This window comes from Diabrotica virgifera, chromosome 7, assembly GCF_917563875.1.
Source record: "Diabrotica virgifera virgifera chromosome 7, PGI_DIABVI_V3a".
Classification (NCBI taxonomy): domain Eukaryota; kingdom Metazoa; phylum Arthropoda; class Insecta; order Coleoptera; family Chrysomelidae; genus Diabrotica; species Diabrotica virgifera.
The window spans coordinates 236,083,672-236,199,086 of record NC_065449.1 but is presented as its reverse complement, the minus strand read 5'-3'; the positions used below and the strand labels follow the sequence as shown (position 1 = coordinate 236,199,086).

At 32.2% G+C, this 115,415-nt stretch overlaps 5 protein-coding genes across 5 annotated transcripts; 2 read left to right on the top strand and 3 right to left on the bottom strand.

The window, feature by feature from the left end:
- The first annotated feature begins 5,292 nt into the window (after positions 1–5,292).
- On the top strand, positions 5,293–12,782 carry LOC114325740 (uncharacterized). The gene is made up of 3 exons (XM_028273872.2): positions 5,293–5,490; positions 11,996–12,101; positions 12,564–12,782. The coding sequence occupies exons 1-3, from the start codon at positions 5,387–5,389 to the stop codon at positions 12,702–12,704; spliced, it is 351 nt and encodes a 116-aa protein (XP_028129673.2). The 5' UTR covers positions 5,293–5,386; the 3' UTR covers positions 12,705–12,782.
- A 6,832-nt stretch (positions 12,783–19,614) lies between these two features.
- LOC126888242 (uncharacterized) lies at positions 19,615–37,723 on the bottom strand. The gene is made up of 3 exons (XM_050656336.1): positions 37,538–37,723; positions 20,990–21,095; positions 19,615–19,834 (listed from the first exon to the last, which is right to left on the bottom strand). The coding sequence occupies exons 1-3, from the start codon at positions 37,627–37,629 to the stop codon at positions 19,676–19,678; spliced, it is 357 nt and encodes a 118-aa protein (XP_050512293.1). The 5' UTR covers positions 37,630–37,723; the 3' UTR covers positions 19,615–19,675.
- Positions 37,724–46,067: 8,344 nt separating this feature from the next.
- LOC126888725 (uncharacterized) lies at positions 46,068–52,503 on the top strand. Its single transcript, XM_050657114.1, has 3 exons — positions 46,068–47,064; positions 47,185–48,198; positions 52,376–52,503. The coding sequence occupies exons 1-3, from the start codon at positions 46,068–46,070 to the stop codon at positions 52,501–52,503; spliced, it is 2,139 nt and encodes a 712-aa protein (XP_050513071.1).
- Positions 52,504–57,632: 5,129 nt separating this feature from the next.
- Positions 57,633–66,553, bottom strand: LOC126888244 (uncharacterized). Its single transcript, XM_050656338.1, has 3 exons — positions 66,299–66,553; positions 64,423–64,525; positions 57,633–57,860 (listed from the first exon to the last, which is right to left on the bottom strand). Exons 1-3 carry the CDS (start codon positions 66,391–66,393, stop codon positions 57,708–57,710), a joined length of 351 nt encoding a protein of 116 aa, XP_050512295.1. The 5' UTR covers positions 66,394–66,553; the 3' UTR covers positions 57,633–57,707.
- Positions 66,554–83,361: 16,808 nt separating this feature from the next.
- Positions 83,362–109,235, bottom strand: LOC114325735 (uncharacterized). The gene is made up of 3 exons (XM_028273865.2): positions 109,090–109,235; positions 96,448–96,553; positions 83,362–83,579 (listed from the first exon to the last, which is right to left on the bottom strand). The coding sequence occupies exons 1-3, from the start codon at positions 109,185–109,187 to the stop codon at positions 83,430–83,432; spliced, it is 354 nt and encodes a 117-aa protein (XP_028129666.2). The 5' UTR covers positions 109,188–109,235; the 3' UTR covers positions 83,362–83,429.
- Between the last annotated feature and the right edge of the window lie 6,180 nt (positions 109,236–115,415).

The window sequence follows — 115,415 nt, the reverse complement described above, 5'->3', positions numbered from 1 at the left end:
ACTACTTTTCTGCAAACCAATATAATTGATAGCAAAGTCGCTTGCATTATTTGCTATGTGCACTGATTATATAAAAGAAGCAAAAATAGAGACACTGTATGATCAACAGAGAAGCTCTGGCTTGAATATTGTGCTAACTACGGTTGTAACAATTGTTAATTATCTACATAAAAATGAGACCTTTGAAAACTAGAATCTTTTCTGTAGGTACTTTGAAAAGACATGGATGCGGTACATTCAGCATTATTATTTTATTGTGAGGCAAGCTGGTTATTACGTGGGAAATTTTTACAATGTGTTTTGAATTAAGACATGGAATCGCCATTTTTCTAGAAGAAGAAAAGAGGCCACAATCCAAGATGTTTCACGATGATTTATTTTTGATGAAATTGAGTTACATGGTTAATATATTCGAGAAACTAAATATTTTGAACTTACAACTTCAAGGGGCCAATACACATATATTTGATACGAATGATAAAATTAACGCTTTCTGTAGAAAATTGAAATAGTGGAGCAGAAATTTAAAGCAAAAAACCTAGAAATATTTGAAAATGTGGATGAATGTTTTAAAACTTACCAGGTTGAAGAACAACACGTGAAAGTTGTTTTTGTAACCAATGAAAATCATTTAGCAATGCTGACAAAAAATTTTAAAAGATACTTTTTTGCCGACGACCAATTAATACTTACCTAATAGTTATGAGTGGGTCGGGAATCCGTTTCAAATTACACCCGAAGAACTCTCTACTACAGAAGAAGAAACCTTCATAGACTTCACAGCAAATGCCGAAATCAAGAAACAGTTTAATATTAGATCCCTCTTTGAATTTTGGGCAGGGGTAAATGATGAGTTTTCTGCGCTGAAAACCAGAGCGTTTCGTATATTATTACCGTTTTCACCATCCTACCTTTGCGAAACAGGATTTTCCGCGATGGCTGCTTTAAAGACCAAGTATAGATCGCAGCTAAATATAGAGAAAGAACTGAGAGCGTCTATTTCTAATATTACACCCTGTTTTGATAAGCTTTGCTCTGCAAAACAGGCCCAAGGAAGTCACGAATTTACATTAAATTAGTTGATTTAGTATTCAGTGCTCATAACTATGTATAGCTCCTTGTTCATGGGTATTTTATTTTTTTGTTTGTCAGAATTTTGTTTTGCTTTGATTTTAGTTAATTAGTCAAATTTTTAGGTGTTTTTTTTTATATTTTCACGCCCCCTCATTGCTAAAAGCGCGCCCCCTAGGGGGGCGCGCCCCACAGGTTGAGAATCACTGGGGTAACCAAAGCAATGAGTACAAGGGATCTTAGAGATGGCCAATGGGATGATAGAAGGACGTGGAAGTTAGGCATCGGACAACGTCGACAGACGTTCTAAAATCGATACATACATACATACATGCAATACAATAATAGTTTACAAAATCTACCAAGAAAAAATTTACTTAATGTTGGAATAGAATCCACCTGTTTTCCGGATGATCCCTTGTTTATAGAATTTCACACCGCGAATAATAGCATACCGCTGACTAGAATACTAATGAATCTCTTATAAAATATGGTAGTAGGATTTATTATACTTCTTTTATATACTACTTCTTCTTGTAGGCAAATAAGGATACTTTTAGTTAAAAATTTTTAGGATGGTGTTTACACTTACAAGTTAATTTCAAGTTCTGATTATTTTGTATCTTTGTGTATTATGTGTTTATATATTATATTTTATGTATTATGTGTTGTTACGTATTATGTATAATTGATGGCGATTAAACCGTTAATTTTGGTATAATCTTATTTGGCATATTTTTGATTTGTCAAAGTGTCTGCTGTATATACAGGGTGTCCAGAATCTCTACCTACAAACGAAGACAGAATATTCTTCAGATAATTTTAAGACAAATTAACCCAATTCACTTGGTCCGAAAATGCTTCCTAAAGGAGCTAGAGCTCTTTGAAGATGGCGTCTTGTAATGAGTTCTTCTTAAATACCTCCAGAACGCTTCTATTTAGAAAAACAAAAATTGGTACGCATATTTACCTTCCAGAGATAAATCTATTTCATCTATTGCGAATTTTTAGTACCGATCATAGGCGTCCGTTTTGGGTAGGGCAACGGTTATTTGATCGCATAACTTTTTTGTCTTTAATTTTTAAACATTTTTGACATTAGATAATTAGATTATGAGGTATTCAAGTAATAAAATTTACTCTTGCTTTAAGTTAGTAAAATACATCGTTTTTTTGAAAAATTTTTTCAATTTTTTTTCAGATTCCAAAAACGAAAAACTTTCAAATCGATATTTCTAGAAAACGGTGTGTCCTACCGACTTAAAGCAAGAATACCTTTTAGTACTAGAATACCTCACAATTTAATAATTCAGTGTCAGTGCTTAGCAGTTGAAGACAAAAAAGTTATGCGATAGAAAATTATAATTATTAAATTAATTTTTTTCAAATTTAGACTTTTTTTGCCAATTATATTAACAATAAATGAGTATATATGAAACTTTGTAATACGGCATTTTACAGCTTTTTCCATTCTCTCGAAGATGTTTGTACTAAGAAAACCATAAGTTTGACTGATTTCCGTTAATTTGAAAAAAAAAAGGAAAAAATGCCACTTTTGACACTAAATTGTTTATCAATAAAAGTGGCCGCCAGATCCTAAGTAGAAAATGGTTATAATTTGTTCTTATAGGTATTATCTGTCGAAAAAACGCTTCAGTACCCTGGTTGTTGAAGTGTCATGGAAAAAACCTTATTACCCTGTACTATTTATTATATATATATAGTTAGGGAGGTAATTTAAATATATGTTAGTGTGTATTGTTTTTCTGTAAGCATTGGTTGTATATCCTGTGTTTACTTTTGTAATTAGCACATTCTTTACAGTAAGTAATATTAGCACAAAATATTCTTTTTCTATAGTAAATTTGGTTGATCCTTTTTTTTTCTATTTGATTGATTTGATGTTTCTAGTCCATGAGGCCAAACAGAGAGCAGAGAGCACATTAATTATTATCCTCGTATCCTCATCATATTGTGGGATGTCTGTCTTGTTTGTGCACAATATTTTGCATATTGAGGGATTCCTTTGAGACTAACATAAAAAGAAAAGGAATTAAATTTTTCTTTTCTCGGAGCAGCAAATTATCTATGATGTAAAGAAGCCAAAGGTACATTCCATGTCAAATCACTCAGGCAAAAAATTTTGGATCTCCGATTTGCCTTGAAAATTGGATATAGCTTCTGCCGGACGTAAAAATAAGATATTTAAGGTCAAAAAATCTTTTTCTTCTTTTTTTCTCAAAATGTTATTTTATGCGATTTTACAGTGATTAGGTGTTTATTTAGACAAATTTGCATTTTCTATCGTAAAGTATCAATGAAAACATAATATTTTAATAGAAGGAACTCAAAATGTCATTATATGGATTCATAACAAGTTATTTTGATTTCAAACAAGATTTTAATCAAATTTTGTAGTGTAGAAAACGTTAAAATACCCTTTTTTACATTTTTCTCCATTCCCAAAATACATCGTCATCGATTTAGCTGAAAATTTTCCTACAGATAGCCAAAACGTAGGACTTTAAGCGGTTAAAAGTATTTGAATTATATTACAATACGAAAAAAGTTACATGCAGTAATATCAGACTAAAAAGTATATTAGTCCATCATTTGACCTTGCATGCCGAGCTGCCCAAAATTTCGTTTTTCTAATCTTTAGGGGAGTCAATAGTAGCCTAAATTTAAAATCACGAATGAATTCCTCCTTTACGTTAGCCGCCATCTTGATTTTAAAGGAGAACCTGTTTTGCTCAATATCTCCGCCATTTTTAACTTTTCGACAAAACAAGATTTTAATCAAATTTTGTAGTGTAGAAAACGTTAAAATACCCTTTTTTACATTTTTCTCCATTCCCAAAATACATCGTCATCGATTTAGCTGAAAATTTTCCTACAGATAGCCAAAACGTAGGACTTTAAGCGGTTAAAAGTATTTGAATTATATTATAATACGAAAAAAGTTACATGCAGTAATATCAGACTAAAAATTATATTAGTCCATCATTTGACCTTGCATGCAGAGCTGCCCAAAATTTCGTTTTTCTAATCTTTAGGGGAGTCAATAGTAGCCTAAATTTAAAATCACGAATGAATTCCTCCTTTACGTTAGCCGCCATCTTGATTTTAAAGGAGAACCTGTTTTGCTCAATATCTCCGCCATTTTTAACTTTTCGACAAAAATGGTAGAAACTGAAATTGTTCCAAATAAATCGTATTTACAATTTTTACCATTTATTTTTAGCAATTTTTGTCGTGAGGTGGATATTTTCGTGTTAATTTTACTTATAGTAGACGCCTATATTTTTGACTATGATATTGTATGTAACTTTTTTGGTATTGTAATGCAATTCAAATCCTCAAATTCTCACCACTTAAAGTCCTATGTTTTGGCTATCTGTGAGCAAATTTTTAGCCAAATCGATTATGATGTATTTTGGGAATGGAGAAAAATGTAAAAACGGTATTTTAACGTTCTCTACACTATAAAATTTGGTCAAAAACTTGTTTTAAATGAAAGTAACTTGTTCTAATGCCATATAATGACATTTAGTCCCTTCTATTAAAATATTATGTTTTCCATTGATACTTTACAATAGAAAATGCAAATTTGTTTAAATAAACACCAAATCACTGAAAAATCGCATAAAATAACATTTTGAGGAAAAAAGAAGAAGAAGATTTTTTGACCTTAAATATCTTATTTTTACGTCCCGCAGAAGCTATATACCAATTTTAGCAAATTTGTTTAAATAAACACTAACTCACTGCAAAATCGCATAAAATAACATTTTGAGGAAAAAAAGAAGAAGAAGATTTTTTATCTTAAATATCTTATTTTTACGTCCCGCAGAAGCTATATACCAATTTTCAGACAAATCGGAGATCCAAAATTGTTTTTGCTCCAAAATTGAGTGATTTGAAATGGAATCACCCCAAAAATGGTTGAACGCAAAGCGAATATAATATCCAAAAAAAGTAAAACTTCTGGTTTGTGATTTTTGGAAAAAATCGTATTGTGTTTTTTTCTTACTTTCTATTTCAATGCACAATAATATTAAAAAAAGGCCATAGTGAAAATTAGTAAGACATAATTCTAAAATTGATTTTTATCTAACATAATAATTTACAGTAGGTAATAATATTACGGAAGTAGAATATAATGGATATTTGTTAACAATATATTTAATAAAAATATTTAGGTTGAGTTATGTATAAACTTTATAACAATCAATACTTTAAGATAAAGTAGTAATATAAAACACGTTTTTATTTTTTCCTGCAATATAATCGACAGTGTATTCTTAAAGTAAACATGGTGAAATATTTAGTGATAGGTATTTTTATATCGTTTAGTTTTATACTCAATAAATATGTTTATTGTGCAAATATACCAATATGTCTGAATCCCAAGGAACAGTAAGTATCGTATGTTGAATAATATCTGCATCTAATATAAACTTCTCTCCATTTCATCCAAAAACTGTATCGACTCTGAGAGCATAACATCTTTCATGACTGCTATACAAGTAGGTATATATATATGACACTTCTATATTAACTGTCCATAACATTTAAATACCTCAGCAACCTCCCATTAACATCCATATCGTTTTATTGGTATTTTATTCCAATAATGATTCTGCAAGTTCTTTTCTGCAGGCCGTTAAGATCTAGAAAATTTTTATAAAACACAATCATAAGATTAACTAACTACAATATTATTTTACACAAAACTCGAACTTAAGCATATACAAAAATATTAACTATTCAGAAGGACCTGATAAACAATATTTTTCTATTTACTTCTGTTTTGTGCTTTTATTTTCCAGTCCCTCACTTTCACATGTTAAAGGTCTTCATCCATTTTATTAGTCCACCTCTACCTCTTCATTTGGGACCGATAAGAAGGCATTGGCTGCCATTTTGCTACAAACATGTCCCAACCATGTGATCCTTTGCGACTTGACGAATCTGTTGGTGGTATGTTCTTAGTACAAAGCCATTAAATTATTGTGGATTTTTTTCTACCACCCGTCTTCTATTTTCCTTCGTCAAAATAAAACGCCTTTCAATATTTTCATTTCCCATCTTTCCAGAATATTTAATGTCCATGGTTCGCAAACATAATATGTTACTCTTGGTTTAATTACTGTTTTGACTAATTACTGTCTTACAGATGATAGTTAACTCAGATAGCTTCTTTTTACATTTTTTTGGAATCCATCCCTATTCACATTACGTTATATGACTATCTTGTATTTTGGAGCGAGTGAATTCTACCTTGATTATTCAGTTATTCAGTATTTTAAAGGGAAAATTTGTTATTTCCACGTTTTTTAAATCTTGAACATATGCAGCTTTTCTGAATATATCTGTATTTTACATCATTAATGATTACCAGAATTGGTATAGAGGGAGAAGGTAAAGGTGGGAACACAGGTGGAGAAGACGCCAGAAAGCAGTGCTAAAGCATTAAAAAATTTTCCTGACATTGAACTGTCGTCAAGATTAAATTGTTTTATTTTATACCAGTCATGATATACGAGTATTATCAACTAAATGCTTTCAAATGGATTAAACAGATAAACAAATATATTTTAAAAACAAAAATAATATCAAAGGTGGAGTGGCTATCTTGTTCATAACCACCTACTTACAATTCTGACGGTTTCGTCGGTCTGACTCGGATTTTTCTATACGAGTAGGCGTTTTTCAGCATATGTTTTGCTGCCAATTTTAGCATTAAAATCACCAAATAATATTATAACTCGGTTTCGTTCAGCGCTATCGACAGTTCGTCGTAAAACTCCTCAAATTCCTCGTCTGAATGAGATGAATTGAGGGTGTAAACCTGAATATTCTTTATACTCTATGCTTTGTTAAGTTTTAAGAGTAAATAAGCAAGTCTACTGTCTACTTGAAATTCCCGTGCAGTTATCTTTCTTAGTGCAGTCACTGAAGGTTTTCACCTCCGATTTCGTTGAACCTCCATCGATTTTCATGAAAATTGGTGAGCAGTTAGAGGATACCTCAAGGAACAAAGGTGACATGATGCCAACATGCGTGGATGCCATCCCTTTTCTGGGATGAATATTATTTTATTAAAAATAATACCATAAATCGATAGAGGGACAAATTCTAAGCAAAACATATTAAGTAATTAACATAAATCAACACTTTTTGAGTTATTAAAGATCAAAGATTTTATTTTTTTAGTAAAAAAATGCATGTATTAAAGCTGTGTTTCACGTATAACTCAAAAACTATTAGCTTTTACAAAAACGTTATTCGTATCAAAATTGAAGACAATAAAAAATTTAATACAAGATTTACTCAAAGTACTAAACTAATGTTAATTCAAAGTCAGTTATGGGTAATTGAATGTATATTTTTTTCGATGAGTACTCAAATCTAAGTATTCAAGCTTAAATAACGGGGAACGATGCATTTTATAAAATATACCTGTTTAACACTTATGAAAGTCCTTCAGAATACCTAACAAATGAGCTACAGAAGAAATTGATAGAACCAAAATTAAGCAAGTTATGATGAAACTAAGAGAACCATTTCGAATTTTTTAAGAGAAAGTAAAAAATTAAACATACGCCATTTCCACAAAAACTAAAATTTATCCTTACGTAAAATTTCTTTATATTAGCATAAGTAGTGATTTTTACAATTTTCACCGATTTAGAATGTATACTTTTGAAAAAAGATATAATTTAAAAACATCAGAATTTTTAAAATTATCCTCATGTTCATATCCTTTTGATAATAATTATAGAAATACTCAGTATACGTAAAAATTGGTAAATAACCAAATTTTAGTTTTTTCTATAGCAAATAATATACCTTTTTACCATTTCTGTAGGGTGAAAAATAACCGAGATAAAAACGTTTAAAACTTAAATTTTGCTGCGAGAACCATGTAACCGTGGCCCATTAATCTTTGATTTTTTTTTTAAAGTAAGGGGTCTAAATAATTAAATTTAACGGGTATTAATAGCTTTTGGAATTATCTTTCAAACTGTTTTTAGGTAAACCTGATACCTTAAAAATTAACGGAGCTATTAAAAAAAAAGCGATAACATTTTTTGGAAAAATTTTTAAAAGGTAAAGTTTTGGAGCATAAATTTTAATGCTATTAACTTGTTCAGTACCTATCTCATTTGATAGATATTTCTAAGTACTTTCACAAATGTTTAATAAGTTTATGTTATAAAATGCATAATTTTCCCGTAATTTAAGATTAAATACTGTGATTTGGGTAATCGTCGAAAAAAATATGCATTCAATTACCTATAACTCACTTTTAGTTAATAATAAAAGGTTTTTTAGTAAGGAATATATTATTTAGTTTTTTGTTAGCTTCAATTTCGGTATTAATAACTTTTTTGTAAAAACTTATAGTTTTTGAGTTATCTATGAAAAATCGATTCAAAACATGAATTTTTCTCACAATAAAACACTGAAAAACGTTTGTTTTCTATACTTCCACAAAATTTATTACAACTATGTTATTACTACAGCTGTTTCGGCAAAGTGCCTTTCTCAAGTGATGAATTTTTCTTACGAAAAATTAAAATTTTTGATCTTTAATAACTCAAAAAGTTTTGATTTATTTTAATAACTTTATATAACAAATTTTGCTTAGAATTTGTCCCACTATCTAACTATGGGGTTATTTTTAATAAAATAATTTTCACCCCGGGAAGGGGTGACATCGATCCCCAGGGTAAAAGCTCAAGTTGGAATCATGTCACCTTTGTTTCTTAAGATATCTTCTAACCACTCACCAATTTTCATGCAAATTGATGGAGGTTGAACGAAATCGGAGGTAATAGCTTATACAAACCTTCAGTGACTCCACTATCTGCATTTTATGGACAAACAACTTTCAAATGTGATAACGAACCTGACTTCTGAATGCTGACACTTTCTACTTTTCTTGTGACTTTATTTACTCGTATTATGTAGCACATCAAAACAGAATAACTACAATATCTAGAACATGTAATGAGAAATCAAGAACGTTAATGCCTTCTCCAACTGATTCTCCAAGGGAAGGTAAATGCTAAAAGACGACCGAAAAGAAGACGCATTTCCTGGCTTCAAAACTTACGAGTGGTATAACACGACTACCACTGAACTGTTCCGCGCTGCGGTAAACAAAGTCGAGATAGCCATGATGATCGCCAACATCCGGAACGGATAGGCACTTTAAGAAAAAGAAGATGTAGCGCTTATTATTTGATATTTCGCTTTCTATTTCTGTTAATCTTTCTTTTGGTAAGAGGTTCCTGGTGTTATGTGCAATACATACAAAGGAATACTTCTACTTTTATTTAGCGAATTTTTACTTTCCTTATAATTTTTGGGATCAACCTATTTTGAGGTGGATTTGCCAAACACTGATCTACTTACTTGTCGTACACATCGATGTTTTAAAGTTCGCTGCTAGGGCTATTTGGTGCTTTTATACAGGGTGAGGCAGATAACTGGCCTATTAGAAATATCTCGAGAACTAAAGGCAACAGAATCATGAAATTTGGAATACGGGGGTTTTGAAGCATGATCTATTAAATGAAAATATTTTCATCTCTTTGCAACTTCCGGTTATACCGGAAGTTGCTTATAACTTCGTTTTTTTAAATGGGACACCCTGTATTTTTTTACATTTTTTGGTTCTCTTCGATGTCTTCTTTCTTAAAATATGAGGTTTTGTAATGTTATACAGGGTATTTTAAAAGGTAATTACGTTTTTTTTTTATTAATTTCGTAGCAATATTCACACCCTGTAGAATTCTAGTAGCTTGACAACTAAAACTCTACTTACGTTCAAATGATTTTTAATATAGTCTACTATTGTTAAGAATCATTAGCATAGCTATATTTTCAATTTTAGTATACAGGGTTGGTCGAAACTCGGAATGAGTATTTTCTGAGTTTTCTTAAATGGAACACCCTGTATTTTAGTATTGTAATGAAATGATATTTTATGGTACTTTTTTACTTCTTAAGCATTCCCTATACCTAACTGCTTTAATTTGTGCTTAATTGTTAATCGCACCAACAATCAAAACTACGTAGGTGTTTTGATAGCTAAACCATTATTGGTAATTTTAAGAATCAGTCTGGATTAATATGAATTTATTTCTGAAAAATTATTAATAATTGAATATTTTCACGGCCAACCTAATAAAATTTTACGTATTTTTTGTTGCAATTAATGTTTAGCTTGAATCACCAATAACTCACAAATTAAGGCAGTTAGGTATAGGGAATACTTATAAAATAAAAAAGTACTATGAAAAATCATTTCATTACAATACTAAAATACAGGGTGTTCTATTTAAGAAAACTCAGAAAATATTCATTCCGAGTTTCGACCAACCCTGTATACTAAAATTTCAAAATTAGCTATACTAATGATTCTTAACAATAATAGAATATGTTAAAAATCACTTGAACGTAAGCAGAGTTTTTAGTGTCAAACTATTACAATTCAACAGGGTGTGAATGTTGCTACGAAATTAATAAAAAAACGTAAATATCTTTAAAATACCCTGTATAATATTACAAAATCTCATATTTTAAGAAAGAAGATATTGAGGAGAATCCAAAAATGTAAAAATATACAGGGTGTCCCATTAAAAAAACGAAGTTATAAGCAACTTCCGGTATAACCGGAAGTTGCAAAGAGATGACAATATTTTCATTTAATAGGTCATCCTTCAAAACCCCTTTATTCCAATTTTCATGATTCTGTTGCCTTTAGTTCTCGAGATATTTCTAATAGGCCAGTTATATGCCTCACCCTATATAGCTTTTTACCTTCACATCCACATAGCTCTATAGCCTACATAAACACAGAATATTTCTCTCATAAATTTTAGTTGTTTGGTAACTGATCTTGTTATTATTTATTTCTAATCAATTCGTGGCTAATATTAAAATAATTGATGGATTCAACCGTTACTTGATGGAAGTTCATTTTATCTAACAATAAAACACTGAAAACGTTAGTTTTCTATACTTCCACAAAATTTATTACAACTAAGTGACATCTAACTAAGTGACTTATTACTACATCTAAGTGACTACAGCTGTTTCGGCAGAGTGCCTTTCTCAAGTGGTATAGTTTACAATGTGTTTGCCTTTTTAAGTCTTTAACTGAAGAGGTTGATGAGTTGGGAGCTGTTTGTCTCGAGTTGGTCATTCAGAATTATATCCGTATTTTTCAATTTATTAATTTCCATAGATTCTAAAAAAGATAGCTTAAGGTCTTTATTTTGAATATGCAGAATTTGAAACTCTTCATTGAAAGAATGATTATGATCTAAAAGGTGAAATGCGTATGTAGAAGTGTCTGTTTTTCTATTGTTGAAAGCCCTTTTGTGTTCTGCTATCCGTTTGTCAAAGGTTCTGCCAGTTTGACCGATGTTAGTTTTCGGAGAATCACAAACTAACGTTTGGTGACTGTCTGAAAATTTACATCGGTCAAACTGACAGAACCTTTGACAAACTGATAGCAGAACACAAAAGGGCTTTCATCAATAGAAAAACAGACACTTCTACATACCACTTCACCTTCTAGATCATAATCATTCTTTTAATGAAGGATTTCAAATTCTGCATATTCAAAACAAAGGCATTAAGCTATCTTTTTTAGAATCTATGGAAATTAATAAATTGAAAAATACGGATATAATTCTGAATGACCAACTCGAGACAAACAGCTCCCAACTCCTCAACCTCTTCAGTTAAAGACTTAAAAAGGCAAACACATTGTAAACTATATCACTTGAGAAAGGCAATCTGCCGAAACAGCTGTAGTCACTTAGTTGTAATAAATTTTGTGGAAGTATAGAAAACTAACGTCTTCAGTGTTTTATTGTTAGATAATATTAAAATATTTTAGGGGAACTCTAGTTGCAGATCTGCAGATTGAAAAAAATATGTTTGACTCAATTTATGTTCGACTACCAGAAAGCGGTTTTCTTGATGCTGCCATATCATGCATAAAGGTAAAATCATTTACTTGGATAAGGATTAGTTTACTATATTATTTTGCTGGCTCGTACCTAACCTTTACTAGTTTATATAGAAGAAGAGAGGCAAAAAGGCACAGATAAAAACCTGTGTTCTTTTAAATCAGCATTTAAAACAATCTCATTATGATGTTCTGCACCCGTAAATAAACCTTAAAAAATAAGACCCATCAACTTTTCTTGACACATTTTAAATGAAACCCTAACTTGTGAATATAATGATTCTTAAACTTTCACCGTGATTGTGGCAAGCTCTTCTCAACAATTCCAATTACTATTAAACAAAACAAAAAGTTTCTGTGAAAAATATGGAGTAAAAATTAATGGGAAAAAGACCACATACTACATTACATTATAATAACTAAGAAGACAAATATACAATATTATATTTTATATAATGTTTAAATATGAATAATTATTGTTTATAAATATTTTTAGATATACGATATAGGAAATAGTTTCGCTGTACCTGTTATAAATGATGGCGGTCTTGGATTCCCATATGTAGAAATCTCTATAGAACACCGAATTCCAAAGGAACTAAAATATAGGATACAAGTGTTTAAAGAATCGCATTGACGTTTCTGATAATACATTTTTAATTTGCATTGTAATTTTCATTTCTAGAATAAAAAGTATAACCTTTTTTGTTATAAAGACTTTGAATTTGACCAATATCATCATTATTTTTTTAATAACAATACGAACGGATTCCTTTGCCATTATGGGAAAATATTTTCGCAGATATGAGGAGGATATGGTATAATGAAACTAAAACCAAGTTATGCTGTTTCCATCTAAATAATTAGATAATGTTATATTAATAAAAATAGTAAGTTTCCCAAGCCAACAAAAAAACTCGGATCACTTTGAAAACAGACTACTGATCTATTATAACGCAACATCAAATATCTTGGAGTAACTCTTGTCAGAACTTTATGTTTTAAAGAATACCTACAGATAACGGCAGCTATACCATGTATAATTCCTAGGGCTCACTGGAGGCTGTTCATCAGATAAGGGAAACACCAAATAGCAATTCGAGAGTTTATTTATAAGACCGACACTAAGGGTTGCTACCCCGGGGAGAACTTTGAATACTGACTTGTTACTTGTACATGCTTTAGTTGAAGACTCTATTTGAGACTACATATTGAATTTAGTGAATGAAGTTAAAGGCACCTCTGGCGTGGTTGAAGTGATTCGTGAGAATGATTCTAAATGTGTATTCTTTCTCAGCGGTGGCACTTAGTATTTGTGTCAAGCCACGCGCTGAGTAAATTTACAAATATTAAGAACAAAGAAATATATTTGATCATCAAATTAAATAATGCAAGTGCCCGAATTATTGTTTAAAATTTACAATTCGTGAACTAAATTAGAAACCCGTACATGTAATTATACCATAACAAATTGGCTCATGTGATATACGGGGTGATAAAAATATACTGTTCAATATCGGATATGAATAATGAATGTTTGATATTGGACATACTGCCGGGGGAAATTACTACCCGGGCGAAATAAGTAATAACGAATGCATTCAGTGCTCAAAGTCTACAATGATAATGATAAAGTATTTATAACATAATAGATAAATATAATGTGATAACAAGTCACTTCTCTTTGAACAAATTAACAATTCTCCAACTGCAATACCTTAGGTAATAATATCAAAGTTAAATCTGAATCAGAAATAAATCAAAAACATTCAAGTCAAAGTTTAGTTTAGGTTGGCTGAGAAAAAATACACATTTAGAATCATTCTCACGAATCACTTCAACCAGGCCAGAGGTGCCTTTAACTTCATTCACTAAATTCAATATGTAGTCTCAAATAGAGTCTTCAACTGAAGCGTGTACAAGTAACAAGTCAGTATTCAAAGTCCTCCCGGGGTAACAACCCTTAGTCTCGGTCTTATAAATAAGATCTCGAATTGCTATTTGGTGTTTCCCTTATCTGAAGAACAGCCTCCACTGAGTCCTAGGAATTATACATGGTATAGCTGCCGTTATCTGTAGGTATTCTTTAAAACATAAAGTTCTGACTTACTCCAAGATATTTGATGTTGCGTTATAGATCAGTAGTCTGTTTTCAAAGTGATCCGAGTTTTTTTGTTGGCTTGGGAAACTAACTATTTTTAGGTAAGGTAAATGAAAAGTTATTGAGTGTGAGAGAAGTTTCAAAGTGTTAAGTATTGTATTATAATTGTATTCTCTTATTATTATTATCGAAATGTATCGTGCGACTAGCTCTCAAACTATTTTTATATCCCGATATGCTTCTCCGTTGTGTTTGTGTTATTGTAGATACCGTTGTATTTTATTACCTAACATACCAGCTGAGTTTTTGTAAACTAGTGTTATATGACATAATAATTATATTATGTAGGCTAATATTTCCTAAATGCTGATGCATTTTTTAATTCAACCCAGCCTTGAACTACGAAGCTATACCGCCGAGACTACGAAGAAGTCATTCTCTTCTCAGAGAATATAGAAAAATCCAGACTAACCGTCAACTACTCATCCACCGTCACAAGCTTGGTGTCAAAATGCTTTGGACTGCGCTCCAACTATCTGCCATGGTTAGAGTCCACTTTCCTACATCATGAATATTTCAGCCTCATCAGCGTCTGGAGAAGACAATGGGAGATCGTGTTTTCACAGGAAGTACACCAGATGGCCTGTATCGATCAGAAACTGCAAGGCTTTGCAAGGGCGCCCATATAAAAATTTTTAGGGGGGGGCAAACGTGAAGATGTTGCACATTACATTTTGTATATTTCGGATGACAATACAGTAGACTCTCTCTATAACGAACACGGATATAACGAGGTTTCGCTTATAACGAAGTACATTAGGTGTCCCATGAAATTCCTATTGAAATATAACGCTCTATAACGAGGCATATTTGGTTAAAACGAGGAAAACTAAAATCGAAGAATACGTGTCTTTACCTGTTTTTAGCGTTGTAATGGTCATAAATAAATAAATGCCCCAGCTGCCTGTACATAGAAATGCCCAACATCTCTCTTATTATCGAGGCCACTGCTGTAATAAACTCAGTAATAAACTCAGCTACCTGTAATAAACTTCTGCCTGTTTATCGACCGATATTGAATATTATAGGAAATTTACAATTTATGACGGCGAAGTCTCATTGTTCACTGCTCAGGTTGACCATCGACACCTAATAAACTACGTAAGAGGCATCAAAACATTTCAATATTATTGTTGATAATAATAACGAGATCCGCTTATAACGAGATAATTAGTCCACCATTTCAGTTCTCGTTATAGAGGGAGTCTACTGTAGTTTAAACCACCTAAAAAAGCTAGTTTGAACCCTGTTTGAGAAATTATTCATACATTTAAATACTAGTCCAAGTTTTTAAATGGAAATGTCATGGGTACCACAAAAGTTGCGCCTCTCTTTAAAACCCGTTTGAAAGGAATACATTGCTTGCAAAGCTCTGCCTTCAACTTTGGCGAGTAGACTAACCATGAGTATGTGTCGAACCAAGTTTTTACTTTAAAATCTTAAAAAGAAGCCCCCTTTATTTTTGCAGATTTAGAATCCTTCCTTATGAAAAATAAGTCACATATATTCCAAACATTTTTAGAATCGTTGATAGATGACGCAAACAAATCGCATTTTCCGACTATAGCGCCATCCGTCAACAATTCTAAAAAAGTTTCGAATAAATGTTAGTTATTTTTGAGGAGGAAACTCAATCTGCAATAAAAAACGGGGTTCCTATTTAAGATTTTAAAGTTAATTCTCACCCCACCTCTAGAGTGTGGAATGAAAAATCCTGTTTGGTGTCATTCTATAGATTTTTGAAAAATATTAAAACGTGTTTTTTAGTTTTTCATTTGGAAGTATATTTCTCGAGATATTAGACCGTTTCTATAATTTTGCTATGGTATCACGATATATCGTTTTTTCTGATTATAGCGCTGTCTATCCACAATTCGCAAAATGGCTCGAATAAAATTTGCTTATTTTTACAAGGAAAATCCAAATCTGCAATAAAAATTAGGGGTTCCATTCGTTCCATTTAAGGTTTTAAAGTTACCCCCGCTCCACAAACAGGGGTTGAAGTGGTGGACTTGTTTAGTGTCATCGCATAGATTTTTGAGAAATATTTAACACATATTTTTCAGTTTTTCGATCCGATGTTCATTTCGCGAATTATTCGACCTTCCCGCTACTTTTGGGACACCCTGTATATAACACTCATTCGTCATGGTCATAAAAGATCACCCGTCTTTCATTTAAATAAAATTGTTCTATTCATCATAATGTACACTTTAAAAATAATTTATGTACTTACTAAAAAAATACTATTGCAAACTAAAATTTGACTAACTATGTTCAATAAATTTTTAAAAATTATTTTTCAATATGAATTTATTTCTGCTTATGAAGATGGTTCTATTCCGTGTACACAAAACTTAATAAAGAAAACAAGTAATGTCACGTCACAGATTTTACACTTTATCTTTATAGTGCCAGTTCTCAAAGACAAATGGCTCATTAGTGATTATCGGTCAGAGATCGGATTTCTTGCTGATATAAATTTCTTTGCAGTATTATAAATGATTCATTTAATTTGTAATTTTGGGTGTCGATTACAGTATATGTATATTATGTTCCCACGTTTCTAATCTCTTTCAATGTTTTCGTTAATAGCATACCCTGACTGTGCGAAATGTGTATTATGCACATTCCATATAGACCGCTGTCGCAGACACACAGATTTTCTGTTAAACTATTAATTACCCAATATGTGAATTTTTTTATTAATACATGTTGTTTCCAATTTATCTCTCAAAATTATATAATTTTGTGACAAAAATACGTTTATGTAATATAAATTTAATTTTTGTTCTTTCCCGAAAAGCTAGGGGGGCCACGGCCCTCCCCTGCCCGTGTGTATGGGCGCCTATGAGGCTTTGTACTGAACGGCAATACATGCACAACGCTGCACAGAATAAGAACAAGCAGTAGTTGTTGATGTGTTGACAGCTTACATAGATTGGGAAAAGCCCTTAATCCTAAGCGTGATAGACTGATTGTAACACGTACATTCAGAAAGTTTTCATGAAAGCTACATTTTGGATATTTCTTTTAGCGCAAAGACAGAAAACGATAATTCATATTTTTTTTCATTTAGTAGATGGTGCCTTTGTATCTCTGCTACTTCTTCCTCTATTGCCATTTTCTCTAAGCAGGTTGGCGGCCATCATGGCAATTGACACTTTCGATACCGCTGTTCTAAATAGATCGAGAGAAGTGCAGTTAGACCAAGCTCTTAAATTGTTTAACCAGGAGATACGTCTTCTTCCACGACTCCGTCTATTTCTTATTTTATTAATTGCCACAAGTTATAACGCTCACTCCTCGTGACGTTATGTCCAGATATTGCAATTTTTTAACTTTAACTGTATTTAAAACATTTTTATCTATTCCCATTGCTCTATCCACCTAGCTATTCTTGATATCCTTCTATAGTCCCATACCTTGAAAAATTCTAATCTGCCCGAAATATCTTTCTTCAATATTCAAGTCTCAAATAAAGCAATACGGAAAACACATAGCATCTCAGAATTATAATCTTTAAAGAAATTGTAATGCCCTACTACATAATACTTTTTTCAGTCTGATTTATCTATTTCTTGACAGAGCATTTCTTGCCTGTTCTATTCGTACTTTAATTTCTTCTTTGTACTCATTATTTTCGTTAAGCATTGTAACCAGACATTTATATTTTTTCAACTTTTTTAATTTATTCTCCTTATATTGTTATGCTATACTGGCGCTCGCTATTGAGCTTTTGTAATTACCATAGTGTATTTTTTGTGTTTAGGAACAGTCCATTTTTTTCGCTGACTTTTGCCACTCTACCCCTCTGCTAACAAATAATAAAAATATTGAAAAACTAAATAAAGCACAAAGAGGTTTCCTTGTTAGAATGACAGGAGCCTTCAGTACTACAGCAACAACAGCTTTAACAGTCTTGACTGGTGTAATGCCCATGCACTTGAAAGCACAAAAACGTGCAGTTAGATATTGGCAAAGAAAAAAAATTATGAAAACATAATACAATTAATGAGAATGGAAATAAGAACAAAAAGAGAATTAGAAGAAATATTATATAGAATGGCAAAAACAATGGGATAATTCCCCTAAAGCAAGACGTCTCTATCATTTTATTCCGAATTTAAATAATATACCAAATTATTTTAACCCAAAAAAAAGATTAATACATTTCCTTACAGGGCACGGTCCGTACCCTACAGCTTCAAAGATTTAATTTAAAAGATGATGAATACTGTGAATGTGGAGAAATAGGCACACCATAACACATATTGTTTAATTGCGAAAGTCAAACAAATACACATGAATTACAAAGAATGAGAAGAGACCTTGTTGGCATAAATATAGAAAACATAATACAAAATGAAGAATTATAAATAATACATTAAATAATTTAGCGGACATAATATCAAAGAAACAATTAGAATTATATAATATCAGACGAAGAAGAAATCAAGTAAATATACAACCTACTTGAAATTAAATAAGAAATTACAAAATAAAAAATTAAAATTATATATAAAAATATTAATTAAAATAAATATTTAACCTAACTAAATAAATATTTATATAATAAAAAACTAAAAATTAAAAATTTAAAATTATTAATAAATACATATAAAATAAAATAAAATAAAATAAATAAAAAATAGAAAATGATTAATCAAACAAAAAAATTAGCTAAAAACTTGGAATTTTAAAACTCAATGGATATTTTCGGCCAAGGGTCTGAGGCTCACCGAAATACCATTGGGAATATTAAACAAGTAAAATAGATCTACACTTACAATTTGTTCTGACTATTTTTGATTAATAGTGCCTGGCATTTTTCTCATCTGAAAATCAGTACTGAAAGCACTTTAAAAAAATTATTTTCACAAAAAAAAATTTAAAATAAAAAAATTAAATTAAAAATTATATTTTGTTTAATAAAATTGTTTAGAATTGTTTATTAAAATTATTTATTTGAATTATTTATAATTTTCTGAATTCGTAATAGATTAGGGCCATTCTTAATTAGTTAAATTAAATTAGAAAATTTCTAAAATAAAAATTATATGTATCAACTACTGTAATTCCATCAGGAAACGACCTGGATTAGTCTCAAGAGGCCAGGTCATTTGTATTTACTATAAATAGATAAATAAATAAATAAATAAATAAATATATAAATAAATAAATAAATAAATAAATAAATAAATAAATAAATAAATAAATAAATAAATAAATAAATAAATAAATAAATAAATAAGTAAATAAATAAATAAATAAATAAATAAATAAAACCTCTCAGATACTAAGATGGGAAAATATGTGAGGACGTCTGGTTACTATTTGCCTTTTCCTCTTGTTACTGTGTTAATAAAATAATTAAAACTAAAGCTTTTAACTCTGCTACATATTTATTTTCTAAAAACATAAAAATAACGTATGCATGTCAAAATCTAATCTGAACCTTCTACATGAGCTCTTTCTATATAAACTTTCACGCTGTAGTTTAGACTTTCCATAAGATCAGGTCTTAAATTTATAACCACATAACGATAATCACGTCCACCTTCTGAGAAACGTGGCATAGTGTTGCTTGCTCCGAAATCTAAAGCCTATAAAAATAAACAAATATACAAATATTACATTATGGTCAAAACAGGCCTTAAACTATGTTCCATGGAATAGAAGAAGGAAAGAAAAACCAGCATTAGAATAGAGAAAAGGAATCGGAGGAATAATGAGAGATAGAGCTATAATTGAGGAGGAATGAACCGACCCAAAAAGGTGGCGATCGAAATGTGGGATGCGGGAGAGGCTGTGAGAGAAATACTTAGGACACCTTAAGGTAGAACCCAATGGAAGCTTTTCTTTTTCTGTAGAAACAGTAATGGTCAACAATCAAACATATAACAGGTCTTCAGTAATGAACTTAAAAAAGAGAATAATTATAATTCTGTCTTGTTGAGGCAGGAGAATAATTAGCGTTTGTACTGAATTTTAGGCGAGGGAAGATTTTACTATCTTTTTATGGCTTTCTAATTTTGTAAATGTGAAAAGCACAAAGAATTATAAATAAGACAGATGTGGAGAAATATTTGTGTTATAGAACAACAAAATTAGCTCTGACCTTATCTTAGTTGCGCCTCACATATTAGGTAAATAATATTTCATGAAATATATCGTCGGTCTATTTTTTAAAGGTCGCAACTCCTCAAAAATCATATTTTTACATTTTAGTGTTAATAGCTACTTTTTCCTGATCTCTACACGCCCCGAAGAAGCCGTAACTACGAAAAAAATTAAAAAATATATATAAATCATATATTATATAAAAATCACCATCTGGTCTAAATTTTTATATGCCCTAACTCCAATGCGTGTACATGTTTTTCTATAGTCGATGTTGTTGAAAATGTCGTATCTCCTCAGAAAATTTAAGATTCTAGCCAGAAAAAGTCGTAACTCGTGCAATTAAATATTAAAATGTATAATTTTTTTATTGAAAACTATACAACTATGCTTTTCTACTTACAAAATAAATAATACCATCTACAAAAATTAATATAATAAAACTTTTCAGTGTTTTGCTTCTCCTGTAAAATTAGCATTTTTTGAGTTACGACCTTTGAAAAATAGACCGACGATATACAAAAGGTGTGATTTATGAGGCAATAAAGTTTTTAAAAGACATTTAACGAAACTTGATTTTTTTTATAATGCAATGTGTTTATTGGGACGTAACACATAATATAAAGTTATGTTCTTACCATAACGCAGCTAATATTTCTTTCGAATTCACCCGTCTCAGGTGCTCTTAGTGTTACTGATTGAAAAATACCTTCTCTAACATCTTTCTGGTAAATCAAGTCACCACTATAAGATAATAAAAACAGATAATATTAATAGTGTAAATATCTAGTTAGATAGATATCGTATTTAATACAAGCTAAAACCTAATCCAAATGCAGTGGGATTACGAACTCGATACGAATTGTATCCGCGATGTTTTACCGTAGGAAGTGATTACGAAACCTCTTTCCCTACGTTGTCTATGCGAGTCAACTCGAAGGAACCGCTCGATACCGACAGCACTATCGAGTTGCCAACTCGAACTATCTATCTCTCTCTCATAGATCTCTGATCTCCTATCACTTCCTAACACTTTCTCTTTTGTCGACCAAAGGAGAAAAATTGTGGAAAATAAATACATAACCTACTTACGTTATACTTTGTTGACTTTGATTTCTTCAATTTAAAAATAATGTAAATCGTTAATTAAACGGTAGTTTAGATTATACAATTTTGATAATAATTATCTGGTAGAACTCTCATATTTTGAACATTCGAAAAATATATTATTGTTTAAATCTCCCACTGAGGTGTTATTACAATGACAGGAGTTCTCTAATACAGTCAAACTCGCTTACTGGAATAGCCTTCGTGTCAACCAAAAGTATTCCTATAACCGTAATATTCGAATAACCGATCATGGTCGGCTAGTACAAGCGTTTCGGAACGTCAAAATTCTATTTCTATAACCGGTATTCTAATAAGCGAGTTCGACTGTATTCCTGTTTTAAAAAGATGTGAAAAAAAACGTCCATGGTTCATTTTTATTCTTGTAATATTTGCAGAGTAAGATTTAATGGCAAAAAGGTTAGACTAGGAATGCTCTGGGCACAGTTAGATGAAGGGAATAGTTAGTAGGGACTATAATGAACTTTAGTAATATTTTTATATAACGTCTCTCATCTTTCCCTGGTCATTTGATCTAAGTCTGGCAACAAATCATAATTATTCTCTCTAAGATTGAGGTTAATGAGAGAAATTGCTTGACATAAAACGTGCAAATAATTCCATTTGTTCGAAATATTATCCCGTAGGTTAAAAAATACGATGGTTGCCGATCATTTTTGACGTTATACTCGAAACAAGTCGTATTCGCTTTTTGGCACGTATCCGCATCGAGTTTGCCTACGGTTGATTTTGTCACCTCGCACCGAGTGTTCGTAATCCCGCTGCTGTATATTTGTCTTTTTATGTAACTATAAATACTGGTACTTCTTTGTTTTTCTTTAATTGCTCTAAAACTGAATCCATATAAATAACTCAACTATCATCAAAACTCCTCTAAAATATCTAACAGATCAAATGGAATAAAAAACTGAATATATTCAGCGGAGAATACTCCACATCGCAAAAACTCAAGAAAAACAAAGGTATGTCAGAGGACGTGACCAGACATCTCGTAACGCGACAGTTCGTAACCGGACAACTGGTAACGGACAATTCGTAACAGCGACAGTTCGTAACAGCGACACTTCGTAACGGCGACAGTTCGTAACTATACAAATTCGTATCGGATAATTCGTAACGTCCAAATGGAATTATTTTGTTTATTTTTGTTAACGTGGAAACTAACTGTTATTACAGTTATAATTAAAATTATGTTTATTAATTTAACGAATCAGTACCAGGATAAAAATTAACACATTTTATGTTTCGTATTTCAGAATATATAAAAAGTCTTTAAACACAAACAAATATTTAAATACAATATTTTTAAAAGTTTATCCCTCTTATTGTTCCTTAAATTTGCATATACCTACCTAGACAAGGGAACAATGAAGTAATTCGTGAAATATTTAAGCCAACAACCGTCTTTAGACATTCCGAATTTTCTAGTAAACATTTTGTAAAGGAACGATTATATGTAATTACCTGTTATTATAATAAACTTTGTGATTGGTTATAGCGTTGGGGTATTCAATCAACGGTTTGTGACGTTCCGCCCCTTATAGAATCGATTATTGATGGGAAGATATTATTTAACTATCCAAAATATTATTTAATTATTTTCAGAATTATTTTCTTTCAATGTTTATTCAAATAGAACTTAAACCCATCTCAGAATTTTTAAATGCTTGATGACGTCACATTTAAAACGTGGCAACATTGGTTTCCCCACTTTGACAGCCAATGCTTAGTAGAGGGGTACGAAGGATTCAGCTGTGAACGTGAGCCTTGGATTGCCATTGTTTCTCGAGTGTTCGGTCTGAATCATAGTGTGCGGGGTCATTAGACTCAATTATTCACCTCTAATTCTCAGTTCCAAATTGATTAAATATTACAATAAAAGTATAGTGAAGTTATCCAGCAGCAGTGGATTTGAAGAATTTTAGAGCATACTATATCCAATGAGTTCTACCCCGGTAAATACACATTTTATTAAGTATTTTATTCAGCCATTTTGGAAGTCCTTGACATTTGCTAACTAAGTTTCACATAGTCTATTTTCATGGTTTTTATGTTTTATTTTCATGGATCAAACTCATCTAGAGATAATTCAATATTCGTTGTTAATTTGTGCTTCCAGTTGGAAAATAGAGCTAATTTAAACTCCATTTTTTATATTCCTTTCAAGTCTACAGAACTCCTATCTTTTGAACGATGATCAAATAAGTATCCATCGCTTAGTCTTACTATATTTTATCCTTGTATAATATATCTATATACCGGTGTATATATTATAATAAAATATTCTTTCACAGTAATTATATTTTGTATTTCAATTGGAAATTACTTGTGTTATTTGACCAAGGTCATCTGATAGCAACCTGATAAAAGGTCAAGCTGTCTAGTCATTCAAGTTTTTGGACTTAATGACCTATTTCTTCTTATTCCCATAGGAATAAAAACACCTCCTCGTATCTCTTGCTTCTTTTTTTTGACATTGGTAGATTGGTAGTAACACCACACTGTGTTTTTTTTAGCACCTACCATGAAATCTTAAAGCCACCCTACAACAACACCAAGGCCAGACCACACAGAGAGAAACAATCAATAGGCGACCAGCCTGGATTATTTCCACATTTTCTTTTTTTTGAGTACCTCCAGCTGCTTTCCAACAGTTTTGAGTACCTTCAGCTGCTTTCTACCAGTCTTCCTCTCCTGTACCTCCAGCAGGACAGCTGCTAGCGAGAGTTAGCACCCTTGGGTGCCCATTACATCAACTTCAAGATTAGGAAAGAGTGGTTTGTTTGGGAACATTTACTGTGCTCTTATTAAAGACAGACTGGTTTTGTGATATTTAGTACATTTTTTTTTTAGTTCAATTGCACACACATTTTTCCTGCTTTATATTTTTTATAGGTTTTTTTTCTTTACAACATAATATTTAATTGATAGCGTTCCCCAACACTCTGCAATCTATAAAGGTATAAATTTCTGAGCTCAGATATTTTCCCTGATAATAGTAGTCGGTACTCTTATCTTGATTATTTTTAGGCTGTGTTCCACTTTTGTATAATTATTTAAACTCATTCCATTATTTTAGTATATGTTTAATTAAATTTTTAAAAATTAACTTCACATATTAGTCAAAATTGTAATTATTAACTTTATTTAACTTGAACTTATTAACTTTACTTAACTTTAACTTATTAACTTTATTTAACTTTAACTTTAATTTATTAAATTCATATGAACTTCTGGATTCTAATCCCTCAGATTAGTTTTTGGTTTCACTTGTTATTATTACTATTATAAACCACGAGTTAGGAAAAGGATCTGTGTATCCACTCGTAGGTTTATTTATTCAATAAGGCTTGTGCCTGTCCCACTCACAGTGAGGTATTTATATGTTATATATAGTATCAGGTAGTATTTAATTAAGGTGTACGTATTATAAACGTACAATTATTATTTGGTGAGGGTTCTACTAACCTAGTTGTAAGTTGTACTTCCTGTATTAGAGGTACCCGTAGTCAGTTTTTCTAACCTTATAAAGAGTATTCTTAGATCATAGTTGTATGATGATTTTGTAATTGACTTTCACTAGTATCACTTTTTCCTGTCATGTTAGAGTTACACACTAGTTACTTGTCCTAACTCAGAGATTGTTAAAAAGATCTAGTAGTTACATTCAATAAATATACATTTATTGTGATTTTTTTTTCTTATTACTCCTTTATTTTTAGTAGTATATTTTATAATTTAATAATCTTTAATAACTTTTCACATACTTGTACTACAAACTTAACATACTCTATAGCAGCGTAGAATACCTGGAAGAGCGTTAACCTAGTTATCCTTCTTCTGGCGCCCAAAAATTCATTCTATTTTCAGTATATTATTATATTTACTCTATCTATTTTCTGAACATTATCTTCATATCTTCTTTTCGAGCCATCATTGTCACTTCCTTTAATCTATTGTCTGGCCAAAAATAGCCGTGCAAATTGGCCGAATCCTTCCTTGAGTGTCAAGTGGCCCTTCTCATACATATTTAGCTAGCCATTCAAGTTATATCTATCTGTTAATGATTTCTCATCTCTAGTCCTGTATCAATTCGATATTCTTTGTCTTGGCATCCTTCCATACAAATACTACTACAAAGTTGTATTTTAGTTACTCCAGCTTCTTCAACGGAGAAGCCACACATTTTTGTCCTTTGGCTACATTAAGTAGACCTTCTTCTTTTTACTACTTCTGTTGGAGTTTACCACTCCCTTTGCATTCACTCCAACAGAAAATCATCAGCGAGTTGTTACATTGGCGCCCAACGTGGGGCTTTATTTTTGGTCTGAGACAGTATTCATTTAGGTCAATTCTTCTCTTTTATCTGAAATCTCTTTGTTATTTCCGTTTGGTATCCTATACACATATTGTTACTTATTTATTTTATTTTTAATTTCTGATACATATCAGGTATTCTTAAACGCTGTTTTGATTTTTGTTTATATTTTGGGACCTCATTATAGTATATGTTTGTGCAGCTTACATTCTGGGTTAGATTTTGAATTTTTATTGGGAACTTATATTTAATATTGCTATTAATAATATAATTCATATAACAATTTTATTTCTTCAGTCAATAGTGGTATAGTTGGAGGTACAACTAAGTGTTGATTATTATTATTATTATTATAGATATATATTTTTTCTAGAGTGGTGGTAAGTTACATATAAATAAAAAAATTTACTTCCAGTATTTAGGTAGTAGGTTTACTTGAGTATACAATATTTATTGGATTATTTATCCATTTATTTGATCTTATATATTTATTTGATCTTATTTATTAGATTATATACTGCATTATATATATATTTTTTTTTTGCTGGCTATTTTGATTTTGTTGGTGTGTTGCTGATATTTTCTCGGTTTATATTATATATATTTTGCGTGCAAACTTTCATATTTTCATATTTTTCATATTTCTGTTCTTTGGACTATTTGTCAATAACTTTGCTCTCATCATGTGTGCTTTTAAAGCTGAACATCTTCTGGTGGATGAATTGGATTATGAATTAAAGATTCGGGACATAATGCCAGAGGAGTCGACAACTGTCGATAAAAAACGCAATCTTTTGAGAGGTGCTTTGAAACAAGAAGCTGGCAATAGAAGTTTTCTCCAAATTTCAGCTGTATCCCTTCCTTTTGAGGAACAACAAAAAGGAATCACTGAAACATTGGACAGCTTGTCTAAAAAAATCGAAAAGTTTAGGGGAACTGTAAAGGATACAGAGTATGCGCGATTAACATCTCGTCTAGGCCATATTTCTGCCCGTGTACACTTGCTACACTGTCCTTCTGAAGAACAGGAACCGTTCAAGAGGTCTGTTTCTCTTAAAATATTAACACTAGAGGGTGAACTTGATTCTAGAGTTAACCCCATTGCTACCTCTACTCCTAATGCTTCAGTCAATGTACCTAGCTTTACGTACTCCAAACCTGTTCAAGTACACAAATGGGGTATTTCATTTTCAGGTGAAAAACAGCACACTGATGTGATGTCATTTTTAGAAAGGGTTGAATGTCTTCGAATATCTAGAGGTGTTTCTGAAGAGGATTTGTTTGCTGCTTCTGCTGAGTTGTTCACCGGGACCGCTTTTACATGGTTTATGAATAACAGGGGTAATTTTTCTTGTTGGTCTGATCTGATTAAAAAGTTGAAGTCGGATTTTCTTCCGTATTCATTCCAGGATGATTTATTAGATCAAATTAAGAATCATAAGCAGAAACCTGGGGAATCTGTTACTATGTTTATTAATACTATATTAGGTATGTGTAGTCGTTTAGACACTCCTTTGTCAGATTTAGCTAAAATTAAAATCATCCTTAAATGTCTATTGCCCTTTTATCATCAACAATTAGCTCTTATGGACATTCAGAACATTGATGACCTTACTATAAAATGCAAACGTTTGGAGGAAACGTTATCCTGGTCTTCTCAACCTCCATCCACATCTCGATCCTCTTCTAACTCTTCTTCTCAGCCAACTTCCTTTAGGCAACGTTCTTGGCTAAATAAGGGTCATGAACATAATGTTTCGGTTGTTAGTTCTCTTGTCTGCTGGAATTGTGATCAGCCTGGTCACCCATTTTACAATTGTGGGATTCCTCAAAATCGTATTTTCTGCCATGGTTGTGGCCGAGAGAACACCCTTAAAAGAAACTGTTCTAAGTGTTCGAGAAACGACACGTCGGAGGTCCGTCCCCTGAACGTTTCTCCGTCCAACATCCAATCAGGGAATCAAACCCCATCGTCAAACGAAACTGCTGGACCAAGCACATCCAGCAACCCAAACCCATCTTCACGAAAAGGGAAAGGGGTGTCGTTCAAGAAAGCAGCACACACCACAAAACAAAATTAAACCAGAAATTTATTTCTATAGATAATACGTTAGATTCGCTTGATTCAAATGATCACAGATGGTCATTTACAAACGCTTCTTTGATTGGTAGTGTTCAACGTAACAATAATAATTGTGATAGTAATGTGGTTCCATTATCTATATTAGATTCTAGTTTTGTTAATGATGATGATACGTCTGGGTTAGTTCCATATAACGGTTGTAGACAACCAAATACTTTAGATCTAGATATTAATTCGTTATTAGTTAGGAAACAAAATGATAATAGGCCATATCTTCCTATTCAAATTTTAGGACAATCGTGTTTAGCTTTGTTAGATAGTGGCTCTAATATTTCATTGATAGGGGCACATTCGTTAAATTTATTGAAAAATTCTAGTATTCCCATTATGCCCATTTCATCTTTGCAAGTATCTACTGCAGATGGTACAGTTCAGTCCATTACGGGCAAACTCCAAATTAAAATCACAGTGGCAGATTTATGTAGGGAAATTACATTTTATGTTATTCCTTCCGTGCAGAATTCTATAATCTTAGGTATGGACTTTTTCAATGCTTTCAATAGTACCTTAAGTTGTTCTGATTTTTCTTTTTCCATATCTGAATTTAATTTATCTACCCTTAGTGCTATTCACGATTTTGCTAGTTTATCAAGCTCTGAACAAAGGCAATTAGAGAGTATGATCTCTAAATTTACTACTCTTTCTTCAAAAGACAAACTAGGTCGTACGTCGTTAATCTCTCACACTATCGAAGTGGGAAATCCCACTCCTTTCAGATTATATCAGTACCCCATACCTCAAGCCTGGCAGGCAGATTTAGAAAAGGAAGTAGATTCGATGCTTGCTTTAAATATCATAGAACCTTCAACATCGTCCTACTGTTCTCCGCTCTGGTTAACGAAGAAGAAGGATGGATCCTTCAGGATCTGCTTTGACGGTCGAAAACTAAACAGTATCACAACTAACAGGGATGCTTATCCTATCCCCAGAATAGATGTGATTTTGAGCAAACTTCAGAATGCCAAATACATCTCTTCTATTGATTTGTCTAAGGCCTTCCTACAGATCCCACTGAGTGAAGAGAGCAAGAAGTATACTGCTTTTGCTGTCAGTGGTAAAGGATTATTCCAGTTTGTCACCATGCCTTTCGGTCTTGTTTCTGCTCCTCAGACAATGTGTCGTCTGATGGATTTAGTCATTGGTCCACCGTTAGAGCCCTATGTTTTCTATTATTTAGACGATATTTTGGTTGTCACTCCTGATTTTTCCCTTCATATGGAAATTTTAGATAAGTTATTTTTACGTCTTAAGGAAGCTAATCTAACGGTCAATCTGGATAAATGTCAGTTTTGTCGCCCTAGTCTTAAGTTCTTGGGTTATGTTGTGGATAACCAGGGGCTGAGGACTGATCCTGAGAAAATAGTTGCTATCAAAAATTTTCCTATACCAAAGACCACCACCCAAGTCCGTAGGATATTGGGAATGTGTGGCTATTATCGGCGATTTGTACCGTCCTACTCCACTTTGTTGTCACCTCTTACTGATCTTTTGAAGAACAGGAAAAAGGGACAGACCATTACTTGGACTCCTGAGGCTGACGAAGCTTTTAGGCGCGTTAAAGATGCTTTAACGAGCGCTCCGGTTATGATGTCACCTAATTTTGATGAGCATTTTTATCTAATGACAGATTGCTCTAATACAGCTTCTGGAGGCGTATTATTTCAGTTGAAAGATGGCTCCGAACACCCCATAGCGTACACTAGTAAGAAGTTGAACAAGGCCCAGAAAAACTATTCAACTACGGAGAAAGAACTCTTAGCTATCATCCATGGGTTAGAAGCTTTTCGTTATTATCTGGAAGGTCGTAATTTCACTATAATTACTGATCATAGTTCCTTAGTATGGCTTCATAGTATGAAAAACCCTTCACAGAGGCTTTCTCGATGGATATGCAAACTGGCTGCCTATTCATATAAGATTGTCCATAGAAAGGCAAACGGGGTAGTGGTCGCAGATGCTCTTTCACGTGTCCATGATATTAATGTCCTAGATCTGTCCTCTTTAAGTCCTGATATGTGGTATCAGAATATGATTGATAGGGTCACTCAAGACCCACAAAAATATCCTGATTTTAAGGTAGAGAATAATATTCTGTACAAACACATCTTAAGTCCGATAGAGTCCTTATCCAATATGTCGGAGTGGAAAATAGTTGTACCTACGCCAAATAGGGAAAATATTCTGCATATGTATCATGATGAAGTTACGGCGGGTCATTTTGGTTTTTATAAGACTTATCACCGTATTGCCGAATTATATTATTGGCCTGGTATGCGGAAGTCTATAAAAAGGTACATTTCTAAATGCATGGTTTGTGCTACTTGTAAACCAAGTAACCTACCACAGGCTGGACTTATGGGTTCCTTCAGGAACATAAATTTTCCTTGGCAGATGATCTCAATGGATCTCATTGGACCTTATCCTCGGAGTTACAAGGGTAATACCTATTGCCTGGTAGTTGTGGATTATTTCACTAAATTTCCTTTAGTTTGTCCCCTTCGCCAGGCCACAACTCCAGCAATTTTAAAATATTTGGAGGAACAAGTCTTTTTGGTGTATGGTGTTCCTCAAATTGTGTCATGTGACAACGGTCCTCAGTTTGTATCGAAGGCCTTTAAAGATCTTCTAGCTAAATATAAGGTTCAAAAGACCTTTTATAATGCTGCCTACCATCCACAAGCAAATCATACTGAGAGAGTAAATCGCAGTATTGTCACAGCTCTAAGGTCCTATACTTACCCTGATCACAGAGCTTGGGATCAATATATTCATTCCATAGCTCAAGCCATAAGGACTTCTGTCCATGAAGTTACCCAGTGCTCTCCAGCATATTTGAATTTTGGTAGGAATGTGGCTTTATCAGGTGATTATTTTGGTGTAATTTCAGACAATTCCGAAAATCTTCCTCAAATATCTGAGAAACTTCATCGCTTAGATGATCTCCAGACGTTACCTCATATTTTCGCAGACATTAGGAAGAAGTTAAAAACTTCTTACCTAAGGAACCAGCAGCACTATAATTTGAGGAAACGAGATCTGCGATTCTTTGTTGGTGATCGAGTCTTAAAGCGCAATTTTGTCAAATCCAATAAGGGTGATGCCATTTCTGCAAAGTTTTGCCAGAAATATGTCCCATGTACTGTCTCAAGGGTAATATCTCCTTTGATTTATGAATTAAAGGACAATTCGACTAATAAGCGAATTGGTCAATTTCATGTAAAGGATTTACTGCCTGACAACACCATGGACGATGTGGATTCTTCAACTTCATCGGAAGAAGATTAGCTTAACAGGGTTGTTTAAGCTAATATCTTCCTGTGTTTGCCTTTAATTAGTTTTATTATGGTATAGTATTTTAGTTTAAATTGTTAATCACCAGATAATGCCTGACCATAGCAATTTTTATCCTTCGGCATGGCTTGATGATTTCTCACGTATTAGTTATTAGGTACCGAATTCTTGGGTAATACCGCTTGTATGAGTTTATTATTATTTTTTTTGTATTATAGATTGCATTTGAGTCATTATCGACAAATATTCTCAAATACTAATCCAGCCAGTAGTATTACCAAGTTAATAACCACCACTTGTACTCTTAGTTTTGTACTCAACCTCTCAGAATAAAAGGGCTGTTGATTATTATATATTAAGATATTTGGATGTGTGGGCTCATACAAGTATTCTTGCTTAATATAGATGGAGCTATGTTACACTACCATATCTTAGATTATGTGTTATATCTTGGATATTTGATTACATACCTATTATTTTTTTTATTGTTTTTATATCATGTCATTGGATTTGCCATATTGGAAAGAAGTTGTGGTTGTTAATTTGTTATTGGGTTACTTTATTGATATTTGTCACAGGTACCTTAAATACTTTATATTAATTCGGATTCTTACTTCCTCCACAGGGATTCTGGAATGAATTTGGAATTTTGATTTATAAATGAATTCTTGAGTCCTTCATATTTCTTCTTATGAACTAGTCTGTTAATGCTCAAAGTTGGTGAATACGTGGGTTCGAAGTTCAGCAACTGATCACTGCTATCCGATTTCGTAATCCATGTCTTTCTTGTCAGAGTAGGCAGATGTTTATCCATGATAATATTTCTGGTTGGGAAATGGTGTACAACACTTCCTAACCATTCTTGTGCAATTGTTCCAAATATTCCAGGCACATTTTCACACGATAATAGGGAAGTCTAGTTTGCTTATTTTATGTCTCTTAGTTCATAGTATATTGATGCTTGACTTTCCATAGACGTAGAGTCGTAATGTTAGTGATTAACCCACTGGGACAAATTATTGATTTTCTTTTTAGTAGATTCCCTCTTCTTTCCTTAGGCATTAATTGTTGCTTAGATTCAGGAATATCTCCTGGATAATCCTATGTATGTTCACATGAATATACAGTCTTATGAAAGATTGGGAGCTCGTTCCCGTCATATTTTGTATTTACCATGGAGTCATAGAACTTATAAGTTCATCCTTTATTTTTACTATTTAGTTTCGATAGGCTCATATTACCGGATGAGGGTAGATCTAGAGCTAATTTAGTTAGTTATTTAGTATTAGTGAGAATTGGTCCATAAATCTTCCTGATCGTTCTTCTTTGGATATGCTCCTATAAATCTGGTGTCCATTGCTAGTCCGATTTTGGATTAAGTGTCCGATTCTTCACTTATTTTGTTTATTTGGTTGTATAGGTTCGTATTACCGGATGTGGGTGTACGTAGACCTAATTTATTTATATGATTTAGTATGGATGTGAATTGGTCCATAAATCTTCCTGGTCGTTCTTCATTGGATATGCTTTTGTGAATCTGTTGTCCATTGATAGTCTGACTTTGGATTGAGTGTCTGATTCCACATTTATTTTGGTTAATGTGTTTGCATTCCTTTGGTATGTTCACTATTTATATTAGTTGGTATTGGTGAAAATTATTCTATAAATATTCCTAGTTGTTCTTCTCTGGATATACTATTACGAATCTGGTGTCCATTGCTAGTTCAATTTAGGATTGAGTGTTTGATTCTTCACTTATTATAGTTATTGATTTCATTGGTGACTTTAGTATATGTACTTGCGTTATGGTATGAATTGGCTCTCACCTTTGCCTGGTTGTTCGTCCTTGGATATACTCCTTATAAATCTGATGTCCATGGATAGTTCAACTTTGGATTTACTGCCAATTCGACACTTATTTGTCATTATAAATTATGTCTCATCTTTAGCACTTTTACTAGGACTTCGGGTCATATTTTGCAATTTCCGGTATTTGCTGCAGTGACCATCCTACTTTCCCTTGATTATTAGTGGTGATTATTTGTAATCTTGCGAATCAACGGGGAATGATACACTAAGCACTACTACTCTAGTTTAATATTTTGAAAAAAAAAAAAAAAAAAAAAATTTTTAAATAAAATTTTTTTTTCTGGTGGTTGAAAGGGAATGTGACGTTCCGCCCCTTATAGAATCGATTATTGATGGGAAGATATTATTTAACTATCCAAAATATTATTTAATTATTTTCAGAATTATTTTCTTTCAATGTTTATTCAAATAGAACTTAAACCCATCTCAGAATTTTTAAATGCTTGATGACGTCACATTTAAAACGTGGCAACATTGGTTTCCCCACTTTGACAGCCAATGCTTAGTAGAGGGGTACGAAGGATTCAGCTGTGAACGTGAGCCTTGGATTGCCATTGTTTCTCGAGTGTTCGGTCTGAATCATAGTGTGCGGGGTCATTAGACTCAATTATTCACCTCTAATTCTCAGTTCCAAATTGATTAAATATTACAATAAAAGTATAGTGAAGTTATCCAGCAGCAGTGGATTTGAAGAATTTTAGAGCATACTATATCCAATGAGTTCTACCCCGGTAAATACACATTTTATTAAGTATTTTATTCAGCCATTTTGGAAGTCCTTGACATTTGCTAACTAAGTTTCACATAGTCTATTTTCATGGTTTTTATGTTTTATTTTCATGGATCAAACTCATCTAGAGATAATTCAATATTCGTTGTTAATTTGTGCTTCCAGTTGGAAAATAGAGCTAATTTAAACTCCATTTTTTATATTCCTTTCAAGTCTACAGAACTCCTATCTTTTGAACGATGATCAAATAAGTATCCATCGCTTAGTCTTACTATATTTTATCCTTGTATAATATATCTATATACCGGTGTATATATTATAATAAAATATTCTTTCACAGTAATTATATTTTGTATTTCAATTGGAAATTACTTGTGTTATTTGACCAAGGTCATCTGATAGCAACCTGATAAAAGGTCAAGCTGTCTAGTCATTCAAGTTTTTGGACTTAATGACCTATTTCTTCTTATTCCCATAGGAATAAAAACACCTCCTCGTATCTCTTGCTTCTTTTTTTTGACATTGGTAGATTGGTAGTAACACCACACTGTGTTTTTTTTAGCACCTACCATGAAATCTTAAAGCCACCCTACAACAACACCAAGGCCAGACCACACAGAGAGAAACAATCAATAGGCGACCAGCCTGGATTATTTCCACATTTTCTTTTTTTTGAGTACCTCCAGCTGCTTTCCAACAGTTTTGAGTACCTTCAGCTGCTTTCTACCAGTCTTCCTCTCCTGTACCTCCAGCAGGACAGCTGCTAGCGAGAGTTAGCACCCTTGGGTGCCCATTACATCAACTTCAAGATTAGGAAAGAGTGGTTTGTTTGGGAACATTTACTGTGCTCTTATTAAAGACAGACTGGTTTTGTGATATTTAGTACATTTTTTTTTTAGTTCAATTGCACACACATTTTTCCTGCTTTATATTTTTTATAGGTTTTTTTTCTTTACAACATAATATTTAATTGATAGCGTTCCCCAACACTCTGCAATCTATAAAGGTATAAATTTCTGAGCTCAGATATTTTCCCTGATAATAGTAGTCGGTACTCTTATCTTGATTATTTTTAGGCTGTGTTCCACTTTTGTATAATTATTTAAACTCATTCCATTATTTTAGTATATGTTTAATTAAATTTTTAAAAATTAACTTCACATATTAGTCAAAATTGTAATTATTAACTTTATTTAACTTGAACTTATTAACTTTACTTAACTTTAACTTATTAACTTTATTTAACTTTAACTTTAATTTATTAAATTCATATGAACTTCTGGATTCTAATCCCTCAGATTAGTTTTTGGTTTCACTTGTTATTATTACTATTATAAACCACGAGTTAGGAAAAGGATCTGTGTATCCACTCGTAGGTTTATTTATTCAATAAGGCTTGTGCCTGTCCCACTCACAGTGAGGTATTTATATGTTATATATAGTATCAGGTAGTATTTAATTAAGGTGTACGTATTATAAACGTACAATTATTATTTGGTGAGGGTTCTACTAACCTAGTTGTAAGTTGTACTTCCTGTATTAGAGGTACCCGTAGTCAGTTTTTCTAACCTTATAAAGAGTATTCTTAGATCATAGTTGTATGATGATTTTGTAATTGACTTTCACTAGTATCACTTTTTCCTGTCATGTTAGAGTTACACACTAGTTACTTGTCCTAACTCAGAGATTGTTAAAAAGATCTAGTAGTTACATTCAATAAATATACATTTATTGTGATTTTTTTTTCTTATTACTCCTTTATTTTTAGTAGTATATTTTATAATTTAATAATCTTTAATAACTTTTCACATACTTGTACTACAAACTTAACATACTCTATAGCAGCGTAGAATACCTGGAAGAGCGTTAACCTAGTTATCCTTCTTCTGGCGCCCAAAAATTCATTCTATTTTCAGTATATTATTATATTTACTCTATCTATTTTCTGAACATTATCTTCATATCTTCTTTTCGAGCCATCATTGTCACTTCCTTTAATCTATTGTCTGGCCAAAAATAGCCGTGCAAATTGGCCGAATCCTTCCTTGAGTGTCAAGTGGCCCTTCTCATACATATTTAGCTAGCCATTCAAGTTATATCTATCTGTTAATGATTTCTCATCTCTAGTCCTGTATCAATTCGATATTCTTTGTCTTGGCATCCTTCCATACAAATACTACTACAAAGTTGTATTTTAGTTACTCCAGCTTCTTCAACGGAGAAGCCACACATTTTTGTCCTTTGGCTACATTAAGTAGACCTTCTTCTTTTTACTACTTCTGTTGGAGTTTACCACTCCCTTTGCATTCACTCCAACAGAAAATCATCAGCGAGTTGTTACAGGTTATAGTTGATACGAGGGATGTATTTTAGTACTTTAATACTTGGTTTAAATACTTTTATTATATTCTGAAACACGAAATATGAAATGCCTTAAAAATGTTTATTCTGAAACTGATTCGTTAAATTGATAAACAATTTCATTTATAATTGTAATAACATTTAGTGTCCACGTTAACAAAAATAAACAGAATAATTCAATTTAGACGTTACGAATTGTCCTTTACGTTTTGTATAGTTACGAACTGTCGCCGTTACGAACTGTCGCTGTTACGAATTATCCGTTACCAGTTGTCCAGTTACGAACTGTGGCGTTACGAGATATCATGGAACCGTCAGAGGAACCCTCAGAAATAGTGTAAAAAAAGAGCTATGCAATATACCACAAAAACAAGAAACAATAATCAAGAAATAGTGAAGCTAAGCAGTTATGAATTTAAATGTATTGCACCAAAGATAAAACAACAATGGTATACGAGTAAAACATAATATAAATAACGTGTGGGTGTGAGAGTTCAAGCTAAAACTTCAAGGCATTCAAGGCTATAATGGAGTAAATTAAAAATCGGCACATAGCATTACAAAGACCTGAAAAAATAATATAAATCAAACAGAGAAACAGTTATAAATATATACCAGATAGCAGAGGTCAAAAGACGAGTAAGAGTGGCATGGGTGGCATTTGGCAGCCTTAGATACATTCTTAAAAAAAAAAAGATATCCTCATCTTATGACCAAGGTATCCAATCAATGCGAACTTCCTCTTCTCACTTATGGTTCCCAAAGGTGGACGTTTACAAAAGCAAACATGGACAAAATCATAAAAACGCAAGAGCAATGGAAAGACAAATGTTGCACATAAGACTACTGGATAAAAAGAGAGACGAGGGGATGAGAGACAAAACCAAAGTTAGGGATGTTGGACAAGAAGTTGAAGAATTAAAATGGATATTTGCTGGACACAAAAGACAAAAAGAAGACCGATGGAACAACATTTTTATAAATTGGAGACACTAGGAATATAAACCAAGCAAAGGAAGACCACAAATGAGATTGGCAGATAATATCAAAAAGCAAGTGGGCTCTAGGTGGATGGCTGTAGCGACTGGCAGAGAATAATGGAGAAGGACTGGGAGGTCGGGAGGCCTATGTCCAAAGATGGACGAAAAAGGCTAATTAGATGGATAGAAACACAGATTATATTGAAATGCGTTCAGAATAAAGAAAGGAACTTCACTTGGCTACATACGATAACCATTATTACATAACATATATTATGAATATATTATAATGATGAAAGTACTAGCCAAATAGTAGCAATAGTATGCGAAAGTAAAAGTATAAAACGTAATGTATATAGAACTTACGGGTCTAGAGTATCATCACAGGCTACATTGCTCCAACTCCAAGCGTATTTCAAAACACAGCAAAGAAGAATTATTGCAACTAGTTTTTGCATTTTGACCTAAAAACTTTCTGTTATTGCAACATAGAAATTGACTAAAGATCAATAGTACCAAACCACTTGAGATTAATCACATAAAAGATAAAATATTTTCTATCTTGACAAATGTGGTAAACTAAAAATTTATAGTTTATATAAAATATGTACATACCTTAAATATTTTTTACATTTTGCTTAAACAATTCTTCTTCTTTAACCCTTTGGGCCCTGATAGTGGCAATTACGAAACCTATAATTACGCACGGATATCTGTGATACGACTTATTTAATTTTAATGTAAATCTAATAGAGGGCGGCTACAGTTCGTATATAATATGATTTATACCGGGTGGTGAATTGGAAAACAGGAAATAGGAAACTCAATGTAAAATTCTAAATTGTTGAATTCCTGCTTCCCTAATTATTTTACATCAAAAGCCATGAGAAACTATTTGTAGAGGATTAAAATCTGTATTAAAAACAAAAGTTAAAATTGTTCTACGATTTAAACAGAGTCAAAAATATTGAAAAATAGAATACATTTGCCATATCTAAGTGCGTAAAAGTAAGGCCACACGTTAATATTTCTGACAGTACGCAAACTATTGACTGAATAAAACATCTTTATTATTACTACTTTCTCCTCAACCGAGGACATCTTTTTGACTCTATTGATTTTAAACAATAAAAACGATAAAATAAAAATACTGACAGTTCAAAATATTGTTAATATAATAATTTCATTGTGACCGAAGGCAACCTTATACACATTCTTGTAGTGTGTGTGGCCTAAATTTGGCAAATACTTTGATAAAATTTATTGTATTTTACAAAATTTTGGAATGTGTTTAATTCGTAGAACAAATTTAACAATTGTTTTCACTAAAGATTTCAATCTTCTACAAATACAAATAGTTCATCGTGTTTTTTTATGTAGAATAATTAGGGAAGCAATTCACCACCCTGATATATTAATGCATTTGGATTGAAAACAAGTTTTGTTGTTCTCCTTGAAATAGTGGCGGGCGAACAAGATCCTTTTTTTCTTGGTAAGTATTTGTTTATTTGTTCTAATATTGCTATTGCGTTGAAAAAAGCTTTATGTAGCTGTTGGTATTTACTAACTAACGTTATAAAAAGTTCATTTAAGAATAAATGGTAATTGTTATTGCATTTGCTAGCTTTTACAAAAGTGAATTAAATAGATTAGAAATTATGACAAGATTTTTAACACTTTTCAGATGAGATTCCTACAATTGTATTTTACGGAAAAGGGAAAAGTGAAGCTGATACGACCCGTGCCCAAGCAGAAGAAGTATTTGCTGCCTTGAATGACGACTGTTCTGATATAGAAGATGATGGAGATCCAGATTATGAGGGGGCTGATGTAACAACATCAGATGAGGATGAAGGATGAAGTAGTATTAGAGAAGGAAGACTCAAAAGACTAAACAAGTGAAAAACAAAAAAATATTTTGAGGAATGGAAAAGTTGTCCTCCAAATCGTACTTTCGATCGATCAAGTGAAATTAATTTAAGTTATGATGAAAGTTATAGTCCAGAACAGGGCTGCTTTATCCATTAGGCAATATAGGCAGTTGCCTAGGGCGGCACATTATGAGAGGGCGGCAAAAATACTGTACAAATAATATTTGTATATAAAAATTATGAATGTAGGTTCTGTCATTAAAGAGTATGTCTTTCAAATTACTTTACCGCAAGGAAGCCAAAAAATTGTGCCCAAATAAAACATATAAACAAATAAGAAACAGAAATTCAATTTGACGAGGGGGCCGATGATGAACTGAACTTTCGACATCGAAACATAACAACGTTATAATCGACACTCTGATAAGAGACCTGAATAGACGTCACGTGTTATTAACAGATTTGCCAAAATTAAGTAATGAAGAAAGTATTAAAGAAGCTGAAAATCTGATACAAAATAAAGACGACCAAGATACATCATTCATACATGAATGCATTCACTTAAAGGACCTTTTGGATACCACAATAAAATCACCAATTGACATATCTTAAGAAGAGTTAGTGCAGTCACTGAAGGTGGATATGAGCTATTACCTCCGATTTCGTTGAACTTCCATCGATTTGCATGAAAATTGGTGAATGGTTAGAGGATATCTCAAGGAACAAAGGTGACATGGTGTCAACTTGCGCTTTTACCCTGGGGGTGGATGCCACCTCTTCTCGAGGCTGAAAACTATTTTATTAGAAACATCCCCTGAAAATTAGAAATTTTATTAAAAATTCTATAGAGTGACAAATTCTAACCAAAATTTGTTTCATACAGTTATTAAAATAAATCAATACTTTTTGATTTATTAAAGATCAAAGATTTTAATTTTTCGTGAGGAAAATGCATGTTTTTTGCCGATTTTTCATAAATAACTTAAAAACTATATTTTACAAAAAAGTTATAAAAAAACAAAAGATGTAGATCTTTGAAACACACTCAGTGATCAAAAGATCCACAGATACTGGTTTAACGACCACTCGTACGAAATCAAACAAATGAAATAGAGAATGTGGAAAAATCCCCTTACGAATAATTCACACATCCACCATTTCGGGCTGGGAAAAATTTTTTGAATAGAATCAAAGATCCAAACACCAGTTCTTAGAAATGTGTTTCGCCCTCTTCAACCTCTCTGGGCTCATCGGTAAAGATGAGAAGTTGAATATCTTTAGACACATTCCAATCAAAAAACAACATTCGAGTCCTAGACATAGCAGAGCGTAAAAAAAAAGTTATAATTACCAAAATTAAAGCTACCTAATAGAAAACGAAATAACCGTACTAGAAAAAGCTTTTAATGTTAACTAAAAGTGAATTATAGGTAACTGAATGTATATTTTTTCGGCGAGTATCATTTCCAAATCTAAGTATTCAGCATGATGAAATGCATGAAAATGATGGATTTTATAACATAACCTTACTAAACATTAGTCAAAGTACTTAGAATTATATATCAAATGAGCCCCCGAACAAGTTGATAGCATTAAAATTTATGCACCAAATATTTTTCAAAATTTATCTTTTAAAAATTTTTCCAAGAAAGTTATTATTGTTTTTTAATCACTCCGTTAATTTTTACGATGTCAGGTTTGCCCTAAAACCATTTAAAAGTTAATTTTAATGGCTATTAAACCACGTTGAATTTAATTTTTTAAACCCCTTACTTTTTTAAAAATAAAAGGTTAAATGGCCCCGGTTACATGTTACTCGCAGCAAAACTTAAGCTTCGGATATTTTTCGTTTCTAACTCGGTTATTTTTTACCCTACAGAAATAGTAAAAGGGTAAAATATTTGGTTCAGAAAAAACTAAAATTTAGTTATACATATATCACTTTTTACGTATATTGAGTATTTTTGAAGTTAAGTGTTATCAAAAGAAAATGAAAATTACGATAATTTTAAAATTCTGTTTTTTTTTTTAAATTACACCTTTTGAACCGGTCAAAATTGTTGAAATCATTACTTATGCTAATATGAAGAAACTCTTCTAAGAATTACTATAAATTTTGATTTTTGTGGAAATGGCGTATGTTTTATTTTTCACTTTTTCCTAAAAAGTTCTAAATGGTTCTCTTATTTTCATCATAACTTGCTTAATTGTGATGCTATTAACTTCTATTGGAGCTCATTTGATAGGTACTCCGAAGTACTTTGACAAGTGCTTAGCAGGTATATTTTATAAAATGCATCCTTTTCCCGTTATTTACGCTTGAATACTTAGATTTGAGTACTCGTCGAAAAAATATACATTCAATTACCCATAACTCATTTTGAATTAACAGTAATTCCGGTCTTGACGTGAGAAATGTATTCAGCTTTTTATTATCTTCAATTTTGGTAATAATAACTTTTTTGTGAAAGCTTAAAATTTTCGAGTTATACGTGAAAAACTGCTTTAAAACATGCATTTTTTATGAAAAAATAAACTCTTTGATCTTTAATAACTCAAAAAGTATTGACTTATATTAAAAGGAAAGGAACATTTTGACGCCTATCAAAATTATCAAAGTATTTTAAATGTAATCATTTTTTTGGAATCCTGAGAAAACTAATAAATATTTTTGAAAAATTTAAACGCAGAATGAAAGATTACTTTATTACCGAGAGCCGAAAGTCTCTCAGAATAAACAAAAAGTTTCTTTTGAATGATATATTTGAAATTAAAAATCACACTACATTTTCTCTTAGTTTTCACCCCTGTAACTTATTAAAATAAACATTATAAAAGTTTTCAAGGACTTTCGGCCCTCGGTAAGAACTTAAAATCTTTCATTCCGCGTTTAAATTTTTTAAAAATACTTATTAGTTTTCTCAGGATTCGAAAAAAATGAATCCCCATTTATATACCATTGCAGCCGAAAATACGTACCCATCCCCTTAATAACTTTATATAACAAATTTGGCTTAGAATTTGTCTCTCTATCGATTTATGGTATTATTTCTTTCACCCCCACTTAAAGTGGTAGTTTTCACCACCACGGTAAAAGCGCAAGTTGGCATCATGTCACCTTTGTTCCTTGAGGTATCCTCTTACTACTTACAATTTTCATGAAAATCGATGGAGGTTCAACGAAATCGGAGGTGAAAACCTTCTGTGACTGCATTAAGTGGATTGAAAGATATTTTCCCTAATTTTGACATTGCTTTGTGCTTCCCAGTTGCCAACGTGTTCTGTGAAAGGTCATTTTCGAAAATGCCAAGAATTCAAAATATTTTCCCATTAAGTATGAGTATGACGCAAGAACGTGTTAACAATTTGTCGATTTTGTCAAGAACAAAATTTTTTTGAAGTATTTTTTTGAAAAGAAGTTTTCAATGAAGAATGACATTGTTTTCTATTATAGGTATATAAACATCGTAGTTTAAATCCATTTTTAGTGTATTTTTATTTAAATAAAAATTTTAGTGTATTCTTATTTAAATAAAAATTTCTGCATTTGTTTTGCAAAAATGGTACATGTTTGAAGGGCGGCTACTAGGGAATTGCCTAGGGCGTCAATTGACCTAAACGCGGCCCTGGTCCAGAAGAGTCGGTTGCCCTGAATATTGTAATGGGAATTATTAATTTTCCGAGACTTACAGCCGGTTTCCGAAAGGATGATCATCTCAAAAATTATGTAATCGATGGTTAATCGTTGATCAAATGCATTTTGAGTTTCAATAACACCAGTTAAACGGGAGTTCAATAACAGTCGATCATATGATTTAACAAACGATTAATCGTTAGTTAACAGTCGATCATAAGTGTTTTGAGTTTCCGAAACGCTGATTAACCAATTTCGCATGTCACACGGCGACCAAAAGGAACTGTCACCTAATTTGAGGTTATTGGTTGATTAAAGGGCTGTTAATGTTTATAAATAGTTGTTTTTAGTTATTAAATAGAGTTTTTTAGTTATTATATAGGTGAAATAGTTATTAAATAAAGGATATTGTAGTGTTTAATTAAAATTATTAGTTATTTAATTATAATTTAATTTTTAAAATTAATTAATTTAATTTAAGCGAAAAGCAAAGAATATTTTTCAAATAAACATTTCTTTCTGTTTTCTAAGAGCAGTAAAGTGTATTTTGAATTAAATAAATGACATATATTCTTCTTTTTATGTCAATAAATTTAATCAATGAAATTTATGTATAAGTAATTATGTTAATGTTTATATTACTGATTAGAGAATTCAATTACCTTTTAAATGAGCCACCACACGACCCCTATTCTAATTTAAAAAAATCATCGATGACGTAATCACGCCCAGATGGGTGACGTCACTAGTATGATAATAATGCCAAAAAGTCGTAATTTAAAAATAAAAATTGACCTGTTTCGGGATTTTTTCCAAAATCGTCCATTCTCGAGAAAATGAATTTATTCCAACCTTTACATGCTCACTGTATATTGGGCTGCACACACATGTAGATGGTGCTACAGGGGAGCATTAGTTTAGCTCTACTTCAACATATTGTGTTAGTGTGAAAATAAAAAAATAATGTTTAATTTTAAATATTTAATTTAGGATTACTACTTACCTTTTGTTAAATAACTGTTGTATAAAGATTAGATTTGGTTGCCAATTAAATCCAACATTGGGATATGCAATATGATATCTGCTTAATATCACATACAATAGATGACATGAAGAACGTGATAAGGAAGCTGAAGGGAAAGGCAGATGAGGTTGGTCTTAAAATCATCACTAATAAGATAGTAGAGATGAGAATAGGAATAAATGAGCATGGTAAACTATACATCAATCAAGAAGAAATAAAACAGGTTAAAGAATTCTGCTACCTTGATAGTATAATAGTGCAAAAGTTGGAGTCCAGGCAAACATTAAACATAGAATAGGAAAAAGAACAACAGACAACAGGCCTTTGAAATCCTCTTATATCATATCTCAACATAAATTAGCCAAAACACATTTAATAGTATCATCAAATCAATACTACTATAAGGGGATATGGGAGTGAGACATGAACAATTTCAGAAGGAAATGCAAGGAAAAGTTTTTGTAAATAGATTCCCACAAAATATTTTGAAGATGTATTGGCCCAACACCATAACAAATGAAGAATTGTGGAATGCATTAAGACAAAGAAGCAGAGGACGAAGCTAGTAGGTAATAACTCATTCTAACAGGTGGGTAAATAAACTTTGAAAAACACATTTTTTATTAATTTTATTATTTAAAGAAATTACAATTTTTATTTAAAAATACTTTATTAGGTACATACCTAACCACTATTACCTAATAATGTATGAGTTCGAATTTTTTTATTTGAAGCTCTACTTCTAAAATTTCTTTTTTTCTTGTTGAAAAATACTATCTTACTTCTTTTTTCTAGTCTTGCTGTTTCAATTTTTTTTTTGTAAAAGATACATTAAGAGTTTCACTCCCTACATCTTTTAATTTTTTATTTTTTGAACGAGCCTGAGACATCTTGGCTGTCTTCTTGGGCAGGACAGCAGTTGTTGTGGGTGTACTGAGCAGCACAGTGGAAGTAGAGGGTACATTGGACGTCTGCTATGTGTCTTCCAATTGTAGGTAATCTACTTCCACTTGACTATCTTGTGCAACTATAAAAATAAAAAAATTTCAATTGTTTTAGATGTACCAGATAGTTTTTTCTTTATAAAAAAATCTTTCTCGAATTAGGTAGGTAGTTACTTTTATTTATCTACTTTAGCTATCTTAATAGCTAAGTTAATAATCTACCTTAATTTAGAATTGGAATAAATAATTATAATAATTAATTCATATTAATAATATTTATAGATATTAATTCTCATATTTTGAGTTTGCTTAAATTTGGTTTACAAAAGATCTTTTTTTGTTTAATGATGTCTATAGATAGGGCTATGTCTGGCTATGGGTAACCGCTTAGCACCCTTGTTATCAGATTTATTATTGATCAACATAGAAATAATATCTTTAACAATCAAACTTTAAACAATAATACCTTTTGTTCCGGAAACGCGTATTTAAAATCTAAATTAAATATTAACGCGCCATACATTGAACTTGTCGATTCGTTGTTCCATTTTTATTGGCCTGACGGGCGAGAAATTGTCCTCGTCTCGTCAACTCGCTAAAAAATTTATCGCCAGTACCCTGACTCAATTAGAGTTGTACACATAATTATGTGTGGTTAAAAATTTGTAGACCATACGTAAAAATTGTATTTTGTTGTTTTGAATAAGTGTGTTTAATCATTTATTGTTTCTTAACTCCTTTATTTTATACAGGAGTAAATACAAAATTTCACGTAACTGTTCAGTTTGTAGTAGACTATATTGGAGTCTACTTATTTATTTGTGATTTTATTACCGCCAAATTCAGCAAAGAACTACCAGATTTGTGGTGTTTGGGCTAAGTTTGAGCCGTGGCCGTTCGAGACCAGCAGATTACTTCGACCAGCAGCAGTTCCTCGACTTGAAACCAGCCACCGGGAAGTGCAATAATGGGACTATGGTAGCTATACAGAACTTTTTGAGTAAACATTTTCAAATAAATTTACATTCATAGACATTTTGAATTTTGACTTCATATTCAGTACACGTTTAGATTGGTTCTTTTTTTTATTTAATTATTGTTTTATTTTGTAACCTTTTTTTGTCTAGGATAATTAAACCTTTACTTTCTCAACTCGCTTTATTAATTTAATCTTAGTTAAAGGATTAGATATAACCTTTTACCACCTCTTTATGGGGTGTGATTTTTGAACCAAAGCGTTGGTAACTAACATACAGTCCACAGAGGTCAGTGGGACCTTATTTAGTCATTAACAAATTGGGAATTTAACCCCCAGTTTGTCCATGGTCCTTCGAGCCGGATCTAAACGATAGAGTTTGAGAAATAGTACAGGTTTTATATCCAATTTTCAATTTATACTTATTTTATATTTTGGTTGATAAAAATGGATGAAGCAACGGCTCGTTCAAAGAAAAAGACGGGTAAATCGAATATTACTCGCGTAGAAACTTGGATTCGTGATCATTTAGATCAAATAAATAGTAAATTTGCCATAGCCGTGAAACTAGATATGCTAAAAGAAGCATTTCATAATTTTAATGACGGTTATAACTACTTAGAAGGCACATTGCCCGATGGAGGCAAATTAGAAACGCGAGAAGAGACAGACGCGCTTTATTTGGGGTGTTTTGACATTTTAAGCACGAAACTAGATTTATTGTCTAAAGATAGTTTAGATTTAGAGTCAGTTAGCACAAGCTCAACAAAAAATGTATCGCCAGTAGCCGTTAGACTCCCGGAGTTTTCAATCCACCCGTATTCAGGTAAAATAACGGAATGGGACTCGTTTTTTCAAATATTCGATATAACAATTTTAAAAAATGATTCATTATCAGATATTCAAAAACTGATGTATTTAAAATCATATGTTAGAGGTGAGCCGGCTAAATTAATATCAAATTTTCCGGTTGTTGCAAAAAATTTAAAGTTAGCTTTGGATACTCTAGTAGAGAGGTATGGAAATAAATATAATTTGACTAAAACATTATTTTTGGAACTACTTGATTTTAAACCGGTACCACAAAATGCAAATCACATACAACTTAGAGATTTATATATTCATGTGTCTAATAAACTTAAAACTTTGGATAATTTAAATCTAACTGATAAGGATAAATTAGATTGGATACTTATATTGTTAGTAGAACAAAAACTTGATAGCGCTACGCTAAGGTCTTTGGAGTTTTCACGGGAACAAAAGGCAGAAGTTAGCTTTGAGAAATTTTTAAATAAAATTCAGGAAAGAGCAACACATCTCGAAAATTTAGTACCGGTTAAGCATTCTGATGCATCTACATCGAATAAAAATAAGTCTGCAGCTCCCACTTATAATAGAATGAATAATAGAGTTTTATCTGCCACAGACAGTGGAAAAATATCGTGTAATTTCTGTTCATTACAGAATCATTTAATTTGCGACTGTAGAAAATTCAAAAAATTGTCGGTCTCTGATAGATTTAAATTTGTTAAAACAAATAAACTTTGTATTAATTGCCTTGAAGGCCAACATTACGTCACAGCCTGTCCCAGTAAAAAATCTTGCGTAGTGTGTCAAAAAAATCATGCGACATTATTACATTTTTCAAAGAGATCGTTGTCGCCTTGTTCCCAATTGCAAACAACGGAAATATTAAATTCTTCTCCGAGCCTCGCAAACGATAAAAATGTTAGTAATGGTAATAACGCGAGTATCGAATTTACGACTTTGACAATGTCTAATAAAAATTCGGTTGTCCTGTTGGGAACTATAAATGTTTTCTTATATTCAAAATATGGTCGTAAAATTTTGGTCAAAGCGTTAATTGATCCGGGTAGTCAATTATCTTTTATAACCGAAGAGCTTGCAAATAGATTAAAATATCCTACGCAGGAAAAGAATATGTCGATTTATGGTTTAGGAATTAGTTTAACGAGGTCACAAAAGACGGTCAATATCGTAATAAATTCGTCGGTAAATTCAGAAAAAATGAGAATGTCTTGTGGTATTTTGAGCAAAATAACAAATCCATTACCGCAGTTTGAAATTGATAGTAAAAAACTTTGCATTCCCTCTCATTTTGTTTTGGCAGATTCTCAATATTACGTGACGTCGGATATACATTTGTTGATTGGAGCAGATTATTGCTATAAAATATTGGTAGATGGTATGCACCACATGGGGGAAAACATGCCAACCCTTCAAAATTCAAGAATGGGATGGATTATAGCCGGTACAATACCAACTTCGTTTATAAAAAACCCTTCGAGTAAGAATTCACATGCACATCACGCATGTTTTGGAACTAAACAACTGGAGTCTATTCACACAAGTGAAGATGCATCACCATGCGTTTCATTGTGTATCTCTTCGAGAAATTCTGAGACTCTCGAGCACATTGTACAAAAATTTTGGTGCACTGAGGACGTTCCGAGAGAGAAGCCAAGTTTGAAATCCGATGAATTAATAGCGGAGAAAATATTTGTAGATAGCACAGTTGTACTTCCAGATGGAAGATATCAAGTAGATATGCCTTTTCGTACTCCTAACTCTTTTGGAAAGTTAGGAGATTCGCTGGCTATGGCTAAGAACCGTTTCTTTAATCTAGAAAAGAAGTTAGGTAAAAATAAATCTCATTTCGACGAGTATAAATCGGTTATTAACGAATATTTGCAACTAGATCACGCCAAAGTGATTCCCTTGAAAAAATATAATAAAAATTTTAATAAATATTTTTTGCCTCATTTCGCAGTCATACGCGAAGACAGTATTTCGACTAAAGTTAGAATTGTTTTCGATGCTAGTGGGAAAACCTCTACCGGTCTCTCACTAAACGATATAATGCTAAAGGGGTATCAGGTACAACCTAACTTGTACGATATCTTATTACGATTTCGCACTTTTAAATTTGTTTTAATAGGAGATATTGAAAAAATGTTTAGGCAAATAAAAGTTAATCCAAATCAAACATTTTTGCTAAATATTTTATGGAGAAATAACGTTAGTGAACAACTATCGTGTATAGAGATGCAAAGATTAACATTCGGCACGAATTGCGCGCCCTTTTTGGCTACTAGAATACTAAAAGATATCGCAAATAAAAATCAAGCGAATTATACTTTTGTCTCGCACATTCTAACAGAACAAACGTATATGGATGACATCTTGGCGGGTTGTGATTCTGTTAGTGAATTGAATAAGCTAAATAATGACTTAAGTACAGTGCTTAATGGATCTGGATTTACATTGCACAAAATTGTTTCAAACTTTACTGAGTTGTTACAAAAGGATCAGAATGTTTCAAACAGTTTCGAATTACAGAACATAGATCTGTCAAAGGAACACTCTAATAAGGTGCTTGGTTTAAGATATAATCCAGCTACTGATGTTTTGAGCTTTGTAGTACCGGAAATTGCGGAAAGTAAACCGATCACTAAGAGGAAGATTTTATCGTTGGTTGCTCAATGTTTTGATCCATTAGGTTTGTTGACACCATTTATCGTTAGAGGAAAAATTTTAATACAAAAGCTTTGGTTATTGAAAATTGGTTGGGATTCGGAAATCACAGAACCGCATTTGTTAAGGATTTGGGAAGAGTTTTGCTCGGACTTTATTCAGTTAAAAACAATAAGTATTCCTCGTTACGTTTTAACAAATTCAGATACTTGTAAAATAGAATTGCATGTGTTTTGTGACGCAAGTGAAGCGGCATATGCAGCAGTTGTATATATGAGAACGATTTACAGTAATGAATCAATCTCTTCGGTATTAATTACGTCAAAATCACGAGTCGCACCTTTGTTAAAAATGACGATTCCCAGATTAGAGTTGTGTGCAATAAGTTTGGGTACGCAGTTGGCTAGTTCTCTTAAGGGTCGTTTAAACACAGCGATAAATCAAACAACTTATCAAGGTCAATCGAGTTGTTGCAACTTATCACTGTGTGTAAACGGTGCATCGCACAACTTATCAAAGTTGGAGTTGGGTTGAAGGTGGTATCGCATTGAATCGCAGCGTCTAAACAGCGTTTCAACTTGTCATCACAACTAGTTGCTGTGACTTATCGTTGTGTTTAAACGACGCTTTAAGGATCGTTTAAACACAGCGATAAATCAAACAACTTATCAAGGTCAATCGAGTTGTTGCAACTTATCATTGTGTGTAAACGGTGCATCGCACAACTTATCAAAGTTGGAGTTGGGTTGAAGGTGGTATCGCATTGAATCGCAGCGTCTAAACAGCGTTTCAACTTGTCATCACAACTAGTTGCTGTGACTTGTCGTTGTGTTTAAACGACGCTTTATAGATATTTTTAAGGATCGTATTAGGATTGACGAATGTCATATATGGTCGGATTCAGAGATAGCTTTATATTGGGTTAATTCAAGTTCCTCAAGGTGGAATGTTTTTGTGGCAAATCGGGTAGCAGCTATACAGTCAATAAGGAAAAGTTTTCTTTGGCATCATGTTAAATCTAATTGGAACCCAGCAGACTTGCCTAGTAGGGGTGTAGTAGTGAAAGAGCTGTTGGTCCCTTCGCATATGTGGTGGCGTGGTCCTCCATTTTTATCGTCATTAGAGATAAATTATGAACAATTCAGAATGAATTTTGATTTGGAGAATATTTCCGAAGAAAAGAAGGTCGTATTGTCTAATATTCAAGTAGAAAATAGCTTTTGGTTATTAGCTTCGGAAAGATATTCATCGCTTAAAAAGACTCAACGTATTTTTGCATACGTTTTACGATTTGTAAAAAACTGTAAGTTGTCGAAAACTGATCCAAATCGATTAACGGAGGTTTTAACTCCCAGAGAACTAGATAGTGCAACAAATATTATAGTACGGGAGCTTCAACAACAATATTTTAGTAAAGAAATTTCTGACCTTAAAGTAAATAAAGTTTGTTCAAATAAAAATTTAGCTGCATTGACGCCCATGTACACTCTAGAGGACGGCTTCTTACGTGTGGGTGGACGATTGGAAAATGCTGACCTTCCATATGATCAGAAACATCCTATTTTGTTGCCAGCTCATAATCGTGTTGTTTCGCTTATGTTGAAAGAAATGCATGTAAAATTAGGACATGCAGGTGCGCAAACCACTCTGTCAAACTTTCGCCTAAAATTCTGGCCTCTTAATGGTTTAAGAGAGGTTAAAACAGTGATACACCGCTGTATGATTTGTTTTCGTTTTAAGTGTCAACCAATGACCCAAATTATGGCAGACATTCCCAAAGATAGGGTAACTGTCTCTAGACCTTTTCGAAAGGTAAGCATTGACTATGGTGGATACTTTTTAATAAAAAGCTCTAACCTTAGAAAAGCACCAATTACAAAAGCTTATATAGCTATTTTTGTTTGTTTAGTCACTCACGCAGTCCACTTGGAATTGGTTTCAAGTCTGACTACTCAGGATTTTCTATTAGCCCTGAAACGTTTTATTTCCCGTAGGGGAAACCCTACTGTTATTTATAGTGATAATGCAACTAATTTCTTTGGAGCACGTAATCAGCTTAAGGAATTGCACGAATTTTTGATAAGTAAAGAACAGAATAGTAGTATAAAAGATTATTGTCTAGAGAATTTAATAGAATTTAAATTTTTGCCTCCAAATGCTCCACATTGGGGAGGTTTACATGAGAGTGGAATTAAAAGCGCTAAGTTTCACATTTATCGATTACTTGGTAAAAATGTTGTTACCTTTGAAGTGTTCTATACAATGGTCGTGCAAATTGAAGCCATTCTAAACTCACGACCCCTTACACAATTATCGAATGACCCAAACAACATGGCATGTCTCACTCCGGGACATTTTTTGATTGGCACAAGTTTAACTGCATACCCGGAGTTGGATGTTACTTTGGTCAACGAAAATAGATTGGATGTGTACCAAAAGATTTCGCAAGCACAACAATTGTTCTGGAACAGATGGGTTACTGATTATTTAAATCAGCTACAGCATAGACCAAAGTGGAGAACATGCACTAAAAATCTTGAGGTCAATGAATTGGTTCTTGTTAAAAATGAGGAAAATCCTCCATTACTTTGGCCTCTGGGCCGTATTGTTGAAACATATATGGGACGAGACCAAAAGGTTAGGTCCGTCAAGGTAAAAACTCGGACGGGAGAATATGTGAGACCAATCACCAAGATTTGTCGATTACCTTCTTCCGATTTGTAGTTCTACAGAATTTTGTACATATTTATATTTTATATATATTTTTTATCGTTTTAGTATAGTTTCGTTTTGTAGGTTTAACGCAATTCAATACATAATATAGTAAGGTATTCTATTTAGTATATTTTGTAAACCTTGAATCAAGTCTACACTTAACTGGACAGGGCCGGACTCGGAATAATTTTGGCGGCTTCTGGTGAGGCATATATTATGTTGAGTTGAATATTGTTTTCTCTGGACAAGCCAGCGGGGGGAGAATGTTCCGGAAACGCGTATTTAAAATCTAAATTAAATATTAACGCGCCATACATTGAACTTGTCGATTCGTTGTTCCATTTTTATTGGCCTGACGGGCGAGAAATTGTCCTCGTCTCGTCAACTCGCTAAAAAATTTATCGCCAGTACCCTGACTCAATTAGAGTTGTACACATATTATGTGTAGTTAAAAATTTTTAGACCATACATAAAAATTGTATTTTGTTGTTTTGAATAAGTGTGTTTAATCATTTATTGTTTCTTAACTCCTTTATTTTATACAGGAGTAAATACAAAATTTCACGTAACTGTTCAGTTTGTAGTAGACTATATTGGAGTCTACTTATTTATTTGTGATTTTATTACCGCCAAATTCAGCAAAGAACTACCAGATTTGTGGTGTTTGGGCTAAGTTTGAGCCGTGGCCGTTCGAGACCAGCAGATTACTTCGACCAGCAGCAGTTCCTCGACTTGAAACCAGCCACCGGGAAGTGCAATAATGGGACTATGGTAGCTATACAGAACTTTTTGAGTAAACATTTTCAAATAAATTTACATTCATAGACATTTTGAATTTTGACTTCATATTCAGTACACGTTTAGATTGGTTCTTTTTTTTATTTAATTATTGTTTTATTTTGTAACCTTTTTTTGTCTAGGATAATTAAACCTTTACTTTCTCAACTCGCTTTATTAATTTAATCTTAGTTAAAGGATTAGATATAACCTTTTACCACCTCTTTATGGGGTGTGATTTTTGAACCAAAGCGTTGGTAACTAACATACAGTCCACAGAGGTCAGTGGGACCTTATTTAGTCATTAACAAATTGGGAATTTAACCCCCAGTTTGTCCACCTTTCAAAAAATCTTAAATTGGCTTAGAACTGTAGGATACAATATCCATTTTAGATGGAAATCTTTCAGATGCCAAAAACATTCTAGATTCACTCAAAAACTTACATCCTGATGTATGTACGTTGGAAACAATGGATAAACTTAAGTTTATCTTTAGAAAATCGACTAGACAGACTATACCATACCTCCCTCTTCTAATCATCCTTTTTAACAGAAGGTGGCTTCTTTCTATTGCTACATCCATAGAATACATGAACCTAGCATTATCAGATAATAGTTTTAAATAGTTAAACTAATGGTCACTCTACTACATTTGTGGATAACGTGCTGAACAAAAAAATGTTCTAATTCAGAAGTTTTGTACAGATCAAGACCATATACAGGTTATTGTTCAGATAATATTGGAAATATTGATCAGGCTTTATATATATAAATAAATTTAAAATTAGTTACCTTTATTTAAATAAATTAATAAAATAAGGACTCACCAGATGTGAAGAAACCAGATGCACTGTAACAACTGTTGGGTAAAGGTTGGATTTGATTGCTAATCAAACCCAACATTTGTGCCCCTACATCTGTGAGACGAGGCCTAAATGTGCCACCACCAGAGTGCAAGTATGTCTTTCTGAAAACAATTCATTAGTTCATTACTGATTAAGAAATGAATGGGTTAAAATCAAAGTGGTGTAAGGCATATTCTTGAAATGATGTAAGCCCTATTTTATAATCTTGATATTATATATATATAGACCTCTTCAGAGAAAAAGTGGTGTGTAAGTTTTTACTGTAAATACTTACACCACTTTTCCTGATGAAAAAATGTCTATTTATCAAAGTTATAAAGCAAGACTTCCCTCATTTCACAAATATGACTTACACCTCTTTGGCGTTAACACCCTCAAATACTAAACTTCTATTGTCTCAACACTAGGTTAGTTCCCATCATGAAATTAGTTTCATTGGATTATATTTTTATAAAAATATTCCACTCAGAAATAGTGTAATTCGACTGACCTGGTGTTAAGAGCTTTAAATTTAAGTATACCTACTTTGTCCGCAGTTTGGTGTCTCTTCAACTGGTCCAAAACCTTCTGCTCATTATATTTTTGAATCTGCAATGTAATTAATCCATATAGCTCTAAATCAACCGAAAGTTTTATACACTTACATTTTCCATTGCTACTTTTCAGTGTTCAGCTGCTTGGGAGTTCTGGGAAATTCAGCACTGGCATTAAATTCCAGTACTATTTTTTCCCAGGTTTCATTGTTTTGGTTGGTGGACATAGCATTGGTACATTATTTGTTTTCAATTATAATATGCTTGTATCTGAAAACAAAAATATAATTAGAAATTTGTTCTATAAGTTAGACAATTTCGTACTTACCTTCCAATTATTTCCAACAGCAAACATTTCTCTCTCTCAGTATAATTTTTGCGTGGAGGATTTCCGTTGGTATTGCTCATTTTTAATATATTTTTTAATTTTATAAATTATGTAGTTATTTACTGTGGATTGAAATTTTTTGGTTATAAAATGAAATTTTGAAGGATGACAGCCAATTGTGACAGTATCGATACCAAATCGTATGTCAGATAATCGATTTTCTACGATCATATAATTTTAAGATGATCGACGTTTGAGAAACTGGTCACTGGTTAAGAGTTGATCAAATCTAACAGCTCGATTAGATGATCGAAGATTTGAATAACGTTTCAGAAACCGGCTGTAAGACTTTATTTTGCTCCCCGTGCACAATTCTGTTTGATTAACAATATTGGTGTGTCCCGAAACTTATTTGAAAGTTTACGTAATCATTTACATATTTTAGATGTCAACAGCGACAAGAACACCAACGATAATCTTTGGAAAGTAAGGAAAATAATTACCAGCTTTGAAAAACGGTGCAAAAAATTAATGTTTAAAGAAATAATCTACATAGATGAGACAATTATACCATTCAAAGGACAATTTTCTCCAAAAGAGTATATTAGAGGCAAGTCAAATCCTTCGGGTATAAAAGTCTTTCATTTTTGTGTGGAATCAGGAATATTATAAAAGACAGAAATTGTTTGAAAAATTTATCATACAAGAGGCCAATAAAACATAATTTTTATACATGCTTTATCTGTAGTAATATATTATATATAATTGTATTTATTTATGCAGTATTAACCTCTTGGTGGCAGTTGTCACCCATTTGTAAAATTAAAAGTGGAGGGGTAAAAATTTTATAAAAAATATTTTCAGTATTAATTAATTGTCCAATTGAATAAAATACCAACAGAAAAATTTTACCTTTGAAAAAGAATTCAGGGCTGAAAGGGTTAAGTGCCTTGTCCTCCCACAACAATGGCGATCAGTCGCATGATTTTGACTCTGACACTCCATACCCCTGCACTGGCGGAGGTTCCCAAGACAGGATGTTCTTCTGCTTAAGGGGCCACGCTTTTCTTCTATCTTTCCTTGTATAATTACTTCCAGCATTACATATTTCGGATTTCTCATCACGTGGCAAAGTATTCTAGTTTTCTTTTTTTAATGATATTCAGTACTTCTCTTTCTTTGTTTAGCCGTTACCTTTCAGCTTGTTTTGTTACTCTGTTCATTCACGATACCCTCATTATTTTGCGGTAAGCCCACATTTCAAAAGCCTTAATCCTCCTGCACATTATTTCCGTGAGCGTCCATGCTTGCATTCTAGAGAACAAAATGCTGAACACATAGCAGCGTAATAAGCGTATTCTTAACGCAATTTTTAGGTATCTGTTGGTTATTTTTCCATTTTCCTAAATGATGTTCTTGCTTGCTCTATTCTACATTTGATTTCCTGTAACAAGTCCCATCTTTCATTATGGTAGGGTAGCCCAAGCGGGGATATTTTCAGTTACTCGAGAGCGTCAGATTATGACATGGCGAGAAACCTTGTACCCCGTAAATGTACCTTTACCATACATTGGATCTTAATACAGGGGAGTTCTTTAAGGGTGGCCCGAAAAAAATATGTATTCTTTATAACTCGAAATCGTTATATTAAGATAAGGTAAGTTAAGTACATGCAGAACCGTGTATATTTCAAAAATCTGACGGTTTCAGCGGGTAAGGAAATGGCTGAGTCACAAAGTTTCACAATAAAAAAGCGAATATTTCGAGAAATAAACATCAGATCAAAAAACTAAAAAATATATTTTCAATATTTTTGAAAAATCTATCAAATGATACTAAATACGACCATCCATGGAAAGGGGTGGGGGGTTTTAAAATTTTAAATGGGAACCCCGCGATATTTCGCGAAATATTCATCAGATCGAAAAACTATAAAATACACGTATTAAATATTTTTGAAAAATCTGTGAGATGACACCAAATAGGACGCCCCACGGGGGTGGGGGAGAGGTGCATTTTTTATTGCAGATTTTGATTCCTCACGTAAAAATTAGTAACTTTTATTCGACATTTTTTCGAACTATGGACAGATGGTGCTATAATCGGAAAAAAAGATTGTTGGAAATGGAAAATGGAAAGTCCCCACTTAAATGGAAAATTTTACTTAACTTCTTTTGGTTTTATGACCTAATCTTCACAACCCAATAGTTCCCCATAACGCTCGAGTAACTGCAAAAACATACTTTCCTCCCCTACTATTAACCCAGCAGTCTAAGTACTTGAATGCTTGTACTTTCTGCACCATGTCTCCACTTATTCTACTATTTGCCAAGTTATTAGCTATATTTTTGATTTTTCTGATGGCTAGGATGAGTGCCTGCAAATCATTTGTGTCCGTTGCTAGCAGAACTGTGTCACCAGCGTATCTCAGATTGTTGATGACTATTCCATTGGCAAATATATCCTCTGTTCTGTCTTCTACTGCTTCTTTGAAGATATTTTCTTCATACAAATTAAACAGAAGCGGGGAGAGGTCGCTAAAACAATCAGCAGGAATAATTAGGCTGAACTTTAAGAAATATTATAAACCTATTTCTTAAACAGCATGAAAAAGGTAAATATCGCATTTTGTCACCTACTTGTAATAGCAATATAATCACTTATTACATAGATCCTTTCTAGATGTGAATATGCTGTTATTATTTTTTACTTTATACCTATGCGGGTCCGGCTTCTTCAATTCAATTTCTCCAAGAGTTTCTATCTTGGACAATCTCAATATTAATCCCCTTAAATGACATGTCATTCGTAAGCGTTTTCTCCAGATCTTCTTTGATCTTTCTCTCCTACTCCTCCCAAGAATCCACAGACCAGAAATTCTTGGTATGGGGTGACGAATATGTCGAAGTTAAACATGTCTAAACCATCTTATCTGATTTTGGCATCACTCCATACCAGTCCTAGGCTTCCCTTAATGTACTTATTCTTAATTTTACTCTTTTTTGTCACTCTATTCATCTATAGAAGCATTTTCATTTGTCATATGAATTTCTTGTTTCCTCCTTATTTTGGCTGCCCAGCATTCAGTTCCGTACATAATAGCTGGCGTTATGGCAATTTGATTGAATTTTCCCTTTAACTTCAATAGAATTTTTCTTTCACAGAATACACCCATCGCTTCATTCCACTGTATCCATCCAACCATAATTCTACTGCATCTCCATCTATTTCCTCATTACTCCATGATACAAGATTTTCGGGCGTTTAATGCGAGATGAGAAAGTAAAGGTAATTGACAACATTTCAGAGTTTATTAATTTCAAAATGATAGATTTTAAAACAGTAAATTAAATGTGACAATTTCTTATTAGATTATTTTGGAATGTAATCTTCTGGTTCTGAAGTATAAATTTGAACTCTATAGGTTGATTGTAGCACAGAAGAAAAATCAAGACGAAGTCCTACATACCTAGCTCCAACTCCTCCTTGAGTTAACACCGGTGTGATATTATTATCGAAGTATATCTGAAAATAACGTCAACAAATATTATAGTCCACAGTACATAGTCCTTTTTTAAAAATGATTACAAATGTTTTAAAAACGATCTTAATTGCTTCGTTTGTGTGAGTCTACCACTTTCTGAAAAATTTCAAGGTGCAGGTTGCATGCAGGGTGGATCGAAAAATCGGAGTTTCGAAAACTGTTTTGGAATAGAGCGAAAAAGTTGCCAATTAATGTTACAAACCTAATCTATATTTGCGATTTTTCAAAAAAATTTCATCTTCTGCCCTCTACTGGGGGTTGAAAAAATGAAAAAAAAAAATAAAAAATACGAACTTGATTTAAATCAAAAAGTTAAGTGATAAGTACATGTTATTATTATAAAACTGATATCCAATTGCAATATTTTTGAAATATGTCATATTTATTCTTCTACCCACTCCCTACCCTCCCCCTTAATATTGATTATCTATTGTTTGTAGTCTCTTTTGGACTCAAATTTTGGCATATCTTTGCGCGAATCAATTTTTGCCTTGATAAAATTTTCTCTTTTTTGTGACCCAATAATCGACGAAGATGCTTCAGTTACGAGCTTCACGATTCTCTCTACAGATTGGGTGTGACAGGGAAATGTAGCGATGTCAATGATTTTTTCAGGAGATCCGGAAATAATATTTTTCAAATCCTCTACTTTCAAACCTTGAAGCAATGGAGGGCAAGTTATTTTATTGTTTTGTTAATCAGTAAAATCAATATAGTCATCTGATTCAAAATTAATTTTTGGAATAATAAAAGATCGGATGTTAGATAAATTATTATTGGCCTTAATTTTTTGCATTGAGAATGCGACGAAGTGCAAGTTCTCTTATATGCGGACGAGCGTCATGCAGCCTGCATAGCAGAAGATTTTCCGGATGTACAAAATAGGCATTTCTTTGAATTACTTTGAAAACTTTTCAAATTTTGCTCTAAGTATCAACTACGCTTAATTGTTTGTAAAACATGCTTTGCACCATTCACACATGATGAATTGCATTATTTGATCTGAAACCATAAAAGAGCATAAACCGTGACAATAAATTTGGTCAGTTCCTTTAATTCTAATGTTGGATTTTCAGTGCTGACATAAAGACGTATAATGCGATTCACCAAAGTTAGCCATCGAGAATGACTTAACTTTCCAGGGCTTTGGTTTAATAAATCTAGAGAACATTCCCCTGTAGAAATTGCGACACAAATTTGAAACAAATATATCTGATCGGAACTTAAGTCAATTAAATCTACTTGTGGTAACTCACAGCATATTTTCGCAATGCACTATTTGATTTCCTATAGTTCCTGCAAAAGCTCTTGGACTTTGAGTTTGACCGTCAAGCTTTTGGAAAAGATGCCGTAACAGCAATTCATTAGCGTGAAGCTGACAGATAAATCTTTGTAAAGGGCGGCCAAACTTTAACTCTATAGTTGAGAAATTATACCATTTTTTTACGTATTTACCACAGTTTCATCATATCCTACTACCACTAGTTCCTCTAGATTTTACCTATGACTCTCTAAAAAGTTCACAATACTTTGATAAATGCTTAGAGCAGATCAAGAAGGGGTACTGTGTGGCCTAAAAATATAGAGCCTGGCTCTTGAACTAATGAAACGTGCTCTTCAAGTGCGGTACTTCTGTGTGGCTTGCCTTCAATATATTCGATAAGGAAGGTTTTATCTTTCCTATCGTCCAAATATTATGGCCTTCAAAGTTTCGGGGGAGTTTTGCATAAAACCTTTTCTTGATTGATCTCTTGCTCTTCTCAGTTTGTTTCTTGAAAGTCCAAAGTCGCAGCACCCCCGCACTCCGAAGATGGGCCTATAGACTAAACAAACCAGGGCCGCCAGGACCGGGCTTCGGTTAATAATGACAAAAAATTGTTTTTTTCCTTTTTCAAAAGCCTGTAGAGGACAGAAGATGTATATAATTTTATTCAAAAGTCGTAATAATACTTTCTTATTGTCGATACTAAAGCTAAATTTTGGTGGGTATTCCAATTCAATTTGTCAATTCTTTTTTTATTTTGTGATTATTACTCCAACATTTTTTTTTCGTTTTTCAAGATGTAATTTTATCAAAAAGTTATAATAACACTTTTTTATTGTCGTTACTAAAGGAATCTTTTGGTGGGTATTCCAGATCAATGTGTTAATTTTTTTAAAATATTGCGATAATCGATCCAGCCTATTGCACGGGTTTCAGCACGCCCCACGCCTAAATGTGGCTCTAGCGCGGTTAGGTTTTGTTATTGCAAAACTATAATTTTTAATTTTATTTAAAAGATTATGCGTTAGAATAAACTAAATTATTTTTGTCGGACAAAAAAGAGTCGTCGAGTCCAACACCCACAAATTGTCATTCTAACGCGGTACAGTTTTGTTATCACAAAACTCTTAATTTTCAAAAACGTATACCTTAACATTTTCAATTTTTTTGCAATCCGAAAATGCAGCAGCATTATACTCTAGTTAAATCGGAGAGTGCAGGAAGAGTCTATACCGGTTTCGAGAATTTTTTCTCCTCATCAGTAGTCCCTTACCATCTTCTCTCCAATTCAACCAGGTACCTCGCTTTCGGCCTTTCCGAATTTCAAAGAAAGAAATGCGTTGGATATCGTAGAGACATCAACTAAGAAACAAAATAAGTTTTCAATCAAGTAGCACAGAAAACGACAATAAATATCGTTCTTATCGTTCTTATAAAACCAGATTGAAAACATGTGGAACTTATCTGGTTACTACCCCCGTGATTTTCAAAAATTATTAATCATGCCAACCACTTGGAACTTTTGGAACGTGAATAATTTAAAATTTCCTCATCTTAATTTCGTCTTGGCACCCGTATGATTTATAATTTTTGAAAATCACGGGGGTAGTAACCAGAGAAGTTCCACCTGTTTTCAATCTGGTGGTATGGAGACGATATTTATTGTCGTTTTCTGTGCTACTTGATTAAGAACTTATTTTGTTTCTTAATTTTCAATTGAAAATATTGATAATTAAGTACTAAAGATTGTCGATCCCTTGTCTGACAAATTTACAGCCTTATTTCTTTGTCGGACAACACAGATATGTTAATTATAGACCTGGATCCCGCGTACCAAAATAAGTTGATTAATAGCAATCTGAAAATTTGTTAATAGCTTAACGGTTTCTAGTCGGACAAATTTTGATGTATGGGAACAATGGAACAGGGTAAGTTTTAATTCTAGAACAGGTTAAAAATTTGGAACGTCTGACTACGAAAACTTCCCATGTATTTTGTCGGACAGAACATCCAATTGATTTGTTACCCTTTCATTAAACTCTCATGCAAAAATCAGATTGGTATTAATCACCAACTGGGCATTTGTCCTACACGTAGAACATGTCAAATGAAAGGAATTATGACAGGTGATAAATAGCAGTTTGATTTTTGCATGAGAATTAAATGAAATGGTAACAAATCAATTGGAAGTTCTATCTGACAAAATACATGGAACGTTTTCGTAGTCTGACATTCCAAATCTTTAACCTGTTCCACAATTAAAACTTCTCTTGTTCTAGTGTTCCCATATACATCAAAATTTGTCTGACTATACACGGTTAAGCTATTAACAAATTTTCAGCTTGCTATTAGTAAACTTTTTTTCTACGCGGGATCAAGTTCTAATACTGGACCTACTGGTTTCCTGAATTAAGATTTAGGTATGGACCGGACTAGCTACTACATCTACTCGTTTTTGTATTTAACTATTTTAAGTGACAAAGAACTGCCACCTCAATAAAAAACAGCCTTTGGCAACCACTATCCTGCTCTGAATCAATACGAAAACCAACCGTTTTACTAAGCAAAGCAATATGAAGTAATTTGATTTTAGATCTGTAGCGACATCTATTCATCACAGAGAGAAGTCGTAAATCCGAAAATCTAAAACCTTTATCTTTGGAACCAAGAGTTTGGCGCTAACCTGAATTCGTAGCTCCTAAAATTTGCAATTGAATATTATTTATTTGCAATGATATTAAAAGAGTAGCCGGAATAAATTGGAAATATGTTTCTCAGGATAGAGACCGATGGAAGGAGTTGGGAGAGGCCTATGTCCAAACGTGGACAATAGAAGGCTAAGAAGAAACGAAAAAGAAGAAGACAAATTTGCAAACGAACGATAAATGAGGCAGACTGTAACGGGTGCAAAGGTCATTAGTATTTTCTAATCACTGACTTTCGCTACGCACTGTATGTTAAATACGTTAAATTCATATTTGTTTATCAATGAATCGTAAGTTTCTAACAGATCTTTCGTATTACGTAATTCGTTTTCTCACAATTTTAAATTTTGTGTATTTTGTTTATCTGACCGTTCTCTGAAATGTGACGTAGTTTTTCTCGTTTCTCAGGAGTGTTCGTATCTCTATTTTTTTATTTATCTAACACCGTCAAAGGAATTTTGCTCATAATTCTTAATAAGTAGAGCACGTATTTATTCCTCGGCTCAGTATCAAAAGGATTTAATGACTTTGTGAGACAGAAAGTCTGGAAAATGTTTATGTTAGAGCTAGGGTGTTGATGTAATAAATTCCATAAGTAGCGATAGGGTCAAGTGCCTGAGTTGAGATTATTCGTTAAAGCTGACATAAGCATTTTTGATGGGAACGTAGAGGAAACTGCTTACAGATAATGAGTGGGTTCCTATTGGCTGACATATAATTAGAGGTTTGTCAGAGATCGATTTTATTCTTTTCTATTGGTGAAGATTTTGATTAATTGGTTGCAAGTCTCTTGATTTGTCGTAGAATTGTCTTTGGGAGGATTGAATGATTTCTGGAGAGGGCGTTGAATTTTAGAAGATTGGAGTTTGGGGAGATCGAGTTAGTAAGTTCCAGTAAGGCTGTCATCGAGTTCAGGAGTGAGAGCTATCGACAAGAAGATCTTACCGGTGCCTCGGGCCGCCAATATGCGGTTACCGGCAAAATTAGTAGTGCAGTTCCAGTTAGGTTTTTGCAATTTTATTGCAGAAGTTTTTGTGTTTAGTTAGTGTTTTGTACCAGTATGGCTTAAGCAATCTGCAGGCCCCGGCGTTCAGCTGTTTTTACGCGATATTTTTGTACCACTATTGGTACCATATTTCTTTACATGCAAGCAGAAGTTAAGAAGTTTTCTTTTGATGTTACTAGTTCAACACCCCAGTTAAAGCCTAAAGTTTGCTAGTATTTTTTGTTTCCGTTAATTAACTAGATAACAAATTCTTTTTTTTTTAAATATTTCTGATCGAGTAACTGCTAATTTATTTTGAAAATGCTGAATTTTTCTATAAAAGTTTTTTGATGAACTGTGGAGTTTTTTTAATGAACTATGGAGTTTTTTTTAATGAACTATGGATAACCTGATGTACTTTTGTTGTATCAATTTAGTGACTTTAGTGAAGTGAAATCGCGCTTTGAACTTAACAACCACCAAAAAAAATCAGGACTGATAAACAAGGTATATTTTGTAAACTTTCTATTTTATTTTTTTTTTTTTGTAATCACGATCTCTATTTGTAGCCCGTAAGAGATCACAAATTTAGATTCATTTTTTTTTTGTTTTAATAAATAATGTTTAATTTGCTAAATACAATCTTATTATTTCTCTTTTCCTTCTCTCTTGTATCGTAAGAACAATAAAGAATTGGCTGAGTATAGAGTAAGATAAGGTAAGTTACGTTATAAATATTTTGTGTATTGTGTATATTCTGTGTGAATATGTTTTTGTTTTATTTTGATTTAACTATCTACCTTTCCTTTATTATTTCTATTTTTTGCATAATTTTTAGTTTCGTTGAGGTAACCAGTGGCGCCCAATATTATATTTTTTTGACATTCTTATTTTGAGTTTTATAATTTTTTTATTTTTTTTATTTCTAAGCTAATAAGAGTATATTAAAAACACCCCTTAAAAATCCACCCCACATCTCTTCCGATTCTGAGCTACCGTGGACAATTGTTCTCCAAAGTGCATAACACGTCATATGTTCTTGTGACATATACCTAAACATCGTGTCAAATTTTAATTTTCCATCAATGTTTCACTGGCATCTGACGTGTTAATGTTATAAGACTAGGGGGAATCTAAGATTTTATTCCACGACTCATCAATTGGTACAATTCCATCGAATTTTGATCCCTTGTATTCAGATAGGAGTAAAACTAAAAGATTATGAATAACAGATAATATTTAATTCAATTTCACAGGCAACCACTATCCTCTTACGTGTGCTTCAATCTAGTTTCACCCAAGATTCAATGTAATTTTATCTAGATAAATTGACGAGTTTTGAAATGCAACTTTAGATTCTGCAACTCTAGTCTGCTTTATTCGTCATTCTTTTGCTTTGCAAATTTTAGAATGCACGAATTCGGCTTGCCGTCATAAACTTGATTCCGACGATAGAAGTTATAGATTTTTGGATCTAAAGATTTCTCATTGTGTTTAGAAATTTATAATCCTCTGCTATAAAATCGGTTGCTTTAGTAATATGTATATTGAATGGTATTTAATAATGATTTTTGTTCTAGTATACGTACCACTATACACGTAATTTGTGATTTAAACATCCCTGCTGGAATTTGTTCACTGATAATCCCATGAGAACTTGATGATATTTGTTCGTCAAAGGTCAGGACTCCTCTAAAAAAAATAATATTATGTTATATAAAAACGGATAAAATCCTCTGAAAGCAAACCAATAAACAATAATATAAGAGAAATATTAGAGGAGACAAATATATTAATATATAGTTAAAAGTAAAGGGACATAACGAATGCATGTGGAAGAAGAATGTTTAGAAGGATGGGTGGAGTGACAAAAAAGGAAGTCTAGGGGTTAAACCAATTAATGCCAAAATGAGAGAACATAGGATACGATGGTTCGGTCATATTCAAAGATGATACATTAATTATGCCATATGTACTTATAAAGAATTGCTGATATGCGGATTACTGAAAGGAGTAGGAGAGAAAGTCCAGGGAAGATCTGGAGGGAGGAAGGTCATACCGGTAAAGAGGATTGACATTGGTATAACCCACGATAGAAACTTATGGATAACTGTAATTAGGGAGGCCGACTCCGTATAACACAAAACTTGATTTATATCAACCGGTTGAACAGGCGGGATTTCTAAAAGGGTTTGGTACTAACGATCACTTACAAACCATCATAACACTGGTAGAAAAACCACAGAATATAATGCACCTTTACTTATGCCATTTATTGACTTTCACAAGGCTTTCGATAGTATTGAAACTTCGTCCTTTTTGTCAGCCCTGAAGGATGTTCGAATAGACTCTCGGTAAACCACACTCATATAAAACATTTATGAACAGGCCACATTCTACATTAAACTCAATGAAGACGAAATAACTGAAAAAATGCGCCTTGGTGAAGGTATTAGACAAGGTGATACTATTTCACCAAAGCTTCTCACCTTAGCATTGGAAAATGTATTCAAACAGCTCGACTGGGAGGAAATAGGCCTAAACATTGATGGTGTACGTTTGAGTCATTTGAGGTTTAGGTTTGGGGATGACATAGTATAATTTAGTACAGATATCAAGGAACTGGAGCAAATGTTGAAGGAATTAAACCAGTAGTCAAATAAAATTGGTCTCAAAATGAACCTTCAGAAAAAAAAATAATGAATAATTTACAAACTAATCTTGTTATTGACAACGTCAGTTTTGAAAATGTAAACCACCTTGGACATACCATTAATCGGCAAAGAAAACCATATAGCCGAAATAAAAAGAAGCATAGGTACAATTGTCTTGGGTAGCTTTCGGCAAGTTTAGCCTTATTTTGAAAAATAAAGATATACCAATGTGTCTAAAACGTAGAGTTTATGACAAATGCATCTTACATATAAATATATAATATAAACTGGGAAGAAAACCTTGAGTAGCTCAGTATAACCCAAAGAGCGATGGAGAGGGCCATCCTAGGAATTAGTTTGAGAGACAGGATTCGGAATATCGACTTTCGTGAAAGAACAAAGATTACTGATGTCACAGAACGTATAGCAAGGCTCAAGTGGCAATGGGTGGCGAGATAATCACAACAAATGGACAAAAAAATTAACAAACTGAAGACTAAGAGAGAACAGGCAGACCGCAGAAGACGTGGGCAGATGATATCAAACAAGTCGTGGGCAAGCAGTGGATGAGAATTGCCAAGAGTAGAAATCGATGGAAGCAAATGGAAGAGGCCTATGGCCAGCAGTAGACGAACACAGGTTGAAAAATTAGAAGATTCCGTATAAGCATAAAGGCAAAGAAAATAATCATAATGATGTGTTTTAAAATAAATTTATTTTAAAGTAAAGTTGTAATTAACTTCTAACAAAAACAGTAAAAAAATTTATGTTAAAAATAAATAATCTAAATAAAATTATACTATGTACTTACTTATTATCAGTATCTAGACACTCTATAAATGTTTTGCATTGGACATGTGCTACAATGCAGCACACGAAAATTAAAGTAATAATCGTTTTAGACATTGTATTAATTTCAAAAAATATGTCGAACTATAGACAAACTCAAAACATTTATAATTATCTTTCAGATTTTTATATATAATCAGAATATACTCAGCGATAAAGGAGTTTAGTAATCAATAGATTAATGGTGACCTATCAGATCTGCTGTTCAAGATTTCAGCAACATATAATTCCTAGACAATAATATAGAAATATTTTTAAGAAAAACACTCTAAAAAATTAGAATATCGATAATTTCACAATGCATTTTAACTTACCTAACTTACTTACCTAACTTAACTAACCTGTTATTAAGGGTTTAATACGTAATTGCACCAACAGATTTTAAGCTTAAGACGATAATAAGATAAAAATTAATGTAATATAATTATAATATAATATAATAAGAATATTATTATTAATTATATATAAGAATAATAATAGATCAATTGATAATAAGAGAAGCGAAAATTATCGTTCAACGTAAAACGTAAGAGATATACTTAAGGCAGCCCTATCTATAAGCTAAGCTGGGCTAAACTGGAGCTTAAAACCCGCTTTACACCAAAAATAAATTGATGAAGAAACTGACCAACTTCTTTAAGGTCAAATTTTACGTGTAAAAATTGTGTGGTTTGTGGTACAAAGCACAATTTAACATCCAATTTTACCCACAGATCACCTAAAGTGTTGTGTGATTTTACCGTAAATCAAAAGAAAATGAAGGAATTTGACGAAATAGAACATGTTCTATTATAGAACATGTTTTATTTTATTAGTCAAATTCCTTCATTTTCGTTTTGTACACGTCAAATTTGACCTTGAAAAAGTTGGTCAATTTCTTCATCAATTTAGTGTTGGTGTAAAGCGGGTATAAGATCTGTTGGTGCAACCAGGCATAAGTGAAACTACAAAATAAAATAATTGTAAACCTAATCATCATGAATTGTATTAGAGCCCTATTGTAAAGTATCAACCTTCCCAAATCTATTTCACCAGTTTAGCCTTATCCATTGCCAAACATTTGCAGTTTGTTGCAACTATTTTCTAGCATCATCGTCTACACCATTTATATATTTTTATTTCTTCATATTGAGTCATTCACAGAACGTGCAAATCCATTTGCTTTATTCACTTTATCTTCTACTCCTGTTTCGAGCTTAGTGTGATGCCTAGATATTTAAACTCCATGACTTGTTCTATTATCTGAACCTCCAGCTCTAATTTACATCTTAGTAGATTGGCTGTTATAATCATCGTTATACTAAATTGGGGCAGCATTTACATATACATAAATTTGTAAAAATCATATTCACTTCGAGAGATTATAATCGATTCGTCTAGTACAGTGGTCGGCAAACTTTTTAGCCAAAAAGCCAAATATAAACATCACAACAATTTAAAAGAATTGGGAGCCAAATCGGCTTGTTCAGCAAACTTTTATTACACTAAATCAAGCTAAAGGGTCTAGTCGGTCTAGTCTAGTAGATAGTGAAAAATGCTCCCAGCGATATTCCAAAAAAAACACGTTCTACATCAAAAAGTATTCGACCACAAAATATTTTAACCTCTAGCCCCATCCATAACCTTCCAAAAAATTAAAACGTGTTTTTTCGTTTTTTGACAATATCTTCGATTCTAATCATCGTAAAAACTTCTGTTTTCTTTCGTTTTGTAAGGTTTTATTTACTACAACACTGTATTTTTTACAAAATTGTTGAGGAAAAATCCATTTTTTTAATGTTGATATAGTCCAGAAAGCCACTGCTCATCCGATAGGAAAAATATTCTAATTTGGATTTTTTGCAGAATCTTACTCAAAAAGGACTCCTTTTAACAAATTTGCATGTTGCCAGGACCAAAAGGTGGTCAAAAATTTTTTAAACGTTTTTTTTTTTGTTTTTTTCCTAAAATTATTTTTGAAGTTATACTTCTTTACCGGCGAAAGAGGGTGAATTTTTATATGTTCAAACCTATCAGCCCGGCGCATGCGCATTATAACTTTGTTCTGATTGGATGTTCAAATGACATGTCAAAAATTATCCGATATGGCAGCTGTAGGACAGCTGTGGTTTGGAGGTTAAGGTAAAGGTAAACAAATGTATAATATATTAGATAAAAAAGGGTTCAAGGCAGGTTTAGTTTATATTCGATTCAGAGTTGGACTACCATCTCCATATAGCAACTATTTCAGCATCCTTATGCATCATCAGTGAAGTTTATGCAGTCACAACTCTGAAGGGAATATAAACATTCTGCCTCTTTTAAGGCAAACCATCGCGATGCAATGAACCCACCTTTTGAGACGCAATCTAGCGACATCTCTCGTATTACGAGGAAAACAACGAAAAGCCCCAGATACAAAGTTTACTACTTTTTAAACAATTAGAATAATTGAAATAAAAATATAATAAACAATATTTTAAATCTAAGACTTTTCGTTAACAAACTGCTTTCCGGCTGCATCCCATATCTCCGGATTTTACAATATATAATCACGTAGAGACGACGAAAATAGGAGAAAGCAAATAGAGGACACTTAGGCCACGCATTTACCTTCTCTTCGTCTAGGAAAAGGACCGAGAGACAGTTTCTAAATACTCAAAAACTGAGCAAAATGAAAAAGATAAAAAAATAATAAAAAAAAAATAAAAAATAAAAAAAAAATAAAAAAAATAAAAAAATAAATAAAAAAGAAATTAAAAAATTTAAAAAAATAAAAAAGATAAAAAAAATATATATGTATACACCGTTCTTAGGCGTCAACGCCCTTCGGTAGGGATCTATGGAGGAGTATCACCAAGCCGGAAGCCCTTATCCCTTCCCGTACCGCTCCTCCATAGGCCGATCAGACGCCAGTGTATTCCAGACCAAGCCGTAGACTCTATTGAGTTTTATACTACGGCGTTGGCCTTTTATTAATTTCATGACCTAGCTGAGGCTCGAACCAGCGACCGCAAATCGCAAATCCACTAAACTTGTCGATCGACTGAGCCCCAGCTAACTGGACCGTCAAGACCGACAAAAGACCGTAAAAAAAATATAAAACATATAAAAAAAAAAATAAAAAAAAGATAAAAAAATAAAAAAAAAGATAAAAAAAAATAAAAAAAAATCAAAAAGAAAAAAAAAATAAAAAAAATAAAAAAAAAATAAAAAAATAAAAAATAAAAAAAAATAAAAAAATAAAAAAAATAAAAAAATAAAAAAGATAAAAAAATATATATAATATATTAGTTTTATTGTTGTGAAGACAGAAACAAAAAAGTTTATAATATTGTAGTGACTTTTAAATAGTTTTTAAAAGCAACAGGTACGTAATAATTGTTAATGTATCATGGGTATAAACCTACCTATTTGATCTGCCAAAATACATAGTATGTAATACTTTTATTTATATAATTTGATTACCATCAAAATTTCTATCAATATCCACCTAATATATTGTTTTCTTACTCTATGTTTTGTTGTATTTTTTCAATTCTAAATCATTTCAATTCAAAATTAAAATAATTTGATCAATTTTTAAAATATCAAAATATCACAAGTTTAATCCGTTTAGTTAGTCGATCTTCGTAAATAATGACACATAGTGTCCGTGGCTAAGCGTTGAAGGCGAATGAATTCCAATACCAACCGTGCTTATCAGCGCTGGTTCGAGTCCCAATAGAAACTTTCTTTTTTGTTTTTTTTTAATACATTTTATGATTGTAAGTATATTTATTATATAATTGTATTATCAGAAAATACGTATTTAGTTAAAAAAAATTTCGACAATTAATTTTCAGACATCATTTGTGGCTTGTTTAATGTTGTGTGTGTTTTATTCTTTTATTATTTTAATTTTTGGCACTGTTCTAATAAAAATGTTTGAGAAGTAGTAAGTATAAATTAGTTTAATATTTAAACAAAATATAAATAAAAAGTATAATAATTTCGTTTAAATCATATAATAGAAGTATAACTTCTTACGTGCGTACAAAGTACACACACATTCTTTTTTTTTGCATGGAACAAAGTTTTTTTAGGTTTTCTGGATCATTCCAAACAGAAAAGGTCTTTAGTGACTTTTTTCTAAAAATGATAGTTTTTGACATATAAGCGATTAAAAATTGAAAAATTGCGAAATCGGCCAATTTTAACCCTCAAAAACTATGTGAAAAACTAAAAATTTTAATGTTACCAAGGTAGGTAGATATTCTTTAACCATCGTTTGATGAAATCCCGAAGAGTTTTTTGCAATACAAAATTCAAAACTCCTTTGTTTTTTAATTGCTAATCAAGCGTGTTCGACCGACCATACTGTCGGTACACCACCGACAGTATGGTGCAAATGAAAGGAATAAATTAGTTATTTCGTAAACCGGCGGACTTTAAGGTAAAATCCCGAAACAGGTCGATTTTTAGTTTTAAGTTATGATATTGTGGCATATATGGTATACTAGTGACGTCATCCGTCTGGGCGTGATGACGTAATAGATAATTTTTTTAAATGAGAACAGGTGTCGTGTGGTAGCTCATTTAAAAGGTTCTTCAATTCTCTATTTAGTAATATAAACATTTACATAATTATTTATACAGGGTGTCCAACAATTTTTTATTAAATTAAATTATTTGACAATAAAAGAAATTGAAGTACACCCTGTATAAATAATTATGTAAATGTTTACACTACTGAATAGAGAATTGAAGAACCTTTCAAATGAGCTACCACACGACCCCTATTCTCATTTAAAAAAATCATCTATTACGTTATCACGCCCAGACGGATGACGTCACTAGTATACCATATATGCCACAATATCATAACTTAAAAATAAAAATCGACCTGTTTCGGGATTTTTCCTTAAAGACGCCGGTTTATGAAATAACTAATTTATTCCTTTCATTTGCACCATACTGTCGGTGGAAAATAGTGTCGAACACGCTTGATTAGTAATTAAAAAACAAAGGTGTTTTGAATATTGTATTGCAAAAAACTCTTCGGGATTTCATCAATCGATATTTACCTACCTTGGTAGGTAAATCGATATTAAGAATATCTACCTACCTTGGCAACATTAAAATTTTTAGTTTTTCACATAGTTTTTGAGGGTTAAAAATGACCGATTTCGCAATTTTTCAATTTTTAATCGCTTATATGTCAAAAACTATCATTTTTAGAGAAAAGTCACTAAAGACATTTTCTGTTTGGAATGATCCAAAAACCTAAAAAATTTTTGTTCCATGCAAAAAAAAATAATTTTAGGAAAAAAACAAAAAAAAACGTTTAAAAAATTTTTGACCACTTTTTGGTCCTGGCAACATGCAAATTTGTTAAAAGGAGGCCTTTTTGAGTAAGATTGTGCAAAAAATCCGAATTAGAATATTTTTCCTAGCGGATGCGCAGTGGCTTTCTGGACTAATATGTATAGAACCGGCAAGTGAAAGAACAGCAAACGTGAGCTTTTATTCAGCTCGTCATAAGAATCAGGAATACTATTCCAAGCGTTGAAAATGATCATGTCTTCCTTCTCCAGGTGATACAAAGTAGACCACTTCTGTTGTGAACATTTTTTTGTTCTAGAATATTTGTAATTCAACACAAAGACGTTAGAATTTAGAGCGCCATACCTCCTTGTTCTTAAATCCAGAAATTGCATTTCAAAGCAATACCTTTGTCAAAGCTATTAATGCCAATTTCAACAAGAGAAAATTGAAGCTAGGACAAATAATCCTCGGACAAATAATCCCCGGACAAATAATCCCGGACAAAAAATCCCCACAAATTTTCCCCGGACAAAAAATCCCCGGACAAAACATTCCCGGACAAATAATCCCCGGACAAAAAATCCCCACAAAAAATCCTGGACAAATAATCCCCACAAATTTTTTTGGACAAAATATCCCCACAAAAAATCCCGGACAAAAAATCCCCAAGAAATTTTTGCTGCCGAATAGTTCTCTAAACGTTTTCCAGAAATTTTACCAAATTTCAAATTCCAATTCCATGTTGAAAACTTACATGACAAAGGAGTGTGAGTTTTTCAAAAATCGAGGAAGATATGGGGAATGAGCTAAGGTCCCGTTCTCATGAGAGGCGCTTAACGCGCGTTTTGATAACGCGCGATTACAGCTACATACATTTGACTTGAGACCGTTCACATGCCAACGTGCGTTTTAGTGGCCTAAAACGCGCGTTAGCATGTGAACGGTCGCAAGTAAAATGTATGTAGTTGTAATCGGGCGTTATGAAAACCCGCGTTATCAAGTGCCTGTCAAGAGAATGGGGCCTTACCTCATACCCCATATCTTCCACGATTTTTGAAAAAACTCACTCTTTTGTCATGTAAATTTTGAAGTTATCAGCATGCAATGAGAATTCTAAATTTGGTAAAATTTCGGGAAAACTTTTAGAGAACTATTCGGCAGCAAAAATTTTTTGGGGATTTTTTGTCCGGGATTTTTTGTGGGGATATTTTGTCCAAAAAAATTTGTGGGGATTATTTGTCCGGGATTTTTTGTGGGGATTTTTTGTCTGGGGATTATTTGTCCGGGGATTTTTTGTCCGGGGATTTTTTGTCCAGGGATAATTTGTGGGAATTTTTTGTCCGGGATTATTTGTCCGGGGATTATTTGTCCGGACCCCAATTTATCAGAATAAGATGTAGACTAATGTAGAGGTAATGTTTTTCTTAAGTTGTTTTTTTAATAAAAAAATTATTGCGCTTTCCGTGGATATTTCTGCCAGAGCTGCACCTAAGGAGCCAAAGAGCCATATGTGGCTCCGGAGCCGCACTTTGCCTACCACTGGTCTAGTACATAGCAGAGTACTTTATGTTGTTTATATCCCATTTAGCATCTCTTTTGGTTCCTACTTTCTTATTATTTCATCGATGATCAATGTCTTATATCAGGGGTGGCCAACCTTTTTAAGTCGAGTGCCAATATGAAAACAAAAAAAATTTGGCGTGCCACTAAAATTTTTCGACATACTAATATGGATACTATATATTAATAATATACGGTACAATATGTATTTCTTATGTAAATTCCACATTTTTCCGTTTAGTCAAGATAGTGGAGGTTTAAAAAATAACGTAATAAGTAAAACATAACAACAAACTTACTTTATTGTTAATAAAAATAAAATAAAAACGTTAAACAAAAAAACTTAAATATTTTCTTATTATCTAAAATTCAAATTATTAAACAGTTACTTATTTAATGTGGTATTTGAACTTGTATTTTTTTAATTAATTCATCTATATTGGGATTAATTTCGGAACTAGCCAACAGAATTAGATTTTTTAAATGCATGTCAGTTAATCGTGACCGATATTTTGATTTTATTATGTTCATAATAGAGAACATTTGCTCACAAACGTACGTTGAACCAAATCTACAACAATATCTCAGAGCTAACTCGTGTAAATTAGGAAAATTGTTTGCTGGTACAAATTTCCAAAATTCAATATAATTGGGATCAGTAACAGTTGAAATAATTTCCCTATATTTGGTTTTTAGTATAGTGTGGTTCTGTAAATCAATAATTTCGACCTGTATTTCAGCTGAGTAACAATTGATATCTTGCAGAGAAATAGAAAAAGGATTTATGAAAAGGTCAACATTCATTTTGTCTTTTTGAAAATCTTCAAACCGGGTATTGAATGAACCTAGCAAAATAGATATAAGGTTTTTAAATCTGTCATAATTTGGAGTTCTACTGACCTTGTTGGCTAATTCCTGCATTAATGTGAAATGTGTCAATCTCTGTTCTCCAAAATCGTTACAAAAAAGCATAAGTTTATTCACAAAAGGAGATATATGACCAAATAGAGTAGGAAAAATACAATTTTTTCCCTGTAATCTTAAATTTAATTGATTTAAATGTCTCATAATATCAGTGAGAAAAGCTAAATCCCAAAGCCAATCTTTATCATTAAGTAACGAGCACTCACTGGGTAGTTCATTGTTTTCTTGCAAATATTTTAAGACGCACTCCTTCAAGTTCCAAAACCTTTCGAGTGCATTTCCTTTGGAGAGCCAGCGCACACTGCAATGGAGAAGTAACTCTCCATCTTGCTCCGTTTCTTCGGCGAACAGTTCTCGAAATTTTCGTCGATTCAATGCCCGAGCTCGTATTTTGTTAATGCAGCGTGTTACAGGGTCAACAACAGATGACATGTTTAGGTCCTTGGCACAAAGAGCTTCCTGGTGAATAATACAATGGTACTTAAAAACTTTTCTTCCCAAATAGTTTTCAGTAATGTAACAAACCCCTTTAGTCTACCAACTATGCAAGGAGCTCCATCTGTACAAACACTATCTAATTTTGACCATTCAACTTTGTTGACTTCGATTACGTTTTTAAGCTGTTGAAAAATGTCCTCTCCTGTTGTTGTGACCAGTTGGCGCAAATCCAGAAGCTCTTCGGCATTTTCAAAATTGTCATTGGTATAACGGACAAAAATGCTTAACCGCGCATTTTCTGTGTTGTCACAACTTTCATCCAACGCTAAAGAAAAGAATTTGCAGGATTGTAATCCACTTATAATTTGGGAAACAATATCCTGGCCCATATCATCTATACGGCGCGTGACTGTATTTCGGGATAATGCAATATTATCGACCATATTTTTGATCTTTACACCTCCCACATTTTTAGCAAATATTGCCAGACTATTTTTAATTATCTCCTCTCCATCAGAGTAGGCTTTTTTCTTCCGGGCTAACAGCAGAGAAAGTTCATATATGTTTTAACCATAGTTTCCATTTCATCACTTCTCTTCTGAAACAGTGACTGTTGGCTGGCTAGGGTTTTCTTTTTTTTTCAATAAAGTCGGCTCGCAAATGTGAACCAATAGGATATTTGTTGCTGAAGTCCTTATGCAGTTGTTTATAATGTCGTTCCAGGTTAAATTTTTTCGGAACTGCTACAGACAATCCATGTATCAAACAAACAGGCTTTGAAGTATTACGATTAGTAAATAAAAATTGTTCTTCCCAAGCAGGTTGAAAATCGCGAATTGCAATATCATCTTCGTATTTTCGTTGTGAAGTCGAAGGCTTACTCGTGGACATATTGAACAAATACTTTTAAAATTTTAAAGAAACAATGCGCGATGACAAAATGTGCACATACAACGGGGCAGTTTAAAATAAACTAAGCAAGGGTAACGCAGTCCTATTGCACATTACGACAGCTAGGATCACGTGCACCAATCGCAGCAATATCGCTCGCCAGAGGATGCAATGATGCCGCATCTATCGTAACTTCCGTAAACCTACCAAGTTTCTTCTTATTATTTTTTGTTTTTCAAGTTTTAATTTTTTTGAAAGTTTTTTAATCCAAAACGCTACGCGTGCCACTGATAGGACTCAATCGTGCCACAGAGTGGCACGCGTGCCGCGGGTTGGCCATCCCTGTCTTATATACTAACTTTCAGAGTAAATACAGCGCAAAATGAAGACTAGCGGTTATAAAGGTGGAGAAAATAAAGAAATTTGAACAATATTCTCATAGTGTAATAATTTTAAATTAATGAATTTCAAAATAGAAAATGAAATGGGACAATTTTTTATAAAAACAATTTAGATTGTCATTTAAACGGATGAAACTTCTGGCTGTAAAGTATAAATTTGAATTCCACAGGTTAATGTTTGCCACGATTTAAAATCAACTTTAATGTTTGCATATCTGAATCCAACTCCTCCGTCAATTAGCGTCACTGTAGTATCTTTATCGCAGTTTATCTGAAAATAACGTTGAAAAATTAATATTAATGCCATGTTTCTAAAAATTTTGTAATATGTTCAAAATGTGTGCGTTGGCATTAAAATAATAGCAAGACAGCTGGTATAGTCAGTTCGCTAAACTCAGACACAACTGGCTAGTGATTTTAGTAAGTAATTTTGCCAATTTGGTAAAATTGGCAAAATGGCCAATTTGGTAAAATCTAAATATGGCAATTAGAGTTGCACAATACGTTAGACCTTTTACACTTACGTAATTTGGAAGAGCATTTCTTATTGCATTTTAGAGCATCAGTAGCATTTTATAAATCCTTGTCCTCCAAACTTAGAATATTTTGTAATAATTTCTCTTAGAGACAGAGACGACAGCTTAACGTCTGGAGCATCTTCGAAATTTGGAAATTTGTCTTTGCATTCTCTTATTTGATTTTTTGAAAAAAGTGTGTTTATTGTTCCCTATTTCGTACCACCTCTATATAAACCGTCAATTGTTTTATCTTGAATGATACCCAAAATATTTCAAGCATCTCCTTTGGCTTTATGAAAGCTGGGAGTAGGTATTATTACAGTTTTTCAGATCGAAATTGGAGGACATTTTTTTTTCACTTAATTGTTTCATAGCATTAGGCTGGGCATGAAAACCTTCAATCGTATTTCCTTTATTTACTTTAATCTTTTCTGTCTGTGCACAACGCATGCTGGAACACGTGCCAAGGAGATACTCGAAATATTTTGGGTATCATACAAGATAAAACAATAATTGACGGTTTATATAGAGTTGATACGAAATACGGAACAATAAACACACTTTTTCCAAGAAATCAAATAAGAGAATGCAAAGAGAATTTTTCTAATTTCGAAGATGTTAGAGACGTTAAGCTGTCTCTAAGAGAAATTAGTACAAAATATTCTAAATTTGGAGGACAAGGATTTATAAAATACCACTGCAATAAGAAATGCTCTTGAAAACCATGTAAGTGTAAAAGGTCAAACGAATTGTGCAACTCTAAATGCCATAACGATAATGCCTCAACATGCGAGAGGAAACACTAATTTTTTATTTAAATTACGACAATATAAAAATAATATACATTACAATTATAAATGACGTTTTATTAAACCTAATCTAACAAATTACGACATTTTAATAGCTGATCGGGGTTTGACTAGTCAAACCCCGATTTCATAAAATTAAATTTCGATCTTTGCCTGACCAACGTAGTCTCTCTAGATTTGACTAGTCAAAGGCCGAAACTGTAATTTATTTCGGGCTTTGACTAAGACCGTCAGTCAGACCTGAGGATTGCCTAGTCAAACCTAGGAGTGCCTGAACTTCGGGCTTTGACTATAACATATATATTACACTCAAACTCCGAATTCGGACAATGTCCGAAATTTTTACTCACTTCGCGACCTGGACAACGTGAATTACCCACGTCGCGGAGTGACCATTTTATTCGGACATTGGCCGAAGCGAAATACCCAGAACGCATTGTGGGTAAACGAAAGTTCTCAATAGGGAACTTGCATAAATTTTTAAATAATAAAATGATATTAAAAAACATAAGGTAACATGATCTTAAAACGCTTGCATGCGAAAAAAACAAATATTTTTAACCCGTACGCTAATTACGACGCTTTGAAAATGCTATAAAATTCAAATATCTTAGGAGGCTCTTGAATGTCCTTCTATTGGTTAGACGTCACGGGCCACCGTCATGCCACCGTCAACCGGGCTAGATAGTCGGAAACAACGCGATTAGGGTAGGTATCACGGGTATATTACATTTTAATCGTCTTTAATGTAAAAACCGGTTATTCGGTTTTTACGGTGATTAGGATTAGGTTAGGTATTACTTTGGATCCCAATCATAATTATTATTCTCAAGTAATTATTCCAAACAAAACCATAATTCAAATTTTTATTTTATAAATACAGAAGCAAACTGAAAGTGCAAACTCACATCAGCCAGAAACAATTAAGTTTTATTATAATATTTCGTTGGAAAGACATTTGTAATCATAATATTTCCATAAGAAGTGATCTATTTTTCACACTTGACTCTTGACATTGAAAGTGGGTGAATAACTTTTTCTGATTACCAAAAATAATGTACGGACTATGAATATCGAATTACCGATTACGAATACGAATCTCCAAGGATTTCCCAACGGTTTCCCTATCTTTATCATGTATGTATTATTTATTTTACAATATTGGAAAATTGTTATTTAAAATGTGGTTTGGAAAAAAAAAGTATGTTCTGATATATGAAATTACATCCTTCTAATGGAAAAAAATATTTGACGAATTTTCTCAAATTATGAATACCAACATAATTTTCATTTATAACTCTTGTATTTTTAATTTGACGAAGAAAAGTTATTCTTCATAAAAATCTCTTCTCGGTCTAAGATTTATGATGCAACCATCATGAATCAAATTTTATTAATTTTATACGAGGTATGTAAAAAAATATGAATTTCGAGTAAAGTATCTTTATAGTTCACAACATTTAAATTATAATGATATACTTGCACATTAAAATATAATTTTTAATTCTAAACAGCTTTTCGTAATAGCAATTTTCTATATTATGAATTTAAATACGTATATAAACAAAGTTTTCGTTATGATAATGCTCGCATTTTCAGCTTGTTATCTATCAGTTCAGCTAGCTGTATAACAGCGTAATACAGAAACGTTAATATTAAATTATTAGTGCTCTGTCCTCATATGTTTAAGATGAGAGCCTTATCTTTGAAGCTAGTGGGTATAACCCCGTTTGCTTCACAATAATAAACTTTTTTAAACTCTTTACTACTGTTGTATATTACATAATATTTTTGAATTCACCTCGTTGAATACAGAACCGTCACAGGTGACAATTCTACCTGTCTTAAATATTTACAGGTCACTAACTAATAGGAAAGGACTTTCGTTGTTAAAATTTTCTGTCTTCATTCTATTTCAACCTCTGTGTCGCTGAATTCGGACGTCGTGGTTAAAAATTTACTATTCACCTTAATATTGCAGGTTAGTCCAGTCGGGTTAGACGAATAACCTTGCATTAGGAGCTGCCCCAAATTTTATTTTTCTGATCTGTAGAGTGGTCCATAGTAGTGTAAATTTAAAATTTCGACTGAATTCCGCCGTTGCGTTAGCCGTCATCTTGTTTTTAAACGAGAACCGCTTTTGCTCAATATCTCCGTTATTTTCAATTTTTCAACAAAAAGTATACCAACCAAAATTGTTGAAAATTTTATTTTCTATAATTTTTATTATTACGATTTTCGTGCGGTCGATATTTTCCGTGTTATGGCGGAAAATAGTGACAGTTGGAGAATAAATATTAAATTATCTGGTATATTATTAGTTTTACGACAAAAATGTACCCATACAAAAATGGGGAGAATTAAATTCTACACAATTTTGATCTCTTTAATTTTTTTGCTAAAATTAATATTTAAAGTAGTACGTATGCGGTAATTGCGCGAGCGTAAGACCTGATTTATTTTATAGCAATTGTTTTTGTTCAATATCTACGCAATTTTAAACTAAAATTGTTCCAAATATGATTTCCTACAATTTCTTTTTAACAATTTTTTCATGCGGTTAATATTTTCCGACATAAGTGGGAAAATAGTAAAAAGTGGTGGGGGGAGCATATTTATTGAATTGAATGTTGTTTCCGACATGCCCCAAATTTTACAATTCTATCCATTAGGGGAGATCAATAGTAGTGTAAATTTAAAATCGCGACTGAATTCCGCGGTTGAATTAGCCGCCATATTGATTTTAAAGGAGAACTGTTATTGCCTAATATCTCCGCCATTTTTAACTTTTCGACAAAAACGGTAGAAAATAAAATTTTTGGAAATACAATTTTCTACATACTATATTGCAAAATTTTTTTTATCCGATCAATATTTTCCGAGTTAAGGGGGAAAATAGTGGAAGCGGAGGGGAAGCATAATTATTGAATTGTCTCATTTATTATTAACTTTACGACATAATTGAACATAAACAAAAATAAAGAGAATAATATTTTATACGATTTTTGAAACTTCCAATGAAACACCAACCAAACTAAGTACATAAAAGGCATAAATAATATCTTATATTATGCATTAAGTTCACTTCATTTTATTAACTAGCGGGTTTTATTAGTTGAATTTGTCTGTGGATATTTTAAGTTTCATGTCAGCTAATATATATTTTTATATTCCAACAATTTTTTTAAATTTTGGACCCTGTTGGGGAGAATTTCCCCATTCTCCCTCCCTCGTAGAGCCGCCACTCGTTTTCTCAAAAAATTGTAATAAATCGTAATTGCAACTATTTCAGTCCTTACACTTTTTGTCGAAAAGTTGAAAATGGCGGAGATATTGAACAAAAACAATTGCTATAAAATCAATCATGTTTTACCCTCGCACCTTTACCGCGTACGTACTACCTTATATATTAATTTTATCAAAAACATTAAAGAGATCAAAATTGTACAAAATTTAATTCGCTTCGTTTTTGTATATCCACGTACATGTTTGTTGCAAAAGTAATAATAAACGAGATTATTCAATAATTATGCTCTAACTGTCAGTATTTCCCCCCCCCCCATAACTCGGAAAATATCGACCGCACGAAAAAACTTATTATAAACGAAATTATAGAAAATTGTATTTTCAACAATTTCAGTATCTACACTTTTTATCGAAAAGTCGAAAATAGCGGAGATATTGAGCAAAAACAGTTCTCGTTTAAAATCAAGATGGCGGCTAACGCAACGGTGGAATTCAGTCGAGATTTTAAACTTGCACTACTATTGACCCCCTCTAAAGATTAACAAAATAAAATTTGGGGCAGCTCCTAATGCAAGGTCAAATGCTATCCCGACTGGGCTAGGTAGCTTTGCTGACGCACGAATTTTGTATCAATAATATTGTGGTAATTTATCTGGTTTCTCCATTGTATATTTCATGTTAAAACACTAACGTACCTGTACTTACAAGAGCTATTCGAAGCCAGTAACAACATTCATCTCCAGTATTTTCAACATCTAATTACTTTTACTTTTATCCTGACCACCATTATACTAACTTACAGCGCAAAATGTGACAAACTGCTATACTGCCCTACTAAGCGCAAAGGGGGTATCTACATTAGACCTCAAACTGAGAAAACGACGTTTAAAGTTCAAACCTCATTTATTTTGGTTTTTTATTAGGTGAAACTTTCAAGCTCTTTTTATCGAGTTTCCTATTTTTTTCTTTAGCTGGATGTATTGTTTAATAGTAAAATTTATTATTTTACATTAATTATACCAAATACTGCCAAATTTACAACGAAAAATACTAACAATGCTAAGATGTTTTAGTTGTAACTGCCATGTACTACGCCAAATAAGTGGTATCTGCGTAGTTACGTCCAAAGTTCTTAAGTAAAAGCAGATACCACTAATAAAGTTTAGTATTTACACTGGATACTACCAATGAAAAAATAATATAAATTAGATTACTAGAATATAAATTTATTAACTGAAACTTCCAATGATTAATAAAAGGTATTTAAAGTAGTTATGCTGAAATGCTCAAGTAAAAGACACTTCTACAAACATTAACGCTTAGTAATCTATCTACTAATAGATATTTCAATTTGATCAGTTCAAAGTTCTGTTGATTTTTTTAAATTTTGTTTATATATTCCCAATACTGTTCTGAAGCTATTTCTGTGTGGCATTTATGTAATTTATTATTCTAAATGGGAACTAAGCCACAATTTAACTGAAAAAATGATTTTATTGACGTTTCGAAGTCCACATCGGATGTCGTTTTCAAAATACAAAATATTACTAAATTAAACAAAAATGTTGTTGCTTAGTAAAAAAATTCTTTTAATAATTTAATTTAATCTGACTCATTCATATCAGTAATTCAGACATATAATAATATAATATAATATTATTATACATTTTAAAGTAGAAGACTTAAAAATGATATTGCCAACATTTTTGAGTTACCTTCCTGGGACGACTATATTGAAAGATAGTTCATTCGATTACATGAAATCAACTTAACTCAAGAATATTCGTCACAAAAAATCATAGCATGCGATTTGTCTTTAAAAAGACAACCACACGCAATGGTGACAGTAAAATTCTCACGTTAGTGATTCCATAGTAGATCACGAGGAAAAGCCGGGAAAAAACCTCATGATACTATCCCGACATTGTAAGTATTTGGTCTTACTTTCAGTTTACTCTCAAAACTAACAGCAAAATTTTGATTTTATATGTATGTTATTTTAAATTATAAATATTATTAATAATACATAGATATATAAATAATACTAAAATATAAAATATGTACTATCCTCGATATGTTATTGACTTATAATCGTGGTATTTTCTTTCTATTGACTTCCTCTTTTAGTATAGGTAAAGGTAAGCTCATCCTACTGCATTCTATCAAGGAATTTGCGACACAGTTGGTTTCATTTAGCATAATTAGAGCCGCTTTTTTGATTTTATATCTTTTTACTATCTGTTTCTTTCAGGACTATACTTAAATCTTTCCACTGAACTCTATGTTCACTGTCTCATGCGTGTTGACATATTTGAGATCTATAAAATTCTCTATTTTTAATATAAGTAAGACTGATGTTCACTTATTCTAACGTTTAATATTCTTGATGTTTCACCTAAGTAAAATTGTTCGCATTCACAAGGTATTTTATAAATATTCTTTGTTCTTTCTTGTTCATAGTTAGGTTTAGTTAGATAAAATAGATCTCAATGTGTTTGTTGTCGTGAATGTTTTTGACACTCCACAAGAACAAAAATTGGAACAAAAACAGGTAACATCTATTTACAATTTGTAGTTCCTACCAACATACTAGAGGCAAAAGGTGGTAAATAGTGAGTACTAAGTATACTAAGTACTAAGGCAATATAGGAGTATCTAACAAAAAGTAAAGGTAAACAGCCGTATCTGTGAAGATACTACTTTTATACCTTAGTATATGTCGGTTACACCCAATTATGCTTAGCAAAATAGGTTAAAACTGTAGATACGTTCAAAAAAATATGTGATTTATAAATAAACAATTAATAGTTACGGTTAAAGAGCTTTATTAACGTATAGAGGAAGATCCTAGAATTTACTAGACATCAAAATCTCAATATACCCAAAAATGTCAGATACCCCCTTTGCGCTTAGGACGGCAGTATAAAGGTAGATAAGAGAAAATAATGAAAATTGAATTTAGTTCACAGTTTATTAATTTCAAACTAACAATTTCTTATTAAACTATTTTAGATTGTAATTTAAACAGATGAATCTTCTTCCTCTAAAGTATAAATGTAAATCACATAGCTTGATTCTAGTAACAAATCAAAATCAAATTCAATTACTACATACTTAAATCGAAGTCCTCCTTTAATTACGGCCGGTGTGGTATGATTATCGTGGAGTATCTGAAAATAACGTAAAAAAATATTTATTCCACGTTTTTAGTAATTTTTTTTTTTTTTTTTATTTAAAACACTTATACCACATCAACCACGCAGGGTTATTAGTGGGATTACAAACACAAAATTTTTCATATGAATTACATTAAATACTATAATAAAATTTTATGTCCTTTAAATAATTCAATACATTTAAATTTTTGTCCGTCAGGATGGATTTCAGGTTGTCTGGAATTCCATGTATTCTTCTTTCATTTTGGAAACAAGGGCAGTCAAGTAGGAAGTGTTTCACTGTTAATGAAGTGGAGCAGTTGTTGCAAATAGGCGGTGGATCTTTACTGATAAGAAATTTGTGTGTTACAGCTGTATGACCAATTCTTAAACGGTTGATGATCACTTGTTCTCGTCTGCTGGTGGGGTTATTCATACAGCTGTTCACCTGTGGGCATATTGGGATTAATTTGTTTTCAGAATTTTCCCAGTAATTTTGCCAAGTGTTGTTGCAGTGAATTTTAATTAGATATTTCATATCACTGTAAGGATACGTTGTAATTTTTGTAGTATCTTCTAAGTTGATTCGGCTTGTAGTTGCTAGTTGATCTGCTTTTTCATTTCCCGAGATTCCAGTGTGCGATGGCACCCAAATGAAGGCTATGTCTTTTCCCATCGAATGTAATATTTCTAATTCATTTTTTACTGCTTGTGTAATGGGATTTGTTGTATAAATTTGCTTCAATTTCAATAATGCATTAAGTGAATCTGTAATGATGACGCACTTCATCGTGTTACTCGATTTGAGAAAAGTTAAGGCATTCAATATAGCTGTGGTCTCGCCTGTGAGTATACTACACGTTGTAGGTAACTGAGTGCTGTTGGAGTTTTCATCAGAATAGTACGCAGCAGCATGTCCATCAGGGGTTTTAGAGGCGTCTGTAAATATGTGTAAGTGATTGGGGTAATAGGATATGATTTCTGCAAAAACATTTTTAATTATTGAGAAGTTTGTATTTGATTTGGGGTACTTTCTTAGTGTTAGGTCAATGGTCAAAGGGTGGGTTGTCCATGGAGGAGAGACTGCATTTGTATATAATAATAAATTAAGTTGATCCATGTTGAAATTTGTGGCTTTTATTCTTTCTATTAGAGGTATACAGTTTGTTGATTTTTTAAAAGAGAGGATGCCAGGTTGGAAAATTTGAGAGAAAAGAGGATGTTGTTTTTGGATTGAAATTTTGGCAATGTAGTTTAGTGATAATTGTTGTCGTCTTATGGTCAGAGGAGGCTCCTTAGCTAGAACTTGTAGGCTATTAGTGGGACTAGTTCTAAATGCACCTAGTGCCAGTCTCAAAGCTGTAGATTGAATGCTATTGAGTTTTTTTAGAGTAGTTTTGCTTGCGGCGTTATAACATATGCAGCCGTAATCTAGTTTACTTCTTATGAGTGATTTATATAAGTTTATTAATATTTTAGTATCTGCGCCCCAAACTTTATTAGACAGAATTTTGAGTATATTTAACCTAGATTGACAGGAATGTTGTAGTTTGTTTATATGTGAGTTCCAATTTAAGGTTCTGGTAAAAGTTAGACCTAGAAAATTAACTTCTTCTGATTGTTTTATTGATAACTTATTTAAAGTTAAGTCAGTAGAAAACCGAGATCTATTTTTATTAAAAATTATATATTGTGTTTTTTCTGTAGAGAAGTTAAACCCAGTTTTTAGCGTCCAATTTTCAAGACGAGTTATAAAATTTTGTAAGATTTTACTTGCAGATTCTATATTGTTGGATTTAGTATAAACGACGATGTCGTCTGCATAGATACTGGCTTTAATAGGTGCTCTAATTTCATGAATAACACTATTGATAGCCACTAAGAATAATGTTGGGCTTATTATGGAACCTTGAGGGATTCCATTTTCTAATGTTCTTGTTGAGATTTTAAGGCCATTTATTCTAATTTCTATTGATCGATTACTTAAAAAATTGTTTACAAATGCTAGTATGTTCCCTTGAACTCCGTTTTCGCTTAGATTTTTCAAAATACAGTGTCTCCAAGTTCTTTCAAAAGCTTGGGTAATATCAAAAAATATTGCAATCAGTTTTTGGTTATTAGCAAAGGCTTCATTAATTGAGTTTTGTAAAGTAACATGGTTATCTGACGTCGACCTGCCTCTTCGAAAGCCGCTTTGATAGGGGGAAAGGAGATTATTGTTTTCCAAGTGCCATACTAAACGTGAGTTTAAAATTTTTTCCAAGATTTTACACATACTACAGGTAAGAGAAATGGGGCGGTAAGAAGAGGGATTATCTTTAGGTTTATTAGGCTTGATGATGGGAATTATTATTGCCTGGGACCAAAGCTCAGGAAATTTATGTTTTAGAAAACAAATATTAAATAAATCTAGTAAAACTAGTTTAGCTGTAAATGGTAAGTTTTTTATAAATATTGGTGGTATGTCATCTGGTCCGGCCGAGGTGTTTTTTAAATCAGAAATAGCAAATTCCAATTCTTGAAGAGTTATGGCGATATTTAACGGATTATCGATATCGTTTATGGTGATAATAGAGGATTCTAGAGATTTCTTGTGCGTTAACATTTCCTGAGGTATATTATTATTGCTAGAATTTTGTTGGTAAACATCAGCTAATGTTTCTGCAATAGTTTTGTTACACGTGATTAGTGTTTGACCAAGAGTTAAGGTGTTTATTTGTCTAAAAGAGTTGGAGCCTTTGAGTTTACGAATTTTAGACCAAATGACAGCTGAAGGGGTTGATGAATTTATAGATGAGACATAATTTTCCCATGTATTTCTTTTGCTTTTTTTTATGAGATATCTCGTTTTTGCTCTAAGTTTTTTAAAATTGAGTAAATTTTCTTCCGTGTGCTGCTTTTTAAGTTTATTAAACGCGCGTTTTGTTATAGATAGAGCCAGTGCGATTTCGCTGGTCCACCAAGGTACTGGCTGTCTATTACAAAGTTTAGTTTTACCGATATTAGTTAAGGCTGCTTCTGTTATGATATTATTTAGGGACCTAATGTCAGAGTTTATGTCACTGCTTAATTTGAAATTTTCAATTCTCTTTTGGATGTCGATTTGATAGGAATTCCAGTTTGCATTCTTTAATTTCCAAGAGTGATATATTGGGAATTTAGGAGATTGAGATTTATTAAATGTTACATGAATGGGGAAATGATCACTGTCATGTAGTGATTCTAAAGTATTCCATACGAGATAAGTTGATAATGATTGGCTACATAATGTTAAATCTATAGCGGAAAATAAGCCGTTATAAGAATTAAATCGGGTCGATTTACCAGTATTGAGTAGTATTAAATCTGAGGATTCAATGAAGTGATTCATTAGGTTGCCGAATTTGTCAGTTTTATGACTTCCCCATGCCGGATGATGGCAATTCATATCACCTAAAATTATTTTTGGATTTGGGATTTGATCTATAAGATTATTAAATTCTTGTAAATCGAGGTCGCTGGGATGAGGCAGATATATATTGCAAATATTAATGTGTTTTTGATAAGTTACTGCTACAGCTACAGCTTCAAGACTAGTATTTATTGAGATGGGTTTAGCTTGTACATCAGTTCTAGTAAAGATAGCTACTCCGCCACTGGCATGGTGAGCGTTTCTGTTTTTTAGAAAACATTGATAGTTTCGAAGGTTTATATTGGTATTTTTAAAATGGGTCTCTTGAAGACAAAGTATTTTAGGAGATAGTTCATTTATTAACAGTTTTAATTGTTCAATATGGGTGTAAAACCCATTAAGGTTCCATTGCAGAATAAAAGAATCTGACATTAGATTTCCGATTGAGATTGCGATTCGTCGGACTCTTCAATTGAAGATGCTTGATTGGGGTTTAGTTTCTTCTTTAAACGGGTGATGTTATTTTTTAGTTTTGAGTTATGGATGTAACAGTGGATGAAGTTAAGAATATCGATTAGTTCAGAAGGTTCATTGGAATAATTTTTGGAGATTAATTCAGGGTGTTGAGAGTATAATGTATTATCTAGAAAATCGCAGATTTCATTATAATTTAGAATAAATGCAGGTGATCTATTCTCTATTTTATCTTTTATTGATTCCAGAGAAAGAGTAAGTTCTTCGCGTGAGGTTTTATCTGATTTTTTGTATTTTTTCTTTGGTTTGTTTAAAGGAGGTGGCATAAAAGGTTGTGTATTAGTTTGTGTATTATTGTCAATAATGTCTGGAGAGGAAGATATTTGTCTTTTAACTTGATTGGTTTTACTGGGAATATTTATAGATGGTGGAGACGTTTCTACTGTTAGGATTTTGGTAGAATTATCTGAGACTGATGATGTACTGGAAGGAGGGTTTTGGTTTGTGTTGTTTATAGGTGTTACTGGTGAGTCAGTTTCTATTGTTAAATTTGTTTGCTCATTTGATTCCTGAGCTTTTGTTCTAGGTTGGATAGTTTCTAGTGAAGGGTTTAATGGGGTCAGATCAGTTCTATGAGGACATTCAGTTTCTTTGTGGCCTATAGTTTTACAATTTGAGCAGTTATATTCATCTATGGAAAGGAACAGACGATATAGGGTGTTGTCATGTGTTATAAGAAAAGAATCAGGGATAGACACATTTTCTAGATGATTGATAAATATTTGCCGTCTAAAACTGAGGACATGGCTGTACTCTGTTTCCGGCATACCTACTCTTAAAATAGTCATCTTAGACACGGCAATGATACCCATCTTTTGTAGTTCTGCTTCTATAATGTTGCTAGAAATTGTAGGGTCTACATTAGATACTACGAGTCTATCGGCTGGAGTAATCAATCTTCTTATTTCTATCTCTGTTTCTTTTATATTTACAAATTTGTAGGAGTGGAGAAGTGAATCGACCATGCTTTTTGACGAAAGATAAATACAAATTCGATTGTTAGAAATTCTTGATGCGAAAATTACGTTACGGGGTCCTACTAGCGATCCTACTGCTATGATGTAGTCGTGTATTTTAGTATCTTCCATACTAGATAGGACAACAGCTTGGTCTTTTGTTGGGTGTTTAAAAGAATTTACTGCAGTGGAATATGACATTGGTGATCATTTTTTTTTTTGAGTCATGTTGAATGAAGTTGTGTTATTTAAAGTGATATCGGTTGAAGTCATTTTAATTTAAGGTGCCGTAAGTCCGGCCCTGTCGCCAGTTCGAAAACTGGTCTTCGTTCTGGACACAATCTTGTTTTATCAGTATTTTGTAGGTTATATTTCTGATACTATTATTTATAATAATATAATTTCAAGTACTCACGTTTGTCTATATTCGTGGGCACTTGTGTTGCACTTGAACTTTTATGCACATGTGAAATAACAATATTTGAAAGGTAATTTACCATTCAAAAATAATTTATTTTAGAACGGCTTGTGAACGTGGTATATTGTACCATAGTCAGGACCGTACTCCTTAGTAATTTTGTAATACAACTTTATGTTATTTTGGTATATAAATACAGTTGGGAAAGGAATAATATTCTAGCTATAATTGTTATTATACAAGGTGTCCCAAAAGTAGCGGAATGAACATCGGATCGAAAAACTAACAAATACGTCGTCTGCCCCAAGTAGAAACACTGTATATCCATTTTTTTAAATCACTTTTATTGCATTTTTGGATTTAGGGTGTTGTTATCCATCAATTACCAAGGATTAAAAATATAAAAAATTAGTAGAAGCACAATTTAACATTGCTATGAAACACATTATATCACATTCCATCTTCACTTCACCAATTTAAAACACATTATATCCATATCCCCGAGTATAAACACTGTAAATACGGGATATTATACAGTGTTTTAATTTGGTTTTTGGGATTTACAGTGATTTACCATGGGAATCGCATGATTTACATTTTACATTCGCCAAGACCATTGATATTTCCAAGGCAATTTTTAGTTGTTTGTTAGTAGTTATTGATGGTTACTGTGGTAAGTGCAGTAGAAATTTCTCGTGTATAAAATATTTAAGTTTATTCTATTAATTATTTACAATATATTTTTAAAATTAAACTGGGTGTTACCTATTAATTTTCAAATATGAATAAAAATCTAATAATATTTTGACCTGCTGAATTCTAATTTATAACTTTCTTTTGCGCCGGAAGTGACGACAATTTATTTGTTTAAGTTATTATAATTCGTAAACTAACAAATATAAATAGTCTTTACAGAATGAATTTTGTTCTTAAAAAAATCTACAAAATAATGTTTGGTAAACCTTGACCAATAATTAGAAACACAGATGCTGCAGAAACATTGCAAAATTACAGAATTTAGTCGATTTTTCACTTGTAAGTCGGCTGAATTTTGAGTAAGATAACTTTATAATAGCCCAAATTAATAAAAAAACTACAAGCTGTAAAACTAAACCTTAATATAAATAATATATATACAATGTTATAACAATATAAACGAAAATTTTTATTAAAAACTGCATAATATAATTTGTTTATATAGAGAATTTAATATAATATTTATAAATATGTTCCTATACAGAAATAATAGAGAAACTTATTTCTTTGATGCCTGAAAACGGATGATCGTTTTGGCGTAATTGGTCAGTCTCAGACACTAGTGGACAATCTTTTCCATAACCCTGGATGACAGCAATTACATGACCCAGACACTGACCATTAAATTGTTGCAATTTGTTATATATTTGTTAAAGAAACTTGAATAAAGTATCATTTGTGGTACTTAATGTCTTTAAAAAGTGGGAAATTCTATACAATATTTTCAGGTTTCCCAAATAAAAACACTGTATGTGTTCAAAACCTAGTAAGGAAATAAAAGTCAGACATAAAAATATTTACTGAAAATCAGGAGTATTTCTCACTAAATTAATGTGTGTTCACTTTTATTTCAGACAAGATAGAAATTTGGAAGTTGAGTCCTTTACGTTTTCTACTCTGGTGAACATTTTCCGAATTCAAAAATGAATAACCATTTTCAATTTCGTTGCAACACGAAACTACAGCCGCATCATTATTCCAGTTCAATCAGAGAGTTCAGCAAGCATCTCTACCGATTTCGAAACTTATTAGTCTCTCATCAGGAGGCACATATGCTGCTCTCTCTGGCCCAACTAGGACAAACCCCGGCGTGCAGTCACGGATTGCAACGAACGAAATGGCAGGGATGCCCTAGCGACAACTGCTGTAAAAAAACCAAGTTTTCAATCTAATAGCACATAAAACAACACCCAAAAACGTTATTTTACATCCTATCAAACTGAAAACAATGGGAACCTTCTCTGGTAACACCTCCGAGGCTTCTACAATTTGCAAGCCATAACGGATGCTGAGACTAAGGAAGATGAGGGAATTTTACAATTTATAATTCACGTCCCATCTGCTCGGTGCGGTAAAGTTCCAAATGTAGGCATAAAAGTTACTCTTGCTTTAAGTCGGTAGGACACACCGTTTTCTATAAAAATCAACTTGAAAATGTTTCGTTTTTTGAATTTGAAATAAAAATTTAGAAAAAAACGGTGTATTTTACCAACTTAAATCAAGGTAAGTAACTTTTAGTACTAAAATACCTTATAATTTAATAATCTAGTGTCAAAAACGCTTAAACGTACGCCTATGATCCGTACTATAAATTCGCAATTAACGAAATCGATTGATTTCTGGAATATAACTAAACGTACCAGTTTTCGTTTCTCTAAATAGGGTTTTTTTTTTTTTTAAATGTTGTTTTTTAAAATTCACAAAAAGAAAAATTTCCAAATCGATTTTTCTAGAAAACGGCGTATGATATCGACTTAAAGCTAGAGTACCTTTTAGTACTAGAATACCTTACGTAGTAAGTCAGTAGTACCTTAAGTCAAAAATGCTTAAAAATTATATTTATACAAAAAAGTTATGCGATAAAATAACCGTTGCCCCACCCAAAAGGGAATCGATTTACCTTTGGAAAATAGATATGCATACCAATTTTTGTTCTTCGAAATATAAGCGTTCTGGAGGTATTTAAGAAAAACTCATTACAGAACGCCATCTTCAAATAGCTCTAACACCCTTAGGAAGCATTGTCGGACTAATAGACCAGGGCGCATCTGTAAAAGTATTAGTACATTTGGACGTTGAGAGGTAACTCAAATTTTTTTGCAGCAATTGCTTGAAAATATTTCAAATATTAATATTTGAGTTATCCTCCCTCTCAAAAAGGTCCGGAACAATATTTAAATAATCAAAATGTCAAAAAATTAAAGAAAAATTCGATTTTTTTCTTTGTTTTTTGATTATAACTTTAAAAGTATTCATTTCCGATAAAAGTTGTACTGACATAAAAGTTGCGTAATTAAATTTCCTACAATACAAAATTAGTTAAAAATTTTAAAAATAGTCACCCTTGTTGCAAAATAGCAATAATTGCTAAAAAACCATACAAAAACAAGTATTCGAATTTTACGTTTTTCAACCACTTATGCTACACTTAGGACCTTCATATTTCATCCAGAAAAACTTTATGATACAGAAAAACAACACTGTAAATTTCATTAAGATCGGTTTAATAGATTTTGCAAAATAAATTTTGCAATCCAGCTTTCGCAAAAAAAATTCATTCTTTCAAAATGTTACAGGGCTGAAAATAAAGCAGATAGCAAGTTGAAATTTTTTTGGCATATAGAAGTATACTGTACCTTTCATGTGCAATTTTCAAAATTAAAATCGATTAACTACCACGACGTCAGGAATTTTTTTAAATAAACATTATTTATTGGTGCTACGCGCAGGACAGCGGATAGTTTGCTCTGATTGGGCATTCCAATGACCTTTGATATTGATTGATACATTTTAATTTTTATTACATTTTGATATAAATAAATAAATTTGTTTATTGCAATATAAAAACGCATAATCTATCCTTTGAAATAACACTTTTTTTTAGCAAAAACTTTCTATGTTCATATATTTTAACTTGAATAAAAGTTTATTATTTTTAAACATATGCAATTGTTTAAACAATATTTTACAAACAATAATAAAATTAGTTTGATTTTTGTGGAATTAAAATATTAAAATACAACAAAATATAGAGTAAGAAAATAATATATTAGATAAAGATTGGAAGAAATTTTGGTGGAAATCAACTTGTGTGCATCGAACACCGCTGTCCTGCGTCTAGCACCAAAAATTAATGTTTATTTAAAAAATTTCCTGACGCCGTGGTAATTAATCGATTTTAATTTTGCAAATCGCAAATGAAAGGTACAGTACACTTCTATAAGTACAAAAAAATTAAACTTGATATTTGCTTTATTTTCAATCCAGCAACATTTAAAAAAAATGAATTTTTTTTTGCGAAAGCTGGATTGCAAAATTTATTTTGCAAAATCTATTAAACCGATCTTAATGAAATTTACAATGTTGTTTAAATATATCATAAAGTTTTTCTGGGTAAAATATGAAGGTCTTAAGTGTAGCATAAATGGTTAAAAAACGTAAAATGCAAATACTTGTTTTTGTATGTTTTTTTTCGCAATTATTGCTTATTTGCAACAAGGGTGACTATTTTTGAAATTTTTAGCCAATTCTATATTGTAGGAAATTTAATTACTCAACTTTTCTCAGAAATGAATAGTTTTAAAGTTATAATCAAAAAACCAATAAAAAATCGAATTTTTCCTTCATATTTTGACATTTTGATTATTTAAACAATGTTCCAGACCATTTTGAGTGGGAGGATAACTCAAATATTATTATTTGAGTTATTTTCAAGCAATTTCTGCAAAAAAATTTGAGTCACCTCTCAACGTCCATCTCAAAACAGATGCGCCCTGGACTATAAGTGAATTGGGTTAAATTGTCTTAAAATTAAATAAAAATGTATACCATTTTTATTCAGTTGCAATGCGAAGGCAGAACTGTCTTATTTTTCACTTAGAACTGAAAGCACAAACCAGCACTCTAAATCGACGATTTTCGACTCTATTAAAATTTGGAGTCATCATCAGAGACGCGTAAGTTTTCTGCTCTCTGCCTCAAGTGACGAAACTCCGAGAGCTTATCCCCGCATTGCAACTGATGTTTATGGAGTAGGTGTCTAACGACATCTGGTAACTGTCTTAAAATTATTTGAGGAGTCTCGTGTCTTTGTTTGTCGGTAGAGTTTCTGTACACCCTGTATATAAGGTAAGGAAAGCTATTCGAAGCTTTTGTATGCATAAAAATGGCACGAGGAAATGAGAAGAAGAATGAATAAAAAAGAATTTGTGTGTGCTTTGTACGCACGTAAGAAGTTATACTTCTATTATATGATTTTAACGAAATTAATATACTTTAAACAGTTTATTTATATTTTATTTAAATATTAAACTAATTTTAATACTTACTACTTCTCCAAAATTTTTATTAAAACAGTGCCAAAAATTAAAATAATAAAAGAATAAAACACACACAAACAAACACATTGAAAAATGCCTCAAATGATTTCTGAACAATGTAGGAAAATTTTTTAACTTAATACGTATTTTCTGAAAAAAAAATTATATAATAAACTTACAATCCTAAAATGTATAAAAAAAATAAAAAAAATAAAAGTTTCCATTGGGGTTCGAACCCGCTTATCAGCGCAGTTAGTATTGAAATTCATTCAACTTAAACTTTTACCCACGGAGACCATGTTTCATCATGTGCGAAGATCAACTAACTAAACGGATTAAACTTTTGACGGTTCTGAATTTAACCAAACTATTTTGATTTTGAATTGAAATTATTTAGAATTAAAAAAAATATTAGAATACAACAAAACATAGAGTAAGAAAACAATATATTAGGTGAATATAGATAGAAACTTTGATGGTAAACAAATTATATAAATCAAAGCATTACATACTATTTTAGTAGGTCCTTTTTAAATTTTCCAAATAGGTAAGTCTTACCTATGAAATTTTTTATTAGGATACTGAAACATTTACAATTATTACGTACCTGTCGCTTTTAAAAACTATTTAAAAAGTCACTACAATATTATAAACTTGCATTTTTCTCTGACATCACAACAATAAAAACGAATATACACAACATTAATTTGTTTATCCAAAATCTTCATATTGAACATTTATTGACAGATGATTTTACCACCCAATCAGATCCCGTATAACGTTTATACCATACTATCTGTGTGCGCATGCGCGCAGAGTTATGAAATTTTACTCTCAATCGCGGCTAAAAAAGTATAACTTCAAAAAAATAATGGACTTAAAAAGTACACAAACGATATGAGTACAAACAGCTAGGTGGATTTGCCCCATAATCAGAATGGCTTAAAAAAGATTAATCAAAAAGTGTTATTCAAGGGAGAAAACAAAAAAATAGATTACTTGTGGAAGGAAAACAAAGGGATGATTAAGAAAACTAATCATAGTAACCATATCAGGTAAAAACGGATATTGAAAATATGGGATCAGTGAATCAGAGAGAATGATGTGGCTCTCAGAGCAACAGTGGCCCAACCCAAAAACGAAGTTTTGAGATAAATGCAAGCTCTGCATTCGTATTTACATTATGCTTATGGGATGGCGCTACAAACTATGGAGCACCATTTAGCCAAATATAGAGGTAGATTATGTAGACCTTTGTTAATCCGAAGATTTAATGTTGCTGCTTTTATTAATATATTAATCTAAAAATGCTCAATTTCTGGGTTAGGCCACTGTTGCTCTGAGCGCCTCATATTAAGGAAAAGAAGAAATGCAAACATTTGTTTATATGAAATCTGTTAATATAATTTGTTGACATTTTATATGAACTAAGTATTTTATTTAATGCGGATAAACCAGAATTTTCATTAAATGTACTTCATGTTTGACATTTCCATTTCCAAACGTAGGCAATAATAACGTAGTCAATAGGACGTAGTAATACAAATTACTGTTTTGTTACTTTAACAATTTTAAAGAACTTGATAAATATCCCTGAAGGTTTCTGGTATCACCTTTTCCAATAGTTGTGGAGATATTTTACAGCTACTCTATATATTTTTTAGCTGAGCGATGTACACCACCATAAAAACAAACAAAAACTGAAGTTAGAGCGCTAGTAAGATAGAAAGTCGGAGCGTGAATGGAGCCAAATATCCAACTAATAGGCCCACTAAATGGGACCACAAATCGGAACGTGAATGCCCCGCTTTATGGATTATTAATTATTATGGAGCATTAATTTAATTAGGTAAAAAGAAGAAAAAAAAAAGAAAAAAAATATTTTAGATTTAATATAAAAAAAATAGTAGGTAATATATTGTTATGGACCCTTTTATAAGCGACTTCTCAATAAATCAAATTGATACATATACCTTAAATTTACCAAGAGAAATTAATGAAATATTTCAAATTAACGAATCTTCACATAATCTTAAAGTGATAGATAACAACATCAGAAGTATCCCTAAAACATGGATGAGTTTTTAATATTTATGGAACAGATTGACACAACTTTTGACTGCATTATTTTTACAGAAACCTGGAATATTCCCAATATTGACTTTTTTGCACTGGATGGATATATTACTATGTATTATTATTATAGTACTACTAGAGGCTACTACAAATACTCGCTTTTGTACTTAATTAATTGGTTTTTAAAAGGCGAAAAACTGTCCATCGAATAGAAAACAGCCTTCGTATCAAACATCTTTAAAAAGGTGACAGAAAAAATAGAAAGTGCTGCGACTATAAAGGTTTTTAAAATAATAACTTTCTTCTACAATATCTGTTGCCCAAGACAATAAAAATAAAATAAAAAGTATTGTTTTATTAACGCGTCTATAAGTTCATTTTAAGAAGATATTTAATAGGATATAATAGATAATGATTTTTTCACTATACATACCATTATACAAGAAATTTCTGATTTATACATACTCGCAGGAATGTGTTCACGGATAACTTGATCTACAGGACTTGATGTTCTTGATTTGACAAAGGCCAGTTCTCCTCTAAAAATTTAAGACCATGTTATCAAAACAGAGAATAATCTCGTTTCTCCCATTATAATAATAATAATAAAACTTTAATTTGGATTTTGAATACATGTCTTCTCTTTGCACAAACTTAGTTAATATTTGAAATACGATATCTAATGAGGATTTATATCAACAACGGTTTTATCATAGAAAAAATAGTATTAGTAAAAATATCTAATGGATACGTTTTGCAAGGACCGTGTTCTTCTTTCTCAGTAATAAAGTAATATGTCATATACCATATATTATGTATCTGTATGCTTGTTCATTGAATTTTACTAATGCCTGGTTGCACCAACAGATCTTAGGTTCAAGCCGAGAATATCATAAGAATTAATGTAATATAATTACAATAAAATACAATAGGAATATCATAATAGGGGGAGACCGGCCCTGGCAAGGTATGGTTAAGTTGTACTGATATTATTGTACTCCTAGTTTTTACTAAAAACAAGTGGTAATATTAAATCGTTTTTAAAATTAAAGTGTTTATCTACTAGATACTACTACGTAAGTCATCTATACGTAATTATTACTTTATTATTGTGAAAAGAAAACGTTAAATAATAAATATACACCACCGTACAATCATTTTGTGAGGTTAGCTAGCATGCGGTTGGTTTGTCACTTACCAGAGTCGGACTGAAGCTTTCGCCACCGCAGTTTTAGATGACTTCACATAATGTAAACACACCTTCCGATCTAACCAGTCCAGTAAATCAACGTTCGAATATCACAAACAGTTATGCATCAGCCGCTTCACATTCTTTTCCGAGTAAGACCCAAGCAATTGTATTTAGTTGTATCGATAATGCTAAACTGCCGGATTATTTAATTCCATTGGGTACAATAATCAACCCAAAAAATATCATTTTTTCATCTAGATTATCTCATAATAGAATCTGCATGTATTTGGCAAACAAAACCGTAGTTGATAATTTCATGACACAACATGGCTCTATAGAAGTACTCGGCGAAGTTGTAACAGCACGGAGACTTGTCTCTCCAGCAGAAAGACTAGTCTTGTCTGGTGTCTGCCCGTCAATTCCTCATCAAGTATTAGTTGAAGAATTACAGAATATCGGTTTAAAGCTTATTTCCTCAATAACATTTCTGAAAATTAGCTCGAATCTTCCGGAATATAGTCACATATTGAGCTTTCGGAGGCAAGTTTATGTAAACCCTATAACATCTTCAATTCCAGATTCTATTCTAATAAACTTCGACCAAACACCTTACCGCATATTTTTGTCACAAGGTACAGTCACCTGCTTTATTTGCAAAAATACAGGACACATATCATCCCAATGCAATAACAGTTCAGTAACGGAATCAACTCTTATTGATTCAAACAATGAAGTACCAAATCAAACAGCTTCAACAAGTATATTACACAAGGTACCAAACACTCAGCAGTCATCAAGTGATGCATTATCAAATCCGAGCATATCACCTACACCTACAAATCTCCATGACCAAGAAATTACTAATACTCATACTCATAGCAACACTTTCAATCAACCACATTCAGCGGCAATACCGTTTCCACAAACTTCGGAAGCAATATGCTCCAATCTATCAGCACCTCTTCCATTAGATATAACTGCAGAAAACTCTAATAAAACTGATACATCACCACAATTTTCTGAAACAACCATTTCAACCAATCTTACAAACAAAACTTCAAGCTCGACTTCTGTCACTACCAATGAGTCTGCTCCAGTACTTCCAAATGTAATAAAGCCACAACATCTAAGTGAAAACTCTAATAGCACTTGCGAAAACGCAAGTTCTTCCATGAAACGCAGTATTGGTGAGGTTGATACGCCTCCTTCAGACTCAGCAATTTCATCACAAAATCTGTTTGCAAAACCCAAATCCTCTAAACCAAAAAAACCGCGCTCATCTAAAGTCCCATCTACACGGGAAACTCTTGAAAATTTTATTGATAATCATACCCCACCATTCGTTTTAAATTACCACCAATTGTCCTTACTGATTGATAATGTCCAAGGCTCCCCCGCCACTATTAGCGTCGTTAAAGAATTTACAACTGATATGGCTGGTTTACTCCGTCTTTTACAAAGCAGCTATCAATATGCAAATGATAGATCTACAAAAACCAAGTTTACAAAGCTTCAAAAGAAACTAATCAACCATTTAGGGAAAGAGATTTCTGACTTAGACAGTGACTCTTCTGTAGACAATTGTTCAGTATCATCTAACTCCGAATCTGTTAACAATATTCAACTCGATACCTCAATGGAACATTGATGAATTTTTCCATCGTCTCCCTATGCTACAGCTTCTTTTATCTGAATATTCTCCAGATATTATTTGTCTACAGGAGACAAACTCAAAAACCAATCAGTTGTACAATTCAAAATATTTCACTTGCTTCCGCAAAGACCGTACAGATGCAAGGCGTGCAAGCGGTGGTGTAGCAATAGCAATCGTTTCTTCAGAAAACAATCTTCTTCTCCGTTTAACCCCAGAATGTAGCACATATTCAGCTGCACTCTACGCCATATACCGTGCTATGAAACTTCTTAACGAGCTTACACTCACAAAAGCCCTGATCATAACAGATCCTCTTAGCTCTCTAAACACATTAAAACACATTTTTCCGAAACATCCTTTTGAAAAGTTGCTAAAATACCAGCTGTACCAGCTCATGAACATGGAAGAAGCGTCCAATTTTTATGGGTTCCCTCACACGTCGGATTAACAGGAAATAAAGAAGCTGACAGGACCGATAGGCAAGTGTGTTTCCAGTGACTTAAAAGCTTATTTTAAAAATAAAGTGTTGTGTTTGTGGCGAAATGAGTGGTCTCAAAATAATTCTAAGCTGAATAAAATCAAAAATAATGTGTCTCAGTGGATTCCACCGTCGCGGAATAGACGAGAACAAATTGTGGTTGCGCGTTTACGTCTAGTACATACCAGGTTAACACACTCTTACCTTTCAACAAAGCAGAATCTACCTATATGTGATCAGTGTAACGTTCGATTAACAGTCGAACACTTTTTAACAAGTTGTAGTAAATATGACCAAGAAAGACAGCGCAACAATATTCCAAACGCTCTACCAGAGGCTCTAGGTCAAAACTATTCCTATGACAATATAGTTAATTATCTAAGATCCATAAACATTTTGTACAATCTGTAGTTGTTTACTTTTGTTATTTATATTTTGTTCCGTCGCTAATAACCTTTTGGTGGATGCGACTTCTTTTTCTAATAAAAAAAAATATCATAATATAATAACAGATATACTTGATAAAAAGGCAAGAATCCAAAATTATGGTGCAACGTAAGTGATATTTCCGGTGGTCCTATCTATAAGCACATCTTAGCTAAGCTGGAGCTTAAGGTCTGTTGGTGCAACCAGGCATTAGTAAATTATCAGGAACATTAAAATACACAGTAGGTAAATAGTGAAAATAAATGGGACAAAACATATGTTTTCCAGTGTATTTTATCTTAAAAGTCAGATACCTACTTTAAATTCACAATCAAGATGCAGTAGAAATAAACAAACCAAGACAGGTTAAATGTTACTAGGAGCACTCCCAAATCATAACTTACAATGTATATACATTGTAAATCCCAAATCATGATTTCCAAAGTTTATACATTGTAAATTATGATTCGGGAGTGCTTCTTGTAACATTTAACGTGTCCGGGTTTGTTTATTTCTACGGCATCTTGATTGTGAATTTAGAGTATAGAATCCTCGATTCCTATTTGAAAGAAAGTGATAAAAGTGATGACTCAAATTATCTCCTAAATAATTATCAAGAGACGATAAAATCAGACGACGGACCGTTTAGTAAATTTTATAAAACCTAACTTGGAATAATTCAGAGATACATTCAAACGAATTTGTAGAAAAATTGGCATTAATCCATATACTTCAAATCAAGAAAAACGTTCGTGGATCCGGAATGTATCGTCGCCTCAAAGCAACAGTAGGATATGTAAAAAAAATGACTTTTGGGATAACCATTTCAAATGATTGGAAATAAACCCTTCTGTTGAGTGTAACACTAAGATAAATAAAAAGTGGAATATTTTTCACAATATTACATATCCTTGTGTAGCTTAATTTTTTTTAACTCATATGCTATAATGTAACACTAAGACAACATACATATCCTACTGTTGTATTTTGTCGTTAACTAATTTTGGTCACAAAATATTAATGCAACACTAAGTTATCTTACGCACATTCTACTGTTAATGTAGTTATTGCCGAATTTCGAATATTTGTCTTTGTTTATATTAAACGGCTTGCACCCACAATATTTATTATCATCAGAAATCTTACCACAGTTCTACTATTACATTCATATTAAAAGTTGTATTGTGAGAATAAAAATAAATAATCCAGCCTAAGCCAATTTAAGTTATAAAAAATCTAAAATATCTAGTATAGGTCAATATTTAGTCTGCATCCGATGTGACCTCAACTAATTCTGATTAATTTTCCATTCTCTTTTGTTTGTCATTTCCGTTGTCGAGTTTTAAAATTATCGGAAAACATGTATGTATATTGAGTTTATAATTTATCTAATAAAATGTTTGAACAAAATGTTTGAACAAAATTGTTTTGTTTTTTATAATAAAATGTGTAAAATTTTAAACAAAACTTTAGTACAAATATAAGTTTATACAGTGAGGACGTTTGAGTTGGAATAAATTACTTATTTTGAGAAGGGGTGAATTTGGAGAGAAATCCTGAGACAGTTCGATTTTTAATTTTAAATTATGACTTTTTGCCATACACATTATACTAGTGACGTCATCCATCTGGTTGTGATGACGTAATCGATGATTTTTTTAATGAGAGTAGGATTTGTGTTATAGCTCATTTGAAAGGTTATTTAATTCTCTATTCAGTAATGTAAATATTAACATAATTATTTATACAGTGTGTTCAAAAAATGTTTTTTTTATTAAATTATTTGATACAAAAAGAAGAATGTAAGTAATTTATTTAATTAAAAATACATTTTACTGCTTTCAGAAAAACAGGTGATAATGTTTATCTCAAAAATAAACATTACTTTTCGCTTAAATTCAATGTTCAAACTGCTAAGCGACAGGTGGGTGGCAGATTTAACATTGAATTTAAGCGAAAAACAATGTTTGTTTATTAAATAAACATTTCTTTTTGTTTTCTGATAGCACTCAAAAATCTATTTTAAAGTAAATGAATTACGTACACTCTTCTTTTTGTCTCAATTAATTTAATAAACAAAAAATTTTTTTGGGCACCCTGTATAAATAATTCTGTTAACGTTTATACTAATGAATAGAGAATTAAATAACCTTTCAAATGAGTTATCGTACCACCCCTACTCTCATTTAAAAAAATCATCGATTACGTCATCACGACCAGGTGGATGACGCCATTAGTATGATTTATATGGTAAAAAGTCATAATTTAAAAATAAAAATCGACCTGTCTCAGCATTTCTCTCCAAATGCTCCCATTCTAGAGATAATGAATTTATTCCATCTCAAACGTCCTCACTTTATAACACATAATTACGGATATCGTTAAAAAACAGATTAACTGTTAGAGCAACAGTAGGACAAGTAACTTTTTTTCCAATTATTTTTCACTTTTTTATGAATTAATATAAATATTTATGTAAGGCCTGTAAAGTTATATATTCAAACAAAATTCCATGTAAATCCAATCAAATATAAAAAAAGTTATTAGGTAATGAAAAATTCGTAAAAATTTCAATTGCGTTTTTCTCGAAACTACAATATTTGACATATCCTACTGTTGCTTTGAGGCGGCGGTATGTAGATGAAGAAGAATTATGCCTATTAGCAAAAAAGTTTTATTTTAAATGAAAAATAAGCCACAATTTAACTTAAAAAACTATATTATTAATCTAAAAAGGGAGTAGTTCCCTAGGTTGGCTGTATACCATATAGTTAAAAAACTCTAAAATGAAGTAAAAACCACTTCTATGTAAAAGTTATACTTACTAAAAATTTAAAAAATTCCAATGGATTGAATAAAACATGTCCAATTCAGAACGTTTTCAGACCTATCAGTCCATCATCAGTGAATTCAAATACTTGCTAAATATGGTGCCCCAGAACCAAACAATGGTTGTAATTATAATTCAATCTACATTATTTTGAAGTAAAATTGAAAAGGCTAAACGCCGATGTTGAAAGATAAAACCTCCGGGAACATGGTGAAACCCTATCACGAAACATAATCAACCATCTTAGGTCAACGTTGACTACCAAGTAGTCAACTTGGTAGTCAACGTTGGTAACCTTGGTAAATATACCTATTACACAGAAGTGGTTTTTACTTCATGTCAGAATGACATGTTATCTTATAATATTAATGTTTCGACTTCCAACTCGGACGTCGTTAGGAAAATACAAAATATTACTAAATTAAACAAAAATGTTGTTGCTTAGTAAAAAAAATTCTTCTGGTAATTTAATTTAATTTGACTGATTCATATTGGCAATTCAGACATATATTATACATTTTAAAGCAGAAGACTTTAAAATGATGTTACCAATATTTTTTATGAGTTGCGTTCCTGGGACGACTTTAATGAAAGAAAGTTTAGGAAATCAACTTTAACTCAAGAATATTCGTCACAAAAACGTCATAGCATGCCATTTGTTTTAAAAAGACCACCACATGCAACGGTGACAGTAAAATTCTCATGTTAGTGATTCCACAGTAAATCACGAGGAAAAACCAGGAAAAAACCTCATGATACTATCCCGACATTGTAGCTATTTGGTATGACCATGTCGGGATAGTATCTTAAGGTTTTTTCCTGATTTTTCTTCGTGATTTACTATGGAATCACTAACACGAGAATTTTACTGTCACCATTGCATGTGGTTTTCTTTTTAAAGACAAATTACATGCTATGACTTTTTGTGACGAATATTCTTAAGTTGATTTCATGTAATCAAAAAATGAACTGTTTTTCAATAAAGTCGTCCCAGGAACGCAACTCATAATATGCAATGTATAATAATAGTCTGAATTTCCGATATGAATAAGTCACAGCCAGTTTTTTACTAAGCAACAATATTTTTGTTTAATTTAGTAATATTTGTGATTTTGCTAACGACGTCCGAGTTGGAAATCGAAACGTCAATAAAATCATTTTTTAAGTTAAATTGTGGCTTATTTCCCATTTAGAATAACAAATTACATAAATGCCACAAAGAAATAGCTTAAGATAGAATAGCAAAAATTTGTACTACATCCTAACGCCAATAAAAATATATTATCTAAACTTACACATATTTTTTCAACTAGTTGCTTGAAATTAAATACCTTATTAGACAAATCTGTGCCTAAACTAAGTCGAGGAAGTACCAAAAGAATGAAAAACATTTTAGATATCTGCAATTTATTAAAAAAAAATGGAAACAGACAACAATAACTATCGAGGATTGTCGAGGATTGAAATAATTAAAAAATTGTTATATAAATGCAATTTTTAGATTCATATAAAACCTGATATGCTTGATAGCGTACCAATAAACAGTATGAAGACATATTACACAAATGGTAGGGGAGCCCAAGCAGGGATATTTGTAGTTACTCGAGCGCGTCAGATTATCATATGGGGAGAAACTTGGTACCCTGCAGATGTACCTCTACGATATATTGGCTCTTAACACAGGGAAGTTCGTTAAGGGAGGCCCGAAAAAAAAGTCTATCATTAAAAATACCAGAAATTGTTAGATTAAGATAAGGTAAGTTAAGTACATGCAAAAGAGTGTATATTTCAAAAAACATGACGATTTTAGCGGGGCATAAGGAAATGGGTAAGTCAAAAATTTCACAAAAGGAAAGAGAATCTTTCGTGAAATTTTACGTCAGATCAAAAAACTAAAAAATACGTCTTCAATATTTTTCAACAATCTATCGATTGGTACTAAACATGATCCCCCACGGAAATGGGTGGGTGTAAATTTAAAATTTTAAATACAAACCCCGCGATGTTTCGCAAAATGAACATCAGATCGAAAAACTGCAAAATACACTTTTTTCAAAATGATTTTGAAAAATCTATCGAATGGTACCAAACACGACCTCCCACGGTGGTGGGGTGGGTGGTTACTTTAAAATCTTAAATGGGACCCCCAAATTTTTATTGAAGATTTGGATTCTTTACGTAAAAATAAGTAACTTTTGTTCGAGATATTATTTCAAATTATGAACAGATGACGGTATAATCGGAAACAACGATTGTTGGAAATGGAAAATTAAATTAAAAAATGGAAAGTCCCCACTAAAATGAAAAATTCTACTTCACCTTTTTTTTTGGTTTTAGGACCTAATAATCACAACCCAATAGGTCTCCATAACGCTCGAGTGACTGCAAATTTAGCATACTTTGCTCCCCTACTAAAATATACTATACGAAAAAACAACTGAAAAACTAAAAATTAAAGGGAAACTAATATTAGATTATCGAGGAGAAATTAAGTGTCTAGAATATAATTATCTAAACCAACATATAACTAAAAATGGAACAGTGCACATTCACAAGGTCGTAAAAAATACGCATGACATACAGGCCATCCCTATTCTTCTTCATGTACCATGCCCTTTCAGAACGATTGCTACTATCATAGCTATTTTAATTTTATTCACTGCCACCCTATGTAACATGCTTATTTCAATACCATACCAATCTTGCAAGTTCTTCAACCATGAACTTCTTCTTCGTCCTGGACTGCGTTTGCCTGCTATTTTCCCTTGCATAATATTTTGGAGCAACCTATATTTCGGACCTCTCACTACAAATCCTAAATACTCCAGCTTTCTTTTCTTGATGCTTTTTATAATCTCAGTAGTCTGGCCGAGATGTGGAGTAGTCTAGTATTGTGGAGTTTCTTATTTTCTCTACCCAAGAAACTTTTAAAATTCTTCTATTATAGCACCACATTTCAAAAGCGTCAAGGCGATTTAGGTCGATTTTGTTAAATTTACAGTCCAAGACTCGACACCATAAAGTTAATTTTTGATTAATATTTTTAATAAGTTTCTAAATTTTTAAAAGTTTTTACCTTTTTCAACAAATAGTCATAAACTGCATGCATCCATGTGCTTATACATGATTATGAGTATCTGTTTCTCATAGGTGTGCATTTGTATGTATCGATTTGTTGTTCTGAAATGTCAACAGTTGCATACCCCCTTTTTTCAAAATTTTTTAAAATTTTGGCTTTCTATTAGCATTTGTACAACCAGACAATGTTCTAACTCTGGTTTTCTTTAATTGTAGCATTTAACTACTTGTAACGCCGACCTGAAGATAATCTGAATAGTGTAGAGATCGAAACCGGTCGTCAAAGTATTATTAAATGATTGTGAGTAAGTCTGTGTTTCATTACTACATATTTAGATTTATGCAATATACAGTGCATCAAAAACAGATGTCCAGTTTTTTTATATATTCGATTGACCCTTCGGTTGCCATTACAAAGTCTATAGGGCATACACAGGCCCCACAGGCTCTGCTTGGGCAGTCCTGAACAATGTGACTGATCGTCTGTCTTGCAGCGCCGCAGTCACAAGAAGGCGAGGGAAGTTTACCCCATCTGTAGAGAAAGTCGGCGCATCGTTTAAAGTTTGTTCTAATTCGATTAAGGGCTGCCCAAATCTTACGGGGACGTTCAAATTCGCTAGGTTTTCCTATGACGTCCGGTAGACTATGGTAATGCGGATCTGTCTTACTTTCCCAATCTTCTCTCCATTGGGTATTTATGTTAAAGTTGGATTGCTGCAGCGCTTGAGCAGATTGTAGAGGGGGTAACCTGGATCGAAGACGGTTTCCAATAATATCGGGGATGTCGTTGTGGACTAGAAGCTGGCGACTGTCCGTGATTTTGTTATATTTTTTAACCAACGCATGTTTGCGGCGTAAGGTTGGGTGGTGCTCTATTACTAAGGGTAGGTAGCCACATTGTAAGGGTGGGCTTAATTGTGCCTGTTATCATACGCATAGCACGGTTTAGTTGGGTGTCGACCAGGTGGGTATGTCTGCTATTTAGCCACACTGGTGCACAGTATTCTGCCATCGGATATATCAAGCCAAGAACAGAGGATCTTAAAGTTGATGCTGTGGACCACCATGTAGTGCCGCAGAGTTTCTGTATTATATTGTTGCGTGTTTTCAATTTTGCTGCTGTTTTCGTCAGGTATTCTCTGAATGTGAGCGTTCTGTCTAGAGTAACCCCAAGGTATTTCGGGTATTTATTGTGTTTCAACAGCTTGTTATTAAAATACACTCGCAATTCTCTGTTTGTCAGCTTGTTGTTGAGATGAAAAGCTGATACTTTAGTTTTTGTAGTACTTGGTTGTAGTCTCCATTTCTTAAGGTATTCGCTGTGGATGGATAAGTCATTCGTGAGACTGATTTCTGTAGTTTCTAAAGATTGGTGGCTTGTTGCAAGGGTCCAGTCGTCAGCAAATCCAAACTTTCGAGATTTGGTTTCACGCATGTCAGCAATATAGAGGCTGAAAAGTGAAGGGGCAAGGACAGAACCCTGTGGAAGGCCATTGTTAAGTTTCATCTGTCTACTCGTATCCTCTCCCATTATAACCTGGAAGGCTCTGTTTGTGAGCATGTTGTCAATGAGGTTAATTTTCTATCCGCAGGGGATAATACGGGCCAGTTTATATATTATATATTAATCCCTCTCTCCAAACAGTATCATATACTGCTGTTAGATTTATAAATACTGTTGCTATCTTTTGTTTCTTTTGAAAACTAGCTTCTATAAAAGTTGTTAATGACAGCACTTGGTCCGTACCGCTTCGATGAGGACGGAAGCCAGCTTCTTCAATGGAGACATTTTCTAGTATCCTGTGACTAATTCTGTTGAGGAGAAGCTTTTCTAATAGTTTATATACCATGCTGAGTAGAGTTATGGAGCGGTAGTTTTCTGGTTTATCGTTTGATTTGCCCGGTTTCGGAATTGCAATCATCTTTGTTTGCTTAAGTGAGAAAGGAATGTTACCTGACTGAACTATATCATTAAAGAACATTGCAAGCCATTATTTCGTGTATGCACCACTATGTATCAAGGACTCAGGATGGATACCATCAAACACAGGTGCTTTACCTGATTTCATTTCTTTCAGCGCATGTGTGATTTCAGAAATAAGTATTCTTGCTGACTATTCGGAGTTCGTTCTGTTCATTTGTTTTAATGCCCTTAAGTATCTTTTCACGTTGGTAGTATGTGTTCGATCTCGTGGAGCTCTGGATAGAGATACTATATGGGAGGCAACCTTGTTAGGAGACATTTTAGACTCTCTAGATTCCAGCTGGTTAGCTTCTCCAATTTTCTGCTTCAGGGACCATGCCTGTCGGCTTGATTTTTGAAGTCAAGGTTTTCGACAGTCTTTATCCATTTTTGGCGTCTAGCTGTATCGATGTTGTGTAAAAGCTCGTCGGCTATTTCTCGATCACCACTTTCGACAAACTTCGCGTATTTCACGTATTTCACGTATTTCGCGTGTTTCGCGTATTTCCTTACCAGTATTTCACTTGTACAAAAACAGAGTATGTATAATGTTCATTTAAAGATGGAGTTACTACAAATAAATTGATATCTTTGATGGAAAAATTATTGTGAAAAGTAATAGCTATAACTTTTCACAATGTGTATAGGAAAATATGTAATTAAAAATGAGTAGGTATATTAGGGGAACACTAGGGATGGCACCAATTAATGCCAAAATGAGAGAGCATAGGTTAGGATGGTTTGATCATGTTCAAAGTTATTAAGTACGTTAATCATAAAAAATGGCTGATTTGCGGGTTCCTGAAACTAGACAAAGAAAACCAAAGTGCGGAAATTAATAGAAGAGCAAGACTAGCATGGGCAGGATTTGGAAAACTTGGTTGGATACTTAAGAACCGCAAAATACCTCAATATTTGAGAACCAAAGTGTTCAACCAGTGCATCCTTCCTATCATGACATATGGGTGTCAAACCTGGACCCTAACCAAGGCAAATATAAATAAACTAGCCACAACACAAAGAGCTATGGAAAGAGCAATGTTAGGTATACGACTGTCAGATAAAAAGAGGAACGACTGGGTAAGATCAAAAACAAAAGTCGAGGACATAACAACAAAAGTTGCCAAACTTAAATGGAGCTTCGCAGGCCACACTGTTAGACAAAAAGACCAACGTTGGAATGCAACGATACAACATTGGAGACCTTACCAAAGTAAACGACCTAGAGGAAGACCACAGATGAGATGGGTTGATGATATTAAAAGAGTAGCCGGAACGAATTGGAAATATGTTGCTCAGGATAGAGACCGATGGAAGGAGTTGGGAGAGGCCTATGTCCAAACGTGGACGATAGAAGGCTAAGAAGAAGAAGAAGAAGAAGAAAGAAGTAGGAGAGGAAGACCAAAGACCACATATCCACAAATAAATAATCTAACTAAAATTACACTACTTACTTATCATTAGAATCTAGACACTCTATAAAGGTTTTATTACATTCGATGTGTGCTATAATACAGCACACGGAAACTAAAATAACAATTGTATTAGTCATTGTACTAATTAAAAAAAAATATGTCGAACTATAGACAAATACAAACCTTTTATAATTCTTTTTCAGATTTTTATCTAGAATCAAAATATACTTAGTGATAAAACAGATTAGTGTTTAATAGATTAGTAGATCACCATCATCAATCATTTTATAGTAATTACACTTTTATAAAAAAGAACTTCTTATGATGAAACTTTTTCATTATTTATAAGAACCAATACAAAATTATAAACAATTTTGTTCTTTCAATTTCTACTTAATAAAAGAATTTGGTAATCGACTTTAAACTCATATAAATAAAAAAAATGTTTAATACACAACTTTAATATCCCAATAAATGACCGTTTTGGAGTGTAATTTCCAGGGGCAACTCCGAATTGCATGAAAATTTGGATTTAGGTTCTACTTACCCTCCACTTCAAAGTTGAATTTGTGCGGTTGGTTGCTTTTACTTGGGGGGTGAAATTTACCACTTCTCGGGGGTGAAAAACGGGTCTTTAAAATAAGGCCGGAAATGGATAAATTGACTTATTTTAAGCACCTCTTGTTCTATAAAGTTTTTTACGTAAGTCAATACTTTTCGAGTTATTCGCGATTTAAAATGTTGATTTTTCGACAAAAAAACTATGTTTTCAGACCGTTTTTCCCAAATAACTCAAAAAGTAAATATTTTATCGAAAAAAGTATTTTTAGCAAAAGTGTAGCCTATAAAAAAAACGAAAAAATGGTGTACCAATAAAGTCTACAAATTGAGTAGAAGCAAAGTTATAGCTCATGAAAAATACGTTCTTATTCGTCTAATTCCAAATCGAATAATTCAACGCGAAATCACCGAAGAAAGAAGAGTTTTTCGGGAAAACGTTATCAACACTTTTAAAGTATCGAAAAAAAGCTTATCATTTGTTTTTTACACAAGTTTACAGCATCAAAAATAAACGAATTACACTGAAAAAAAGTTGGCCCTTTTTTTTTGTAAAAAAAATCGTGAAAGCCTCCCCCTAATTAGCACCCTAAATGAAATTAATCGTTTGGCTTTACCATCTATTTTAACTGTATGTGTATTGTTTATATGATCTGTAAGTTTGATTGGTTTGACGTGCTTATTTTTGAAAACATTTGGTTATAGTAAAAAAAATATCTAAAAATTTTTGAAAAATTTCATTTTTTCAAAATAAGTTAAAAAGTGTTAGTGATAGGAAAAATCTTAAAGAGTAAAAAAATGTAGGTTTTGCTATTATAAATATGCTAGTTTCATTTTGTTTCTCCGTAAGAAAAAAATTAGTTAAGATAAGGCTGTTCAAAATTTGCATACACTCGTGATTAGTGACCCATTCAAGCTTTCTCAATTATAACCCTTTCAAAAATAAACACTTTAAACTGGTGAGACTGACAGATCATATAAAAAATAGATAGGTAAGTAAATTGTTTGTAACGCGGTAGCGATTAATTTCATTTGGGGAGCTAAACACTTCGAGATTTTCATGATTTTTTACAAAAAAAAGAGGGCCATCTTTATTTTGAGCGTAACTCGGTTATTTTTAATGCTAAAACTTTTGTTAACCATTAAAACAAAGCTTTTTATAAACACTTTAAAAATTTAAATGGGTTTTTCCCGAAAAGTGCTTAATTTTTCGGTGATTTCACCTTGAAATATTCGATTTGGAATTAGACGAATAAGAACGTATTTTTCATGAGCTACAACTTTGTTTTTATTTGATTGCTAGTCTTTAATGATACACCCTTTTTTTGAGTTTTTTATAAGCTACACTTTTGCTAAGAATATTTTTTTCGATAAAATATTTACTTTTTGAGTTATTTGCGAAAAACCGTCTGAAAACGTAGTTCTTTTGTCGAAAAATCAACATTTTCAATGGCAAATAACTCGAAAAGTATTGACTTAGGTAAAAAACTTTATAGAACAAAAGTTGCTTAAAATCAGTCAATTTATCAATTTCCGGTCTTATCTTGAACGTATATTTTTTCACCCTCTAGAAGGGGTGACTGTCACCCCCCAAGTAAAAGCAACCAACGGCACATTTTCAACTTTGAAGTGGAGGGTAAGTAGAACCTAAATCCAAATTTTCATGCAATTCGGAGTTGCCCCTGAAAATTACACGGTATCGCCGAATTTCCCGTTCATTTACTGGGCTATAAGGGAAATATTGGAAACTATTTTTATCCATCAAAATATATTTCATATAACTTTATGTTTATTGCCTATAAACCGGGAGATATTAACAGAACTTCAACCACGATTTTCTAAGTCCTGCCCTTTGCAATACTGGAAGGTTAGAAAAGGTACTTACAAAATTTATGGAAAAATCCACGGGTTTCCTGCGACATTTTCCTGTGAAAATTAGATTTTTCATGAGTCCTGCCATATCCATAGAATGACAGGATACTATCAATTTTATGAAGAAAATTTTTTGGGCAGGATGGTTGGAAAAGGACTAAGAGTGTATATGGATATACGAACATGTAATGAAAATAATGAAATTTTCATAATTTTCTGAGTCCTGCCAACTTAATACATAATTATTTGAAAATGATCGAAAAAAATGTTTACAAGACGTCTCCTAATGTTTAACTGCACTCGTCCCTTGGAAATTTCTGTAGAAAATTTTCATATGAGTCATAAAATGAGTCATAAAATATATTGTATTATAAAATAAATAATTTAAGTAGACATTATTCAAAATGGCAGGATGTTTAGTTACACCTTTTTTACTACACATAGTTAAAAATGTGTAATAAAATTCGTGGCAAGTTACACGATTTTCTGAGTCATACCATTTTGGACATATGTCAAGAATGTTAATTAAAAGCTATTTACAAAGAGGCAGGATGGTTGTGTAGTTATTTCGTATAAAAAAATAAAATTTTAAGTCAGTAAAATTATTGCAGGTTGTTATACAAACATATTCATATTACCACAATTTTCTGAGTCATGCCATGTCAAGTATGCTTAAAAAACACTAATCTAATACGTTTTACAACGTGGCAGGATAACCGCAAAGATATCTAATACATAAAAATTAATTATTATATCGTTAAAAGAATCGTACGGTATTTATTACTTTCCTGAGAAATGTCTCGGATTTTTACACACCTTTCAAATCTAATACCAAACTGTAACCTATTTATTTTAAGCGATTAGATCATATTTGTATCTAAGTAAACGTAATAAAATTACACCGAGAGAAAAAAATTCTTGACATAAAGAAACTTTATTAATATTTAAGAAAGATCGACTTGGCATATTGCCTAAGAAATATATCTTTGTATGTAAGATATAATTTTCTAAAATATTTCAAATAAATTCTACTATAGCCAAAGAAATAAATCTTAAACATGATTGAACTATCACTTTCTGGCAAACTTCAATCCCATTTATCAGAAAGAAATTACACTTGATGTTAATTAATTTTATTAGTCATAAAAATATATTTTCTACACATTAGAAAACTATTCTTTCTGAGCAATAATATTTCTTAGTAAGGAATATTATTATTTTACTATTAAAAATTAATTTATTTAATGTTAAGAAATAAGTGTATTTCGCAGAGAAAAACGTATATTTAGAGTTAAGTGAATATTTCTTGAAAATAAAGTGATATTACATACGGCGAAATAAATCATTGTGTTAAGGTAAAATCATTATTTATTAATAAAACAAGATATAAAACTTTATTATTACATAGAAATATTTTCTCCACTCCTAAACCACTGGCTTCTTCACAACAATAAAAGGATGGAGAGGCAAATCCAACTTCCTCAAATTTTCCTTCTTTTGTTAATAGCACTTTGTATATCAGCAATTCACTAAAACAAAATCGTTATGTAAAAAGAGTAAACTTACTTTAATAATTTTTTTTTATAAAGATATAGATATTTATTTTGACAAATTTAGGAAATAACAAAAAACAAATACACGGCCCCACATAAGAACTATTAATACTAATAATAATCAATTATATTTAGTTCAAACATGGCATTATTTAACCTACACATCTTTGTTTATTTTTTTCTTTTTGTTAATGAAATATTAATTATTTATCTGTATAATATTAAGTCACACAATAAACATTGTTTAGCTAAAACAAGAGGGAAAATACAACCAATGTAAAACATTGAAGCAGACATAATAATATGTAATTTTCTTAATTTTTATAATCTAAAAGAGACAGCATACCTAATCATTAAGAAATTTTATTACGGGAAAGTATTATTAGTTTACATCTAAGTCATTTAATACATTTTAACTAATTCACGGTTTTCGGCAATAACATTTCTTAACCATAAACATATATTTCTTTTAGACTAACTGATTTCTTTATCTCAAATAAATTAACAGAAAAATGTATATTTTTATTGTATTGTATATTTTTATAGAATACGATACATTCAAGAAACCTATTATAGTTGATACATAAGTATACACATTTTTAAAAAGGTACTTACATGTATGAAGTTCTACCATTTCTGGAAGGCCCCGCAGTTGGTTAATAACTCCTTTCTTAATATTGTTCTGAAGCTACATATTATATCATTTTGTCCCAGCTTTAAATTGTGGCATATTTCCCAGTTAGAATAATAAGCTCCTTTATTTCAGAGTCGTCCATCATTATACCTAAAAAGCATATAAAGATACTATTATGTTCCTTTTTTAACCATTCGGATACGCAACAATATTATTATTACATCTTAAATTACTCAATTTACTTTTATTTAATACCTATATGTGTACGTACCTTCAAAATATCCGTTAATTTTTAAAGTACACCAATAAATCCAACATCCATCTATATCAACATGAACATATCACGCCATCTTGACAAACACTGACGACTAAATCATAAATAGTTAATCTGCGCAATTCTTTTGTGAAAGAAAATCTCTTTGCAAGTAACATTTCGTCATTAATGACAAAGTTTTTATTTTATAACCACAGTTACTACAGAGGGTATTTCTGAAGAATTATTTCTTGTGGTTTAAAATATTTATTTGATTGCAAGAAAATTTCTTGTTCACAAATATAAATATGGATTAACTTAACATTATATTTCTTATACTGCAAAATATTTGTAGTTTTCAATTTAAGAAATAAAAACTTTAGGATAAGAAAATTAAGTTTAACCATTAATGTATTTCTTAGTATTGAAGAAATTATCTGTAAGAAATTATTGAGTTGTGTTTAAAAAACTCGTTTCTTTATATGTGAACCGGTATGTTTAAGTTAATAGGATATGTTAACTTTTAAGAAATATTGCTCAAATAAATCGGTGTTTTAGGAGAAAAGAAATTGTTCTCTCGGTGTAATAGAAAGAAAATCAATAATTTTACAATTAATTAATTCGTGTATAGTACCGGGCACACATAGTTCTTAAAGTTTTAAATTAAGAATAGATTATTAAAAAAAAAGAATACTTTAAAATAATTTGACATATCCGTGTGATACTTGGCAGAACGTTTAGGCACTGTACGTACACCATACTAAATTATGGTAAATAATAGTTTCTGGTTACTACCAGAGGCGTACGACAGGGGAAAGTGGATGGTTGACCCTTCCCAAATTCTACGCCACTGATAAAACTGCTATTTTAGCATAATTCTTAGATTCTCCAATACTTTTTTTGCAAATAATATACTCTTCATTCGTAACGATAAAGTCATTAGTTTTCGAGATATTAAATTTGAAGTTAAAAATGAAAAGGCACACTTATTTTGATTAATGTATTATGCTCCTTCGTTTTTAACTTCAAATATCTCGAAAACTAATGGATTAATCGTTACGAATGAAGAGTATGTTTTTTACATAGAAAGTATTGGAGAATCAAAAAATTGCACTAAAATAGCAATTCCGCCAGTGACGTAGAATTTAGGAAAGGTCAACCATCCTTATTCCCTTGTCGGACGCCTCTGGTAGTAGCCAGCGACGTTTGTTTAACAGAATTTAGTAGACTGTACAAAATCATCACCACTTACCAAATTTCGTGTTGTTGTCCCATGCCTGCAGGAAATATTCTAAAATTAATAAAATAAAAGTTTAACTTTGACACCCTGTATTTCGGTTACTATCAACTTTTGTACTAAGATAAGTTAGCTTAAATCGACCTATTTTAACCTTAGGAATCTAATGTCTAGCTATGGCCTATTCTTTAACAAACACCCTGTACAGTGATAAAACACTTTATTCGTAATGTATCTACTTAGATCAGTGTATGGTTT

What these genes read in the sequence shown, in the direction of transcription:
- LOC114325740 (XM_028273872.2), top strand. Translation starts at nt 5,387, where the DNA reads ATGGTGAAATATTTAGTGATAGGTATTTTTATATCGTTTAGTTTTATA. An exon ending in TGTCTGAATCCCAAGGAACA is followed by an intron (nt 5,491 to 11,995) that starts GTAAGTATCGTA and finishes AAAATATTTTAG; the next exon opens with GGGAACTCTAGTTGCAGATC. An exon ending in CTGCCATATCATGCATAAAG is followed by an intron (nt 12,102 to 12,563) that starts GTAAAATCATTT and finishes AAATATTTTTAG; the next exon opens with ATATACGATATAGGAAATAG.
- LOC126888242 (XM_050656336.1), bottom strand. Translation starts at nt 37,629, where the DNA reads ATGCAAAAACTAGTTGCAATAATTCTTCTTTGCTGTGTTTTGAAATAC. An exon ending in TGTGATGATACTCTAGACCC is followed by an intron (nt 21,096 to 37,537) that starts GTAAGTTCTATA and finishes ATTATCTTATAG; the next exon opens with TGGTGACTTGATTTACCAGA. An exon ending in GAAATATTAGCTGCGTTATG is followed by an intron (nt 19,835 to 20,989) that starts GTAAGAACATAA and finishes TTATTTTTATAG; the next exon opens with GCTTTAGATTTCGGAGCAAG.
- LOC126888725 (XM_050657114.1), top strand. Translation starts at nt 46,068, where the DNA reads ATGGATGAAGCAACGGCTCGTTCAAAGAAAAAGACGGGTAAATCGAAT. An exon ending in AGACAGTGGAAAAATATCGT is followed by an intron (nt 47,065 to 47,184) that starts GTAATTTCTGTT and finishes ATTGCCTTGAAG; the next exon opens with GCCAACATTACGTCACAGCC. An exon ending in TCAAGTAGATATGCCTTTTC is followed by an intron (nt 48,199 to 52,375) that starts GTACTCCTAACT and finishes TATTTTATACAG; the next exon opens with GAGTAAATACAAAATTTCAC.
- LOC126888244 (XM_050656338.1), bottom strand. Translation starts at nt 66,393, where the DNA reads ATGTCTAAAACGATTATTACTTTAATTTTCGTGTGCTGCATTGTAGCA. An exon ending in TGTCTAGATACTGATAATAA is followed by an intron (nt 64,526 to 66,298) that starts GTAAGTACATAG and finishes TATTTTTTTTAG; the next exon opens with AGGAGTCCTGACCTTTGACG. An exon ending in CACAAATTACGTGTATAGTG is followed by an intron (nt 57,861 to 64,422) that starts GTACGTATACTA and finishes CGTTATTTTCAG; the next exon opens with ATATACTTCGATAATAATAT.
- LOC114325735 (XM_028273865.2), bottom strand. Translation starts at nt 109,187, where the DNA reads ATGACTAATACAATTGTTATTTTAGTTTCCGTGTGCTGTATTATAGCA. An exon ending in TGTCTAGATTCTAATGATAA is followed by an intron (nt 96,554 to 109,089) that starts GTAAGTAGTGTA and finishes TTAAATTTTTAG; the next exon opens with AGGAGAACTGGCCTTTGTCA. An exon ending in CAGAAATTTCTTGTATAATG is followed by an intron (nt 83,580 to 96,447) that starts GTATGTATAGTG and finishes CGTTATTTTCAG; the next exon opens with ATACTCCACGATAATCATAC.